At 43.7% G+C, this 144,179-nt stretch overlaps 1 protein-coding gene and 2 long non-coding RNA genes across 10 annotated transcripts in view; 1 reads left to right on the top strand and 2 right to left on the bottom strand.

The window, feature by feature from the left end:
- LOC120753189 (uncharacterized) overlaps positions 1 to 49,210 on the bottom strand; it is a 120,531-nt gene extending 71,321 nt beyond the window's left edge. Inside the window, exon 1 of the long non-coding RNA XR_009207854.1 lies at positions 49,132 to 49,210. This is a non-coding gene — a long non-coding RNA (uncharacterized LOC120753189). The remainder of the gene's footprint in view (positions 1 to 49,131) is intronic.
- A 2,910-nt stretch (positions 49,211 to 52,120) lies between these two features.
- Positions 52,121 to 57,986, bottom strand: LOC120753188 (uncharacterized). Its single transcript, XR_009207853.1, has 4 exons — positions 57,413 to 57,986; positions 56,440 to 56,586; positions 53,107 to 53,495; positions 52,121 to 52,256 (listed from the first exon to the last, which is right to left on the bottom strand). It is a non-coding gene; the product is annotated as an uncharacterized LOC120753188 (long non-coding RNA).
- A 13,239-nt stretch (positions 57,987 to 71,225) lies between these two features.
- Positions 71,226 to 141,674, top strand: LEF1 (lymphoid enhancer binding factor 1). 8 transcript variants are annotated; one of them, XM_040065368.2, is made up of 12 exons: positions 71,239 to 71,456; positions 72,300 to 72,363; positions 73,824 to 73,957; positions 111,829 to 111,961; positions 115,963 to 116,053; positions 118,269 to 118,352; positions 120,215 to 120,337; positions 121,012 to 121,174; positions 123,888 to 123,995; positions 127,505 to 127,553; positions 128,214 to 128,254; positions 140,545 to 140,672. In XM_040065368.2, the coding sequence occupies exons 1-11, from the start codon at positions 71,247 to 71,249 to the stop codon at positions 128,246 to 128,248; spliced, it is 1,194 nt and encodes a 397-aa protein (XP_039921302.1). In that variant the 5' UTR covers positions 71,239 to 71,246; the 3' UTR covers positions 128,249 to 128,254; positions 140,545 to 140,672. The 8 variants fall into 8 exon arrangements, with proteins under 8 accessions (XP_039921301.1, XP_039921306.1, XP_039921302.1 ...); XM_040065371.1 differs by lacking the exon at positions 140,545 to 140,672 and adding an exon at positions 137,277 to 137,888; XM_058420735.1 differs by lacking the exon at positions 140,545 to 140,672 and adding an exon at positions 133,267 to 133,394.
- The last annotated feature ends 2,505 nt before the right edge of the window (positions 141,675 to 144,179 follow it).

The following is a 144,179-nucleotide window of genomic DNA, read 5'->3' as shown; positions in this document are numbered from 1 at the left end:
TTCTCTGTGTGCCTTCTTGTAGCCACCTGGATAGAAGGCCCAGTGAACCCTTGAACAGAGGCAGAATAGACATTCTTAAACTCTTGAATTTTCTGTCTTTCACAAATAACCTATACTGGGTTTCTGTTCGTGTCGTGCCCTAACATCTAGTTGCAAGGCAATCAGTAGATGAGCAGAAATTCGAAGTTCGACCTCTAGAGTCTAGAACAAATATTTTGACCACACCAGAATTTTCCTCTCTGATAGAGAACATACTGCTGTTCCAAATCCTTTTCTGGAGGAAAAAGTATCCTGAGATGTGGCTCACAGATCCAACAGTTCACAGATTTACAGTACATTAACTATGGTCATGGGAAAAAGTTGGGTTTTTTCCTCCTATAAAAAGGGTCTTGTGTAATATGTAAATGCCACAAGGGATTAGCACAAGAAATTATTTTTGCAGCGTGTGAAAGTGTACTGTGCCAATTCTCAGAAGGTCCAGCTCCAGCCAAGCCTCATGACAGACCCAGAGGCAAGTGCACAGCCCTCAATACAACTGCCCATTAGAAATGGGCAGAACCAGCTGGGAAGTCAGAAACACAGACAAAAATAGTAATTTACAATAGTTTCATTGCCCAACCTATCTGAACTAGCCCTGACAGAAAACAGTTCAAGCAGAAAATCCCCCCCTTTTTTTTTTTTGTAACATAATAGTTTACAGATATTCCACCCTTATAGGAAAGTCCTACAAAATTAAAATGAGAAGAAAGCTTATGAAGTAAAAAAAAAAAAAAAAAAGGGGGACTCAATATTTTCCTGATCATGTTACATAAGCTTCTATATGAAGACAGATTATGTGAAACTGTGGAGGCTAAGGCTGAGTGTAATGAGATAATTCACGTTTGTCAGAATGAAAATCAGCATTTTTTTAAGTATAGGCTTACATGAGACACCCATTGTGGAAAAAGTTCTCTAGATATCTTTTGACAAATTAGTTCTGTTTTTTGTGGGAAGAGGCATCTAAAACATGGTCACAATAAGACCATAAGGTCTTTGCAAATACATTTTTGAGCTTGGTATGTGCTCACTTTATATAGGAAAGTAATATAAAGGGACTAGAAGATGCATGCAGGTTGGAAAGGAGATAACAATTACCCATGCACAAATATTTCAGGTTAAACTAAGTATATTTGCAAGGTTTGGATTTTTTCTTGTCAAAACATGGAAAACAGTGGCTTAGAATGAGAAATTATCGGGGGATCACCCTTTTTTTATTTACTAGAATGAAGCATTTTAAAGACTGGCTTATCAGAGTCCCAGACTGCCTATTAATTCTCAAAACAATGATGCAGCAGTTCCCCAAATTTAATCACCTTCTGTGTGTTCATATTATAAATTGTGTATTTGGGCTATGAAATAGTGTCCTATACATCAGACATATATCAAATGGCAAAAGTCCTAACCAGAATAGCAAGCTCTTTTGCACACCTGAAGTTACCAATTCATGCTTAAGGCTCAAAATAATTATGAAAGAGACTGGAAAGTCCAGCAGACCACAAATGGCTTGAAAGAAGCTTGCAGGATTAGACACGGTTTAAGTTATATTGTTGAAAACATACAGTAGAGTTTAAATAAAAAGCAAACTCTAATGTGCATAAAAACCTGAACAGGAAGCTGTTTTCAGACTGAAAAACAACTACAAGCGAGGAGGGAAATGAGCAAGTCTATTTGATCTTTCCAGCTGACTTAAATATGAACACTAAGAAAAAATAAAATAGTGACAACTAATTTGTGATGTAAAATTATTCCAGGCTTAATTAAAATAAATTAATGTAATTAATTATCTAGGTTGAGAGATGTGTCTACCCAAACAGAATTCCTCTCTCAGACCTATTGAGGGAAAGCAGGTGGATCAGATTGACCTAAATTTCATTCAGTGTTGGAAATTAAGGGTTAGATTTTCAAAGCTCTCCGAAAGTTTCAACTACATACAGCATTCCTGGTTTCATGACTGCACCGTCTGCAGCATTGCAATGCTTTTTCTTCTATGCTCACTGTTTTTCCTGCTGCAATACAGCAGGGAAATGCATACAATGTAATTTTATTTCGGTTGTCTCCTTTTCTCATAAACATAAAATGCTTTTCACAGAATAAGAAATCACAGAAATTGCTCTTGTGTTACTGCTGCTACACCATTCTGATTCTATCCTCAGCATCCTTTTGAAAGTTCACGAGATGGGAACAGGACAGCTTTCATTCCTCCTGTGCATATTCCCTACCCTGTATTAAGAATTCTGATACCAAGCTGCTGCTTTGGTTATGCTATTATGGAAGAATAACATTTCTGATATATTAAACAAAGAGAGTAGACTTTCCAAGATTTTTTTTTTTTTTACATAATCTCCTGGCCTGCCAAGTGGTCCAGCACATGGTGTATACAGATGCACTAGAAGACAGACAACTTTCATACCATAAATTCCTTTGCTGCTCTTCTGCTGTGAATGACAACAAAACTTTCTGCCCGTTTCAGTGGCAATGATTCCAGCCATATCACAGATTGCCAGTCTAGTTATCCAGGCATAACAGTAGCTTGTATTTTAGAATAAATTTTTCTGACCCTCTTTTTCATTTTACTTCTTCATTCCCCCACTGCCCTTTTTTCTTTCTTTTTTTTTTTTTTCCAAAAAGCAATTTGCTTTCTACCATTTGCTTTCTCAGCAAGGCTGTTATCAGCACTAGTCACTAACAGAGGACAGCTGGTAAGGGAGAGGCAAAAGACAGATCCTTAAGAACATAACCATGGATTTAAACATATGAGCCTGCACTGTAAATTGTTTTGTTACGCCATTTGTATCAAACTCACTCCATAAGTCAGGAGCATACCCTGCAGCATGTAAAGTTCATAGAAGAAGTAAAGTTAGACCAAAAAGTACACGTTTGAACAGATAAAGCAAACTAGGAGACCATTTGTTGCAGAGCAGCCTTTGTAATTCTGAGAACTGGTCCCCCATTCTGAAGCAGATAAAGTTGTTTGTAGAAAAAAAGATGAGACTCACAGCTGGAGGAAACACAGGTGTCAAAGTCTGTTGTTACTGCTTTTGTTGTGGCTCCAAACAGGCAGCCATACTTGATATGCAAGAAAGAAAAATAAAAAGCAAGCAAGTTCAGCCTAGGACTAAATGGGTGCAGCAGCCAGGTGGGTCATGTTTTCCTCTAGCTTATCTTTCCCATCATTAAGTCTTTCTCAGTGAAGACAACCAGGTCACTCAATTCAAGACGAAGATCTGGACTGCTGGTTTCAACCCATCTTCAGCAGCAGCTTCAGGACAGGCTTTAGAAGGAATTGCAGCAGAGCTGAATTTGGCTCACTGCAAGGAAATGTTTTTAAACTGCTGGTTAAGCTTCCTGGATATTACCCTGTTGGTTTCCTCTGACATACTCAGCAGCAAAGTTTCAAACTAAAGACAGTAGTCCAAGTGGGCACTGGAGCTTTCTGAAATTACTGCCTAAAACTCAACGCGTCCCCCTCACAAACAATTTGATACTATTACTGATTTTTCCCTTTGGTTTAAACCTGAACTGACTAGCAGACCTTGATAGCTGCCTCTGCTCTTCCCTATTAAGAAGCTCAGACATGGCACTAGTTTTAGAGGCGAAAGTGGCGGGGAATCAGCCTCTGCACTGGCATTCCAACGGTTTAATTGAAGATGAACACTTTGTTCAACTCTTGCCCCTTTCCCTGGGGTGGCCAGCATTGCTTCAAACGCCTGCTGACTTAAACGGAGACAGCTGCAGGACACAGACTCATGTATCACAAGCTGCGTGCAACAGGAGATAGCTGAAGGGCAGAACTTCAAAGCCGTTTGTGCAACCACCCGGACTGCACGGGGCTGCTGCCACTGCCAGCTGGTAGCTCCAAGCTCAAGCATGGGGACGTGGCCTCGCAAGCAACTTGGCATTTGCCGTATCTTGGAGGTGCTGTATATCCATCCCGGAGAGGCCGGAAGGCAGCGGCGAGGAGAGTGCTGATTGCATCAACATCTTTTTCAGGCTAGTCAGGCTTCTCCAAGGACTGATAGCAATACATCAACACGTGGGGTTTCCTCCCCTTTCAAGGAAAGGGTTGCATTTAAAGCGAGGAAGAATTAAGATGGTTTTAGCTTTCTTCCTCCAGCACACCAGCTTCAAGCATTGTTTTAAAACCAGTATGGGATTAAAAAAAAAAAAAGGCAATTCAAAAATTATTTCTTGGTGCTTGAAAAGCATCTCACAATTCTTCCACAAGAAATTATCCAAACCCTGATCAGCACTAAAAGACTCAAGCAGTATTGGCTAGGGAAGACTGTGGGCCCTGTCTAACACTAATTTGAATGCACAATTTTTTTCAGCCTCACGCAGAATAAACTAGTATAGCAAACAATTCAGTGAATTCAGCGGAGATGGTCTTTCAATACAGGGAAGGGTGAGCATAACCTGTGCCTTATTCCTGCTGTTGATATCTGACACAGCATTGGCTGAGCCACTCTGTGTGGTTACATTTTGGAATCAATGGGTCAGTTTTAAACATGCCAAAACTTGGACCCACGTGCTAATAACTTCAGAAAGCACTAGAGCCAGTGACACTAACCCGTTGTTTTAACCAAGCTCTCCAAAATGCATGAATGAAGAAAAAGAGGAAAATATTAAGCAAACTTGGGGCCTTTTTCTCACCCCTTTCACATTAGAATAGGCTTTCTAACTTAAACTAGAACTAAGAGGGTCTTCAGCCACCAGAAAGAGTGCAAGGCACTGTAGATTACTGGTTGCATGGTGGCAGTGCCAAAAAAGGACAATAGACTGGCAGATCATGCTCAGAAGATGCCTTCATGGGGCTTGCCCAGATCACCTTACATGTTTCAGTTGTTGTACAAGATTGAGGTCTCCTAATCCACATGCATTTTATGACTCTAGAAGCTGACACCAAGCCTCTCTCTTGCTCCATGTCCTCTCAGGCTAGTTTCACCTAAAAGGGCCTTGAAAAAGGAGACAACGGTGCTCTGTGAGTAGAAATAGCTGGGTGCTACCTCAAAGGAGATGAGTTTCCCTTAATACATCCTCATGTTCAAATCACCACATCCCAAAACCAAGCCTAGGGAGAATAATACTAAGCAGCCTTCATCCTCACAGCTTCACCCTCACAAAAGGACTACAGCAGGATGCAGAATCACAAATGCATTTTAACTGGAGAGCCACAATCTTATGTTATTTCCTTCCATACTTCTTTTTCTGGGCTCACACCATTAACAATCACCCATTGTCCCAAGTTAAGAACAAATTAAAGGTATAACCACTAGAGCTGATGGCTTAGTGTTGTTGGGTATTCTGCTTAATTTATTAACCCTCTTTCACTTCTCCTGCTGAAAGGAAAAGGCAAATTCACTCAACTACATTGGGCCTGTAGTATTATGGTTCAGATGAAAGCAGTTCTCAGGAATCTTCTACAAATCCTCAACATTGCAAATTATTTAGGCACAATTTCTTCAGAAAAATCTTCACACATTTATTTCAGAGGTACTACATAACAATGGAGAGATGCATGCTTTTCCAGGTAAAAAACAGGGGTGCTCTGGATTTGCATCCATATGTTCTAATTTCTGTCAACCACACTTCAACAACTTCTTATCCACAAAACCCACTGAGCAACTTTCCTTTCTTATGATACTTAGCGAGTGTAACTGTCATAACTAATTAATGGATGCTTTACATTATCTGTTGGTAGAAAACAAAATCCTTCCACTATTTCTTTTTGGTTAGGAAGACTTCTTTATTCAGGTAGGAAAAACTGTGGTTGAAGCACAGACATGAGTCTCCATTATAAAACCAGCACAAGTGATTTTATTGACTGACACATTACTAGAGGAACCTGAAGAATCACTGCTCAGTACAAGGCTCAGCAGACTTAATCCATCTGTTGCAGGGTGAAATTTTGCCTACAATTACATCCAAAAAATGCTGTCAATTTAGACAACAGCTGTCCCACTAGCTTTATGTTAATTGTTCAGAATCTGTAGTGTGAAAAATCTCTAGAAGTGTTGAATGCACCTCACACCTCAAGCCATTGAATGTCACTACTCTACAGTAAGAGAAAGCCATGCAAATATTTCTCAGGACAAGGCAAATTATCAGGGAGGAAAACATCCCTGTGCCACTTCTTTTGCCTTTTCTAAGAAGTTTCCTACTGTCAGCTGTCTGCCAAATTCCACAAGGCAGGAAACAATCTGCACCACTACCACAACACTTGAGGGAAGACCCTGCTCAAAACCTTACTATGATGAAGGAAATCCACCTACCATTATTGATCATCAGTACACTAGCAGGTTCTGATTGGATGTGAGAACAGCATAAATTTGAAGGCATACCAGAAATTCTAATAAATGCTTAATTGCTTCCAGTTCACTAACCATGCAATGGGAAATAGTAAAACAATAACTTCTGCAACTGCAAATATTTCTCTCTCTCAAATTTCCCTTTCATTCAACTGATGCGGTGGGTGAAGAATCCTTTTGGCCCCAGAAATGGAGTACTATGACACTGGAAAATTTTTCCTTTTTTTAAAAAGTGAGCATTAGAGACCCAAATTTCAGGGAGCAAACTACAAAGGAAAAAAAAAAAACAAAAAACCCCAAAACAAAAAAAAAAAAAAAAAAAAAAAAAAAGATAACTTTATACCATAATTCTAAGGCAACTTGTGATTTAGAACAATTGGAGGTGGTCATACTGCAACCTGCTTTAAGTACGTACTATTCTGTATTCAGTCCTCAGGCAGCTGTATCAGTAGGGAGGCATGGTACAGCTTCTATTTATTCTAATCTGCTTTGTTGTTCTCTGTAGCACAGAGATCATTAAGAAGTTTTTCAGATACAGAAAAACATAACCCAAATTTTTAATGACCTCTATCTCAGTTTCTCCCTGCATATGAAGCTAATTATTTTTCAGTTGCACATTTGCTGGGCCTTCCTTTATTCTGGTCAGTCAAGGACGTGTAAGAGCTACTAATAAAAGGTGGCCACTTCTCTAAATGTTCTGGCACCTGGGGAGAAGATATACTATGCATCCAACTTTCTTTTGCTCTTAACCTTTGGAATTTTTGAAGATAATGGAACAGAGGTGGCATGTTCTCTAAAATCAGACTTTCCCATTTGAATTTAGATTCCAAATCAAGGCAGGAAAACCAGAAGCAACTGTGCCTGGGATTTCCAAGCTGCACCTGGCTACATATCTCCAGCATTCATTCCATACACATAAATGAAGGGGACAGAACATGAGAAAGAGGGGAATTTTGCAAGCGTTTGGGGGAATAAAATTCACAAGCATTATAACTCTGTCAAAAATGCATTATACTTGAAAGGGTCGGGTATATCTATCACTTAACAAGTTACAGTCTCCCTTCTAGGGGAGTTTCTGAATATAAAACCCTTACCTGATTTGATGGACCAGTGCTTTCAAGCCAGTCAGCACCTGCTCTCCAACTTGATATACTCTCAAACTGTTTTAAGTGAAGCCAAAGGATCAAAACTTAATTAGCAGCGAAATACTTCTTATACTGATCGGTTTTCGCCAGATCTCCTGAGGGACATAGATTTGTCTCTATCTGGAATCCCCAACACCCACCCTACCCTCAGCTGCTCATTAGGAGGTTTGTGTTTTGTCATTTGGCAGACGCTCACCTGCCGCACTGCTGCGACGGAAGAGCGCTTTTGGCAGCCGAGGCTGCGTGGCTCTGGGAGCAGGGGAGGCAAGTCGTAGCAGCTTCACCTCTTATGAGCACTGGCTCTGCCAAGCCAAACAAGACAAGGTGACATACTTTTCTTGCTGTTCCTCTGTGGAAAGACTCATGAGTTATTTGTTGGTCTCAGGAGAGGGGTTTTATTTCTTTTTCCTGCGGGGATAACAGTCATTCAGGTGTAGTACCTCGATTAAAAAGCTTTCCTTCTTTGAAGCCACAGCAGTGAGAATCACACCTCTGCTTAGGAAAAGGGGCTTTGCTTCCAACATAAGTGCAGAGGTAAAGCCATTACAAGTGGGATTTTCACAGGTGGTGCCAGATGCCTGGTTCGGTCTCTCATGAAGCCTAAGCAAATGCTTTAGCAACTCAGGCAATACAAATGTATAATGAGTTTCTGTAAAGGAAGGACACTGGCAAGAATTCAGGTAATAAGGGTCTTAACACCTCTGTTGAACAGAACCTGTCACCATCAGAAAGAAGAAAAACTCCATCACGGCCTGGAATACCAGGACCTTGATGGCTTCCTCACTTGCTGCAGCAATGCCTGATTTTTTTGGTCACTTTTATAACACAAAGCTAACCTTGTCATTCCCTTAATTTTTGCAAATCTCTGAACACATCTGTCTAAATATCCATGACCTAGGGGGGGGAAATAATATATTTAAAATACAAAATTGGTGCCAAATCTAACTCATCAGTCTCATCTAGGATTCCTGAAAATCTTGGGAGGTGGGACCTCAAGCAGTTTATTTTGGCATCCTCCTCAGCTAGGGAATCTTTTAATTGCAGTCACTCTTTAAAGGACCTGTGCTTTGGAAGAAGGCAGATTAAGCACTAACATGAGAGCACAAGACAGTCTTAGAGTGCAAAAGCAGGAGGAAAATTATAAAATTGACCTGACTCAGTGCTTTTCAATCAGGGAGAATAAGAAGGCAAGAAAAGGAATAAAACAGTTTAAAGTTGCGAGGAAGTCCTTTTCATCTAGATAACACCTTTGACCACGCAGGATTGCTCTTCCCACACTTCAGGTGTTTTGTCCCTCCTTCACTGCAGACTTCAAGGGAAAGGGAATGATCTAAAACAATCTATTGGTACTATCTCTGATATACATCTCTGGTTAAAAATGTTTCCATTGCTAATATCATGCTACTTGCACTGACTCCTCTAGCTGTGCCCCAAGATTCAGTCCCAAACGCAGGAAACAAGGAAAATAAATACAAATGTCCTCCTGTAAGTGGAAGACTTGTTTACCTTTTGTCTTACTATTCATTCTATAGTCCCAATGTTTTTTCATCCACTGTCTGATCTGACAAGAAGGCTAGAGTCTCACTGAAGTTCAGTTTTCCTTTCTTAAGCATACAACCAAGCAATCAAGGTAACTATTGGTTACCTTTTTCAAATTGCAGTTGTGACTAGGATGTCAAAAAAAAGAACTGAGCAAAGTCTTTTTTGGCTAGCTGTGGTTTCTTGCCTCCCCACAGCTATTTTGAACATCAGACCAATATTTTTAGCTTTGTCTAGTGAAAATAAAAAAAAAGAAAAAGTTGTTGCTACATTTGTAAGTCTTCCAGGGTAGCTGCAGAGCTGTCACTTAGGTACTATACTGATCTAGGTACCATCTTCCCTTTGCCTGGACAGAGTTTGAGCCAGATTCTGCAGGTATTAACACACCTGCCAGGCTGCCTGTCTGAACTCACACAGTCACAGTCTCTCCTGCTCAATCTGCATGTTTTACATAAAATAAATCCCTCTTCAGGGCTCAGTAGGAAAAACAGCTTCATCACTAAAAAGTTAGATGAGTCATGGTGAAAAAAAGAAAAGGACTACAGTCCTTGCTCCAGGAGATATTTACACTCTTAAATTAAGTAATTGGTGTAACACAGCCACGTGCACAGATCTTATTCCTCCCAGGTGGGTGCAACTAAGCCCCAAAATTATTCTCTCCATGGCTTCCAAAATATTTCAAGTATTTTCCCAATAAAATTACAGCAGTAAGAGGAGTCAAGAATTTTCTCCTCCACTTAAATAATGTTCCTATATCTGAATGATATCAATTCAAATGGCCTCAAGGTGAAGAAAAAATGTAATCCTGGCTTCTCACACACAAAATAAGGGCCCTAATCACCAAGTTCTTGGATGAAAGAGATTGCATTTACTTTGTCATTTCCTCTCCTTAAAAGGGTCATTAAACAAAATATTACATTTGACACTATTTTGTCCTGAATAAGAAAATTCCACTTACATCCTAATTGAAAAAAAAAATTATACTGCAGAAGTAAAATTTTGTTAAAGTTGTCAGGTAACCTGAGCTGAATTTCTTCTCTTATTTTTCCCCATTTAATTGCCAACCCAGTCACAAATAGCATAGGCAAAGACCAGATTTTTGTTAGTCAATAAGATGATTTAACTAGAGCCTTCTGTAAACAACCTGGTTGGAAAACCATCACTTTTCTGTGTAGAATATCCAGCCCTCCTTTCTCAGGATGGAATAAAAAATAAAAAGGCAGTTCTTGGTTGAATCTTGTCTTTTTCATTCTCAGCTCGTAAGTAATTTTGTTTAATTACTTGGCTATAAACATATATAAACCCATATCTTGTTGCTTTAAAAGAGAGAGAGATCAGCTGGGAGCCTACCTTCTTTCCCTGCTTCCCATTGCTGGAATCAGACTTTCATTATCACCCTGTCCTTGTATGGACTACTTACACTTGTTTCACCAGGTAAGTGTGTTAAAAACCCCTCCCACCAGCCAACTGGACTGGTACCATTAACTACTCTATGTCCAGCAGGAAAGTTTATTTTTTCAAGATTTGTGGGTTACACCCCTTCACATTTTTTTCTCTCATTTCTCTCATGGCTTCTCATCTCTTCAGAGACCCTACCTAGGCTCTGTCTCAATTATCCCTCTGCTACTCTGCTACCCATCCAGCAAGACATGAAAGTCATAAAGTCTTCCAGGCTGGAAAAGGCTTTTAAGATTGAGTGCCTCAGCTCCCACTTCTAGAGTTACCCACTGGAATGGCATCTTCAGAAATATCCTTACTAATTCACAATAAGACCACAGGCTCTTATTGTAGATATTGACATTGTCCACCTCATTGGAAATTTTTTACTTGAATACTGGAATTTGCTGAAAACATTTCCAGTTATTAAGTCAGGAGGGAATAAGGTTTGGGACAATCAGTACCAGTAAAAACATCTGGGAAAATTTGCCTTCTTTATGCCTTATATTTCTTCTCCTTTACTAGGGGTAAAGAGAGTCTGGAAAGTTTTGAAAAAATTGTGTTCTTTCCCAAAAACAAAGGAGGGTTTTGGAAAGAAGACTGGTATTTTTCTTGCTGTCCTTGGGTAGCCAAAACTAAACTGAGTTATTCAGCATTTAAAACAATCGGCATAGTTCACAACCACTAAAAAGAAAGAACTCAAGCTTGCTGAAAATGGAACTTCCATTCAAAAACTCTTTTGTATTTTAAATTATGAAAAGAGAAAGAAGAAATTAAAAAGTTTCCTATTCTTTCAGGTCAGTCAGAGTTTCAGGCAGGGACCTGACACCACCAGGGGCAAGGTGTTTGGGATCTGGGATGCCAGACCGGCAAGAACAAGCCTTCCTCCCCATCTATCAGTGAACAAAATGGGTTCTTGGAAAACTCAGTCAGCCTGTCTCACAGCAAAATATTAAGTTTGAACATTTGGGCTGAATTTTTGAACCATCCATGTTTTACAAATGCCGAGTTCCACGTTCCTTCTGTACCTGGCTTCTCATGGCCAAACAAAGCATTACATGGGGCCAGTAGATGCAATTCTGCATGCCACCTGCACCTTACAATACCACAGAACGGTACAGATGTGGCTCAAGAGGATGCAAGGTAGTTCATGCAGAGTATTTTAGTGGCAGAAAAAGAATGAGAAATGTTATTGCATACCTAGTCAATGAACTATATCTTTCCTGTAAGGCATTATCTTGTATTTGTCTGGAGGCCTCAGTCAATATGTGATTCAGGCTGTGCTTAACACAAGTAGCTGTGGTGTGTGCAAGCAGATACAGACTTGTTTGTGTGTAAACAGAGCTGCAGCCTCTGCCCTGAAGAGCCTATATTCTTTTAGTGCTTTTAACATCCTTCAACACACCTATCACATAACTCTCCCTCTTAGCATCCTTCTAACCTCTGCAAACTCACAAGAGTTGGCCTGCTTCTTCATACCTGCTTGTTGTGACAATTTGTCCCTCTAGGACTGTGGTACCGGGCACAGATAAGGGTGGTATGCCATGGAGCTCAGAAGTGCAAAGACACTGGTGAGCTTGTGGGTTTATCGGAGAGACCTTTGAAACCCAAAGACAAATCTGCCAAGCCCCTTTTTCCAACCATATATTCCTGTGGCCCATGGTTATTCCCCGTTTAGGCCCATTCATCAGCAGAACTAAAATACAGGCACAGTAAATCCCACTGCCATCAACCCCACATACAACACACTTTATTATAACAGAATAAGGGGTTCTGCTCTGCTGGACCAAATCAAGTTGGTCAGTGTTAGGTATCACATTTTAGATTCAAATCCCTGCTAAACCCTCTGCTTGTGTGCGTGTTTAACATTATTTTTATATCTGTCTTCAGAAATGAAAGACAGCAGCAGCTCACACATAGCAGCAACAGCATCAGCAGCTTTTAAAGGCCAACTCCATAGATTAAAGGGTGATATACTGGGCACCGAAATCCCACCACCCCAGTGTCTACTGATTAGGTTGGGAGAAAAGCTGAGTGACAAACATGTTTCCAATCTGCCTAGCCCATGCAGCGAAATGGAGCAATCTGGCCTGAAAAGGGATTTAGACTTTTGTTGTGCACAAGGGGAGAAAAAGCTGATTTAAATCCATCAACAATGCCCTCCCTCTTGGTGATCTCAGAGATAAGGAACAGAGTCTGGACACAGTTCATATCCTGCCTCTCGCCAGGCCCCACACTTCCACTCAAAGACAAAAGCTGGCAGATGAGGGCAAACGATGCTGCCTTGCTATTGAGCCGCCTGCTCACATAAAAACATGTTGTACAATGCATGGAGCCTGCCCAGAGCATTTGATCTAGCAAATTTTAAAGAGAGAATAATTCCCCAAGCCTATAGGAAGAGAAATATATGGCCTTTTATTTCATCAAGGTCATTGCTATTAATATGTGTTTAGCACTGATGTGTCAAAAGGATATTTACAGACACAAAGGTCTTGCTCTAACCTGTTTACAGACTAAACCAAGCAGGCATTTACCTCAGAGAATAACATCCTATAGCTGATACAAGTAGGGAAGACAAAGAGAAGAGACAGGGGAAGAAAAAAAAAAAAAAAAAAAAAGAAGAAAGAAATAAGGTTCCTAAAAGAGAGCTATTAGATCCCCTTACAAGAGCAGATCACATGGTTTCCTTTATCCTTGCTATTTAATATATGCCATCCCTGTGCATTTCACTGTGACTGCCATAAGGAGTGAGCCATTACATTCTCTCTTTATCCCTTGTCATAAGGACTGAGAATGAGGTGACAACCCATTTTTCTGAAACCTTTCCAGACCCTTGGGAGGGGGGGAGAAGCCTTTTATCTGAAAGAGATGAAAATATTAAATAAATAATAATAATAATAAACCCACAAAAACAAAACAAAAAAACACACAATTCTGGTTGCCTATAAGTAAATCTGCTCTTTGCACATCTTTTTTAAAAATAAAAGTGAAATTAAACAGCCATGCAGGGATGCAGGTGGGGAAAGCCAAATTTGTGCAAAAAGCAGAGTCTTGTCTTCATGTGACGAAAATGAGCCTGACAACAGTTGTGAAGAACACCAACAAAATGGTTGCTGGAAAACAGCAGCAGCAACAGCAGCAGCTCTCACCTCCATCCCTCTACAGATGCCCCTCGTGATAGGCATTAGTGCAGAGCTTCCTCCTTTACAATGATTAAAACAGACTTCAGCAAGCCCTTATTGCCACCATCTTTGGAGAGCAGTATTCAGATGCAGATTGCCTTAAATCCCATCAACCCATTCAGGCGTTCGTATGCGAGTGTGTCCGCCCCTGAGTGTGTATGTGTGCGAGTGTTTAGATGCATTTATACACACACACACAGTTCTCCCTCTGCACACACCTTTTCTCCACCCTCTCATTCAGAGGAAAAGAGCTAAAATTGTCAAAGATGAGCATGTGTATTTTCCAGGCTACTTTGTCAGACGTTCATGTGTGCATCTTATAAATATTTCATACCAAATATTTAACATTATTCCTTCCCCAATCGGATCAGCTTTGAAATGCTCCTCAAAGTGAATTCTCCCCTAACAATGGCTTGACGCAAAAGCCTTTTTTCTCTCTTAAGAAGAGAAGGCTGCACATGGTCTGCTACCATAGCAGCGTGAATAGTTCTTATTTAATGGAAAATAAAAGATACTTTACATTAATTCAGTGGGGGATGGAAAGCTGGGCACACGCGTACCTTGTGCTTCAAACATGGAGGAGCATCATACCTTGACCTCCCCTCTCCTGGTCCCATGATTATTACCCAGCTTGCATTAGAACCATAATGGGAAGTGACAAGTTTATGTAAATGATCCACACAAGGATTTTGCTCTTGTAAAACAGAGCAGTTACTCTGGGCTTTCTAATTATTTCATGCCTTGTGGTTCTGTGATGGGGCAGAGATGACTATTACTTGAAAAGTATATTGTGATTGACAAGCCGCTGTCCCCCTGGAACTCATTAAGGTCTGTGCTTTGCGAGAGCGGGTGAAAAAACCCTACCAGGCACACCACACACACACACGCATCCTCACCCCAGCGCCGGCTGTTCCTTCAGATCATTTGTTGGGATTTTTGCACTGATAGAGAAAAGCACAATCTGCATGTATCTCAAACAAGTACCACCTCCTGGCTACAAATTGACCAATTATCCTCCTCTTTCACTTTTTAACTTTTAAATCTGTAAGATTAGCAGCAACATATATGGCAAGCATGCAGCAGTGTTTGGGTTTCAACACACTGGTTGAAAAATTCAGTTTTTTCACTAGACACTATCCAACAGAACAGGGAGGAGAGGGTCTGAGACAGGGAATGAAGGCTACCCTAAAAGCTGCTACTAGTGCATTTCTGCTGCTCTCATTCGTGCCAGGTGCTTTCCAGTACATATGAAAGGCCATTCTACTGCCACTGCATGACCTGATTGCTTGTCTTTCTTAATTGATTTTTCTGGCCTTTAAATTTGCAAAGAAAAATGACAATTTCTTTGGCAAAATAGAGCCCCTGTCTTTTGAAATACACACTATGCTGCAACCATGGAGGGAGGAAGAATCCTATTCAGGCAACTGCATTGTTTCCCAGTGTAGCAGTGGGTTTGAATTCTGCTGCTGGTTTGGAATGTAACACAGTTTGGCATAAAATCAATTCATTGTTAACTCCATTGTGGTTGGATCTTATGGGCATGCAGCATTTCTAACTTTTAGTTATGTTTGATTTGTGATTGAAATAAATCCTCTGGAGAGACTTATGAAAGGCTCTTGGCCCACTTCAGTTCTTCCATTAGAAAACATTGGCACCTTGGTTACTTCAATCAACCCCAACCTTCATAAACAATTAACAAAACCAATGACCAATCAACTTTTGAGGGTTTCAGTCTCAATTTTACTGCTTAATTCTCAGTCTTTCCAGTAACCCACCTAACTACATCTGCAAGTATTCAACAGGGGAAAATTATGCTTTTACTCTTACACTCCATAATGGCATTACGTTGAAGTAACAGTACCCACAATCTGTAATTTATCAGCTGATTTCCCCAAAACATCTGAGTCACAGATACTCAATAAACAAGACAAATCCCTGGGATCCAACTTATCAAACTTAGGCCAAAAACTGTATACCATTGATGATCGATCAACACAATGATAGAAACACCTGGCGAGAAGAATAATAGAAACAGCAAAACAAATGAGGAAGGAAGACACAGAAGTATTTCTGTGTTAGCTACATTTTGGAGCAGTGGAAAGTGAATACACTGGGGACTAAGGAGGATGTTGAAGCACACTCCACATTGATTTGATTTGCCTCATTGAGGGGGACCCCGTGTTATGAGCCTCATAAGCAGAGACAGAGGCTAATGTAAGAGTTGTTGGGCTCTACCTTCTGTGTATGTGCAGTTTGCAGGCAGCTCAAACACCCCCTCAGGCTGAGGATGAATCCTATGTCCAGGGACAAAGCCCAGCAATCATAAATCCTGTGCCAGTCCAAAGTGACATTTGTAGTGGGACATGAGTCAGCAAAGAGGGCACAGGCCAGTGTTGCCCAGTTTCTCTTACATGCGGCTCTAAGTCCCCCATTCCTGTTTTTGCAGTGAGAGGTCACAGCCACGATCATCTAGTGAACTGCATCCACTGCATCCACTGCTTCCCCTTTTCTTGGGTCTCCAAGATACAGGTTGGGTGAAAAATTTGGCATGAGGTTTGTCAAGAAAGGAAAGTTACTTCATTTCTTTTTAAGTGCACTCACCGGATGCATATCTCCATTCAGTCAGAGCTCTTGAGAGTGATAGCAGGAGTGTCATTTGGTATCTGACAGCAGGAAAATACAATTTTATGTGTAAGCTGAACAAGCACAGATCGTGGGACTCGTTTTATGTAAAGTAAAACTGTCCACTAATCATTTAGCCCCAGCACAGTACTTTTCCTACCTAGCAAATATTGTCTTATCATTGCTCAACCCATTCAAGTTAATACCCCAGCAATAGCTCAGCTCTCTCCTCGAGTGTCCTTCAGAGGGAGCATTGGAGAACTACTGTTTTTTTATTGAAGCATTTATATAACAGCTGAGAATCAATTGCTTATGCATCTATTGAGAAAATACGTAGGATGCAGATATGCCTTGTGCTATGATTCCCATCCCCAACTGGATTGCAGCACAATTCTTGTAAGCACCTATTCTGCATCCCAAACTCCTTCAAGGAAGACTCCTTGAAACTGAACCTTTGTTTCAGAAACTTGGACCCTTCTGGCTCCAGGGTGTAAGCAGACACTTATTCAGTTTTATCAAAAATCATTTGTCGCTTCTGTGACCATTAGCCTCTGACCACAGAGATGTACAAAGAATGGTAAGTACCTTCAACAGAAGATATCTCTTTAGACAAGAGCACTGTGGTCACTTCTAGACACCATCAAAAATATAAGAGGTAGAAAAAGAGCTGAAAAACAATACAAAGAATCACAGAACCAACAACACGTGCAGAGCTGGAAGGGTCCCACAAGGACCATTGATTCCAACTCCTGGGCCTGCACAGGATCATCCCCAAGAATCACACCATGTGCCTGAGAGTATTATCTAAATTCATCTTGAGCTCTGTCAGGCTTGGTGCTGTGACCACTTCCCTGGGGAGCCTGTTCCAGTGCCCAACCACCCTCTGGGTGCAGAACCTTTGTCTAATATCCAACCTAAACCTCCCCTGGCACAGCTTCAGGCCATTCCCTCAGGGGAAAAAAAATCCCAACCAACCAACCAAGAAAAACCTCCCAAAAAACCCTCCGCTAAATTCACCAAATTACTTTGAAGGACAGGTAATTTACACTAAAAGGCAAAAATCTATTAATTATGTTCATATCCATCCAGCCTTTATTTTAGCACCCTATTTCCCTATAGGGTTTTATTGTCATTTTGAAGAAATGTTGTGAACATGGAGACTGAGCTCAAGGAGCTCTTGATAATGAACACATAGCATTAGCTACAGCCACTAGGTGTGTGGAAAAGGGAACAAAGAAGCTAGCACTTTACTCAGAAAACATCTTGGAGAGTTTGGTTGTAAAGAGAATCAAAGGGGCTGAAGAATTTCCTTTAGTACTGGTGGTGATCAGACCTGTTATGCTACACAGGAGCAATGTTGTTGGTGAAAGGCATGGCATAAGTGCCTACAGCCTAAAGTTTACTGAGTTTATATGATTATCTGTGGAAGAAGTTAAGATGGATCAGTTAATAAAAGTACACTAGTACAAACATTTATGTAAACTGTGCGTGTAATATCTCAGTTCAAATGCAAGCAATTATACTTCTGGCATGTTTAACTCAGTGAAAGTGTCTGACCTTTAAGTCACTTGATATGGATAATGCAAGCTGCTGTTAACGACATATTTTAAGTTAAATTCTGCTTACTTTGGAATGGAGCGAATCATTCATGGTGGACATTACATACTACATCTTTTCACGCCGGTCAAGCCCAAGCCCCCGCTTTCTACTAGAAAACAGCATACTGCTTATTAAGTGCATCTTCATATGCTTTCATACGTTTTTATATTATATAGCTATTTTAATATATTAAACTTCATATTATAACTATATATTTTTATATATATAAAAATATATATATTATATATTTACAGTCTGGAGACATTGCTACTTCAAGTTATGCAAGCTGGATGATCTTCCACAAGTTGTGGTGCTTGGGGGTCCTGTCTTCTGTTTTTCAATATTTAAGCAAATATAAGGACTCACTACACAGGGAAAATCTCATTCTCTCAGTTCCATAAAACTGGGTTGAAAGCCTTTCCACGTCATCCCTACTTGCATTTTTCTCATATACTTTTTATGCTTTCTGAATTTCAAAAGAAAGAATCAGAGTGTATGCAAAGAAAAGCGGAAGGGACCAGAGCAAATTTTGGGTTCAGCTTGAGAGGACTGCCCCCTCCATAAACCACAGAGAACATGGCAGTGCTGTGAAGCTCCTGTGGTCAGAGCCTGCGCTGCTTCTTATGGGAAAAGCTAAGCTAATTCAGAGCGCTCAAACCATCCACACAGCACCAGGGGACACAGCCAGAAGAACAGTTTTAAGCTTGAACCATCCAGTTAGGTTAAATACATTATTAACAGCAGAGGCCCCAGCTAAATGCATCAATAACCTAAACCTTACCTAGACATAGTGAGAAAAATGCTGTCAGCTTCAGCTGCTGAAGGTTAGATGAATTCAGTATGAGTTACGACTGCATCCTGAAGGTCTCACTAAAGAACATCCACATAATACTGGTCGCAAGCACTTGGAAGCGCAACAAAGACTGTCCCATTTCATCAAGAATAAAAATCATGCAATGTTTCAAACCTAGCTGCAACTAAATAATTTGGATCTAAAATCCATAACTGTCCTTTCCTTATACATCTCTGTTCTTTACCTTGCTCCCATCCTGCTGTGAAATGTGCGATAATTGCACAGCAGATGACTTTTGTTTCCTAAGAACATGACATGGCCATTATTAATGTGGTCTGGTATTAGTCTGTTTTCCTTTTCATCTTTATCAGACATCTATATCTCTCTGAGAGGTCTTGTTTACATAAAACAGTGCACTTGGATGCAGGGTGCTTAATGAGTTTCTGTACAACCAGAAAAGAGTGAGTAAAGTACACTACTCTTTCTAATTATGAATCATTTGACCGTGTTAAGAGAAAGAGTACTTCAGCAAATAGTGCAGAAAACCTCTTTCCCTTTTTTTTTTTTTCTTTTTGTTGCTGTAAAGAATAACCATAAATTAAAATTTAGGACAATGTTTCTTTGGCTCGAAGCAGAAGCAGTAGGGAGAGAAAAAACCCCAGCTGCGCTCATATTTCATGCTTCCTAATCAGTGAGTGGCTCCTTCCTACATTTACAAGTCTCTGCTGAGGATGGTATAATGAAGCTAACCAAACACTGGTCTCAGTAGGTCTGGCTACTTTCAGGGAATCCTGGGACCACTTCTCACTTCAGATTCACATTTTCCCTTGGATGCTGGTGGGCCTCAAGTGCACGTCCACCTGACACCTCCTGCTTTCCAGCAAAAGAAAACCCAGGTGGAGGGCAGCGATGGAGCTGTGGTGGGCCATCTCTCTGACCTTCAGCCAAGCACAGAGCTTGCAGGTCTCACAGACAGAGGCACACAGGCAATCCATGACATTAGAGTGGCCCTCGGCAATTTACTGCACACTCCAAAAACTGAAGGTTTGGTATGAGAGCAAGACGTTCTCAGTACCATCCACACACCTAGTAAAGATGCGGCAAAGCTGACTGGCTCTGCATCCTTCACAAAAAGCAATTTTCCACAAAAACTTACATCAGAGAATTTTTGATATTTAGTCACTTTGCCTAAATTTTGCCAATCTAGTTTTAAATGACCGTGTTCTTCCCACAGGTAAGGCAAGTAGTACAATGTGTGACAGTGCTGATTCCCTGGAATGAGCCCTGCAGAGCATAACCATGAGCTGTCCACATGCAAGCTCCTGTGAAGCCCCAACACAAACACATTCCCCAGGCTGGAGGGGCAGAAACATGGTCCACAGGAGCACATGCTCTCTTAGAGACTAAAAGACTGCTCTGGGCCACCTCACTGGGACACAAATCATCATGAGATTCCACAAGACTGGCAAGAGCAGCTGGAAAACAGAAGGCATGAAGCAGCTTTCGAGACTACCTTCATCTCCCTCTACCCACTTTCCCTTCCCTTACCCTGGGCTGCATCCCACAGGAGAGCCAGCCTGGTTCTGCAGGAGCTCTGATGGAGTCCAGCTACTAGGATAGCCAGGGGCATACTTTTTTTAGTATATTCTGCAATACAGTAAAATGAATGTGTCAGATTAGTTAAAATTGGCACCCTCAGCCCAGAAGCCCAAATTGGATTTAACAGTGAATAAGAATAGCGATATCATCCAGTAAATAATGGAAAGCCAACTTGCCTGAACCAGAAAATTATTTCAGAGTATTATGCTGATACTTACTTTGGGGTAACAGAAAGCTGCCATTGCAAATCAGCAATAAACTTTGCTTTTGTCATCAAAATAAGAAGGAAGTTTCTCACATTTTGAATTTTTACATGACTGGTAGGTAATATATTCCTTCTTCCAGCAGAAATTCCTGTTAAAAATCAAAGCCTTGCCTAGATATGAGAACAAGGTATCCTGAGTTCCTACTTAACTTGCAGAGTATTATGCCCTTGTTAGGAGGTCAGACTGTTGGGAATATCATAGGCAGTGCTACATCTAAGCACTCTGGAATAAGAGACATATTAAAAGATGTCAGAACAAATAAGGGTCAATAGCAGAAAAGGAGTTAACTCAGTCATCTGTGAGAGAATTAAAATGCTTAGTGCTTTAGGAAATCTCTTTGGATCTGCTTATAAGTGTAATTTGTCCAGGATATTGTCGACCCCAAGTTAGAGCTGTATCTTTAATACTAATTATTTTGATTTATTTCTATGTGTACCATCTTTTTTGGATTAAAAAGGTAATTGTTTTAAGTTAAAAATACCCAATTTTTTTCCCTGTTTGAAAACTGGTACTTTGTAAGCATTCAGGATTACAAGGCATAATACATTCTTGATAAAATAAGAATATGTATGCTTTTAATGTATGTTTTTATATTACCAAGATATTTTATCAATTCCAGATAGTCACAAAACATTAAAATTGAGCACATTTAAGACTCATCTTGCCTTGCAATCAAGAGTGTCAGCACAGCACAGATAATTCTTGGTATTCTAACTGAGCAAGGAACACAAAACTGACAATTTCCTCTAGAAAAACATTTAGAGGGGTTCGAGCTCTCAAGGATATCAGTCCAAAAGCATGGGAGAAAAAAATGCCTTTAATTGTTTCAAAAGTGAAAGTTGATTTAGGAAAAAAAAGCTGATGTAGGGAAAAAAGAAGCAAAGCAGCAAGGGGTTCAGAAGAAAAAAGTCTGTCAAACATCAGAAGATAATGGATAATAAAAATACACAATAAAATGGTCAATTTTTTTTAACCTACAGAAATACTTATTTTGAGTATGAGCTGATGCTTGTGTAACAGGAGAAGGCAGAGTTTCTATTTAGCTAATGGTTAATTCAAAAACAACTAGGCAAGAAAATCCAAAAGAAACTGGAAGAGAAAACCCAAGTGTATTAGGTGCTTCACATGTTCATTTTAGATTCAAATGCTCCTGAGCAGTACATTGCCCATTTCAGTACAGGAAAAAAAAAAAAAAAAAATCTTCGGCTTTCTAGTCAAATAGGATATTTATTTCTGCAGCACACAGTCTGATTATTATGGATCTGCTCCCACAGGCTTCATGCAACCCCTTCCTTAAGACTGTTTCCTACTGCTCCATAATCCACAACACTGTTCCACATAATAGTGGGCTAATCACTGCCCTACTTCTAAAAAATGTAAAGTTTTTGACATGCTGTGTAATAGTGTATCCCAAACAGTCCATAAACCTGTCCAGTAGATTCCTCCTCCATTTCCTTGCTTGCTGTTATCTCTCTAAGCACCTTGTATTGTAGAGTTTTCATTTAGATTGCAATGTTTTTGGGCCAGAGGCCATACAAATCACCTATGGCTGCACACAAACATTAAGTAACAGTGAAATCTGACTTCGGAGCCATAAAATGCTTTGCAAATTTTAAATCTAAGAAGGCAACTCAAACTTTTAGGCACTCCTAGATGGACAACTGAGAGACAATATTCCACAGGCTATCAAATAAATGAGAATAAAAGGTGAGGGAAAAGTTTTTCACAGCCTTCCTGAGCATTTTTTCCACATTGCACAATTAAGTCTTTGAGCAATAAATGTAAGTTTCTGATCACATGGATATATATCAGCAACTCAATTCCTAACTCCTTTATGAAACTGAAACTCTAAGACCTGGTTCTGCTGAAGTCAACGTTAATTACTGTTGGAGTCGGGACGTTTTGTGTCTAAGTGACATAAGACTCTCACGAAGGGTTGCCACCACAAACTCTGTCATTAAAGCTACTAATGTTCACACACTGGACTTGGCATCTCTTTCACAGTTGCCTTCCTTTACATCATTAGGCTCTAAAGAATGTCTAGTTTATCTGATAAAATTATACATTACATTGCAGAAACTACCAGATGTCCAAATTTTACCAAGGCCTTCAAAGAGTTGTGGCAGGCAAAAATAAACTGAAGCAAGGAATTGTAATCCAACTACACAATAAAAGCATTGAGACCTTAAAGAGGAGGAAGTTGCTTACAGTCCTGCACCACCATGTGCTACCTCAGTGCCCAACCACATGAAATAAGGTTCAGGTGGACAGGAAGAGCAAAATGAGGTCATTCCATCTCAAAAAATGTTTGATTGGAGGAAAAAAAAATACATTTTGCAGTGTCCAGACGTGTGTTTTACCCATAGTACAATAAAATCTTACTCTAGTAACTCAAGAGGCCATAAGAGCAATACAAAAATTACAGAAGCTAGTTTTAAGAGATTAGTGGAACGTGTAAATTAAGTTTTCCCTTTGATCAGCTTTATCCATTTTTTTTCCCTGGCATTAAACAAATGTGACATTCGGGGATTAGCCTCACTGGTCCAGGGCAATATGCAGTGGGGTCTGCAGCTGTGGCAGGAGTTGAAGCCCACTGGTCCCTTGGTATCAGCTAAACGGAGCTTCTGAACAGGATTTTTCTCTTTGGGAATGAAATGCAAAGCTGAGGTTAAGAGCCCTTCCCCTGGCTTTACTTTGCTCTTCAGTCACAGTTAGGGAGTCATCCACTCACACCCCAAGCATGAGCACAGCGCAAATACAACCATTGTTTTAAGCTGTCCTAAGGTCTTGAATTGCAAAGTCCAGATTTGGCTCTGAATATTTTTCCCCAAAAATCAGAGCTATTCAGACGTGGACTAAATTTGTTTGAAGACTCTGTAGAAGACATCAGTCCTCTTCATCCCAAAGGCCTCATGCCTCCCTAGGGAGAATCCCTCCCTTCAGACTGTAATACCCGGGAATCAGGAGAAGAGAATTGAGACAAGCATTGTCTTGTGAGTTTGAACACATGCAAACTGCTCAGTCCTTGCTGTGTCTTAAACTGCCTCAGTATGGGAACCCAGTTCCCCCAAATTTTTTACTGCTGTGCCAAAAACAAGCAGTAGAAGCTGATTTAATGGAAAGAGAACATAGATTGGGTAATTCACATCCTTCTGCTGCTGCACAAGTGACTTTATCAATAATGTGTCTTCTAGATTCCACCCTTTGTCTTGGGCAGTTCTGCTTTATACAGTCTGATCCCACATAGGCCATTTTTCATCAAAATGCAGTTAGGCTTATCAGCATATGCTGTATAGATACAGATTAAATAATCCTTGCATAACAGTGTGTCCAACTCCTGAATTCCTTGCTGTGAGACAGAAGTTACCTATTCACCCCAAACACATTCAAGTATTCCAGTACAAAGAGTTGTCTTATTACTAGTGAAATATGTACTGGTATCTTGGTAACATGCTATATGCTTGGGGTCTCCAGTTTGACACAACTGACAAATCCATGTTCTTTTTCTTCTTAGCTTTCTGAAATTGTCATGGATATTTAGTTCATTTAATGATGCCCCTTAAAGACAAACAGTGGCCACAGAATTCATCTTGGATACCAGGCCCCTAAAAAGGGGTGCATGTAAATGGTGCTCAAAGAGGCGAGTTCTGACATTCAGCTCCATAACTCTGCAAGTAACTGCAATTTTGATGTGCTCTGAAGAGCCGATACGGTGCCTGGCTGTCTCTTTGTTGTAAGAGGCTGGGAATTTCCTGCAAAGCATGTAATATGCTTGAGGCATCAAGTTTTAATATTTATTTGCCAAAAAAAGGGTGTATTATTTGGCATTTTTCCATGGTGACTTAATTCAAGGGCTATGAACAAAATGGAAATGCAAATGGAAAACACCTTTCAGTTACAAAATGCCACTCGCACGCACTCTGCATCTTAACAGTGTAAACCACAATAAGCACCGAAATAACCAAGATAAAACACCAAAGAGATTCCTATCTGCATCAACAGTTAACTATAAGCATCATTTAGCTAAGAACAGCAGATCCTTTAGTCCAGTAGCCAATGCAACAGGGCCAGGGTGAGGAAGAGTGGGGTTTGTCCCCATACTGCGAACCTGAGAGGAACGACATGACTGTGCTTTGTCTCAGCTTCTCTGTCACAGGCAGATGAAGTATACCTGCCTCATTTTGACTGCAGGCTAGAGTATAATACAATAGTAGTGCAAAACTGCTTTGTCTCAAGTCCTGCCCCTAAAGTCTTATGGTCTTTTCTGAAATTATAGGATTCTGTAAAGGACCTCCCAGCTAAGAAAGGTTTCAGTCCTCCCTTCTTATAAAGTGCAATGCCATGAGCCTTGAATTTCAGGAGGGCTTGAGAGGTGGCTACATTATCTATGAGCTAATCTGATTTAAGAGCTTGCTTTGCTTTGAACACAGAGATTACAATACCACATACAGAAGAAGTGGTTTTGAGATCCCTAAATGAAACCAGGTCTTGTAGCGATTTTTTTTTTTTTTTTTAACACATGATTTTTTTGTGATAAACTTGAGATACCTGCAAGTATTAAGAAGCACAGCATCTGAGTGTTTAGCTTTTTTCCCCTTCTCATTATCTTCCTTTAAACAGACTCTATAAAAGGAGAGGCATTGTTATTGCTAGCAATTTGAAGAAACATCTTGGTCACAACCTCAATTCATATTTTAACAGGCTTAAACATTGCAAATCCAAATCTTATCTACTAGGATAACATGAAGAATGCCTCCAGTTTGTCAGAGTGTCACCTGTCCAGAACCAGGCTAAATACAAAAGACCCTGTTCTTGAAGCCCTTCAAAGCCCCATTTCCTTTACCTTTTTCATTTTACAATCAGGGGAAGTTAATTTCTCTCCTTAGAAGGGCTAGATTTCCAAGACCACCCAAACAAATTGTTTTTGATATTTGTAGCATCCTTGAGGCTGAGACTGAGATATTTCACAGAAGGGTCTATGAACGAGAGCAAGGTAAAGCCGAATAGATCGTGTCCGTTTGCAGTGATAAGACTTCCTCATTGTTTGTGAAATACGCTCAAAAAGCAATGTAATGAAAACACGAGGCATCTTCATGCTCCTGGGACCTGCATGTTGGATCTTTAAACTTCAGCCCTGTTCCTATGCTGAAGATCACTTCATGGTCAGAATCACTTGTGGGGTTTCATGAAGTAACATTAATGTAACTACCGGTTCCTATCCAGAAAAAGTTTCAGCTTATTTTTTTTTTTAAATCCTGTGCAGTGTAAGGAATAGGGTGGTCCCACAATAGTCCTTCCCCCTGGTGAACCTGAACTCTCTTGTCTCTTCCAATCTTGTTTCTCAGATTGGGATTTCCTGCAAGGCATGGTGAAACCTTCTCAAGTCAGCTACGTGATCTGGTGACATTTTTGTAGCCAAATTTTTGTTTCTTGAACCACAAACTATGTTCAACAATCCTAAGAAATATTCAGTGTCAGTCAGGCAGTTAGAAGCAAACAATCAAGCTTTTGGAAAGCCAAGATTTAGCACATGTTTAATGCCAGAATTTGTTTAAAAGTTATCCTTTAATGCAAACATTTGAATGCATCATCTCAAATCCTTGAGGTGATATATAGTTGAGAGTTCACTTGTGGTAATAGCTAGACTATTAGACAGCATTAGACTGATCATGAGACAGCAAAAGAGGGGAGAGCATCATCAGACTTCTTACAAACTAGTGTTCTTCCAGCTGCTATTTTGCTTGTATTACCTTACTGTAGGACTTGCTATAGCACCTCACCATACACACAGGTGTTTCAAAACCTGTGTGTATGGTGAGGTGCTATAGCATGTTTTGTACTAAAATGCTACAGATTTTTTAGAACACTATTAAACTGCTGTTGTCATTGTCTTGACTTTTGTTGTCTTGTATTTCATACAGCCAGCTGATGTTCAAATGTGTTTTGTGATTTTAATCTTCTCCCTTAGGCTTACCCACAAAACTCTACCACATACTTATTCAGCAAATTACCTAAATTATTTCCTTCCCAAAGAAAAGCTTAGATCTGCATGGGGAAGGCTGATGGGTTTTAGCAGAAAAGTCTGGAATTATAAAGTCACTGACTAACTGCAAATCAGCTACAACTATTGATCAAGGAAGTGTGGATTCAAAGAAGGCCATAGTGAGATGAATTCTGATTTTGTTTATAATTCGCAGCTTCACTGGTGTAAGCTGAACTACAATCAGACTCCTCTAGTTGCTCATATCCACAGTACACTTAGTTGCACACATGTAACACTGGTTATTTTCACCACAATCAACCCATTAGGTCAACTTCCCTTTCCTATTTATGAGAGGTAGAGATTATAAGCAATATATATATTTTAGAGAAAATACATAACTTCACTACATTTCTTTAGAAGCCACTTACAAAACCTCAGGACAAGCACTTACTCAGTCCTCTAGAACTAACGTTGACCCACACTGACCACAGGCCAAAGGCGCAGAATCTCTCAAGCTAAGCCAACCCTTCCCCTGAGATTCCCCTTGCCCTTTTCCTCAGGGAACCAACAGTTCTGGGTAGACCGTGTGGGACTTGATGGGGCTGAGCTGACAGAGTGGGAATCACCCTCCTTTTAGTGCTTCCTCACTGCACCTCATCCATCACAGAGAAGCAAGGGAAGAAGGAAAGTGAGAGAACTGCATGCCACAGAGCTCACGTGACCCCACACAGTGCTCATCTCAATGCTGTTCCAGGGGCTCTTGGATGCAGGTTTGTGCCTTAACCAAAATTTTCACTGCCTATTGCTCTTCAAACCTACACAACTACTGGGTGGCCTTTTAGACTGTGCTGGAGAACATCCCCCATCACTTATCCTGGTGGAGAGATTGCCTTCCAGGGCAGGCTGTCTGCACCAGTGCCAAGGATGATGATGGAAACAGTCTCTGTTTTCTTCACTTTTAATGGAGGGATTTGAGTGGGAGCTGAATCCTGTCAAGTGTTTCCTGTCCTGCACACACCCTTGTCAAAGAGCCCTTTGGAGAATACAGAAAGAGGATTAATGCTAATAGCTATCTGCCTGTCATTTGAAAGTCTCAAGAAGCACTTGCTGGATTTTCCTTGTGAATCTCTAACACACGATACTGCAAGGACACCTGAAAGGAAGCTTTGCAGGGAGCACTCTCACACCAAACAACAAGGTGGACAAATGGCTCTGCAGGGTATGGGTGTGGATCATGGCTTACACACCAGATGTGCAGAAGTCTTTTGGAGCAGGAAGAAGGCCTGCATTTGAAGTCATTTTGCCATCAAAGTAGGTTTACCCAACCCATTCCATTCAGTCATGTGCTGTAATTCATTCCACTGCGTGTTTTCGACACAGTCCCCCCCGGGACTGCATTCATGCAGCATTGCTGGTAACACTGCTATCCAGACAGTCCTCCTTATCCAACACCAGCACTTAGACTTGCAACAGCATGCCAGATAGTAAATTTTTTTGGATCAGGCTAAACAACTTCATTGGTCAGACCCTAACAAATGATTCAATCTTAAACTCATAGGAACCCCCAATAGGAGTGATTTTTGTGTTTTAATTGAATAAATTTTAAAAATAACCAGATCATAGCCTTTATTGCATAAAATGCTTGTAACAAGGAAGCAGAAGAAAACAAGGCAGAAAGAATTGATATGATGACCAAGAGCTCACAGATCCAAAATATAGCCCCACATGCTTCTACAATGCAAGCTAGCACTAGACCATCTAGGCCCAAAAAATATCCTTTTTTAACCACGAAAGTAACATTTGTATTACACTAACAGCAAAGATTTCCCTTTCATTTCATTTGGGATTAATTTAGTGGTTTTGAGGAGGGTTTTTCATAACGTTTGGAGATTTTTGCTGTTTGCGGCTTGGGTTTTTTTCAACCTGCAAAACCATGACTTTTTCTTCTTTTTCCTTTTTTCATGCTCTTTAAAATCAAGAAAAAGGCATGCAAGATATTCTGTTTAACATTCTTTAGGGTGTATGTTTTAAAATAGAGAACCCACCGTCCACTGAGGTTCAGTGCTATTCCTATGCAATTAAAAATTTCCATGTCTTCTGCAGGCCATGTTTTGTTTACCTGCATGAACTTTAACAAAGAAATGAAAGAGTTCTACAAAATTCGTATCTCCACAAATCTCAGTGCCAGCCAGACTAGATGCCAGAAGGAAGCACCTTTGGATGCTGGATGTATGTCTAAGACACAGCTGAAAGCAAACAGCCTAAAGTAATCAATTGGGCATGAAGTGAAAAGAAGCGTTGGAGCCTTACCTGTGAAAAAAACTCGAATGATCCAGCTGTGTCTCTGTAAAAACAAGTAAAATGGCAGAGTGGAGAGACTGGCTGTGCTTGTAGCTGTGAAGGCCAGTGCTCCCCACCAGCCCCAGGCCAGCCGGCTTTTAGTCTTTAATGGCCTCATGCCCTCTAATTAAGGACTCCAAATAAAATCCCTTTGAACAAATGTTTACATTTGTCTTGCTAATTCCCATCACTTAGTAATCAGAGGGCCCTGCAGTTACCTCAGCACAGAAAAGGTGAACCAAAGACATCATTGTACTGGGGGGGGTTGATATTTAAATGCCTGATTTACACAAATGTGAACACTTGCTGGTGTAAGAAATGAGTGAGCAAAACTGAAAATGCACTTTTAAACTGAAGGTAAAAATCTGAAAACCCAACTGGTAGGATTATAAACTCAGGTACAACATGGTATTCTCACAACATTGAGTGCTTTTTAAAATGTATCTTGCTCAAATATTTCTTTAAAGACAGTGAGTAACAGAAGAGAAGGAAAGTTGTCTTTTCCTTATGACAGTCATTTGCTGTCTGTGCTGCTTTCCTTTGAGCAAGTCATTACACCTCATTTGGGCTATCTTGAATCAAATAAATGGATCCATGTCACCAGAGTGCTGTAAACAAGCAGGCCCTTCAACAGATGTTAGCCAGTCAAACCTGGGTTTAGGGGACTACAGAAGCACCTGGACAGCTGAGATAGAGGCAAGAGTCAAGCAGATGACAACCAGGGAAAGAGGTCCTTGTTCTGAATTACTTCTTTCTCTTGAGTGAGCACATAAAGCCGTGCCTCTAAGAAAGAGAGCTACAAAGAAACACAGAGGTGTTTGGGAATTGGTAACTCTGGTTTGTTGAATATTTAATTTGTGAGTTCTTGTGATGCTGAGAAACATCATAAAACAATTTTTGTTTTGCCTACTTCGGAAAAAGAAAACCAAACTCAAAAACAAAAGATAAAAGCAGAGGGAAAAGACAAAAGAAGATAAAGGGGGTGGAAAATGTGTCATGTCATCTCAAGCAAGAGTCGAGGGTATGGCATTGCAGTGGAGACATGAAATGACTTGGTCAGAAGGCTGTGGTAAGCACAGTTCAGCTGAGGGCTAGCACAACAAAGTATGCAGGGTGCCCTTCTGTCCAGGGCAGCCAATGTGAGCATCACACCCCACGCCCCAGTCATCAGCAAGGTGAAAGACCATCAGCTTCCCTCTCGGTCAGGAGAACAAGGGTCTCAGCTCTTCTCAACAGCAGGCATACATTTATTTCCAGTCCACTAGGTAGGGCCAAGCCACAATACTTTCTTCAAAATCATGATGCCCACTTATAACTCAGCTTGTAATGGGTGTTTGTGTTTTTCCTTCCACCCATCTTATACATCACACACCTGCCTAGAGCAAGATTTTATGGACAAATATAAAATTCAGATAATGAAGGTTTGCTGTAAAAATGCTGGCACACTGTTAGGAGCATGGGACAAGCTGGCGCCACCATAATTGAGCAGACATTAAGTGGGCAGTAGCTCATTCCAAAGGGTGGCCATCTGGGTGCACAACACCTAGGCCATTTCTCAAAACCTCTTTCTCCAGCCACTTTCACAAATTAAGAGCAACAACTGCTCTTTGTAGTAGCAAAAAATAAAATACTAGAACTCTCAACACTCCATTCACATGCTCTGTGCCAGGAGCCACATGCTCACCTTTACTAGGAACAGCCCAACAAAATGTCTATCGGTCCCTGAAGCACAAAATTTGAGGAGTCCTTCCTCTAACTGAAACCTGACTGTGGGAAGCTACACCACCCTCTTCTCTGCTCTTATTCCAAGGGTCTTGTTTATATCTGTTCAGGGCAGTATTTCTCAATTCTGCTGCTTTCAGCAGTGCCTACACCAGCACAGCAGTGCCAGCTATGACATGCTAGCAGTAATACCAAACTACTCCAGATCCAAACACGTAGAGATCAAGGTGGGCTGCTACTGGTCTGCCAAGGAATACAACTTTTATGTGCACAGCAGAGGCCACAGCTCCTGGGATATGAGGTAGCCAAGCAGCTTGCGGCCCAGTGCTGGCAATGGGGGGAACACGCGTTATTCTGATGCACTTACTGTACTGGCAGAAAGCACTCTTTAAAGCCTCTGCTCTCATTTACCAGGCCAGGTCCCAACTCTTCTATCAAAGTCAGACCACACCTAGCCAGTGATCAGTCTGACAGTCTTTTTAAAAGAAAATCTGTGGTAGCTTTTTGAGGAGGCAGCTTCTAAAGTACTAAACCAACTATTAACAGCTGTACAGACTGATTGTTTGCTGGAAGATCCAAGAGACCTTGCTCTGCATAAATCCTCTTATTTTTATTACTGAAGTGAAAAGCAAAGGCAAGGAAAAATAAATTTACTTGCCTGAAACAATGCTTGACTTTACTTGCTTGACTTACATTTTCTGAAGCCTTTTGATCCAAAATGACCATGTTTTAAAATGGTCTTAGAAGAAAACATCCTGTTACAAGTATTTTTTTAAACAGCCAAACAGGATGAAAATAAACTCCTATAGCATTAATCAGCACCACCGAATACCCATTTTAATGCACACTGTGAAGTACACCCAGCCCTGCAGAGCTGAATTGCTCACTATCTGCCCACATGCTCATTTTCTGCAGACACTACCATAGGCAAGCTCAGTTTGCTCAGATTCTGATATTCAGATAGGTGCTCCAGGGGTTCAAAGAGGCAGTCATCCTTCTGTCTGGAGATGCTGGTGTTTTTTTCCTCGAATGCCACTCCTGCATTTTCCTGCTTGTTCTTGAGGACCTCTGCCTCTTTCTTCTTTTGGTATTGTCCCTTCATTGCATCTTTTCTATCACCTATTTCTCTCCACCCCTCTGTACTGAATTAAACAATATCATTATACAGTAAACAGCCCGATAACCTAAGGCAGCATATGGCATTCATAAGCTTTTATTGTGCAGCTCTAAATCTGTGACTGCCTTTATTGAAATGTCCTGGACTTTGCAAAGGTCTGAGCTGTGTGATAAAGACAGGACCTCAGCAGCAGTAGAAAAGCCATCCTGTTGGAGCTGAATACTCAGACAACAGGCAGAGACAAACTGTAGGGGGCAGGCAGGAAAGAGGATGTCCAGCTTTACTGGGTCTACTCTAAGCATGTATAATCAAGTCATACTCTGCAATGCCCCAAGTCTGTTCACATTGCCCAGAAAGCAACGATAAAGCACAAACAGCTTCTGGCTTGCAGGTCTGAGCTCATCAGGGCCCCTGGCCAGGACATCTGGGCACAGCTGCTGCAGAGCACTAGACAAGTGGAACAGCAGCATAACACAGCCTGCACACCAGCATCACTGTGATCATGGGAGAAATCCTTACTTTTCTCTCTTCACTCTCCAGTAATGAAGGAGGAGTACTCTCAACCCACCCAAATGATGCAAAGCATTCTGTTATGGAGCATTAGATGAAAAAAACCTCTCTTTACTGTGGCCATTGAGTCTGACAGCTAATTCAGTTGTAAAACATGCAGAAAGCGGCAAAAAGAACAAGCAAGAGAAGCAAGGCACTCTCAATTCCTGTGTTATGCTTGGTGGTGCTACACAGGTTACACTGGGAGCTGTATTAGCATATGACCTACATTTTAAAATTAATTTTGCTCTCAAGTTAGGTGTTCAGGGTTTTTTACTCCTGCAGGCAATTGGTGTTATTGTATGTGTATTAATATATCAGCTCCACCATGTGTTTCCCCTCCCCTCCAGTGTTTGCAAGGGAGGTTTTAAGTAGCAGGGGGAGGGTCTTCTCATAATCAAGGTCCAAGCATTGCTGACTCTCCTGTTTTGCACACTGCAACACTCATGTCAGCAAAGCAGCAGTAAAAACGGATGAGTGTTCACATGGGACCACTCAAAGCTCCAAGGACAAAGAATAAACTGTAGTGGAAATAGAGGAGGAGGAAGAAACTAAATGAAAAGGCAGAGCCAGTTAAGGTTTGCAAGGTAAATAAAATAAATAAAATAATAACTATAAAGAAATCAAAAGGAGCAAAGATGAGAGTTGGAGGAGAGTTAGAAGGGTTTCAGCAAGACTTTGAAAGAAGTGAAGCACAAATTTTGAGACTAAGTTGATATGAATAGCTAAAATTATTACCAAAATAGATGTCTTTTTGACATCCTCTAATGAGAAACAAACTTTGCATAAGTGGGGATGTAGTATTTGATTTCTGTTCAGTTATTTTACAGACAAGGCTAGATATGGAAGTGTTAAAAGCTAGGATGACATTTATTTTCATAAATAAATGGTTTGGGGGATTATGACATGGAGACAATTAGACAGCTTCTGAGAAGCATTTAAAAGACCCCTTGGGAAGTCTGAAAATATCAGGAGGAAAACACAGATACACTAGCTTTGAAACATAGAAGAACAATTGATTATAGCAATTGTCACCCAGCAGAGCACTTAAAAATTACTTTTTAATTTCAGACACTGAGAACAGAATGACAGGAATTAATACTGGTGACCAGTCCTCAGAGATAACACCATACTCACTGAATCAGAACTTCATAGGGCAGTAGAAGAGCTAATACAAACTGAAATAGAACCCTTCCACAACAAGTCTTTTCTCTGAAGAAGAATTCCCTTCCTTCTCTATCTGAGAAACTTTGCTCCATCTATTTCATGGTGCCTTGTGGTACTTGCATTACCTGTAACCAGCTTTAGAAAGTTCCAGCTCCTCATGTTAGGGAATTACTACCTCAGGTGTAAAATAGACATTAAAATTTCGTCCCTGGCTCACATGACATGCTTGTCACTAAACTGGAGACACATGGATTTAACAGATGGACCACCCAATGGATAAGAAATTGGCTGTATGGCAGCTGTGATCAATGGCTCAAGGTCCAAGTGGAGAGCAGTGACAAGTGGCATTCCACAGGGGCTGTTTTCTTGCAATGATTATTATTTTGCATTTGTAAATTTACAATTTTTCTCTCCATGGAGGAAATAATTAATAATATTAAAACAGTATTAGCCTAAATACTGAATTTAGTGGCAAAGTTATATTCATAGTGGAGAAATTGTTGATACACACTGGCCATCATATTTGTGGGGTCTACAGCAGGATATGATGTGACCAGAGGGGTACTACCCAATCAGAGGTATTCCCTGGGTCCTACCTCAATCATTCCTAGGCAGAGACAGTAAGGACTGTGAGGCAACTCAGATCAGGCAACCTACCATAGAAGAACATGCTCCATTATATGGCACCACAGGTGCTCCTCATCTGATCATTGCTGTCATCTTGTACAAAGAGCAGAAGCAGACCCCCTTGATCGTGTGACAGGTATTTGAGCAATTCTAAACTTGGAGCAACAGGGAATCGATAAGCATGACTAACGGACTGCTCAACAGAGAGCTGCAGCAAGTCATACCCACCACTCCACAGACACCAGGGTAGTTTTTCCACTCCACACAAAATTTTCTAAGATGGGATGCCCTCTTGATCTACATGGTAAAATTATTTATCTGCTTCATTCTTCTCTTGAATTTTTTCCCTCCCAATAAAGCTTGAATAATCTCTAAACCTTTTGTGGGAACTATGGGTCTTCTTTAATTTTCTTTTCTCAGTTTCATAACTCCAAGATAAATTTAGCAAGAAACTCTTTCTGTAATACCCTCAGGATAAAAAGAAGAAAAGTGAGATTTAAAAGTAAATGAAAGATGACAGCTAAATCTTTAAAATCATAGAGACATTCATCCCTGTTAACTACAGCATCTCCAAATCACATGAGTTCATTGATCACAGCATACAATTTGTCCTTCTAGGTAGAGAGATGTATTTTGAAAAGCTCCAGTGTGAGCCAGTTGTATTGTACTTAGAGGAAAAAATTAAAACTACTGTAATCACTACCCAGAAATACTTACAATTTAATTAAAGGCAAGGATTCTTTGTCAGTGTCTAACTACAGCTCTCTATGGATGCAATTTTCAGAAGCACTGAAATTTCAGAGGGAATAAAGTAATTTTGATCGTCTTCTTTGCCAAGTTTCCAATTCATGAGAAACTGACTATATACAAGTATATCTTGTACTCAGATGGTTTTTTAGGTCATTAAATCCAGTCCCTTGTTCCAGAAGCCAAACACATAGTTCAACATTTTTTACACATATGTACTGAAAGCAGTAGTGCCAGCTACAGAGGTGTCCTTCAGCTGCAACAGAGGAGGTGTCTGCAGCCTGGTGGTGATGCTGGGTCACACTCGGTCAGCTCTGTAAGCAGCCGGTGCCGCAGAAGTGAGAAGGTGAAGCTTGACTCTGAAAATGCTCCTTGAAAGGTTTAAAACAAATGCCTTTCCCTGCTTTTAAATGTCATGCTTGACAATGCAAACCAAAGCAAGCAACACCCCTGCACTCACCCATTATCACAGCTGTTCTTGTCAAAGGATGATCATTATCATTGTATATGGGAAGTCAAATGAGCATTAAACAAATTCAAGCTTAGGGCTCTCTTTTTTGCTAGATAACATCAGATATTAGCCACCATTTCTTGCCTCATCACATGCTGATCTACTCAGTAATCAGGATTTTAATTACAGAAATCTGTCTCTGGGTATTTTCTTGCATAACTACTAGAAGGCATGAGCACACTGAACTTGACAAGAGTGGAGATGTGTTATAGACAAAATCCAAATCAGTATAAGGTTTTCATATTCTCCAAAGCTCATGTGTGCTGAGATCCATGGTTTTATATTGAGGTGTTTAAAAATATGGGTTTGTGGCTTTTTTTTACACCGACTCTGGAGGAACTTTTTGATAATTGTAGACATATGCATATATCTGCATACATAGACACTTGCCAGCATTATATGAAAGATGATGTTATGTTGGCAGTTTGCAAAGTGCTAGCTTTCACCTTTGAAAGCTTGTTGCAGGGAAAGCTGATGAAGGATTGGACCTGCAACCTTCAACTCCTCACAGAACGACTTCAAGCAGTTCAGAAGTCTGCTTACTTCATATAAATACCCTCCGATTTGATGGCTTAATAACCTCTGTGTGGTGAGCCTTCAGACTGAACCAGGCAACCCCTTGGGTTAAGGCTTTCTCATAAGCTTCAGCATTCTCCCATTCACACTTCCAGTCCAAAACAGAACCAAAAAGAGCCTGACACTATAAAGGTTAGAAACACAGATAAACTCAGTTCTGTTGCAGCAGGGAGCAGAGGCTGTGGTTTAATGCTTGTTCAAACACAAGGAGCTTGCAAATCCCTCTAGTGTCCACGTTCCTTTCTCTCCAAGGTATTGGTTTTTACAGCAATACATGGGGAGCAACTACTTAGCTTTCAGCAGGGTACCCAAAATCAGAATTTGAGTTTTGAGAGATGAAATTCTTTACCTGATATTTTGACATCTGGTGTGAGGATGGCTGCGTATGTAGAAACACTACAGTTTCCATGCTCCAGCACCAGTTAAAGTTATGCTGCCAAAATGCTTGTTTCTCTTTTCTGTTCCACAGTATGTGCCATACCAAGTAATTTCCTTTCACATTAAGTAACTCATTAATTTACATTAATTTTTGCACAGGTTTAAGTTACAATGGAAAAATAATTTATATAATGTTTGCCAAGACTGGAGCCAAAATAGTTTCAGTCCTTGAGATTCATGAGGCTCACTAGCATACCACATGAGCAGCTGACAGCAACCTAATCTAGGAAAAGCTTGGAACAGAGCTAGACTCTGAATGACCCAGTCCAAGAAAACATGATGAGACACAAACATCAAGCTCCTCCCACTGCAGAAAAATTAGCTCAGTTTAACTTAATTAGTCAGCTTTTACTACCAAATACAATATACAGATTAAATTAAGATCTTTAACAAGATGATTAAAAGATAGATTCAAAGGAAAAAGCAGTGATGATTAACAGACATACATACCCACAGAGGCAACAGAGGAACACTGATCTAGCATAGTGAGTTTGGAAGGCAGAATGTTGTGACACGGGGAAAACAGAAGTTCCCTGGCTAGCTACTCTTTGCAATTTGCAATCTTTTACGCTTTACTAGTTTCCATTATTTCTCTCCTCAGTGCCAGCTCCCATCTCTTTCAGTACTTTCACAAACAGGAGTTTTTTGGGTCCTAATATATTTAGGAGGGTTGTTCCAGATGCTGTAATTCCAAAGCTGAAAAAAGCATGTGCGAGAGATAGGCTTCTAGTGTAGACTCCAAGTCTCTCCTTTGAGGAGTCTGCCTCTGCATTCAATACAAGGGAGATCAAGCTTCTAGTCAACACAATTCCAGTGCCTGAAGCCAGATGATGCAAAGCCTCCCTGCTCCAGCACCACTCCTGTTCTCCTTAGCGCATGCCGTGTGTAGCACTCCGCACGCCAACTTGGAAGGTCACAAGGAAGACTTTCAGTTCACATCCAAAGACATGACTTAGAGCAACGCTGAGCACTTGCCAACTTACATCTCTGAAGGCAATGCACAGGGACTCTCGGAGATAACTCAAAGACAAAATTGTAAACAAAGTCTTTCACAGCAATACCATGCTGATGTAACTGCATCTTTTGGAACTGACAGACTGACTTCCATACTGAGAGAGCCAAGCAGCAAGCAAGGCAGAAAGAACACAACTCCCATCACAGCCAACTCCTCTGCAGTAGAGCAGAACTCAGAAAAAGTTGTCAGCCTTGGCTTGCTTTTAATTTTTATAATATACAGCTTGCCCTAGTTTATACATGCCGCAGCATTAGACAATTAGACATGCTGAAGTATCATTATTCGCCTGACTCGCAACTGAACATCCTCTGTTTTTGCTCCCCTTCTCTCCCCTGAGCATGGACCCTTATCCTCATTTTTGCAACTCTCAAAGAATAGCAGCCCCACAATAATAATTGTTTCACTGTTTGCTTAATTAGCTGCATTTTCTAAATCAATAATGGCATTATTTCACAACAATCTTATTTGCAAATTTTTGCCTAGCGCATTTCTTTCAATCATCATTCTTCTGTTTTCCCTCTTTGCAGGGAAAGGAGTTACTTGAAGATAAGATGGCCAAATTTAACCTCACAAGCTAAATATATCATCAAATTATGATGTTTCTTGAAAATTACTAACCCTTTTGAAGAAAGCATCAAAAAACCGGAGAAAAGGGGGTTGGAGAAAAATCAACAGCTGCAAATGCTTCATAAAGCAATCCTACTATAAGGTTTACAGCCTTTTCCCAAGGCATAGAAACAATGCTTCCCCTGTGACCTTGAGTAAAATTAATATAACGGAAGGATCACAAACCACCAGATACTTGTAAAATGTCTGACTCTTGATGAACTTTGCCAGAAAGACTGGACTTGTAAAACTGCACAATATCTAGCAAAACACTGAAACACAGTACAAGCAGAATACTTGAGAACGGACATTGGAAAACCTTTTTCTTTAAATTATATGCTACTTTAAGGCAACATGAGTATCCCCTACTCATGCCAGTGAATCAGGTCATGTGATCCTGTGTTCCTATTTATTTACAATATCGGATAATGTTGGAGAGACTTTTAAAATTGCTTTGCTGCGACTACTTTTTGTCTAAACCTTCACTGCATTAGTTACCATTAATACTGCTCTGTAGCACCAAATGGCAAGAAAAATAGCCACTTATTTTGAAAAATGTCTAAAAATGACAGTACTTTAGCATCCATCATCTTGCTCCTTGAAGCCCTAAGGAGTTCTTAGCCTGCTTTGGGAGGCTTAGAACAGCTATCACTAATAGCAGATATAACCTATTTTTAGATCTACCTGCTTGTGACATATAGCTTCCTAAAACTAGTTTCAGTTTATCCTTAATTTTTTTTTCTTTTTTGAACATCAGGCATTTGTAGTAGAGGGGCAGATAGGAGAAAGAAATTACTCAGGCTACAATTTCTAGATACTTAGGTTATTTTTCCTAAGACTTACAGGTAAGTTTTGGAGACAATTAATGCAATTGCAAAAGCAAAGCAAGTGAAAGGAAACCTAAACGTAATTTATCATGTGAAGTTTATTATGCCCAAACACTGGAATCCATGGAGCATTAAAACAGAGAAATTACTTAGCCTGCAAATTTAGTATCTTTTTCTATACATTAAATTATATTAATTGGCAACAAGTTAATGGGGAAGCCTTGTGCTAGGATGAGCATAATCATTTCTGAGGATCAGAAACTGGACACACATGTTTCCAAAGTGCCCAGACAGAAAGAGTGAAGAGTAGTTCAGCATATCCAGCCCAGACAAGTTCAGATTCTGTTCAGGGCCCTTGCAATTACTCCAGAACTGGATTAAACTTTGGATTTATCTGGAAAGTTCAGAGCTTTCCTGTCTCAAGGGAGACTAAATAGCTCATTCTCACTGTACAGCTCGAGAAGCAGTATCTTCTCAGCTAGTGAGGTTGCTGCAGCTGAGCTTAGCATTTCAGAGCTTCCTTATTTCTTTATTCCATCCACCCAGACAAGGCACAGTAGTACTTGGAGTTGAAATCTGCAGGGATTTCTTCTCCAGGTTGAAGAACTGCATTGTTTTGAGGATCTACCATGTGTTTACTCACATTTGTTCAGTAGAATAATCACATTTGAGCAGAGATATGGTCACAAGGGACTTATTTTTCTCCAAAAAACCATAAATTTTTTCAGACCATGAGTTAAAATGGCTAACCTCAGAAAAGTGCAGCAATTAGTTTAAAAAGAGTCAGTCAGGTGTGTCACCATTCCAATTACACAGAAAACATCAGAAGTTACATGGCAATCTCTTGTGCCAGTCCCACTTTCTGGAAGCTCAGCACGGTGTTGCCACTTCCAGATTCTGAAGGGTGGGAAGCCCAGCAGGCTGCCCTTGCTCTTACCTCTCCTGTGGGGACTTCCTGCAGCATAAGGGAACAGGATGTCCATCATTAGTCAGACACCATCTGTAGCCGAAACATCAGATGGCAATGAAAAAGGAGAGGGGAGTTACTGTTCCAACCCTATTTTTTGAACAAGATGGAGGCAATGTTCAAGGCATGCATGAGATGACAGAAACTATAAGCATGGTTGAATGAAATTTCTGTCTACAGATTCAGGTGGTCAAATGCTGCTGAAGTTTATAGATGGACCCACTCAGGAATCCTCCACACCCTATTCTTGAATATTCCTTGAAAGTCAAATGTTAGAAAAGCTACAGTTGACTGCAGCAGAGGTCATTGTTTGAGGCAAAATATGTTGTAATATATATAACACATCCCAGAATAAAAATATGCAGATAAGAAAGGGATACTGTGCAGAAGAGAAAAATAGCCTATTAAACTGCAACACCATTTCAAAGTCCCATATCACTGAGGAGCATGATTTAAAAAAAAAGCCTGCTCTGAGTCAACTAATGCAAATTTTTTCCATAAGGATCTCAGTAGCCAGTTCATGAAACTTTTTTGTTGCTATAGGGGGTTAGTAAGATTTTAACTTAGGGACTATTTTACAAGAAATCTTGGTTCAAAAGACCAAGGCAGAACCCAGAGAAAAGAAAATCTAATTTTGTGTATTTCACTCACAGCGTTTTTAGAGGATTCAATACGATATGTGATTGCAATATGATTCAATGTCTCATGTGAACATGCACCATAGAATTCTTCAGCCCCAAAAAATAGCCTGCAGGCAGATAACCAAGTATTCAGCAGCTTGATGCCCAAGTTCTTCCAACACTACACAAGTGCTCAAGGAATTTAACACGATTTGTATGGGTACTTCTCCAACCTCAATATCTACCTGTTGGATGATAGGCCAGCCTTTTTTTCAGGTTCACAGACCTCTGGAGGAGAGTAGCCTTGATGGCCTGTTTACCTGACATCATAACCTTCTTCACAGAAATGGACTGGCCCTAATTAGTAAAAGATAATAAAAAAATAATTTTGGAATAATTACATCAACTCCAGGTTTACACTGGACTGGGCTACAGAGAAGAGTGCACTAACAGAGACAAGAGAACTTTGAGTACCTAATTCATTGATTTATACTTTTCCTATCTCTGAGTGTTATTTTTAGACCAATTTTAGGTCTCCCAGACTGTCTCCTGCACTTCTGGGATTTAATCCATTTTATTTAGAGCTGATATCCAGCATGTCTGTCCCACACAGCCATGTAAGCAAACCTGGAGTCAATGGGACTTTTCCATGTTCTTGGGCAAGTAGAAGCAACTTTGGATGCTTTTAGGATATTATAGGTTTATTAAGCATAAAAGGAATAGTTATGAGGCTTCCAGTATATTGGAATTCCATGTATGTGCAAAAGTACATATTAATGAAACAGAAAAACTTACACTTAGCAGAGACTACACATAGCATCTAAAATTATATCACTTCTGAATTGCAATGGAGATTGAAAAAGATAACTTTATACAGTGTTTAGTCATTGATAAATAATGCAATTAATCATGTGCATATGAATTTTACTAAGAGAGAAAGAATATTTTCCCTTCATGTTCTGTAACACTGGCAGCCTTAGGTTAAATTCAGTGTTTCCTAGCTGAATCTAGTATTCTACTCTTTTGAGGAAAGTGGTTGGATCCCACCTAAAAGACCAATAATCCTGCAAAGAGGAAGACCACGTTGCCACAAGCAACTAAGAGACACTCCAACAATCAATTATTAGAAAACATTTACCAACAGGCCTGGCATGCTTTAAAATAATTTAACATTATTTTATAGCAGTTGCAGGATATGTTGCTGTTTAAATCACACACTAAGCATGAGAAAACAGCTCCCAACAAGAAAGGTCTCCTGGGAAAAGCTCCAAAGCCCTTACCACAATAAGACATTTCAGAACACACCCCTTACACTCGACATTTTCCTGGGACCTGGATTACAGGAAGACCTGATTTTTCCAGTTGACAGCACAACACAACCCCTCTAAAATTTCCATTTTTCTTACAACAGTGAAAGCAAGCCATTGGGCACAAAATGTTCTCAGTACAAAATGTTTCATTTGTGGGTGCTTGGAGGAGAATCAAGCGAAGAAAAGAGCCAGATGCACAGAACTGCAGAAGGCCACTGCACATCCCACCTAAAAGTGGATAGAGCACTCAGCCTGTCTCAAACCCTTCTCTGCCTGAGAATGAATGAATAAATACTCATTGTGTACGCAGGACTATGCTGGCTTAGAGGCCCTGAGTGCTACCCTGGCACTACAGGAGATGGGCACCCAGGAAGGTGGTGTTGGTGGTTACTGCACAGTCTGATATAAATCGGGTACAAGTTCATAGAGGCAGGGACTAGCTCTGTATGAACAGTCTCTCAGTGGCAGGGGTGGCTTCCTCCAAAATTCTTAGCTTGCAGCTTTCCCCAAATGACAAGTTTCACATATAAAATACTCAGCAGAAGTAATCAATGGAATCTGATTTTTATTCCCTCAGACAGGAGTCAGGAGAGTTTCCCCCAGAGACAGAAACTCTCAATTCTACATCAACATCTTCAAGTCACTAAATCCTCTTAGAATCAGGAAGGAGGACTGAGGCGTGCACTTGCTTATCTTCTTGCCTCCTCCTGCCCCCATCTAGCAGGGTGCTTGGAAGGCAGCACCTCTAGGTTGGCATTTCCACAGCACCATCTCCTACACCAAACAAGAGGCAAAAATACCAACCCTTTGCAGCCCTCCCTTAGGCACTTACCCCCTGCCACCATACACACTACTTCCTCCTGCAATACAATCTGTCTACCCAAAAAGCCCATTATAAGCTGGATAACAAGCTTTACCTAGGATATCAAGAACTTCTGACCTGAGGGAAATATGACCTTTCCTCTACACTTCCTCCAGTCTGCTTTTGTTGCTCCCTTCTCTGAAAAGGCAACGAATTTGGAGGCAAACGGAGGGCAGGAGGCCTGCAGACCTCCTCGGAAGAAGGCAATGCCCACGCTTTAATGAGTGAACCAGCTGGAGACGCCTGCTTGTGTCATCATCCCAGCCTCCTGTGGCCTTCTGCTTCTCTTCTCATGGGAAAGGAGAGGGATCAGACTCCCCCTTCTATTCTTGGGAGATTAAACCTTAAGGATAGACTGTTGTGCTGTATTATTGAACATATCAGCCTTCCAACTGTATTGCTCATCACAGTAACTCCTTCCTGCTTTGACATTCCAAAAAGGCTTCTGTGACCCTCCCTCGGCAAGTTCTGCACCCCAGCACTCTGTAACCTCCAAACAGCATTGATGTCCCTTAATGAAAACAAGCCCTACCCTTTTCTGGCTGTGGGGCAGGCACTGTGACTCAGCACAAGCTACTGTGTCAATAAACACGGTGGGCCAGGTCCACCTTCACACAGACGGCCCTTTGGCACCCTTCTGGTGAGCACTGATGGGATCTCAAGTGCTCCTTACACCTGATAAGTGGTATTTTTGTGGTGCCAGGGACACGTAAAGTAGCCTCGGAATGAATGAAATCAGGCTGAGCAAGGACAGAAACGCTACCATGGTATTTCTGTGGGAACTTTCCCAAGAGTCATCTCCCACTGAAACTCTACTCTAGGCTGATGCTCGTTCTGCTGGTCACATGTGGCTCCCAGATCTTTTCAGCTCGTCAGCCTCTGAACATATGTGATGGCGTCTCTGTGTGGTGGAAAAAAAATAAAGGAGAAAAGAAAAAAGGTGCCTCGGCTTCCAACTCCACAAAGGATATGAGCAAGCTGTGTATGCTTCTGCAGCCCATGTCAGTCAGTAAAATTAGATCCTTACATCCCTCTCCCTTAAAGACAAGTAACTAGCTACACATCAGGCTGCACAGGTCTCTGTTAGAGGCAGGAGTGAGTGCAGCAGGGAAGAAGAATGCTGGCTTGGTTCTGCCATTGCCTAAGTCCTTCCGACAGCTGGTCATCTCGGAGAGCAGCAGTGACCATTCTGCTAGGGCGCTTTGGAGGTATAATGGGCACCCCTCAAATTATCATGGTATAAATACATATATAACTGTATGGCACTTTCTGCTAATTATGACTCTCTGATGAGCTTTCTTTTCAGTAAAACTTAGGAATAAAATACCCACACATTTGTAATTATTTGAAATTACAGAATTTTTTTTGTTTGTTTGCTTTTATTTGTTTTAAGATGAAAGCAAACAGTCCAAGGTTATCCTGAAGAGGATCTAGGCATGTGAAGCTTTTGTTAATTCCAGCTACAGGGAAAAAGGTAAGCTGCTTCAAATTTTCAAAGGATGTTTCACGCCATAATAAACACAAGAGTCAATAGACTGATTCCTTGAGGAGGGTCAGATGGGCTAATTTTCCATTGATATGGCCAGCACTGTTTCTGGTGTCTATGCCGAAGGTTACGCTCACAAGCCTTTTACAGAACTGCTACCATTCTTTTGCAAATTCTTATACAAACTGTGTTAGAAATATTCACTATGATCTTTTTACCCTCTGTCCCTGTGTCCCCAGGAAGAGGGAGGTGGATTGAAAATGCAGAGACCAATGAGCACTTCTGTGGAATATAATCTGAGGATGCCCCAAAGACTATGTCAATCTGGGCATTTGCTGACCTCTTTTTCCCCCTTTAAATCAAGTCAAGAGCACTCCAGAAAAAAACACAGTAAAAATCCTCCTGAAAGAGTTAAATTTTCCCCTTCCAGCTTCTCTAAGCAGAATTTATATTCCTAGTCTGACTTAAGGATATGGAATAGAAAGGCTGCCAACATCTGTTGTGGTCAGGGACAGATAAAAGAGACTAATTCAGAGCTGGAAGGACCCATGTACAGTATTCTGCGTTGCATTACCCTTTCCATAAAAGCACACAAAACATCATTGGATCGCATGGGAGGTGGATGCTCACTTAAACTTCTTCACTGCAGAGACCCAGGAGTTCCACATGTTTATAGGTACTCCCATCATCTCAAGAGAGCACATCATGAAACTTTTGACTTCTAACTGGGGAACACCAAGCTGATGATACTCCAGAAACACTGCATATATAATCACACGGCGGTATAGTGGGGGTGAATGAAAGAAAGAAGAGAGACAGGTGATTTATGAGCATGACAAGCATTGGAAAATTAGCATAGAACAGATTAACGTGCTAAGTAACTTTGGATGTGGATTAACCCAGTCTTAATTAAGGTGGCCTGATCAAGAGTACCCACATAGAGACATGAAGAAAAGCTAATGCAGTTTCATTCACACTCTAACTCAGTTATTAAACACACTTAATGTAGACAAGCCTACAACTTACTGAGACCGACAACTCTTTACAAAGAAGCCAACTGCATTATGACAACCTACGATGGGCACGCAGTCACAGCCGGTTCAAAATCTACAGACTGCAAAATTACTGTGTCTGGTTTTACTTTTGCCAGAACTGATTTTACTGTAGTAAGGGAACATCAGTATCTGAAGTGGATTTCAAATAACAGCTACTTTACAAAAGGAAGGGAAATTACAGGCAGGCAACTTGATTACAAGTGAGACTGAAGCCTACTGTTTAGGAGCTAAATGTTGTTCTGGTTCACGCTCCGTCTTTATTCCAACGAAGCAGCCAGTAGAAACACTGCCCAAGGGAGGGCAGCCAGCCTGCCTCTTGTGTCACAAAACAAGATCTGTACCTCACCTTTGGTTTGCTTCAGTAGGGAAGATTCAGGCACAGGACTAAAATTCCTCAGGACAAAGCAACAAAGGGATGCAACCAGCCAAAACCCCAACAGTTGAGATAAAGTCTCTTCTAGATACCACCAGCCATTTTAAATTTCACTTTGCGCTTCTGGATCTTAACATCCTCCACAACTTCACTGAACATTTATTCTTTAATACAGAAAACCCAGTTGGAATGGACTTACCACAATCCTCCAGCCCAGCTGCCTGACCAAAAGTTAACACACATTAAGAGCATTGTGCAAATACCCCTTCTCACTGACAGGCTCGAGACACAAACCACCTCTCTAGAAAGCTGATTATAGTGTCTGGCCACTCTCTCAGCTTCCTAATGTTAAGTCTGAAGCTTCCCAACACAGCTTTATCAGATTATAATGCACTGGTTTGCACCCAGCACTGGATCAATAATTAGGAATTCTTAATAAACACCAGCTTCTTCTCATTTACTTTTAATTGCACATGCCTTTCACTAAACAGGTGTCAGTTTAAAGGCTGGCTTTTCTAGCCCATCCAGCACATTGTCAAACTTTTCTTTAAACCTATTTTTTTTCCTACTCAATAGCACAATTATGTATTAAATACAGAGAATTGTTAAATCATATTTATTGAGGTTTTACCACGGTTGGAGACACATATTCTGCAACATTAAAAGCCTCAAAATATGTTTTAAATTATTTATAAGTATTTGTTTTGTCATATTGTTTGGTTTAGGTTTTTTGCAAATATAAATATGTTTTGAATAACTGATCTTTACTTCAGATGCATGGAAATCAATTATTTAAAACACATTTTGAGGTTTAAACAACTATACCATGTCTACTTCTTCCATAATCTCAGCCTGCATGTATTAAAATCAAGATGAATCTGCCACTTAAAGACAACTTGCAACTAGCTAAATGAAGTATCTGATACAGCTCTTAGATCCCACTCCCTGTATCCCAGTTAAGTAATAAGCTCAGAAGGCTGATAGCAGCCTTTGTGCAAAATGTGATCCAGCAGGATTTTGCCATCCCAAACCTGCCAGACTCCAGATCCATATTTCTGTGACTGCCATGGCAGCTCCTTGCAAAAAAAAGCAGTGTCTAAGCAAGAAACGGGAGACTTTATCACACAATATGAGTTCCACAGTCCAAACCAGATTTATCTGGAGCCAATTTACCATGTGTCATTTATAGCAGACCCTTGCTGGAATGACTTGCACTCTTGTGGCACTTCAGATGTACATCCAATAGCAAGGTGCCACTCTGGCTGGGTGTTAATTCACAGGTCTGAATCCAGCGCCCAGAGAAACCATGCGGCCCTTTAGCTCTCCTTGAGAGAAGCTGAGCCAATAGCTCAGCAGCTGGGCTACACATATCCATGGATGTGCCAGGACATATCCCTCCTACTTCTGACAGGTATACTACAGGTTATTTTCTTCTTTTTATGATTTGACAGTGTTCTTCCATAAATAATGAGGTCAAGTAGTTATAATGAGGTTTGCAGCCTAAGAAATTTGGGGTTTTAACTTTCAATCTGCACCTTAGAGATGCTGAGCACTGGATCCACATAATGGAAGAAATGCATGAGGAATACACAACTTTCTTATGAAGATGCCGGTAGCCTTTCACAGTGTTTATGAGCATGGAATTCATAAGACACTATCTAATAGTCTTTTAATAGTCTTTTATATTTCTCATGCCCGATCTCTAAGTTGCATACTTGAACCTGAACCACAGCCTGTGAAGCAACAGCACCCACCCAGGAGTATTTGCCATATGTGAGGGAGAAGTGCTTTGGAAATCACACACTGAAAGCATGTCCCCAGTGCACCCTGCAATGCAGGGCAGATACCCAGCCTTCAGCAAGTCACCTCCTAGAGAAGCAGCCCAGATTAGGCAGCATCAAGCTCAGCATATGACCTCTATGTCAACACTGGAAGAGACCCAAAATAAGGAAAACTTAGATAATTTTATTCCAATTACAGCATCAGAAGCCCTTAACAAAAAACAAACAAACACCACAAAAAAAGAAAACCACCACCACCTAAAGTAACATTCTTGTTACTTTTTCTTCAGAGTGGTAGGAACAGCTTTTGTTCAACCGAGTGCCAATCTTTCTAGATATTAATATACAGAGGGTAGATTATATTCCTCTGCAGGCATACCTTAGACCCGTAACACCACTGTGATGTGAAAGAACAACCTTTGCCAGTCTCACACCACCCCGTATCCTCACTATTTTCAACGGGGAAGCAAAGCCTAACACTATATAGGCAGGGATCAGAGTGGTGAATATAAAGCTGCTATGTCCTAGATCACCAGCCAAAATTCTAGAACATCCTTTTGGCTTGACCAGATGGAAGGGGTTCCCTCACATTGCATGAGCAGTAATTCTTGAACTGCCAAGCCAGACACCACACTTGCAGGACAACACATGCCTCACCAAAACTGAAACAAGTAGATTTTCATTAGCCAAATACGCAAATGCATTGCGCCAAAAATACGTCAGGTTCTTAGTTATTCATTTTAATGCGCCCACTCCCCTCTGGGAAAGGACTAGAGACCTTTCCTGGGTATTTTTTGCTTAAGTAGCAGAAATTGTTACAACATCAAGTATAGCATCAGTATTTAATGTTCTCATATTGCAAACCCTCAGCCACACACAGCAGTCTCACCAGCTTTGATATTTATCAGTGATAAGAAAGTTCTTTTAAATCCTCACAGCAGTCAAAACACCCCACCAGAGAAAGCCTGGAGGATACCAAGGAGAAAGGACAAGGCTGGATTCATTATAATTTAAACAGCAGCCCACTCTCTCAGATCAGTTGATACTTCTGAAGGCTGTTTGAGTGGTGGAACTGTTTCTAGCCTATTAATTTGGTGTAAGTATTTACTCTGAATAATATTTTGTGATTCAGCTGCCAGATCTCTTTTATCTGTAGCAATTTCCAGTTAGTAGGTGTCATTTGCACATTGCTCTACATATATTTAAGGTTTTATGGATTAGCCGTGTGTTTCCCAGCTTTGTAACAGATTTCCAAGCCTCTTGCAAGAGCTGATTCAGCAATAGGACACCATAGGCTACAATGTCATCAAACATATCTTGGGCAACAGATACATATTTTGACTTTATCCCTCACACTGCATCAGAGGTGTAAAGCATTAGGAATACCAGTTTTAGGGAAACAGCAGATGTTTTTGCTCCCATAGGGCCACATATTAAAATGTGAGCTAGTAATGGAGAACATGCCTACAGCTTTCCATGGACAGTCACCATTTTAAGCAGCTAAAATAAAGGAATGTCTTTTCCTTCTTTAGCCCTTGCATCCATAGATTTTATGGCACTTTTTACAGTCTGCCTCTAACGTCACCACTGCTTGAACCCAAGCAGTCACACAAGAAAAGAACCAAGCCTCAAAATGTTCACAGTTAAAAACAAAAGAAAAAATTAACTCAGGGAAAAAAATACCCAAAAACAAACTTGTAAGATCAATAACTAATGCTCTCCCCTTTCATAGATAGCTAGAGAGACCTCTCTGTACTATATTTGATTTTCATAGCCTGCAAAGCAATACAGCACAGGCTTTATCCAGGCTGGCAACCAACACAAGTAAGAAAACATAGAACTGACTCAGTTCTTCAAGTAAGCATTTTTTAAAAAGCCCCAAACTTCCAGTTACAACAGACTTACACCAGTTTAGATATCACTTACCCCCTCCTCCTTTTTCGAAGCCTCAGCTTTCTCCATCGTGCCTCGAGGAAGGCAGCAATCACCCACAGCACTCCCTGCCCACAGCACAGCAGGAAAGAAGGGACTCCACTTCCCCAGCCCTTCAGCCCTTTATAGTTTGTTTTGCCACCTGGTGTGAGATCCAGCTGGGATGAATCCTCCGGAACTGCCCCACCCAGAACACCAGGCTGTGTAATTCATGCAGCCTCATGGCTGTCAGAGCAGAAAAGGAGCCAATCCATCTCCCATTGCAGTAGCAGTTCTGTCTGCTAACCAAGGCAGCAGCAACTTCTGCAGCAGGCCCAGAAGAAAAGTGTTAGGAGCTTCTTGCAAAGTTCCTGCAGAAATCTTTCCAATATTCTTCAGTTAAAAAAAAAAAAGCTACTCCCTCTCCTCCATGAATAACACCTTCCCAAAGAAGTCCTGCTTGCAGTCAAAATGACACTGGTACTTTGTTGGGACAGACCTTTCACAAAGACCACAAAAAGAGGCAATAGCTGTCAAATGATAGGGAAGCACCAACATTTCCCCATGGAAAAGAAAAAGCTACCAGCAGCAGCCTAAAAACAAAAGGGTTGGATTTTGTTTACAGTTCTTGACTGTGGGAGCAAACTGGGCCACTCATTTGGAGCTGGATCCTGCTCCCTGACTGCGCAGCTATTTTTAACTTCTGTGTTTTTATAATGAGGCTGGCTATGAATTTTTCTACAACTCCTCACACAAAGAGAATTCATTGACTTTCAGCAAGACTGCCATTGTTTAGATTAGATGGCAATTTTATCTGAAAAAATGGCAAGGAAAAAACTGGTTTCTCTTACTTGGCAGATCGGTGCCTGTGTGTATTAGGTTATAATGTTTTCATGCTGGTGATGAAATACAGTCCCCTTGTTCTCAGTCGTTCACCCTGCAGAGCTGAGAGAGAGAGCATCCATATCTCACAGCTTTCCAGAGCACATCTGTGTGAAACTCAAAGGGTTTGTTGTCTGGTTTGGGTTTTTTTCTGGGGAAGATGTTTTTTGTTTTTTGGGGGTGGTGTTGGTGTTCCTGGGTTTTTTTTTGTTTTTTGGGGTTTTTTTTAATATATATTTCCGTATGTAACCAGCACAGGTGGTTCTGCCCTACACCTGCCCAACCATGCTACTCTGTGTCCTGAAGCTTGTCCCATCCAGGACCGGCAAGAGTTATTGAACTACTGGTAGGCAAAACATCAAGGGACTCACATCAAAGTTAAATTTATGACATTCTCACATAAATCCTCTGCCTCCAACAGCTAGGGCTTCCAACAAAATTTGTGAGATTTATGATAAAAATCACCAGGCATACGAAAATGCCACTGAGGTTAAGCAAAAACTTCTTGAGAGGGGGTGTGCAAATCAAGTGTGTCCTTTGGCCACAGCTTGACCTCTGTCCTCTGGCCACAACAGCCACCTTTGCCTCCCCATGACAGTGAAGCCCAGTGCAAGCAAAGGTGTCCCAAAAGCCACGGCGTTGACTGCTGCGTCTGTTGCACAGCGCGTTGCTTCTAAGAAAACCTGTAAGAGGCCATACCTCCAGGTCCCTGAAAAAGGCAGGAGAGGACAGAGGAGGAGCAGCCCTCCCTGTCCAGGGATGTGTGGGACAACCTGGGCTTGAAGACAAGCAACACTGCTTTGTTCCCACATGTTTGGTGGCATGGACAAGTGGGATTCCGCAAAGCTGGCCACAACAGAGATGACACAGATGCAGCTGAAAACTCTGTTCCTTCCCAGTGGCTCCCTCCAGAGTCTAGCTTTTAGCTTCCTGAACTTCAGGGGAAAGCCTTATTTGGGGAACAGTGAAGGTGTCGATGGATTGGGGTTTTTTTAATATCTACATGGTTTCATTAGATTCCTTAAGATAGAAAACTTTAGAAATAAAGCAGCCAAATACATAAATAAAAGTAGAGGGAAAAAAAAGAAAAAAAATTATGTCACCCTCAAGCAGTTCCATCAAGGGATGACATTTTAAATCACATCATGCCTCACACCCATTTCTTCGTGCAAAATAAATCACTTGAACAGAGTGCAAGCCAATTTTTACTTTAAAAAATGTTGTGTCCTAAGGCTCTCTTCTTGAACTTCAAAAGCATACTTCATAATTACTCTACCTTTCAAAGGAAACTCAATATTTCACCTCCAACCTCCCTCTACTTGTGTTATAATTTTATTTGTTAATAAATTATATTAATTTTTAACTGATTATTCTCTTGAAATTACATCTTTCAAATGGGTATGCAAACTTATTTTAAATTAACATATTTACCTTAAAATTATATATCAGTAATTTGTTTATGACTTTTCTTGCCTCTTAATTCTTATATTAGGATTTCAGTCTTCGGTTACCTCATTTAATTTTATTTGAAAATTGTTGTCTCAGTTTCAGAGTCCAAACCTATTTCATGGAGCTTGAGATCTCTGGCAAGCAAAAACTTTTATTTGTCTGGCATATTTATATGGTTTTGTTTGGACTCATCATTATGCACTGCAAGGTCTTCTGTCACTGCAAGCTTAAGAGAGCTGGAAAATGTAGAGGCCTTGTTTGCAATCTAAAATCTGCTCTTACAGGTGCATGCAGTCACTTAAAGAATACAACACATTGGTGTTTTTAATGGGGCTACATTCTTTTCTTTAGATAGCAGGTGTTTTACTTAGTGCACAGCCCTTTCAAATACATTTAAGGAAGTCAGGCATGGCAGGTAGGGTGTTTTCTGTGGAGGAGAGGGTGCCTCTGGACAGGCAAGCAAGGTTCAGTGCATATTCAAGTGCGATAATGAAGGCATCACTCTTCATGAATTCCCACAGTCAGCATTTAAGAGTCCTCACTGATTTATCACATGCTTAAAAGGATTATTAATAATTGCAAAACGGTAGAAAAATTTCAGCACATTGTTGCCAAAATGATATAAATCAACACTCTTAAAAACCCCAGCATGTAGAAAATACCTTCATGGCAGGACCAACCAAAATAGGTTGCAGAGTCTTGTGCCTGAGAGCAACCTGTGCTGGGAAACAGGCAGGGAAGTTCACACCCAAGCAATGCTCAACTGGATTCCGAGGCTCTCAGTGTGGCTCAAGGCATCCTGGAGAACACTGCAAAGGGAAAAACACATCCAGTTGGTGGAATCAGCTATGTGTCTGAACAAAACATTACCCCATTGAAAGGAAAATCTTCCCAGAGATGCCTTTGGAATTTCTGGGGAGGACATGGGAAAGAAAAGCAGAGCAGAAATTGTCCCTGGACAATATGTTGCCAGTGTTATGTTCAGATCAGTGCCTACAGGACACTATTCAGTGCCAGGTGGGTACTCTATAGTCTGAAAGGCAGTTTTTTAATTTAAAAAAAGATAAGATGAGGACTGTCTCACCATTCCAGTAAATTACATATCTGCATTCAATTTTTTTTTTCCCAAGTATCGGTAGATGACTACCTAATTTTTTTTTTTTTTTTCCAGTCCTAGATGAACTCTGGCTACCAAATCTATGATACAAATAGTCTGTATCTCAGACTGCTATTCCCCAAACCTGCCACATTTTATCGTCTTGCCCTCATTATTCTTTATGCACAACACTCTTCCTGCACAACAGCCTTTCCTGGAAAGAAACCTGGGTCCTGCCCTTCCTTCAGCCAAGATCTCTGCTCACAATCAAACCCACAGAGCCAATCACCTTCTGTGGGTCCTGGTGACACCCATCACTGGTAGATGGACTAAATCACAGGAAGGTGGAAGAAGTACCGTCGCACCAAAGAAGAACAGTTTCAAACCAGATTCACGGTCTCGAATAAATCACAAGGCCGGCTCCCAAGTCCCAGCTCATAAAGATGAAAATGTAGCTCCTAATTCTCCCCATATGTTTCAAACAAAATTTTATGAATGAAAGATGGATCTTTTTCCCATTTGTTCCCTTCTAGCACAACCCATCCAGTTCCAGATTAACCCACCTCCTTCTAGTTCCATCTCCTCTGTGTGGTCAAAAATAGAGCAGGGAGCTGCACCAACAGAGACACACACAACGATTTCTCCTTGCCAAAGGAGCAGGCACATGAGGTAGAAAGCAACATTTGCTGGAAATTCAGATGTTGAAACACATGTTTTTCTCCAGAAAAATGAAAGAAGAAAGAATCATGTGGAATGAGGCAGCGCAGTTCCTCTCTTTTATGTTCAAGAACTTCCAAAAGAGAAGTTTCTTTCAAACAAAAGTGAGACATGGGTAGTTTTCCAAATGTTCTCGCTTATTTATGATAGTTGTCTTCATTTAATGAGCGACGTGTTTTCTCTCAAGTCTGGCATAGCCACTGGCTGAAGCAACAGATGTACCACACTGATGATCCTAAAGAACAAAAACACATCTGTCTGCAGTAGCTCTTTTGGACTCTGAGGACCAAGTGTACAAGCCTGTGGGAATTTCATAGAGACTTGAAGTCCTAATTTATTCATTGTTGATTTATTTATATACCTTGATACAAGAGCTTTAGTACTACACGATAAAGTATATAGAAAATTTTAGGATACAAGTTACATTTTTTTCTGTATTTTAATATATCAACCAAAAAAAAAAAAATAGAAGAAGCTTTAGTTATCTATGAAATGGCATGTTGTTACATCTTTGTGTATTGAGGCAGGCATTGGACATTTTGTAGTGTACACAATTGGCACACCTGGGAAAAAATACATACACTGCTAGCTAAAATGCCTTATCTCTTCTTTAGCACATTTGCGGTTTAATTACAAAACCCACCGAACAATTAAAATTCAGGTCAGCACACTGCAGCAGTATCAGGCTTTGATGTGGGGTCAGTATTGGTCACAGTCCTGTACTCATTACATAGGTTAATCAATTTGCTGGAGTAAATATGACAGGACTGACCAAAAATCTATGTAATTACCATCGCTCTGAGAGCACAGGCAAGCGCGGCTGGTTCACGTGTTTGCAAGCAGTATTTTTCCTAAACAAGCAGAGATCCAGAGCTGTCAGTGTAAAGCAGATTTGTTTCTTCTGTGAGCAGTCCCCCTCATTGCTGCTGTCCTTGTGCACGTGTGACACACACAGGGTGTGTGCCCCCATGCCGGCACCCTCGCACACCCAAAGAGTCAAACTGTACAAACGGATTGGAACAGCTGAAATGGGCTGGGAACCTGTGTTTATGACTGCCCCCGCCACCTTCACACCCTGGCCCAGCTCGTGAGAGCTACTGGTTTTGGACACCTTTCAAACAGTAACTGCTGAACAGAAACGGATCGATACAGCCAGATCAAGGATTGCTTTCTCTTGCCCAGACATGGATTCTTCTCAGTCCCCAAAAAACAGAAGCCCATCACAACCTTCAGACAGGTCATTATTTGTCCAGCATGAGGGATGTAAAAGGCAAAAGTGCCAACCCCCTCTGAACTGGAGAAGAGAGACTGCTGCTGCTTTTGGGTAGGATGCACAGAGTTTGCTTCCTGCCCTGAAAGCCAGGAGTTATCAGGTTGTTCAGCCTGGGATTTTTGCAATAGTCACTGAATTTCCCCTGAAAAGAGAGTGACAGTGAGGAGGTTTGAGCTGGGATTTTTGCAACAGTTACCAACCTCCCAGTGAAATTCAGTGAGAGCTGAAGTGTTTTGATCCCTCGCATGGAAGTTGATAGCAAATTAATATGCATTTCCATGGGGGCAGGAGTAAGTCTGGGTGCCACAATCCCATAAGCTCTTTTCAAAATCACAGCCTTAAATGATAATATTCTGATATTCCAAATATGTGGGGTTAGGCAATTTTTTTTCTAATTCTTAAAAATATATTAGTCATAATTTTCTTCTGCCTTCCAGTTCCTGTGAGATAAAAAGGAGTCCGGCTTTACAGGCAGGAAGATTTACCAAAATAGTTCCAGAGAAGTTTTAAACCATTTTCTAGAGTATTCCTGAAAATTTTCCCGATTTTTCTTTCTGTAAAATGTGTGCCATACAGGGTGTAGGACCGAGGGCAGTGTCCCGGCTGAGCACTTGCCTGGGCTGTCTCCCGAGGGTTTGCAATGGGTGCCACCTGAGCCTGTTGATCACCCTGGTGGCATCGTCCCCAGGAACAGGCCACCAAGGGAGGGGGCAGCAGCAAGGACAACAGGGCACAGCATGGCAGTGCAGGGAAAGCTGCGGGGTTTGCACTAGGGTGTGTCGAAATATTAAAATAGGGCAGTAAAGAAGAAAACATTTTTTTAGTAAACCGTGGCTCGTCACTCTGTAAACCAGAAGTTTAACTGCTGTAGAGACAAGGTCTGTGTCTGCTTCTGCTTGTTCACTGGTGCCTATTTCAACAGCCTCTTTATAGACTATAGGAATAACAACAACAGAAGCCTTTAAATGTTGCTACAGTGCTAATGCTTACTATTAGGAACAGGCGTTGATGAACAGATCTTTACTGCTCATTTTATGTTTGAGTCCTGCTCCCTACAACACTCTGCTCTCTCATGCTCCCCACCCACTGCATTTAAACGAACAAACCACGTTTTCTTTATGTCATCTCAAGCCATCCCAAGAGCTTTGATCACCAAAGGAAACATGTCAGAGCTGGCAGTGTTCTCATTCTGGGGAAAATGTTGATATTTTGGACTTATTTTTCTTGTGCATCAGAATGACAGCACATATTTTGAACTGGTTTAGTTTTCCAAGGAAGAAAAGCATTCTGGTCAGGATAGCTTATTTCACTTAGCTTTAATGTATCGTTTGTAGGCTGACTTTATCTATTTTTTAAAACTACTTTATAACTGCCTCCTGAAAAAAAAAAAAAAAATATATATATATATATATATAAAAACACACCTTCAAGGAAGAAACTGCTTGGGACAAAAACCACTGAAGCTTCTTATTGCAGCAGTAATCAAAAAGGACATATTGATATCTTGCTTTGATATTTTCAAATAAAATTCACTAAAATTACCACAAAGCCACTATATATTCTTCTTCTTCTTCTCAAAAAAAAAAAAAAAAAAAAAAAAAAAAAAAAAAAAAAAAAAAAAAAAAAGCATTTTGTGTGGAAAAGCATCCTGAGCTATTTCTCATGGACAAACTGAAGCTGCCAGGGACAAATACAATGTCTTTTTGCTCTCTCTCACCTCCCTTTTACCAAGTTTTACTCCCAGCTGTTCTGTGGACTTCAGCTGGGTCACTGCAGACATGTGGGAGCACGCAGTGTGTTACCCCTGAAGTGAGTTAGTGGAGTACCAACATCCCCAACATCCCATACAGAAATATGTATCCGTAGCAGACTGGGAAGTGTCAGTCACTGGAGCCTTTCCTATTACCCTTCACAGCAGCAGGACTTGTCCCACGGTGACCATTCTCCTCTGTCTTGAGAAACCTCACTTCTTTATTCCGAAGTCTGGAAAAATCGGGAGTCCAAGGGCAGCGCAGTGCAGAGCCAGCAGGAGGTGCTCCTATAGCAAGGAAATCTGTCCAACAGAATAAATCCTATACCAGTGGCACCAAATTTCCCTTCTGCAACAATATGAAACACATTTGGCATACTCAAAAAAGGGCTTTCGACATAGCAGGGGCACCAGTTTGGCCCCTCGTACTGCAGAAACCTAGACAGATGCAATATTTCTCTTGTTTTTAAGCTACTGTAATCAAGCATATTGCAAAGGAGAAAAAAATAAATGAAAATATGTTGTTAGGTCCTAGTAGACTTGCAGTTTATGAATTTCTTTTACAAATGCCCATGGAGTATTCCATCTTTATCCTCCCAAGTCACTGAGACTAACACATCAAAGAGCATGTTTGCATTTCTATAATAGATAACAGCATTGACATAAGCTTCAGGGTTCATACAAACTATAAACTGAATTACCAATCGCCTGTCTCACATATTTATAAACTGTAAGTCGAGCCTGGAGAAAAAAATTCCAACTACAGGTGAAATAATTATTCTGAAGTTTTTAAAGAGTCACTTCTGAGCTGGGATCTGAATTCTGGTGGATGTGAATTATTAGTTTGGTTTGTACCCGCCTCTGCTTGCATAGCAGGAGTCAAATGGTAACCTGGGCGCTGCTGCTCACTGCCACGGCAAGGTTGACATCACTGCTTGAACAAGAGATTTTGTAAAAGCTGCAGGTCTCTGTCTCCCCTGGATGAGAAAGAAAGGAAGGAACGGATTTTCCCCTGCCATGCTCTTGCCTTGCCTCCAAAGCCTACATGAGCAGATGCTCCTGCAATCCTCCAAGACACCAGGGCAAGAACAGAGCAAGCCCTGATAGCCCAGAGCTTCTGCTTACAAACCTGAAAGCACTACAGGCTCTGACACTTCTCCTCGTTCCTTAAGGCGGAAGAAGAAAATTCTCCTTATTCTGTAAAGCTCACACAGGAAGTGCCCATTTTGGGAGAAACCGTAGCTCCCAGGTGAGGACTCGTGTCAGTGGAACACAGTGTCTGGAGACAGCTTGAGTCATTCATGCAGCAGCTCTCCGTACAACCACGTCGAGGGTTTTGTGCTCTGTTGTCAGAAAGGAAGACAAAGTGAAGAGGAAAACATTGCTAGAAAGGTTATCATGCTGCCTCATGCAAATGTGCTAGAAGAGAAATTGAATCCCGCAGGCCAATACCACTTCTGGACCTCCAATACACGTCTGAGCTATCAGCTCCTCATCAGAAGTACCCAAAGCAACTCTTCTACTGCAGCTGCTCAGCATGTCCAAAAGGAGAAGTAACAACAGAAGTCAGAGGAAATAATGGCATAGGATTTGAGGTGGGATGTTCTTTTCCTGGGTAGTTTCACAAAGGACTAAGTTGGACATGCTTGTCTCTCGACCTCACACAAAAAAGAGTGGACCTGATATTTTATACGAACTTTCCAGTAATATGTGGTTCTGGAATATACAACAGTAGGCATTTAAGACATACAAATTTATTTATTACAGTTCTGTTTTGAAAATTCAAACCTCTCCTGTTCAGGACTGAAGAAACTATCTTGTCTGAAATTAATTTTTCACTTTATAGACTTTATATTGCATCAGCCCTAAGTTCTTCTCCACAATACAGATAAGAACAATCCATTTCTCTGTGGATCTCTTATTGCATTATGCAAATACTGGAAATCCATTAAATCCAATACTATTTGTAACTGAAATGATTACCTGGTTTAGCTATATGACAAGAGCTTTTCTTGAATGTGTTGAGCATTTACCTTTTTTAAAAAAAACTTTTCTGACAGACAGGAGTGATTCCAAACTAGACCAGATGTAACATACCCAAAGTTTTGCCACGCAGTGACAAAACCAGCCTATAAAATTACCTTTTGGAGAGTCTCTTAGTCTCGTCAGCATGATTGATTCTTATTCACTTATGACTACACCACAGTTGGCATTAGGATTTGGGGTCAGACCAGCAAAAGGGATTCTGGTGACAATAGCAGCATTCACGAGCTCTGTCAATGCAGCATGGCTTATTTAATTCAGCAAACACTTAGCTTTGGCAGCTAAGAGAGAGGCACAGCGATGTAGACAGAAATATTAAGGTAGAAGTGCAGAGAAGAAAAAAAAATCTCATGGTTGTACCACATCTAGATTCAAATGAAAATTGAGGGGGGAGCAAGGGAGTAGGGTTGTTGGGGTTTTTTTAAATTTTGTTCCTGGGTTGTTATTTTTCTGAAATAGAGTCCTGTTCTTGTGCTGCAAGAAACATGAGGTGACGATCATTCAGTGATGAAGGCTCTGCAGCTGACAGATTACAGGACATACTCAGCTCAGTCTCTTTAGCTGCGCTTCTCAGCAAACTGAAACACTCTCCCCTTTTTCTCTTTGGATACATTATCTAAGAGGATCGATACATAGGAGTGAAGACAGCTCAGCTTTCTCGGAAACAGACGAAGCACTGAAAAGACACTCCAAAGGGCCCTAAAAAGTGCTCGACTCTTGAATAGGTTAGTATTTAAAACACTGGTCTGTGTAAGTGAAAAATGAAAAACTGTTCCAGTAGAATATGCACCAACACTTCAAAATGGAAGTTTACAAACAAGAGAACCTTTGTTCAGTGGCACCATTTCCTTTGGTGTTTGGAGGCTTTTTTGTTCCTTTCTGGCTCCAAACTGCCTTAAAGAAACTGAAAATAAATCTTGCTCCAAAATCTTGCTGAAAAAAAATACTTCTAGGTTAAAACACAGAAAAGCCCACACAAACCTGATGGGATGGTGTACTTAACCGGTGTTCCTGCCAAACAACTTCAGAATTAGGTAGCAATGGAGAATTGGGCAGATCCCCTTGCACACAAAGGAAAGGGCCAACACAACCCCAAGACGTGGCTGATAAATACATGCATATGCAATTATTATGGAGTGCCCCTGATATTTATTTCCATGTGACATCATACTCTCAGGTGTCTTACCTTTTTTTGGCTCCAAATGGCTCCCAGCTTTTCTGTGTGCTCTACCCCATAACCATCACATCTGACAGAGCTGCTTGTGCCAGATGCTGTGAAATTTGAAGGAGTGAGGGCTCCAGGGCACTGTAGTCGTTGTGAGGCTCCTTCAGCTGTATGGAGAGCTCTTCTCACCTTTCCCAGGGCAGCATCAACAAAGGCTCATCATGCACTGTAAATCGCGTGTTTCTAGGCTGCATTCAGCAGAGGTGGGTTTCTGAGGGAGGAGATGGGCTGACAGAGTTGAGGGAGAGGTTTGTGTTCTTCTAATCATTTCACTTGGTTTAAGCTTTTAAAGCCTTACAAAATTAGAGAGCTGTCCTTACAGTTTTTATGTAAATTAAATAAATCAGTATTCCTGAAAAAAGCCTACTGATAACACCTTCTGGTTATACTGAATGGCCAGATCTACTCACCTTTAGTAAAGAGATGGTGGACTGTTTACAGAAACCCTCCTGGACGAAGCACTTTGGTTACTGGTACAGCCCAGCACAATAACTTGCACAGTAGAAAGCCTTTCGTTGCTGAGGGAAAGCGCAGTCAACACACCAGCCCAGCCAGGTGCACTCACATTGTCCCACTGCTACGTGATCTAAACTCAGTCAGGACAAGCAGGCAACAACAAATAGAATGTCCTGGTTTGGCAGCCTCCTGCCTTTCCAGGGAGAGATTGTTGAAACCACTTCCAACAATCCTGTTGGGACACAGACTGTTTCCTCCTCAGCCTGATGGTAGCCCATGTCTCTCTCTCTGGGATCCTCCTGCCACACAGCAGTCTTGAAGGAAGTTCAGCCCTTGGGTCAATCTCAAGCCATGCATTTTCCACATCACCTGGGTGATGGCTGGCATTTAGGCTCCTGACACAAGAAAAGGGGCAAAGAAGGAAAATGTTAACTATTACACGCTTACCAAGTTATATTACACTAATGTCTATAATCAGGGAAATTGATACTGGAATAGGCTACACATGGAGGTGGTGGAGTCACCGTCCCTGTGAGGTGTTTAAGAAAAGATTGGACGTGGCACTTGGTGCCACGGTTTAGCTGACGTGGTGGTGTCCAGTCATAGGTTGGACTCGATCATTTCAGAGGTCTTTTCCAACTTCACTGAATCTGTGGTTCTGTGGTAGGGATGGATCTCAGAATCAGTGTGAAGAGTGTTACTGCTGCTGCCATTTCCTCCTCTACCGTGTAGTAAATGGGTATCTGCGCTTTTGATGGGAGTAAGGCACAAAGGATCCTCTCCTTGCACGACAGATGACAGCCACCACGGGCAGAGACCCTTAGCCTGGTGGGAGCTCTTGCATTTGTGCAGAGCCCCACTGAAATGACATGCCAGCACTGACCCAAGCACGATGGTTACAGGCATCGCTCCACACTGAGTTATATTTAACACAGGAGCCCAAATTATAGAGCAGATCAGGACAACTCCCTTTGAAAAGGCTAACAAGGTGCCACCTGTCTCCCAGGTCAGAGCCAGGGCTTCTGAAGGCACATATGTTTGACAAGACCCAGATCAACTGAACAAAGTAACATTAATAGGGCCCCCTCCCCTGCTTGGGCATGAGGCAGCTGCCCTGGTGCCTGGCTGGAAATCAGGAGCAGCCCCAGGGGATCTTGCAGGCTTCCCCAGCTGTGGAAAGAGTCCACAGGGAGGATGTGCTGCAGTAACAAGGGAGACAAAAGTGTGACTGAGGGGACAAGGAGCTTCTGAGAAGATGAGAATGAGCTGAAGGATAATTCATTTCCTCAGATGAGGATAATTCACATAATTTCAAAGATACGAACTTCCTCCAGAGCATAAGCTTCTCTGGGGCAGAAACCCATTAATTTGGAGAGCAGACCATGTGTAACAGGGGCTGTGTGGGCAGCTCCATAAACCATGGAGTGGAGCAGGAGGGGAGACCTTCTTGCCCAAATCGGACATTCTTTCACACCACATCAAATCCACAGCCCAGGTCAGGGGGTAGATGAAGTAAATCCATCTTATAGCAGCCCTGTGCAAGAGCGTGCATAAATCAATGTACCTGGGCATCTCCAAGTGCTGCCCTGCACCCTCTCTCTGGATCCACCTCTGGAGTCTGCTTCAGCTGTGTTTTTTTGAAATATCTGTAGTAATTTCACCATTTTAATATTTACCTGGAAAAACTCCTGATGCTTTGGGTTTTAGTCAACCACAAACTACCTTAAAAAATGCAATATAAAATTAAAGAATTCACTGTTCATAGCTCCAAGTAGGGAACCAAGTAATTAATATACAGCTTAATCTACAGCTTCTGCTATCCTTATACAGCTCCAGTGCTTTGGCCTGCAGCCCCTTTGCCTTAATTGCTCTCACTAAAGATAGCACTCTTCTAATGCAGAATAATCTGGTGAATCCTATGCCCATATCAGGGCTAAATGCACAGCATTTAAGAGGAAGAGAGCTCAAAATAATAATGTATTTGTTTGCATTCAAGGAAAAATAGAAAACTTTACTGAAATTTGAAATAATATATCTCAAATGAAATTAAATCCCATTAAAAGCTAATTTTTCTAGTTATCTAATATTATTCTGGTTGTGGCTAATGTCTCATGGATGATCCTTTGCTAACTTATAACGGTGAGACACAGCCTGTCTGCATGCCAAAGATACCCTCTTTAAAGAAAAATAAATACCACAGAATGCTTCTGATCTTTCCCATATAAAGATTTTTTTTTAATGAAACACTATGTAGATGCTTCACGGCCAGCAAACATAAATAAATGTAATAAAAAGTAGTCTTGGCTGCGAGGGACTTCTGAAAAACTGAATTCCTCAAGGGACAGACAAATAAAGCAGGGCTAGTTTTATTTCATTATCAACTTAAGTAGCGGCATGCATACATCAGCTGGTATCAATCTTGGTTATAGCTTGAGGCCAGCGACTGATGGCCTGCTGCAAATTCAGATTCTGACTTTTCCATCACAGCATGCATTTGAGCAATTTTCTGCAGTTTTCGGTCTTCCAATCTGCACTCCTCTGCTGCATCACCTTCCGTGTGTCCGGAATGACTGCCTGCAACTGGAGGTTCAGGGACTTTTTATGCTGGAAGTAGTATCTGATTGGTTGTTTCATAGACAAAATGAATTTGCCTAATCCTTTTCTGGATCCATTCGTCCTGTCAGCCTCCATAACATCTTGCAGTAAGAATCTTCATCATTTCATTACACATTGTTTTAAAAGGTGCTGAAGTTAGTAAAAGTCATTAAAGTCTTTTAGCCAGGAAGAGTATTGTGATCTGGAGTCCCTTGTTTTGTTGGAAAGCCTTGCTGCGTGGGCAAGGACTGTCGGCTCAGCTGCTGACTGGAGGCTCACCCAGACACACAGGTTTTGCAGCTGCTCCTTCCTTCTGACCAGCACAAAGCAGCAGAGGAGGCAAGGTGGAAACAGGAGAGAAAACACAGTGGAGATGTACATCTGTGGAGATGTACAGGCCAGAAGCTGACTGATCAATCACGGTGAGACCTGGCAGATGAGCAACAAGAGCCACAATCTGAACCCTTGCTTCCACTCTCTGCAACAGCCCAGCCAGCCTAAAGGGTCCCATTCTCTCCTTCCCCTTCTTCAGAAGGGCAGAAACCATTCTTCTCCTTAGGCAGGGCTTATTTGAAGAGAGCCTGGACACCCATGCTCTGGATGAGCTCAGCAGGAGCCACAAGCAGTCTGGGAGACTCAGAGCAGCTTCACACAGGGAAATTTTGAATTTTAAGTGCAACCATTCACTTACAGTTTTCTCCTCTACCCCACACTGTCCTTAGTGTTATCCCACATCAGCTCTTTTTCAGCACGGGGTCTTGTCTGTAGGTCTCTGCTCCAGCACAATTGTGAGTCAGGGTCTGCAGAATTTGACTGAAACCTCCTTGCATATGATGTTCTCCTTTGACAACTCAGCCACACCTGCAGGACTTTTGCTCACGTCTCTTTACTTCCCCCAGTCTTAGAGAGTCTTTCTGAAACCCTAAATCGCAAGCTAAAACTGCCTGTTTCCCCCGGACACGGACACAAGTAGTCTATGAGACCCACTCAAAGGAAAATGGAGCTAGAAGTGAAAAGGTCAGCTGCAACTCAGACTGACTTGCTCTTCATCAAAAGATGAGCCACAACTGCTGCCCCTGTGGGTTGTGCCTCTCTGCCTTCCAGTCACCATGAGGACTTGTACTTTCAGATCATTGCCAGACCTGAAACTGTGAAGCTGTGATGCTGAGATCACAAGGCTCTGAGCAATACCCCAGACTCCTGCAAACTCCTCTTTCTCTGGCACTTCCCTATCAAACACTGCTGCCTTTGACCGGTATTCAGCTGTTACAGTTTAATACCTTTGTCGGGCAAATTAATGGCACTTACTTCCATGGGAAGTGAGAGTAAAGTAAGACCCAAGTCCAAATAACTTTCTCAGCAAGAAAGAAAACTCACCACCTCATTACTTGCCTTAAACACTTTCCCTGGGGGCGTGCCACATGTTTCACCGAGAGCAGCAAGATCCTTGGCACAGCCTGGCAGCCGCTCCCCCTCCCCATCCAGCTGCGTTTCGGCGATGGACTTGGTCAGACAAAGGTCAGGGAATTAAAAAAAAGTAAACAGGAGTCATGTACTGCGAGCACACATTCACTGCATTGCTGAACTGTCTTACTAACCCGGGAGTAGCCTCCCACACTCCCATGCCGTTAGTGCACAGCTGCTGCTGGAAAGCTGCCTGCAGAGCCCCTCTCCCCTCCCACCTCTTTCAAAGGACCTTGTCTGGAGCTACCAGGCTTCTGCTGGCAATATTTGTCAGGGAACAGAGGACTACTGTCACTTAAAAACAAGCAAAGGATTACAAGATGCTTTGATTTCGTTGGGAGCACAGAAAGGGAACGATCGCCATTTCAAAAGCCAGAAGGAAACAGTGGTGCACAGTCGGCTCTGCATGTTCATTATATCTTTGGCAGAATATATCAATTGGTGTACGCTGAATTCCAAACCAGGTCTAGCTAGAGCCATGCCAAGGGCTATTGTAAAAGGGTGACTGCTTTACAAAGCACCTCACGTGCTTATGGGGCTCCAGATGCTAATTTTGCACTGTACAATCAAGTACGAACGGAAATAAACATTTTCAGCACAACGCTCCCAAATACACGTGCACAAAACCCCAGCAAAAGGCCCTCAGGGGCTTTCCCTGGTGCATCCAAGAAGTTGCAGCATGAGACACTCACCAGCATTTCTGAGTCCAAGCTCGGGGTGCAGGAGCAGGACTGTTGGAGGGGCCTTTGAAAGCCTGCCCACAGACACTGCCCCTGGGTGTGGCATCCTGGCTCTGGGGGATCGAGAAAATCTCATCCGTTCTGGGGCGCGCATAACATTTATTTATTCAGGGCCAGAACTTCCCCCTCCAAGAAAGTAGGAAATGTTGACGTAAATGGGCAAAACTGCCACTCCGAAATTAAAATACGTTTCTTCAGCCAGAATCTCACATTAATGTGGCGTCCCACAAAACTGCTAAAGTTTGGATTTTCAAAGGCCCCTTTGGGGATATTTTACTGCACTCCCTTTGAACATCTCTTTGGTCTTTTCAAAAATGCCAGGCTAAAAATCTCTGCTGAGGGGCAGCAAGTTGCTGTGCTCTTTTCAGGTCTTACCTTTAATACAACATTAACCTCACATTTTGCATTTTTCCCAGCGTGGCTTTCTGGGTTTAGTTCTGAGTCCTGTGTCCCCTTTTATCCACACGCTGTGGATTATCTGATCTGATGAGTCATCAGAAATAATCCTGCAATGGCACTGCTTGATGTAAGGGTTAGTTTGCAAGCTACTTTGTGTCATCATTTATTTGAATAAACTATGCCACTTGCCCTGTATTTTATCTTGCAGTTAAAAAAAAAAAAAAAAAAAAAAAAAAAAAAAAAAAAAAGCAGCGACTAACTACTAACAATTTTAATCTCAAAATAAGATAACAACACATTCATGAGATCTGAGCCACCAGTGCATTCCTCTAAACAAAAGCTCTTACAGTAAAAATGCACTGGTTAGATTTGCCCACTCAAATCTCATAAAGCCCGTGTTGTTGCAAGAGCTGAGAAAACCTAGCTCTTTAAACAGAGTAATTCTGGACTAAGAACATTAATGGCATCCCAGAACTGGAAAGCTGGATGTGTAAATTAAAAAGCAAAAAGCACATATACACGCTTAATATCCTAATACCTATTACATGTGATCTCTTTCAAAGTAGCTTTAAATGAGAAGTGCAGTTACTCTTTGATATAGCTGCTAGAAACATAGCCAGGATGCCCTTTGTTATAAATTTAAAAAATGAGTCCGTATTTCATAAAGGCTCATAATAAATGAGTCTTCAAAACCAGAATGTATTATTCCCTTTACGGTTTTGGTTTGGTTTTTTTGGGTTGTTTTTTTTTTTTTTTTCCCTCAATTTAAAACATAAATCTGCACCAAACACAGAGCAGTTCCCTTCACTCAGCAGAATCCTCTTGACTTGACTTGGAAAGAATCCCTTTCAACCACCATGACAGAAATGATCATATGTGCAATAAGAACCCCCCCACACCACACCTAAGTTCCCCCAAGGCCACCAGGAACTGGCACCAGCATCATCTGGAGGCCACAGCAGGTGACCCAGCCCATCAGCAGCCGGGCATAGGCCATGGAGCGTGAGTCACAGTGTCTGCAATCCAAACCCGGACCCAAATCCAAAGCTGCGCCAGATATCTGGACACTGTGCTTGTGAAAACACTGGAAAGGGGCTGCACCACCAAAGACACTGTCTGCCTACTACAACACGAGTGAGGGAGGACACTGGGCTTTCACCTCAAAAAATCCTGATCTGTTATTTACAGCTTTCCTTATGGTGTTCCTCAGAAGAGGAGAACACAAGAGTGCATTTATTGTAACAGGGTGAAAAATAGCCTTAGACGTATTATCCTCATTTTAGAGGCACAGGACAGGTCCGTATTTCCGAACACATCCATACAACCTGAGGCAGCCCGGGGGCTGGCTCCCCAGTGACGCTGTGCAGCAGCGGCACCACAGCGATAACTCCGCAGAGCCACGGCTAATCATCACATCCCGGCTCTGGCCCTGCTCACCCCATGTCCTGAAGGAGGAGGATTTATTTGCTTCGGAAGGAATTTGGGAATTCAGCCTATATATTCAACTTGCACATAAATCACGGATGTTATCTAAATGGGGTGGCAAACGCAGACGCGGGGAACACGGGTAATTCAGTCACGTTGCCTTGAAAAGACGCCGAAAAGGCTCGATTTGAGGAGATTTAGAACCGAACATTCTTTGTTGCGCCTTGCCGTCCTGAGGGAGCAGCGAAGGCCGGGTGACCATCCCCGCAGGATGCGCGGGGCGGCAGCGGGGCCCCGGGGATTGCCGTGGCGCAGCCCAGCTGTGCCAGCCCTGCACAGAGAGGGGTCCCGCCGCCCCTCAGCAGCGCCGGGCCGGCCGGGGAGCCGGGGGCACAGCAGCTCACCCGCCCCTCGGGGGACCACCCTCGACACCGCTTCCCAGGGGAAGAAAAAACGCGGGGGGTTTGCCTGGAAAGACTCCCTCCGAACCGGCCTCTCAGGCGAGAGAAGGGGACTGTAGACGCTGTGTGCCCGTCTGTCAGGCAGTGTGGGGGAGTTCTGCCCCGCGGCCGCGCAGACCCGGCCCGGCCGCGCTCCTGGACGCGCTGTCGGGCGGCTCTTCCCGACGGAGCCCGCTTGGCTCCACAGCCCGGCGGCTTTAAACAAAAGGATTGGTCTGGTGGTTCGTTGGTTGATTTTGATACTTTTTTTTTTTTTTTTTTTTTTTTTTTTTTTTTTCCGGAAAACAACTGCAACCCCCTTTTTCGAGAATATCTTTTTCCCCCCTCCCTCCCGCCGGTGCCCCCGACCACTGTGAGCTCCTCCTGTTCCCCCTTGCCTCTGACTGGCACGCGTCCAGGACGGAGGAAATTTTTTTTTCCCTCCCTCCTTTTCTATCATTTATTTATTTATTTTATTTTACTTTCTTTCCACTGCACATTTCGGCTCCAGCTCCCCAAACTCTTTGATCTCCCCCGCTGTCTCCTTACCCGGAAGAAAACCCCGGCTCTCTCAGCTGGGAGCTCGGCGCACACGTGGGCGCCCTGGCGCGCCTCCATGCTCCTGCCAAATTTAGTCACACAAAGAGCTCGGGAGGGGGGACAGGGGGGGATGAAAGGGGCCGCCGGCGGGACATCAAAGGCGCCGCCGCCCCGCCCCACTCCCGCCCTTCCCTATATAGGGGGGCGCCGGCGGCGGACGCCGCTTCGCACGCGAGAGTGTCCTGTGTCCCCCCGCCTCGCTCGCTGAGCCCGGAGGGGTTGTCACTGGCAGCCCGGTTCCCCCCTCTCAGCTCCCCTGAGGCTCTGCGGGGGTCGTGCCGCTGCCCCGAGCGCTGGTGCTCAGCCTGCCCCGGGGCCGCTCAGCCCTCCCCGTTCGCCCCCCGCCCCCGCTCTGAGCGCGGGCAAGCCGGGCGGGACATCGGGGAATGCTCGAAGTGCGGGTCCCTTCAACGCTGAAAAGGTAAAAAAAAACCAACAAAAACTCCTCAACTCTCTCTGAAACGCTAAACCCCACTCAAACGACAAAAAAAAAAAAAAAAAAAAAAAAAAAAAAAAAAAAAAAGCGCGAAACCTGTCCAAAATTAAACAACAAAGAAAACGAACAAACAAAACAAACCCCAAAAACGGATAACCACGGGAAAATACAATCTCAAGCTAAAAGCAAAGAGAAAAAAACCAAGAAACTCCTAAGGCGCAAAAATCACCCCTACGAAGGCACCAAGAAGCGCGGTGGCCGCTGTGGAGCCGGGCGCCGGGCACGGCGGCGGGCGCTCTCCCGGTGGCCCGGGGAGGGCTGCGGGTCCCGCCGGGGGCGAGAGCGGGGCCACCCTGGGTCGTGCCCATACCCCCCTCCTCCGGCCGTGCCCCAAGAACTGCGAGTAAAGCGACAGCTTTGTGCCGTCTCCAGTCAAATCTGACGTTGGAGTTGACGTTTCCTGAGTTTATCTTTTCGTCGTAAATCATTACGGTTTCCATACACGCGTTCCCCCGCCCCGGTCCCGCCGCCCCCACCCCGGCCCGTTTTTTTTTGCCTTCAAAATCCTTCCACCAAAAAACCGATCCGGGAAAGACTCCAGCCCACGTGAAGGGACGGCAGAGGGGCGGGGGGAGGCTGCTTTTCCAGAGGGACCCGGTAATGAAACAGAGGAGCGGCCGCGATGCCGGCTCCTCCGGCGGGATCCCTGCCTGCTCCCGGGCCGTGGCGCCCCGTCCCGTCGGGGGAGCGGGTTGCAAGGCTCAGCCTCTAGCCGAAGGTCTTTTTTTCCGAACGGGACCGTACCGGGGCAGCTTTGCCCGGCCCGGGTGTCCGGTGCCCGCCGAGCGCCAGGAAAGGGAAGAGGGGCGGGAGGGATGCGGAGACGTGCATCTCCGCTCAGGAACCATCCCCGAGTTGCCTGTCGTTTTCCAAACAACCGCTTCCCCATCGCCTCTCCACAGCCGTCTCCGGGAGAGAGGGGGTCTCCCTGCATCTGGGGAGCATTGCACAATTAAGTCCCTTCCCAGGAGTTACGTTTCTAATTTCTTTCTTTCTCGATCATTTATTTCACGCACTTGTGCGACTTGGCAAGTCCATCATCTCCCGTTTCCCGCTATACCTTGATCCCTTTCTCGGGGTTTGAAGCGTCTAATTTCTCAGCTGGATTTTAATTCCCCGTTCGAGGACGATGACGCGGAGCCGCGAGCGGCGGCATGGGCAGCCGGGCTCAGCCCGCCCGTGTCCCGGCCAGCAGTGCCGCCGTGCCGAACACGGCATCTGCCGAAAACGGATTGAGCATCCACATGTTCCCGTTCCTCTGGCTCCCAGCGCTGGAAGGTTTAGCAACCTGACGGGGCATGTGCAAAGCGCCAAGCGCACTTTTCCGATGCCAAAATACTGGGAAGTTGTTTCCTGCAAAATGTGCGCCCATCGTGTTCGCAAAATAAAAGTTGCGGATCCTGACGTTTCCCAAGCGCAGCGCCTGCTTTTGTCTGGATGATTTTTTTTTTTTTTTTTTAACTGTACCCGTGCCCTGTTGCAGGGCGATGCCGAATCAGCCGAGAGCTAACGGGGCAGCGCGGCGCCAGAGAAACGGGACAGGGTGGAGGGGTGAAGCTCCGTTACTGCTCTGGCTCCATTCACCGGTCCAAAACCGGGACGAGCACACCCCGGCGGGTTTCTCCCCGTCTCTCGGGGGCTATAACCCGTTTCTGCCGGGCACTTGATGGATTCAACGGGGATGTCTTAATTCTGCCTTTCGTCCGGAGCGGGCACGGACAGAGCCTAGTCAATCCCTCTCACACTTCCCACACCGCAGCAGCGCCATGTGGCGATGGGGAAGGCTCAACAAAGCAGCCCTAAAAAAGCCGGTCTGTCCGCCCTTCCCGGGGATGCAGCTAGTGCCTGTGCCCTTCTCGGCGGGCTCTAGGCTGGGGAGGGAGAGGAGCGGCAGTGCCCCGGCGCACCCCCCGCGACGCGGACACGCACACAACAAACGTACACGTGTGCGTGTGGATACACACGCGGACGCACGGAGAGGCTACTCCGCGCGGCCAAAGTTTGCCCGGGGGCAGCCCCGCACCCGCTCCCCCCCGCCCACTCCTCCCTCCCCGCTGGCGCTGGCCCCGGCCCCCTCCTCTCCCCGCCCCCGCCGCTCGGCCCTCCCGGCCGGGACACGGTGTCAGTCACGGCGGCGGTTCCTTTCATCTCCGCCGCCCCCGCCCCTCCCCGCCCCGACGGCAGAGGGAGGGAGGGCGGGCGGCAGCGATGCTGAAGTTGCGCCGCCGCCGCCGCCCTGCGCCCCACCGCCGCCCCCCGTGGGGCGCCGAGCCCGCCGGCTGCCGCAGGAGGCCCCGCGCCGGGCGCTCAGCGCGGAGGCGGCCGGGGGCGCCGTGCCGGCAACTTTTTCCCCTGCCCGCGGGCGCGGAGGGAAGCGTGGAGGACGGGGGGGGTCACATCCCCGCCCGCTCCATCCCTCCCCTCCTGCCCTCCCTCCCTCCCGGGGCTGTTTCTTCCTCGGCCCCCCGCCCCTCGCGGTGCGCCCGAGCCGAGCCCAGCCGTGCCCGGAGCCGCGGCCGAAGCGGCTGACAAAGGCCCGGTGGGTGCGCGGCACGGCCGGCTCAGGCCCCTTCCCCCGGGACGCCCCCTTCCCCTGCCCGCGTCCCCCCAGCCGTTTTAACTCGGTCCCGCCGGGGCGGTGGCAACTTCGCTCGGAGGCGAAACGCGGGCGGGCTCCGTTCCCCTCCGCGTCTCCTCGCCCCCGGGGTGAGCCCGGGTCCCGGGGGGGATGGAGCAGGGTCGGGTCTCCTAGGGGGCGGTCCCTGGCGCGGTCGGGACACGGGCGGGCGTATTTCGACCTATTCCGGCCGTGCGGCGCGTCGGGGCGAGGGTCCCCGGGACGTCGGTGTCGGGCGGAAGACGGGGTACCTCGGCCCCGAGGGGGCGGGCGGACGGGCAGGGGTCTCCGGCTGCCGAGAGCAACCCCGAGGAGTTCACGGGATTTTTCCTTCTTCTCTCCTCCTTCTCCTCCTCTCTCCTCCTCCTCCGCCCTCCTCCTCCTCCTCCTCCCCCCGCTGCTCCTCCCGCTCCCCTTCCCGCGGCGGGCCGGCGGCCGCAGCAGACGCCGCGCTGCCGTGAGGATGCCGCAGCTGCCGGGGGCCGGGGGCGGCGGGGGGGACCCGGAGCTCTGCGCCACCGACGAGATGATCCCCTTCAAGGACGAGGGGGACCCGCAGAAAGAGAAGATCTTCGCCGAGATCAGCCACCCCGAGGAGGAGGGTGACCTGGCCGACATCAAATCCTCCCTCGTCAACGAGTCCGAGATCGCCCCCGGCGCCAACGGGCACGAGGTGCGCGGCCGCGGGGGCTCCGCGGGGCAGCGCGGACGGAGGGGGCGCGGGATGCCGGCGGGCTCCGGCCGCCGCCGCGGGGAGGGAGCTTCGGCGGGGCGCCGGGGAAGTATTTCCCGTAGGAAAAGAAATCGCTCCGTCCCAAATCCTGTCTCCAGAGGTGCGCCGGGCAGAGCCCCTTCCGCGCTTCGGCCAGGGACGAGAAAGTTGCAGCGAGTTCCCCGACGGTGCGGTGGTATTAGACCTCAAGCAGCCATGAAATTTCCTCAGTAAAATCAGCGGGGTCGGAGCATTAGCTGTAAACTCTTTAAGGGATTTGCATAAAACTGTTTGGGAAGAAATTCCCGACTCTAGAATAACTTCAGCGCGAGCGGGGAACATGCCTTTTTTTTAAAAAAAAAAAAAAAATATATATATATATATATATTTAATTTTTTTTTTAAATTTCCTTTACTTTTTTTTCCCCTAAAGATCTGCTAAGGAGGGCAGCCTGATTTTCATTATTATTTTTGGTATCTTTCTACCAAGAGCGTTTTGACCGCCAGAGCGCCAAATATTTTCCAGAAATTATCCACTTCCATTAAATACAGGGTACTTCTGCTAGAAACGCTTTGCAAAGCCCTTTAGTTATTCACGTTGTCATAAAACAATAGTTTACACAAACGTTTCTGGTACAGTTGCCTTCCAAGCGACTTAAGAGGAAGAAGAAAGATGTTTATCTTTCGCTCTTAGCTGGTCTCTTCCTTCAAGAAACTGTAGCAGTGTGATTGATAAACGAGCATCCATACAATGACTTTTCTTCTTTTTCTTCTTCTTCTCTGATGGTGGATTCCTTGCGGTCAGGTTTCCAGGCAGACTCAAGCACAGGATTCCTACCATGATAAAGGCAGAGAACACCCTGAGGAAGGTGAGACGCGCACAGTCCTGTCTTGCAATGTTGTCCCTCTGTGACTCTCCACACAGTCCTCAAAATGAAACTTAGTTTCTTCTGGAAAACATAAATTTAATATCTTTTTGGGGGGAGGGATGCCAGAGCGCTTTCAAAGCGCATTCAAAAAGGAGATGAACGTGCAGCGCGTTTATCTTGAGTGACCAAATGGTATTCCAGTTGTTTAGAAACTGATAAGTAGGCCAAATGGATTTTCACTGAAGAATTAACTATTTTTAGGATATCAGCTTAAATACATCTATCTCTTCCCTCAGACAGTGTACAGTTGTGTTCAGAAACCCTCTGCTTTTCCCCATAGCCAAAGTCTGCCACTTAAATCTCCTCTTTCAAAGCTAAATATGAACAGACCTCCTGCATTTTTTAATGTACCAGTTGGTTAATTTTGATTGAGAAGGACAGAGGAAATAGCAGAGTTCATTGAATTTAGGAAGCTGGACACACGTGCAAAGAATATGTGCTGTGAAGGGTGGGAGATTATGTTTAAAATCAAATGCTTATCATCACAAGCTAAATCAGATTATAAATTCTATATAAAGACAGACACAGTTCGGTCCTGGTGCTTTCCAGGACTCTGTGGCCACCTTCCTCTACGTTTGTAACTAAACAGCCTAAAAGCAATGATGTCCATGCTCATTGCATTTGGGCAGTGAGGGGGAGGTGTTCATCTCTGGATGGTTTTCAGCTTAAACCTCGCTTTCAAGTACTATCCTTGTCAACGGGCATGTAGGTGAGAGAACTGTTCACCCTTTTTGCGGGACCTGGACCCAAACACTTTATTTTCCTACCAAATAGCCTCCCTCACGTGGCTTCCCTCTTGACTGTAGTACCATGTGTGCTCAACAGCCCCCCTCCCAAATTGTTAGGATCTCCTTCCAAGCCACCCCCTGCCCTTTAATTGTTCCCAACGAGCAGAGTCAGGATGAATTGCTTGCTGCACACAGTGGCTCAGCAAGAGAAGGAAATTACTATATCTAGTTATCACAGCCTTGTCCCCCCTTTCCTAGCAATGATGTTGGAAGCCCACACTGGCAATAATTCTGAATTGACAAATCCTTGAGGTGCGTATAAAATTGGGGAAGACTGCTACATGTGAATTGTGATGTCATTGCTGATGTGTCGACTTTGATTTGAATGGGTACTAGCAAAATAATTCATTTTTAGGCCATTCTGTATTTTAAACATAATCTCCTCACCTAGAGTACGCTCTCCTTTAAGAATTAACTCTTCCTAAAAAAAAAAAAAAAAAAAAGTTACTACAAATTGCTTCGTATCATTTTCTGTCAAGCAGAAATTTCCATGAGTAAGGAAATATTTGCATGCAAAACATTTTTATATATGCACAGTACCTCTTTCAGTGCTCTAACTCAGGAGAAATGCATATATGGGGAATAATGTAATCATTGTTTCGTCTTCCATAGGAAAGCATCCAGACAGTGGCTTATACAGCAAGGGACCATCATACTCTGGCTATTCTGGGTATATCATGATGCCAAATATGAATAACGACCCATACCTGCCTAATGGATCTCTGTCGCCACCCATCCCCAGAACAGTGAGTTATCTCTTCCAAAAGCTGGTTTTGGCAATCTGGGTTTCCTCCTGTTAGGTCTGCAGAGTCTGCTTACAGCGGGGTCTTTTGGGGAGCTTCAGTGACGATGAAGGTTGAACTTCTGCTGTCCAGAGGCTCTGTCCAGTGGAGTTTGAGAGCTCTTAAAAGTGTTGGTCGTGATCACGGTGGAAAAGCTGAGATTAATGTCTGTGAACAGGGCTGGGGGCTTTGTGGGGGGAGCCCTGGTTTACGACTCTAGGATAATCTATGGCAGAATGATGTAAATGCTGTCTTTGTAGTGACTGGGACAGATGTGAATTTTCTGGCTTTAACTCTTCATTTGTTGAGGAAAATCAAGGGCTGGAAGCAGAACTGCTAAAGTTGCATGACAGTAAGATGAGAAGATTGGATTTTTTTTTTTTTTTTTTTTTTTTTTTTTTTTTTTTTTTTGCCTTCAGATGTGGCATTGCTCTTTGTTGATTGATATTTATTTCCATCATCAGTTGGTCTGTGTGAAGGCGTTATCTCTCTGGCAGCATTGTTTTGAAACATACTCTGTATCTTCAGCCAGAAATTATGAAATGGTCGTTTAGGAATTAATATCGACCATGATGCAGTAGTTACAGCTTTCCCTTACATAGTGGCGAGCACTGATTCTTCCAGGTTGGTTCCTCTGATTCCATTGGTGTAGATGCATGTTTAATGGATTTTAATGTACTTTTAATTCTGGATAGTCAGTTCCCATTTATTTTTGTAAGCCTCTCGGTATACATATAGAGCAATGGAGAGGCAGTGTTAAAATGAGCTGTGGAAATTATATTAGTAGAACCGGAGTGGAGCGGGAAACAATTAGCTTGTAGGCATCCTGCTGGAAAAATGCCGCTGCTGTTGTGCGTGCCGTGCGATAGGAGAAGTTGGATGCTGTTACTTCCCTGTGATAAAGCAGTTTTCCCTCTTGCTGGCTCTTAAATTTTTTTACTTGGCTCTCTGTCATGGCCTTGTTTTGCTCCGTGAGGTTCTTGATTTTTATTCAGGACTGTGGCATTTCACTCCAAAAACAAAAAGAAGGGGTCCTGATCTGTACTGGTAATTTGACAGCAGCAAAACATGTTAAATTAGTGTATATTTGCAGTTGAAATGACAGGGTGCTTTGGTACTGGAAAACACATGGATCTGCATTTGAAAGATGCAAAAACACATGCAATATATTGCTTTCTATAGCTGTGGGATTTTTTGTGCATAAATTCCAGTTCAGAGGCCTACAGCCATTTAGGGTGAAGCATGATGATCACAGTCTGTTGATATTTGTTGTTGTAAACGTTTTTCTACAGAAAACTTCCTTTTGGATGTATCATAGGGAAAAGCATGCAGATTTTCAAGATGGCATCAAGACTCAAACCTGATCTTTGGAGGACTAGGAAACTTCAGACCTTTTTTTTTTTTCTTTTACCCCCTCTTTGCCACGTTACCTTCCTAAGAAGGTCCTGAGTGCCGGTGCATGGCTTGGAATAACAAAACCCAATTTAATTATTCACTGAGGATTTTTTCCATGTATGCATGCTGTGGTGCTGCCACTCTTTACAGACCTGGCATCAATGCCCTCAGCATATCATCTTGCAGAGGCTCTTGACTGAGGTACTTGAGGAACTGCCCTTTGTGGGTGTGGTGGAGGGGAGGAAGGGGGGGAAAACGCATCTTGTTTTTAATTGTAAAGCTGCCTGCTGAACATCTGAGGGGCTAATTTAGTTCAGTGCCGCTCTTGCATGTTACAGCAGCACCACTATTTCAATAAAACAGTGCTGTTGCATGGCTGCGATGTTGACATAAGCCTGGAGTTCTTTCAGTTTAACCACAAGGCTACACGCTGGAGTTATTAAATAATTTTTTTGTTTAATTGAACTGTAATCTCTGCTAGGCCCGTAGCTGACAGTTGGGATTTAATGCGCGAGATCAAAACGCGGCAGCCGGGAGGTGACACGCTCGCTCTCCCCGTGCCTTTCCACGGCTCCGCCGCGCCGCGCTCGCCTCCGTGGGGTCCCGGCCGCTGCCCCCCAGGTCTGCTCTGCCTCGCCTTTCCAGGGCGGCGTGCCGGGGCTGGGGGCAAGGAGCAGCTGAGATCAGCAAGGCTGGAGGCAGAGGTCTCCCCTGGGGTGTCGGTAGTCCCCGGCCATTTGTGCCTGGTGCGTACCTGCGCCCTGCTATTTGCATGACAAAGACGCTTCTTGTTGATGCATCTGTTGCCTGGAGGTGTTAGCCGGGATTAAAAAGGCGCCCTGGGGCACTGAATGTTTTTTTCCACCTTGGAAGGACCTGCTGACTGCAAACTGCCCCGGGGCTGCGCCCCTGGGGAATGGCGTCCAGACGCAGAGCAAGGACCATGGATGAGGAGGGAGAGTAAAGCTTTCCTGGAAAGGCAAAAAAGTTACTTTTGTCACCATATGTTGGGGGGGGGTGTGTGGAAAAAAGGCCTTTAATTTTTTTAAAAAAGGCAAATGCTTTAGAAGCTTGTTTCGTAAAATTAAAAGTACAAATCTTGTGTCAGACACAACTTGCCTAATAATCCATAATAAAAAAAATGGAAGTGTAATTTCAGTGCAGCATTTGGAAGGAAGAGGGTGTTTGAGAAGGATTTAGAATCTTCTGAAACCTACTGTTGTTAGAGAGGTCTTGTCTTCCCCATTCTCCTCCCCCATTTTTTTTTTTTTCTTCTAATTTTCTTATTTTACTGGCAATTCACCTGCTATTTCCAAGTTGTATTAGTAGGAGCAGGAGAGTGTTAATTGCAAGTTCAGGTAGGAGCCTCGAGCCGCAGTACGTGTTCTTATCAGATAGGTGGGTGAGTGGAGAAGCACAGCAGAGCAGTCACTTGGGGTGGCTGCAGGAGAAGTGGTGTGTGATGGCACCAGACCGCAGTAGCACCTGGTGAATGTGCATCCTGTGTGCTCGAGATAGCTCTTGGTGGTTTCTGAAGACGGGAGATGGAGACAGCTGTTTGTTTTCTAACCTGTGGGTTTTCTTCCTTGGTTAACTATACTAGTTTTGGGGTGGCAAAACTTTCTTGACTGTTTGGTGGGAACGTGGGAACAGAGGAGGTGACTGAAGAAGGATCGTTTCTCCATGTTGTAAACTCATCCAGAAGATAATTTTGGATTTATTTCTCATTCTCCATAAAATAAACTTCTTATGGAAAGATAGGGGATTTCTGCAACCTGCCTTTTGTCTGTTCTTATGCATTCTTGGGGTTTGGTTTCTTTCTTTCCGGCTCAACTGCCCGTCTGTAGCAACTGGATGTGTTAAATAGGTCAGAGGATACAATGTATCAACATTTTATGGCAACTGGCACAATGCAGCATATCTGAAAATGACAAGCAGTTCTTCCAGGAGAGTTGGATTGCTAGGAACAGCTCGGGACAAGCCCAGATTTTGGATATTCTTTGTGTGTTTCTGCACGGCGGGGGGTATGGAGTTAGTTCCCATCTTGAAGAGCAAATGTCCCAGGAGATTCAGAGGATAATAGGGGCAGAAGGGGGGATGTGGGTGGGAATAGCAAAAATGAGTGGCTACAGAGCCTCAGTGAGGGGGTTTTGTTTCCCTAGCTACATCTTCTGTTCCTCTGAAAACGGGCTGATTCACTTGCTTGTGGGGAAATTCCGGAGCCCCAAGGGTAATGTATGGGAGCTGCAGAAGGACACAAACCTGATTTTTCATTGCGTTGTCTTTTCCTGAGAATTTGCTTCTTCTCACAATGCAGTTGTTGTAGGGAATTGCTGGGAGCTGTGGTCAGCTGAAACCTCCCTGGCGCAATATGAAACAGGCTTTCACCGAGCAGGAGTTGTGGCTGGGCTCCTGCTCCCGTATCCCCCACCAGCAAGCTTTGCTCAGGTTCCCAAGCTGGCATGGGAGCAGGATGCTCTGGGGGCCTTGGGCAGCTGCGGTCCTGTCGCAGATGTCTCTCTTCCCTCCACAAGCCCAGACCCGTGCCTGAGGAGACGGGCAGCTGAGGGGCTCCACGAGCCAGAGCTGCTCATCCAGCACGGAAGCTCTGCAGCTTCTCCCCGCGCAGCGCACGGCTTCGCAGTGCACTCGAACGATGCCGGTTAGCTCCTTAAATAACTTTGAAATCGAGCACAGAGGAGCACAAAGCTTCCTGGCTGTACGGAAGCAGAACTTGACGGAGTGTGTTAGCATTTGCCCAGGGAGGAATTTTAGCACTGTTTTCTGAGGAGCTCGGTGAGTCGTGCCAAATGGCAGCACCGGGAAAGGACAGGAATCTGCTCGGCCCTAGTAGTGGCACCTCATTGCTGCGAACGTGTCTCTCAGCTGCTCTGACTCAAGCAATCACGGCTCATCAGTCTAAGGTACAAGTCAGGCCACTGTGAAACATAAACCCAAGATGTGAATGGTCATGGGATAAGTTTTGGTGGTGTTTTCTTTCTCCCATTTAATAAGGTGAATCCTCTATTTGGAAAAGGGGGCAGAAGAAGTTACCACAGTGGCTCTAGGTTGTCCTTGTCTGAAGCTTGGTCAGAGCTCCAGGCAGTCTTAGGTGTAGAGTTCATTGTTACCGTGATCTTTGGCACATACTGGTGAAGAGAACACACGTTTTCAGCTTTTGCTGCCTCCTCCTTATCACATTGATGTAATTAGCAAATCTATGTATTTGTGAATGGGCAAGGGGAAAACAAAATGTTCTGATGTCTAGGTGCAGAGGCAGCAATTGTGCGTGTGGCTTGAGCCAGAGGCGTTATCAAAAACCCCACCCACTGCAAATCATCAAAGTTGCAGCTTTTGTGTAGCAATACCTGTGTGTGTTTATGTCCTAAACATCCCTTTTTTCTATGTATCTAGGAGCTCATTCAATATAAACTTTAAGAGGTAGAGCTGCTGCTTACTTTTTTAAAGTGGTTCAAGCAAAATGTCATTCCTGTCTATTTTCCAACTTAATCCCAGCCCAGAAAAAATGTTAATAAGAATAGCTTGTTATGGGCTGCAAGTGCCAAGGAGGATATGGCTCAAGAAGAAAGCCTGAAGCTCCACAGGTTCAGGCATCAAAAGAGGAAAAGGCTTTTTCCAGATAGTTGCAGCACTGCATGCCTGCAGGCATTGAAAAGCCTGGGTACCGCAGGCCTGGCTTCTCTTGAGTACTTAACTTCTGTTTATAGTTAGCAAAAATGCCTCCTGATATGGGAAGGAAATAACCCACACAAAAGCATTTTACTGCTGGTTAATATTTCTGAAGTCCTATCAGAGGCATGTGCTTTTTTTTCCGTTTTGCTAGTAGTAAAACACCATGTCTCCCAAGAAGACAAAGAGACAAACGTGCAAGAGTTTGTTTTAAGATGGACACCAAACGTTTTGCGGCGTGAGGTCTGTGTGTGTGTGTCCTGCTGTGAACTCCTGTGCTGCTCTCACGTGGATGGACAGTGATCCAGCATCTGTCTGGTTCAAGGGAGACACTGCTGGAGGCCAGGCAGTCGGTCCTTGACCTGGTCGAGTCAGGTTGTCCTCATCTTGTGTCCTCCCTGCTGCTGCAGGGAAGCTGTGTGCTGTGACACTCCAGCTGTGCGTGTATGGCTCCCATTTACCCCAAAGTGCCCCGTATGGGATAGCAGGCATTTCTCTCCAAGCTGGTTTTGGATGCAGAACACGTTTGGCATGAGGACAGTTCTCATCTGGCTGCTGGGTTTGGTCTCTTTCTGCAGGACACTGGTGGCACGAGGCACGGCTGCCTGCCGTGCTGCTGCCGCCTGGGCACTTGGGGATTAGTGTCCCTGTTGCTCCGGCCCTTCGTAAGCATTAGATTTGCTTAAGAAAGTTGCGTCCAGAATAGCTTAATCTATATTTGAGACTTTGATCTTGTGGATATGTTTATTTAGTTTGGGATTCCCACTTCAAAAGAATCTGTCCTCTCAGAGAGACAGTGATCGAGCACTTAAATAAAAATGTATTCATTAAATCTTTGGGATTGAGCTAAAAGTGTAGTGGGGAGTTAACATGTACACCAACTGTGCTAATCCATCAGGGATTGCCTGCTCTCCTAAAGGGGAGGAAAGGGGGCCTGAACTGCGTGAGGAAAAGTGGCTGGCCTTCCGTGGTTTCTGATGGTGGTGTTGCTTGCTGGGGCTTCAGAACGAGATGAAGGACTTAAACCAAATCCCTTGTGTAGAAGAGAATTTTCATGGTGCTGAAAGGTCGACTCAACGATTGTTTATTTTCTTTAAATGGCTGTGGATATAGGTAAGGTTGAGGCATGAAAATCAATGGGATGATCTTAGTCAGCAAAAATTACAGTGTAAAGTTACGGGGCTTTGATTGAATATTTATAAAATGGGCAGCTCAACTTAAAAAGTAAGTGCAGTGCTGTCACCAGCTGTAACACATAAACCAGAGAATTGCTTTAGCTAGGAGTTATTAAGCAAGCCAGAGAGCAGTTAATTCCCAAAGGCATCTGTCTATCCAAGCACTTCCAGTACTCCAGCCTGTACTTCAAACGGTGCCGCACGAGTCAGCGGGCAGGTCTGCTTCACCTGGACCAGGGCAGGGGAAGGAGTCCCTTGGGAGCATGGGACTTCATGCAAGTGTTTGCTGTGAGGTTCCTTCTGACAATGCTGCTGCTGCAAAGGAGCAGGGTACCATGGGCATGTGCTGGTGGTCCGAGGCAGCCCTAGTAATGCTGCTTTGGGAAAGAGCAGCAGAAAGCTGATTGTGTGACCTCTTTTTTTTTTCCTTTCCCCTCCTTGCTTTCTGAGTGGGGAAGCTTTAAAATAGTTTGAAACAGGCTGGTGCTGCATGTCCAGCACAGTGCCAGGCACTGCATATATCCAGTGGCCCTGCTCTGAGAAACCTGGAACTTGTGGGAGCTGCACTGAACCTCACAGCGTCAGCACAAGGAGTGAGATTGCAGAGTTGGAAGGCACGGTGCTGGAATCCTGTGGATACTGACGACAGCTCAGCTTCACCTTAGCTGACTTGGATGGAGGTGTGGATGGGGTTGCAGTCATTATCCAAAGGAAACCACTCTGGAAATTGTTTGATTCATCATGTACACAAAACCAGGGAAAGGGATCATGGAACCTTTGTTGTGCAGTTTTGTTGGCTCAAGGGTGGAGAGTGATGAGCTCTAAAATGCTATCCCTGTAGGCTCTATATTTCTGAGTAGGCATCCTAGAGACACTGGCTGCTCAGACCTCTCTCTCTCTGTAACTGGTCACTTAGCTATGTTATAAGGCTCTGTTTCTTCAGTTTTCTGCCTTTTTCGGTGTTTCAAAACTGCCTCAGAGGCTTATCTTTGTGACCGTCTGTTGTCTCTCCACAATTCTGGCATATCTTTTTGCCTTGATCTTTCTTCATTCCTATCAAGTCTTCCATTGGCAAGCTTTGTCTAGCATGAAAAAGGTACAATGTGGAGGTGACGATTAAAGGTGTCAACGCGTGTCAAACGCAGAGCATGATCTGGGAGAAGGCCTTTAGCCTGCCGATGTGCTAAAACGCAGATAAACTCCGTCCAGCAACACAAATATGTTTACTTGGTTTAAATGCCACAATCCAGTGATTTGTTGAGGGTCTCTCCTTTCTGAAGTTTGAGTGGCGCTGTATTGGGTTCAGGAAGCTGCAGTTATGAGTGGTAATTGTGTTTTTCCTCGCTTTTTATTTTGCTCACTGCCAGTCCTGTGTTTCCTTCACTGCAGTTTCGTATCTTTCCCCTTTGCACTCACAGTGAGCAAAGTCCTTGCCACCAACCCATGTTCTGTCCCATGCCGCAAAATTCCATTGTACATCTTCTTCAATTAGTTTTTACAGAGTAGCTTCGTTCTCACAGCTCTGCCTTCTCCTCAATTCAGGCTTTGTGGCAGCTTGTTCCATCCTTGTGGTCTGGTCAGCAGCACTTCTGTATCTTAAACTGAAGGAACACTTGTGTGCAGAAAGGTTGAGGTGAAGCAGGAGAATAGCTGGGCGTGACCAGTGCAGGGACCCCTCCAAACCAGGGGAGGCTGATTCCTCCCCAGAACCTCTGCATGTGAATTAAGCCCTGCCAAGTGTAAAAACTCCTTTACACTTGGGTCCTCCTTTTCCAAATACAAACGTACGTGCAGGTTCAGCCTCAGGGAGCTTTGGGAGTGGGGCGGGAGCTCAGAGGTGAGCAAGGGTCCGGTGTGGGAGCCCAGAGTGATGGGGCAGGCAGAGGCAGGCCCAGGTCCCCTCGCTGGAGATCAACACGGGAAGGAGCAGCCAGCTCACCCAGCTGGCACTGGGAGAGCCGGTGAGGATACTGAGGAAATACGCCATACATCACACAAACTGGAATACATTTTTGAAAACTCAAGTGATTAAAATAGCTCACCCCCTTAGAATGCCTCTTGTTTGGCTGCCCTCTGACAGTAGCATGCTGAGCTGTATTTTGGTCTGGTTTTTACTGCCCGATTGCCTCCTGCGCACAACTGAAATTCAGCTTGAAAAAATAAGTTTCAAATGAACAAGTTGGATTTGAAAAAGCTGTTACTCAAAACCTCTCTTGCACTTTATTTCGTGTCTTATATACTCTTGCTATAGGAAGAAAAGAAAGCTGTGCTGGATTTAAAGGCGAAAGAAAAGAAATAAAACTTTTAAAAGCTTAGCTCTTAAGTGTGTGGATTTTTCAGGTTTTGTTGAGACTTTTTTTCCTATCTCAGTTATTTTGAGGATATTTCTAAGATAATAATGCAGCGATCCTGTTTTAGATGTAAATCTTCAGAAGGAAGGATTGGAATAGGAGAACCACATTTAAGAAAATGCTTATTTATTAGGTGACTCCCCAGACAGTTTGACAGCAATATTGCAAACACTTTTTTTTTTTTTTATAACTGGCAAATATAATCTTCTTATCAGAATGACCTGTAAGAGGATGACTTCATACTTTTGTAATGAGGAAATATTAAGAGACCGTAGGAGAGCTGGTCAAAACGCTGTCTTGAAACATGTTTTAGTTCAAGGGTGCTTCCAAAACAACTTGTGTAGGGAGCTTTCCCTCTTTCTTTGACGCTTTAAATCCTTCCTTTTACTGCTTTTTCTTTCCAAGGATAAGTGTGTAAGTGAGAATAATGCAGGCTAATAGGGCAGAACAATAAATATTCAGTCAGGAAACGTGGTTGAATCAAAGCCAGTTCAGAAACCCCTGTGTCTGGAGCACAGGCAGATTTCCTAGGAGGAGATCTCAGCGGTGAGTTTGTGAAGCTTGTCTTCCACGACTCCAAGTAAATACTGCGGATAGTTACGCAGTAATGCTTACTGCACAAAAAGTGCCCTCCTCCATTAAATGAAACTCTCTGGCCAACATCTAGTGGACAGATTATTTTTCCAGGTTCAGTCTGCAGAAGAGCCTACAGGTGGGTGTTGCATTTTTCTTCTGGAGGTGGCGTGTCACAGCCCAGGATCCCACAGTTCACGAGTCAGCCGTGGGCTGACGCTGGCCTTTCTTGTGTTGCCTGCGCTTCCTCTCTCTCCTCTGCTGCGTTCTCCCAGGAGGGGATGGCTGGTTTAGCCAGTGGCTGAGATTTGATCCTAGGAGGCTAAGCCAGGACTGGCAGACGTGCCTGTGGTAACTTAAGTGCTGCTGGTAAGTTGTAGCTGTTTCGAGGCTGGAGCAAAAGTTTGTGCCTGTGCAATTAAGCATGAAATAGGTAAATTCTGTGTATAATTGCCCAACCTAGAGTGTAGCGTGAGGATGTGACCCGTGGAAATTGCGGTGTGTCAGTGACTGCCGGCAGATTCCTGGGAGGTATCCCTGGCGCCCACGCTGGCGCTGGGCTGTGTGTGTGTGTGTGTGCGTGGATGTCCTCTGCTTCCCCCCACTCCACTCCCAAAACCAAAGGCACAGTCTGGGAGGAGACTTCTGCAAATGAGGACCCGAAGAAGCAACATTTGTTCGGAGTCTTAGAGGAAGGCGATGGCAGAGGTGGGAACAAAATCATATTTCCTGAGTTCACTTCAGAATTCACCTGAAAGACAGCTCACTTCTAAACATATGTTTCTTAGGTTGGTTTTGGTTTTAGTTTTTTTTATGAAAGCAAACGAGGGTTCTGAGAAAGTAAAAACTGAGATGTGTGTGGTGGAGAGAGGGAAACTAAGAGGATTAAAGCCAGTGCAGATAGGAAGAAAGTTTGTGTCAGTGCTGGCTGTGGCTGTGTTTCATACCTAGCCTTTGAATGAAGGAGCAAACAATCTCCTGAAATTTCTAAATAAAAGCAAAACTGGGCCTAAGTAAACTATCCCACCAAAAAAGGTTTTTGTCAAAAAACAGACTTTGTGTTTTCTCATTTTCCCTCCCTGCCACACAACAGCACTCATATCTTCCCACTTGGTTTTCTGTTTGCTCTCTCCCCTGCAGGGGAGCAGGCTGTTTGCCCTCAGCATCATTATTTTCATCCCCCACTTTTGTCTCCCTCCCTCTCAGAAGTTCAGTGCAAACACAATTAGATAACGAGCACGGTGCGCTCCCTCTCCTGGGAACCTGCCATTGATTCACAGCTCCTGCACAAAATGTGCTGGGAATGACCAGCCAGGGTTTCTCTGTCAGCTGCCCTGGCACCGGCCTGCTGGGACATTTGTTGTTTACTGTGGGGATGGGAAGACCTCAGAGCAGCTTTTTGGGATGGCGTCTCGGCAGCAGTGGTATCTGTGTTCCTCTTCCAGCCGTGGTGGGCACCTGCCAAGGTCTCAGTGATGTCCATACCCTGTGCCTTTGCAGCCTCTGGTGGGAAGAATGGTTTGAAAGGAGGCGCCGGCTCATTTGCAGCTGGAAGCTTTAAACTTTTTCCAGGGAATCCTGAAATATCTTCTGTTTTAATGCACTATAGTGCAGCCAGGCCGTGTTCGCTGGAGCACAGCTCTCAGCTTCCTGTCTGTGCTTCTTAAGCGGTGTGCCCCGCTGCCATTGCACTGCCAGGTTACTCGGGTCATCTGTGGCATTTTCTTTTGTTTCTTCACACCTCCGTAGCTACAGCTGATACACACTGTGGCCACAGCTGCTGGCTGCAAGGTCCCCAGCACCACAGCCAAACTGAAAACTCCGCTTGTTGTGGTCCTGCCGGTAGTTGCTTTGAAGGGATTTCAGTTTCTGATTTCAGGAGCCGGTGAGGTTGGTTGTCAGGGCCGCTGACTCTCACTAATGTGGTTACCAAAGAATCCTGCATGAGGAGAAGCTGTGCCTCTGCTTGGGTACAGAATGCTGCCTGTGCAGGTTACGGAGTGGGCTGCACGGGGTGAAAACCTGGAGACAGCCTTCAGGTGCCTCTTATGGGCTAAATAGTGTCTCCTGAGTTTCACTGAATAGCTGCAAAACAGGAGCAAGCTTTCGAGAAAAAGTATCAAGTAGCAAGTGAATCCTCTGTAAATGAACACAAAAGTCCCCGGAAGGGAAAAATTAGCAGTAATTACAGTAAAACATACTTTTTCATCATAGTAATGGCTTGATGTTGAAAGGTAGGGTTGCAGCATCATGTAAAAGTTATTTTTCTGCTGTGTCTTCATAGTGGTGAGTGTTTTGGAGACCTTTGCAATGTTATGCGTGTTACTTGCTCAGTTGTTGGAGGCCGGCATTCGTTTCCAGATACTTGAGACTCCTTGTGGGATAGGCAGAAGTTGAATTAGCTGTCCTGCAGATAATGGCAGCAGATCCCTCTGTTTACAGTGGTGGCTTCAGCTCCCCGTATCTTGCCACTCTTCCTTCTGTGTTGCTTTATGAGCATCCCTCCGCTTATCAGAGTGAATGCCAGAGCCACAAAGAATTAGTCCTGATTTTAAAAAGCAGGCTGTGCAGAGGAAGCAGTAAATTTGTTGGGGATGGCAGGAGAGTAGAGGGAGGAAAAATTCCAAAACCTTGGATTACAACAGAAAATACTTCTGTCTTGATACTAAAAAAACAATACACTTTTACATCTTGGAAAAGAGCTTTGCTACGTTTCACTCTAATTTCAGCCTCACTATGGTTAGCGTGTAAAGGGACAGTCAAAGTGAAAATGAGACACTTTCCCAGCCTTGAAATGACAGGAACATAAGCTCTGTGTCCATAGGGAGGGAGGCCAGATTCCTTTGCTGTTGTCTTTGAGTCGGGGTTTTAATGACTACGGGGAGGAAAGGAGTGTTAGTACAGCAGAACAAAAACGATACAGCTAAGAGGAAATTATTTTTATTGCTAATACATGGGTGCTCGTAATGTTTAATTCTTTACAGCTTATGCTTTATTTGCACATTCTTCCTTCCTCACCACTCCGCACACTGTAGCGGCAGGACCACGTTTCAGAATTACTGCTCTTAAAGGCTCCTATTCAGTGGTTTTACCATGAATAAAAATATTTGTCAGAGTTGCCCTGGTGCTCAGACTGGGCAGCACACCCACACAGAGTGGTTCAGCTGCTGTGCCCTCTTGGGCTCTTGCTTTTTACATCCTCCTTATCCTCCCTCCTTTCTGCTGATAGGTTTTTAAAGTTCCCTGGAAATATTTTTTCAGGGTAATGTAGATGTACATTTAATTAAAATTCAGGACAGTCTTTTCTTGATAGAGATTTACTTTCATTTTCACCAGCAAAACCAGATGAGGAGAGAGAAGTAGTGTGGGAGCATTCGATGCCCCTGAAAACAATATTGTGGCAAAAATAGTTTAAAGGCAGCCCAAGAATTGTCTATGTGACTGGAGGAGAGGGAGGCTTAAATGAAGCTTCGCAGTATTTAAAACTTTTAGGTCATTATTTATCTTTTTAGATAATTAATAGAGATTTAGTGTTTGCCATGTGCTGTGTGTCTGGTTTAAGATAAGTGAACTACTGTCAGTTTGCTACAAGGAGCTGCAGAGGGAAGACAAACAACAGCCGGGGCGTCTGCATTATTTTCCCTTGCATCAGGTGCTAAAAGTCACTAAACGTACTGTGAGTCACAATATTTTTTCCCAATTTGACTCGCTTGCCCAATCGTATTTTTACTTCAGCCTTTAGGCTTGAAAAAGCATGTGCATAATCAGTTCATTTTGTGTGGTCTAGGCTATAAAAATGCCCCCTCTGTTCTTTCCATATGAAAAACGTGTTTTTAATTTTGGGGAACTTATATAATTTTCTGTGCTTTCTTTTGTATCTCAGATTAAAAACAAATGCTCCCTTCCCCTAACTTTGCATGTTCCAATTACGGAGTTGTGAAAATAAGTCATCCTTCAGCTTTTGTTACTTTAAAACAGCTATCGGTGATGTCAGAGTCAATACTAAAAGCATTAAGAATGCTGGCAGAATGTAATGCAGCTGCAATCCAACATGATGTTGGAAATGGGGTTGAGAGCATAAAGGCTTTCCATATTCCCAGGGCGCACAACTGCTCGCGGCCTTGGCTTTGATCTCTTCAAAGGCTGCTGCCTCCTCCTAGATGGAGAGACTTGGCTGCCACTCGCTCGCATTGAAAAAAGGCAGAGGTCTCTATTCAGGCAGAAATCAATCACTGTGCAGAAACAATTATGTGTAATTCAACCATCATGAAAACAGGGTGAGATTATGGGTTTGTTACCTGAGTGACTGCGTGGAGATGGGGAGCAGCGGACGCGGGAGTCCTGCTGACATGCCACATCTTGATGACAATTATAGACACATGAATGATGTGGCGGGCGGGGGCGGCAAGATGACAAATGCTGGTCACGCTGTCCAGCAGAGCAGAAAATGAGGTTACAATTGGGAGATAATGTTTGCATATGTAACCATATTTCAGCAAGCTGGGCAACTTCAGGGAATAGCAGAGACCGGCGATCATAAACAAAGTCCGTGTGCGCCGTGACTATCGGCTTTCCACGATACAGAAGTGTGCATGTGCAGTGAGAAACCCGAGCGCCACGTCCTGAGGAGATGCTTGTTTAAAACAGCCCAGAGGCGTTTTTGCCCGGGCGTTGGGGGAGGGAAGAACTGCCTGGGAAAAGGAGAAGGCTCCAGAGTCTGGCCCTCAGAAGGCAGAGGAAGCAAGCAGAAATCCGTCTCCATGCCTCCGTGTCTCGGGACGGCGTGGTTTAAACGTGGCAATGAGCGACGGCTGTTTACGAGGAGCAGCGCTGAGGAGCGCATCTCCGGCTCCTGCCTTCCCCTCCCAGCGGGGATTTTTGCTGGCCTCACGGCAGCGCATCTCTGAGCGAGAGCATTTTTACATTTGCATGGTAACATTTTGGCTGCAATAGGCTGTTGGTAGTGTGACGTGATGCTCAAAATATCTTCTGATGTATAATGGCTTCCTTTAATTAGGAACTTTTTTTTTTTTCTTCCCCTGAGTGGTAAGCAATAGCTGTCTGTCTTTAAAAAGGGAACTGGCATGTGCAGTATCTGCCATGAGAATATTTATTTAAAGTATTATTGCCTATAAAGTCTCAAAATAGTTTTCCTCCCCAAAAGGCAAAATAAAACACAGATGACTGATTATAAAATGGTATCCCTGCTCACTTTGGTACACAGGATGAGCTTTACCTTTTATACTGCTCGGGCTTAGACATCAGAGGCGCAAGAAGCTGCTTTGAGTTACAGATCTTCAAACAATAAGTCAAAACAAAAAATCAATCCCTCCAGTCCCTGGGTGCAGTTAGCTAAAGATAAAAGAGAAAAATAAAGTTATGCTAAAGCAGATAGAGGAAAGGAACAGATATGCCAAGGAAACACAGAGGACAAGTGCAGAGTTGAAATGGGCCTAGTGTGAGCCAACATCAATGAATTTTTATCTTATCAAAAAGTTTTAGGGTTGCCAATTCTTTTCAAACTGGATCCACTCTGCTCCAGGGCTGCCTGAAGCGTTGTCTTCAATAAAAATTGCTTCTCCCTACTCCCTGCATACCTCCCTCTCACTCCTAAATGTAATCATGTGCAGGGATTAGGCTGCACCTCACTCAAGGTATGAAACTTCACTGCAGACTTCAACAGTAAATCAAGGACTCTGAAAAATCCCTTGTTATTACATGAACTGAGATTTCTTTTTAAGTATTTGGTGAAAGACGCATGATCTCAAAAGAAGTAAAACTGTTTTCTTCTGGGTTTATTTCTTCCCCCACCCCTCCTCCCAATAAATTTAAATTACAAAGGAATTTCTAAAATATATTTTTTTTTAATTGATTTGAGTTCTTTAACATATTTTCATAGCTGATTCATGAGAATTTTAATTTCAGTTAGCTGTCTTTATTGAATCAATATGTGGCTTAAGCCTTAACATATAAAGAGGAAAGCATTGCACCTCAGTGTTGTGATATGTGACCAAAATCCCTCTGTGTGTCTCTTCAGGACTGACATCTCAGGGGTCTAATCAAACCAAAAAATGCCTTATTTGAAAAGAGATCTGTTGGCTTTGACCTTTTCCTGTTTCTGTTGCATCTTTTGGAGTGTTTATAGTAGGGGTGAGCACGTGTTTGTGTACTGTCCGGAGGAGCTCGAAGTGTCTCTTAGCATCCCCGGATCAGGACAGCTGCTGCTGATACCTGGCCACGGGCACATATAAGAGGCAGACAGGAGATGGTAATACTTCAAGTAATAGCTACAGAAAACATATCTATCCCAAAAAAAGTGAATAATAGACCTAGGTTCTAAAATTCCTGGAATTCAAAAATACCCAGAATGAACGGATTGGTAAAGGATTTCAGGAAGTCTTGTTGATGCATGACTTCAGCTCAGTAGTTGGTGTCTCAGGGCCTGTTTCCCCATCTACAGTGTGGCATAATATCCATTTTAGAGGTGGGGCAACAGAGCAGAAGAGGAAGAATAAGGGGTTCAAGATATGCAGATTAAAGAATGCTGAGGCAAGGTTATTGATGTTAGGTCTTGCTCTTCACTGAGAATTTGAGGGGGCGATTTCAGACAGCTGCCTGGTAAACTGGAGCTGGATCTTCTCACTTCAGGCTGTTGAACTGTTGCCTTCATTGCTTTGAGAAAAACAGTAAGCACTCTTTTCTACGTGAACAGTTGCACGAGCTGCTACAGAGGTGTTTATAGGATTGTGAACTGAATGGGAAAAGGGTTAGTGAGTATAGATGTTACTGTGAAATATGGTATGGAATACATGGCCCACGTTGTGAAAAAAAACCTGTATCTCTAGTCTCTCATTTCAATAAGGTGGAAGTTACTGTAGGTAACTACTTAGAATGAATGTTCAGACAGTTATTGCCTTAAAAAAACCACATAAAAATCTGCAGCTAGATAATTATTCCCATTCATCTCTGGGTAGATTACATCCTTCAGATAATATTTTTTTAATTGCTTTAATAGTTCTCCTTGGTTGTCTTCTTTGAAGTGAGGAGCAGCATGGCATGATACCTCTCAACAGCGGCGGCTGCACAAGGAGCCAAACTGAAGCTGAAGGCTGCAGGGCTACTGCTTGGTGCTGCAGACCTGCTTTTGTCCTTTACCAGTTCTGATTTCCTTCAGTCCGGCTGTAGGTGAAGCCTTACCCTCAGTAATTGTCAGCTTCTCAAAAGACGCATTTTATGTTTTTTGGAGGCAAAAATGGGCTTGGCACTCACAATGCTTGGTGTCGGATATAATGCTTGCTGACTGGTGTAGTTTTGCAAAACCCAGTAGGAAGAGACCAGCGCTCCTTGGGATGGCTGATACAGAGCAGAGATCTGCAAAATAATAAATCTGCCCAGAGGAGGAAGATATGCGAGGCCTGTGGTGCATTGTGATCTTTTGTGTCCTTCCTGAAGAATGCTATGCACAAGCTGCAAAGAGTGTTGGTTTGAGTCAGGATGAACTAGGAGACTTACAGAGCTTAAGCAGCCCGCTCTGAAATGGAAAGTGCCTTAGCTTGAACTTATGGAATATATTTTGCTTTTTTGTGTGTTTATATCAAGAATTTGTTGAATGGAAGTAAAGGTTGGAGCAGAGGTGAGTGGGAACTGCAATGGTCTGCCGGGCCCCTCTTCCCCTCCAGCCCTAGGAAAGCAAGCTTGTACCTAGTTGCTTTGGGAAGCATCAGCCATCTCCCTTTCCCATTTCAAATGTTTTGATTGAAGTATTGAAGACAAATGTGTTGATTGGACCTGGTTCCTCTCAGTGTGAGGCTTTTCTTTCTTTGTCTTTTGATCTGGCCTAGCTGAGCATGGCAGCAATAGCAGCTAATTGACTTAGCCTGTGTCAACTCACTGCAGTACAGAGGCTCGGTTGTTTCAGCTCTCCCAGTACAGCACACAGGGAATAAAACCAGTGGCTAAATGCTGTGTCAGGCTCGGATGGAGCCCGGGCTAAATGCAGAGCAGGGGCATGGCGTGGAGGTGTGTGCTGAGGAGCCCCCAGGGAGCCCCTGGGAAACCTGTGGGATGGCCAGGCAGGCACAGTTTCTCAAAGCTGGCCTACTTGGCCTCTAAAGTAAACACTAATTTGCGGTCTCTTCATAGGGAGGGAGCAGTCTAATAACGCTGGGATAACTTTCTTGCCAGCTACGCTCGTTGTTCAGGGCAGCATTTAACTTCATCTAACTGGGACACTCAGGTTTCAACAGCCAACCTGCAAACACGGCAGAGGACCTGAAGGTGCCAGATGATTTGCTAGATGCCCATGATGAGGGACACTTCTCTGGGTCTTCTGACGGATGACACTGGCTCTTTGGCATGAGCAGATGCTTCTGGCAGAGAGCGGGACAGAGCCCTCCTTCAATGGGAGCGGGGGCATCCGTGGGTGCACGGGGAAGGGCTCAGAAACGTGAAGTTGGATGTGGCTGCGGGAGCGAGGAGTGACCGGCCTGACCTGTTGGGCACAATTCTGCCCTGGGATGTCTCCGGCAGCAAGGAGTCCTCCACGGACACCGGCTCAAAGATCTGCCCTGTTAAGTTCTGTCCCAGTGGAGCAGAGCCTTAAATAACAGGCAGATGTTTGCAGAGCGTGTATTATGGAAATCAGACCAGTCATAACTTGACTGCTCTAAAATAATGCGCGTCTCTTCTAAAGAGTGTCGACTTAGTTTTTTTTGGCTGGAGGCAGAGACAAATTTGTGTGCGCAAGGCAGTGGCCTGTGTGGGGCGGCCGGGGGCCAAGCTGGGCCGTTCCCATCCCTCGGGGCACTCGGGCTGTCCCAGGGCGGCACCGACCTGGCAGCGCATCCCCTGCTCCCGTGGGAGGGTTTCGCTCCTTGCAGCTCCTCCTGGCTATTCCCAGTCCCTGCCCCGAGAGAGCTGGGGGCGCCGTGGCAATTAGGAGGTTGCCGAGGCAATTAGGAGGTTGTCGGTGTGGCCCCGCAGCTGCTGATTTGCATGTCTGCCTACATCGGGTAACTTCCATGTTTCTCCACATTCCTCCTCAGGGCTGCCAGCACGTGGCTGTCTCTCAGGAGCTCCTTCCCACGCCCCGGCAGGTGCTATCCAGCATGTGACACAAGTTCTGTCCCCGGTGCCCCGAGCTGGTGGGTTCAGCTTGGTGGGATGGCTCAGCAGCACACCCAGGTTGGAAACCTGTAGCTGCCTTTCAGGGTTCCTCCTCCTGGGAAGTAGTTGTGGGCAGTGCTGCTTTGTCATCAGCACTTGCACAGGGTGACCTTGTGTTCAGTGTTAAATTGATCACCTACTTCAGCGTTAAAACTAAGCCTTAGCCTTGTTGGAAACTTAGTTTATTTTTTGCATTTCCTGTCTTTCCAACCCTTGGGCTGTTCAGAGCTCGAGCAGGTGTTGGTGCTGAGGGAGGAAGGCTGTCTCCTGCTCTCCCTTGGCAGCCTCATCAGCCGGACCTGGAAAAGTATGGAATTAGCTTTATTATGCCACTGATTTGAAGTCATTACTGGTGTAAGCCGATGCAGTTCCATTATTGTTGATGGGATTGGGACTCTTCATGTCACAGGTGAATTGGACTCAATTAACCAAAGCTGTGGTCTTAATTAGAAGCTTGGCTTTCAGTGCCTCCTCCTGGGCCCCGGAGGTGGGACACCCCCTGCCACGTCTTGCCACCCCACAGGGCTCAGCAAGTCAAGAGGAGAAGGTGGCACTTTTTCTCATGCAGCATCTGCATGGACCACGTGGCATCCTCTCTTGCGCTGCACGTCCCCTCAGCTTTGTTCTGGGGGAGAGGAAACCCAGCACGAAATGTGGAAAGTGCCGACCTGCCCCTTTGGGCTTGCCAATGCAGACACCGGTGCCTGTGTCACGTCAGCTCTGGATCTGCCCCATAGCCTAAGTAGTCCAGCCAGGGAATGAGCGTTTTGCCCTTTACTTGAGAGACACTTACTCAAGGGTTTTGACAGACACTTGGCTAGACAGCCAAAGTAGGAGGTTTTGCGTTTTCGCTAACTGACAAGTTTTCAGTGGCCGTGCCTGGCTCTCCCAGTGCCTGGGTGAAGCAACATATCCGTAAAGTGCTTCATGAAAAACCTGATGCTCATTATTGCACTTAGAAACACTCTGGCACAGGGACGGAATCATCCATTTGTGGGACTGGCCAGCAGCACAGCTCGCAGGGAGGTCTAGGGTCCTGCATCCTTCTTGGCCTCTATGGGATGTAGCCTCTACCCAGTGACCTTGCAAATGGTTTCCTGCACCCTGTCTTCACATTTCCATAGGTGGCTCTCCTGAGGCACGCTTTTGCTGGGGTGCCAGCACGTGCCGCTGCAGCAGGGCTGGAATGCAGGACCATCCCAGGGGCATGCCTGGCTGCTTTCGCTCTGCTGCTGGGGAGGACGACAGCCTTTTTTTGAAAGTGTGCACCCTCCTGCTAAATATAGCATCAGTGCAGGCTCTATTTTTAGCGTGCATTTTAAGTGCCTTTTTCAGCAGAAGCCCTGCGGGATTTCAGCAACAGACCCCACAGCTGGGTGTCCCGGGGGTTTCTGTCCTTTCCCAGTGAGGAAGGATGTGCTGGGGATGGGGAGCTCATGTGGTGCACATCAGTGGCGCCGTGTGCCACATGCTCACCCGGCTGACTGCTGCAGAACAGGCGGTATAGCAGCTGATTGCTGCCTCCTGCTCAGGAAGAGCTTCTTCCTCTACCTGGCTGCGGGGTTGTTTTGTTCTTTCTCTTCTCTCCCAAAGATGGTAGGAGAACAGTAGCCACTTGGAAACCTCTCTTCTAAGCTCAGGTGTGGCTGTGGTTGGCCAGCCTGCTCTGCAGTTAAAGGGACTGAGCCGTAAGTGCGGATGAATATTGGTTTAACCTGCAGCCTCATATAAATCCGTTTCAGGCCAGTCTCCCCATTCGAAGTCAGGATCTGGCACCTTTGCTGTTGCACCCTGTCCTGTGTCTAGCTGTGGACTGGCACTTGCTCTAGACGGCAAGGAGGAGGTGAGAAGAGGAAGGCCTGGGCAGTGGGAGAAGGCTCAGCTTGCTGTGGTTGGGAACTGTGTTGCTCTAAGTGCTCACTCATCTGCTAGTACTGCAGGTGGCTGCTTTCCTTGGGCCAGGCTGGAGTTTGAACCCACAAGCAGCCTTGGGGGACTACTCCTCTCTGCTCCACAGCTGTTAGGGAAAGGCTGCCTTTTCTTGGAGCCATCCAGAAGCACTTGGTGGTTCCCTAACAAGTGGCTTGGAAGATACATGTGAGGAGACCCATGCTTAGCCCCTCTGAGTTTGTGATCTGCAAAGTGTGCTTGTAGCTGCACATGCTGTCAGCACTGTCTTGCATGTGGCCTGTGCCCAGGGAAGAGAAAGGTGCTGCTATTTTTGTTCCAGTGGTGGTTTATGATGGTTGTTTCACTGCCTAGATAGCTTACAGTGGGTGGCTTTCACATCAGACACTACCCCACACCTGAAAAACAGAAAACAAACAAAAGCTGAGATAAGCGGTGCTTTAAGGAAGATCAAAAACTTTCCTGCATGTTTCTTCTTGGGAAAACCTACAGTACTACTGACAGATCAAATGCAGGTTTAGGTCTGTATTCATGGGGTCTTGGTGGGCTGCCTTCTTCCCCTCTAAAAATGGCACATGAGTGGTATTACTGAGAGGATATGACAAGTTTGGTATGAATCATCCCATCAACACAGGAAAAAAGTATTCTCTGTAAGGACTATTTTTGACTCGGGGTACATGGTCAAACATTGCCTCAGAAGTTGCTGGGACAGTGCAGTGTGTGGTGGGGGACAGTAAAATGGCTGTGTTCCAGGTGATAATCACATAAAGCATACTTCTTGTTGCTTTATCTCCCTAACAAACTTGCAGTGGTGCATGTAATACTTTGTGAGCCTGTTTTATTCTCGTTTCAGCTTGGCTGTGCTGGAGCAGCCCTTGCTGGTGCTCAGCATACTGTGCACCCCTGTGTATTTCCAGCCCTGTTACCTCAGATGGGTTGAACCCCGATGAGTGTAGCATTGCTGAGCTGGGCTCTCCTGCTAAAGGTTTATGTGCATCTTCATTTCACTTGCATAACTTGCATATGTAGGGGCTACTCTCTGCTGCTATTGCTGTGCAAGAAGTCAGCCTCTAAACTTAGCTCCGAGCCAAGACATCTTCCCCCGAAGTTGCACAGCGCTTCTTTTCACCGTCACTGCTGACAGGAGGGGGTTATATAATTCAAAGTTCCTCTTTCAGTGCTCTACAGTGCTAGGGTTTTACCCTTCTCATTCCATACGTGGTGACCCTTCTGCTGCGGCAGGCTGAGCGGTGCCAGGCCGTGCCGGCGTAGGCAGCGGGGCCGGCGGGTGCCTAGCGTGCACGGCTGCGGGAGCTGCCGCTGGTGCTTCAGAGGGCACGGAGCTGACTTCTCTGATCTAAGCAAAATCCTGTGCCAGCTGAGCAATGGGGAGAGATTAATGACTGCCTTGGAAGCCAGTTTTCCAGCCTACTGGCCGGAGGGCAAGCATCATGATAGTTGCAGCAGCTGGTTTGGAGAGGAGGGAAATGAGGGGAAGATAAAATTGCACACCCAGAATGCCAGGGTAGCCTGTGTCCATGCTTTGATGTTTTCTCCCTCCACACCCTCCTGTGGGTTAAAAATGAAACTAGACTGCATTTATAATGGGTGTGTGAATATCTGTATTTAGCTGCTGCAAGCAGGCTCCTGGACTGAATTGTTGTATGTGGAGAGATAGTTTGGCCAAATGCAGGAATGGGTGTTTTCTGTGCTCTCATTGTGGGGACACACAGACATGTCATCAGTTCAAACATCACAGCCTAACAAATTCTGGCACACATGTACGTGCTGGGTTATGAAAAGGGATAAAGGGAGATTAAATACGCTTTAATTCCTCCTTAATGGTCCTGAAGTGTCTAAGTCATGGTTAGGACTGTGGGAAGAAGGCCCATTCGGGTCTGCAGTGAGGACACAGGCACACTAGTTTATTTCCACTGAAATAAACAAATGTAGCTGCCTCTAAACTTCTGAAGTCGATTTGCACATCCGGAGAAGCAGGGCTGTACATTCTCCCTGCAGTGGCCATTGCAGAGGGCAGGAGCCATCCTTGCACCCTCAGGAAGACCAGCAAAAGATGGGGTTCCTCCCGAGTGGCAGATGGGGTTTGCACGTGGAGACAGGTAGCTCAGAGGAATTGTTTCCCTCCTGTTACTGTGCAACACTTCTGCATCCACTTCTGCATGGCGTGCTTTAATCAGCAGCCCTCCCCTCTTGGCCCCCGGGCCTTGAAATTCCACAAAACCCAATTAAGAGAGATGAGAGAGCTCTAGCATGTATACATATGAAATTTCAGAAGGCTGAAAAAGAGACTCTTAATACCATAAAGCCTGCCCTAAAGTAAAATTTGCATCTGAAATCTACATAGTTAACCCCGTGAGGAAGACAGCATAGCTGAGTACAACTTTTTCCCCCCCAGAGGGGTAACTTATCCAGGTCTGCTCGGTTTGGCATCAGCCTGCTTGCAGATGAGGAGTGCTGCAGAGCCCTGTGCCTCATATACAGCCTGCAGAGAGCATCAAGGAATTGTGGCTCCGACTTCAGAGACTGTGCTGCAGGTCCCAAACAGAACAAAACAAAAAACACCCCTGGCCTGAGATCATGCAAACTTCTCTAGGTTGGTAACCAAAAGCAGACTGGGTGGACGAGGTGCTTGTGTAGACTCATTAAAGGAAGTATTCAAGACTGATTTAATTATCACTTACAGATTCAGCACCTTCAGCCCCGGGTTCCAAGTATTTCATAGCCTGGTACTACGTTGGCTTGTTTAAATTGCCCATCCTGGACTATCCTGAGAAAGACACCCACCTTTAAAGGAATCACAAGCAAACAAACAACCCTCAGGAAATCCACTCCTTTCTGTGTGGCTTGAGTGTTGAGAGGGGAGCTGGGGATAAAGCTGATTCCCCTTCTATGCTTTTATCTATCTCTTTTGCTATCTTGTTTGTATAAGATACAAAATTTCTCCTGCTATTATCCTGCTTACAGCTTAATCACATGCTAATTGGGGACCTTACTTCTGTTGCTCTGCTCTTTTTTGAGTCTCTGTATTCTCCCCAACAACAGTACACGAGTACCCTCTTCAATTAAGAGAAATTAAACAAAAGCTAAAAACTCTCATCTGAGGGCTTTATGTGATTCCCTTAGTTGACAGCAATGGGCTTGGCTGTAAAGTGGCTGAAATCTGGGGAGGACGGTGGTGGGGACTGGGCAGCGTGCTGGGGACACAGGTAAGTATTTCCCTGCAAAAACACGAGGCCTCAAAGCTGCTTTTTTTATTACCTCCGGATTCTGCAAAGGGCTGGTTATCTCACGCTGTGAGGCAGCATGATCAAAGCCCCGGGAAAGGTCAGGCATTCCTCCAGGAGTGACACTCAGCTGCCGGCAGCTCCTCCAGCCCACAGCTTCCACAGCCCGGCTGCGGCACCGAACTGAAATCCTTTATCTCGTTAACGAGTGAACCTACAGATTAGCCAGCCTGGCCTTAGCTTGATGTCGAGAGCGTGTAACACCTGGCCAGGGCCTTCTGAAGAGGAAAGGTGGCTGTTTTTTTAAAAAATATTGTTGTGGGGGAGGCAGCATTTCCTTCCTCTGACTTAGCGCGAGAGAGTTAAACGCTGATAAAAGCTGTGCTCTGTCTCTGTGCTGCACAGAGGGGCTGCTCTCCTCATGTTCCCAGCTCCTAGTTCTGTGCAATTGATAAAAACAGTGAGTGCCAAAATCCTGGGCAGATGAGAAATCATCTACTGTATCTTCCAGTGAGAGGATATAGTTTTCTCACTGATTTGATAGACTGGCATTCGTTTACTCACTTGGATCTGGTTGTCCCCCACGAGCAGCTTGTGTGTGGACAGGGAGGTTTGGGAGGGTGAGCAGAAGGAAGAGGTGTTTGAGATGAGCAAATCCTGTCTCTGCTTCCGCACACGAGATGCCGTGTTTTTGCATCTGTGCTACTTCAGTGGCGTGGGGGGAGTGCATCCCTCGAGTAGGGGTGACAAGGATTCACCCCATGGTTCACAGTCTTGTCTCTGGCTATCTGGGGGCTGACTGTCCTTAGCCTGGTCAGTTGGCATAGGATATTTGCCATCTTTGTCTTCAGGCACAGGGTGCTGAAACTGAGAAAGGCAAGGGGAACTCTGCCTGTTTTGTGGTGTGAATAGTGCCTTGGCTGCGAGATGGTGGAATTATGTTAACTGCCTGAAATTTGGTGTAATTTTCAGTTTGGATGAAGTTAAGGTATCCTTATTCCAGGTGCAGGATAGAAGCAAGAGGGACCATGATTTCCCTCCATCAGAAAGGGTAGTCTCTGCCATAGAGAGGAAATTTTTTTTTTTTTTTTTTTTTTTCAGAGCAGAGCACTTGATTCCTTGATCAAAAGGCTGAAATGAATGTCCTTTAATTTATCTCCCAGCCTGTTTCTTGAAAAAGGGGGCAGTAAAAATTTGCCTCATCTGCAAATAAATGTGGCAAAGTGTGTGGCTGGCTGTGGACATGCGGCCTCTTGAGCAAACTCAGAATGTCTGGGTGCAGCATCTATGGGGCCTGCAGCAGGAGTGCCTGTGTCTCCCACCCAACTGCCAGATGATCCTCAGATCATCCAGCTAAAAAGTCTGCTCCCTCGGTGGGGGAGAGGTGAGGGTCTGGTCCTTGCCTCTGAAATGATGGCGATGGGGAAGGAGTCTGCCAGTTCTGGTAGGAGCAGGGGGAAGCCAGAAAGAGCAGGAAGGAGCAGGGGGGGAAAAAAAAACCCAAATGAAAATTGTCTCCAGTATGTGGTTGCCAGCCTTGCCCACATTGCTGGTTGGGGGGCAGCTGGAGGGGTTTCTGTGTGGGAGCATTGCTGGCAGAGTTTGCCCTGCCCCAGAGCCAGACCAGACACTGCAGTGGTGCCTGGGTTTACTGCCACACAGCAGCCACTGAGGATGGACAGGTCTCATGTAGATCCCTTGTGTGTCCACGCCAAAAAAGAGAAGGACTAAAGTTGCATTGGGGCACCCCTGCCACTCTTGACCATTTGCCCTGTCAGCAGTGGAGGGGATGAGGGGCTGAGTGCTTCCCCAGGCTCTCCTGGCATGAACTATTTTTTTCCCTGGTAAATTGTTCAGTGGTGTTTTGCAGACTGTAATGCACTGTGTTTCTCCCAAGCACAGCCTTTATAGCAATGAAAAGTACCGAGGTGGGATGCAGTTATGATAAGAAATTGTCCATCCCGGCCTCTGCCATGTTTTGAGGGAGAAGTTAATTGCACAGGGGAAGACTAATTGAATGAAAAATCAAACTGTTGGTAATGACAGGGTGATGGTAAACTTTGGAAGTGCCTCTTTAATGCAGTTGAGCATAATTCTCATAAAATGTTGTTTGAGTTTGAGGAGTGAAATATAATTGCAGGGTGACCCGTTGCTACTAGTGGGGCTCTACGTGCAGCTCTAAGCCCATCTGGAAGGGTGATTTACTAGAGGCTTGGGCAATCTGGCAATTTAGGCTGTTTTTTACGATGTTTAGACTTCTACCCATGTTATAAAGCACAGCTCAGGGCTTTTATGAGGACGTAGGTGCCTGCTGCACAAAACTTAGGTTGTGGGCCGGGTGTGGTTTTTTGTTTTTAGGAGTGATTTTTAAATTTTAAAGGGCAGCTCTTGAATTAAGAAAAAAAAAATTTCAAGTCTAGCAGCAGGCAGAAATATCCTGTGCAGGATTTAAAAGGCATCACGTGTCTTATGCATACCAACAACTTTTTTAAGTCCTGTGGCCAAGTGGGTGAAGAAGCTTAGTGGTAACAGCCCCAGTTGAGTGGGGTAGGAAGAGGGAGTAGGTGAGCCCCATGTTTCTTCCTGTCTCCCCCATCTCTTGGGCTGCCATCCCAGTCACCAGAGTGTCTTCAGGTCAGTGCCCAGAGCAGCGATGCACCTGCATGGGTAAGGCCTGAAAGCTGAAGGAAATGCCTGGTTTTGGAGAGCCTGAGGGTGATGTGCAGTAAGATGAGCCAAGCAGGGCCAGGAGGCCCAAGAAGTTTCCCAGTGGTGAGCACAGGGTGATGGAGCAGAGGCAAGGATGAATGGTGAACAGGGCTACTGAAGAGTTGGAGGAGAGACAATGCCATCAACATAGGGAAAGATGCACTTCCTAAGAATCATAGAATATCCGCAATTGGAAGGGATCCACCAGGATCGTTGAAGCCCAAGTCCGGGCCCTGCATAGGACACCCCAAGAGTCACACCATGTGCCCGAGTTTGTGTCCAAATGCTTCTTCAACTCCTGTCAGGCTGGTGCTGTGACCACTTCCCTGGGGAGCATGTTCCAATGCCCAGCCATTCTCTGTGTGAAAACCTTCTCCTGATATCCAAACTAAACCTCCCCTGACATAGCATCACTTGGGGTCCTGAGGACCCCCTAGGTCACAAGTGTGTGTTTCAGTGGGGATAGGCAACTCTTAGAGGATGATCTAGTTCCAAAGCTGATGTAGTAACATCCCTCCAGGGCTCCTTCGTTGGTTTTCCTTTGTGTCTGGAGGCAGGGCTTGCCATGAGGTTGCTTTCCGGGGAGTGGGAAAAAACCATTTCCTTAGCTGCCCTGGGAGAGACAGCATGCAGGCATAAAAGTGGGGTGATCTATCTTATTTGGATATCCTTTTTCCACTCCTCCTGCAAACAGGCAGCTTGCACAAGTCCATTATAATTACAGTCCTCCCCTTACCTGAACCATCTCCCTCTGTCAGCCATGGCTGGGAGGCGTAAGTCTGGGTTTTTTGTGTCTTCTAAGATGCCATTAGACAAACAAGACTAAAAATAATGGGCATTTAGATTTTGTGTCAGTAGCTCAGCATCCAGCTGTGGTAGGTTTATTGCTCCTCCTTATTTCAAGAGTCCAAGTGAAACATTTGGCATCAATGGTTTGGGGGCCAAAAAACGTGTTCCCAGCCCAGCTTCTTTGAGCCCATGCTTTGTTCAGGTCATTCATTGCTTGTCTTTAGCTGTGTGCTGTGATTTTTGTATTTCTAGCTCCATAAAAATGTAATTTAGGGCATGTTTTTGTATCTCATTGAGGTGACAAACCCTCATGGGAATGATCTATAAAATTAAGTTAGTAGCTTTTCAACACTTTTGTTTGTACTGAAATCATTTTGCACAATGTGGTAGAGAAGTAATTCCTGTTGTGACCTTCTACTGATGGTTCAAATAACCTGTCTAAGAGACATCCTGTTTCTGGAGGGCCCTACTGCTTTAATTCCTGTTAAAGTTGGTTTTGTCTTTTGTGGAACAGTGCTGCTGAAATTAAGTACTTGCAAATGCGTTTTACCTCCAGATAAACGTTGCAGTTTGCATTTTCAATCCCAGTGAAGCTTTAGCAGACTGCTACTTTTGGCCTAATCATTTGTACATTTTTAGGGATTTTTTTTTTTTTTTTTTAGTTTAAAAATGAATATTTTATTTTAAGCCTGTGGACCATCTTGCCCACATCCAATGATGGATGTCTAATGAGATGACTTTTTGCCTCCACTAAATGGTTATATTGTTTGCACTGATGTATGCAAAGACTTGATGCGTTAAATCTTTGGTCATTAGCCGATGCCATTAGCAGAAAAGTCCAAATCACTTAGAGCTGGGACTTAAGACTTTTCATTAAAACCCGAATTTGCATGTTATTGGATAAATCTGTTAATACGGTTTAGCTGGACTCAAGGAAGTTATTTGAAAACTTTTTACAGTGCGTACACAGGGTCAATGATGCCTGAGAACCTTGAATTTTGAGAAAATGCCCCCTCTGAGGGCATGTGCTGAGCAATCCCTGCATCCATCCCACTGGTCCTGCCTGCCCCCACCACCGTAATGCTGCGCATGCAGCCCCAGCTGTCAGCATTGTGCTTCATGCTGAGCTCAGGTCTGCTCCACTGCTGCCCAGGAAATCCCCCTGAAGGATCTAAAATCCCAGCAGCAGGGTCTCCTCACTTCATGGCAAATCAGGGCAGCCCCTCCTGCCACTTTGGAGCGGCATGGGGGTTGGCTTCGGCACTGGTTTCCCTTCCGGAGTCTTCAAGCAGGATCATTGTGGTGGGGAACAGGGCTTGCCAGGAGCAAAGGCCGACTGAGAAGAGTCATTGATGATATCAAAATCATCACTCCTCCGTCATCACATCCATTCCTATATTTTCTTTTTTTTTTTTAAGAGGGAGGATGAGGCAAGAGCACTTCCAAAAACATCAGTCATGTTGGGTAGCTTGACCAGCCCAGCATGATCTCTGCTTTGCTGGAAGTAAGAAGACACTGCCTCGCCAATCTCTTAAGTTGCAGACTTAGCCATGGCAAACAGAGGTATTGAACACGTAAAGGTGTGCCAGGTGCTTGGACAGGTGTCAAGCCCTTGTCCTTACCTTCTACACGACAGAGCTAAGATGTTTTCCCAATACATTTCATACTTTTGCATTTTCTTAATCAAGAACATCTCTATTCAGTGCACCTTGAAAAGTGCAGTTCAGAGAGAAGATGGTCCATTTCTCAGTTTTCTGGGCTTCCGATAGTCTTTGTTATGACATATGGTGTTGGATAGGCTGTAAGATAGACTTTATATAAAGGCATTTAAGAGAGGTCCTATTTCAAGCACTTTTGATGCACTGTGTGTGCAGTGCCGAAAGGCATCTTCCTGTCACCAGGGTGCAGGATGGATTTTTTTCTTGGTTCCCCCAGGAGCCTGGGTCTGTATCCTGTGGGACTTGAGGAGGCCGATAAGGAAAAGTCTTCCCATCCTGTGACGCAGGTTGTCTGCCAGAACAGAAATGCTGGGCGTCAGAGGTTGTTGTCGGACAACCTGCTTTCACACAACACTTGTCCTTATGTGGTAGATGGAGTTTTACTTGCCTGAGCCATTTCCAGGTTTCAATATTGGACTGAAGCACATCCCTCTGCCTGTGGGAGAAGCACATGAGCTTGTAGGTCTGAGTACGCCAGAGAAAATGACAAAGTTGTGGTGAGCAGGGATCCTGATAACCTCAAAGCAAGTAAAACAATCTCATGTCTTTGTCTTAACTCAGCAGACAGCTCTGGTGACAGAAACCAGAGCAGCTTTGTCACCATGGAAGAGCTGAAGATGGCACAAGAGGTGACACAAGAATGGACTCCAATCCCCTTTCCCCCACTCAGAGCCCCTGAGGCTCCCTGGTCACATTCCACTGTTCCCCCCGGCAAGCTGCTGGGCACTGACTCCTCTGATGTCCAGCGGGCTTCCTCTGGTGGCTTAGGACAATTGTCCTTATTGTCCAAGCAAGCAATACACCAGAACTCTGTGACCCAGGAGCCCAAGCTTGGGCTTGTTAAAATATTGCTAGGGCCTCTGTTCTCTTTAGCCGAAAACAAACTGAAAGTGTTCTGGACACGTCAGGAAACAAACAGGGAAACACCTTTCCAGTTGATGGGATTGCTTGTGTGTGACAAGGATGCACTAGGCAAAAGAAGGGGTACTGTGGGGTAAAGGCCGATGGGGTGTGTCACCATTCAGAGCATTTGGAGTGGCAGCAGTCCCATTTTCCAGGGTTTTGGGGGTGCTAAGAGACTCCTGGGGTTGAGTGTGTGATTTGATGATGCAAGTTCCAGCTTGTTGGGTGTGAGGCTCGTCTCTACATCAGGAAAAAGATGGGCTGTTCAGGATGGCCAAAGTTAAAGGAACTTCTTGCAGAAATCAGAGCTTAAAACAAGCATTGACTGTCAAATTGTGGAGTGTTTGCTGGCAGCTGATCTCCATCTGAGAGAACCTATTGCTGAGTTTAGAGAGTGAAATAAGACATTGCAACAGGGGAAGTTTTTTCTGTGAGCTTGTGGCTTTTCTGCTGATTAAATGCTCTATCAGTGATATTACCAAAACCAATGGGCTGTGTAAAACTAGGTGTAATCTCTGTATATGTGAACTCACAGTGCAGAAATTGAAGTGGGCTTATTCTCCCCCTATCAGAGCCCTACAAGACCTGCCTGGCTCCCCTCATGGTTCACCAGCACTCCAGGTCTCCCGACAGCCTTCCTGAGCAGGCAAGAACAAACAAATTAAGAAGTCATGGGAGAGAAGAAAATGGAGATAGCAGGGGATTTCTAATCAAGCTATTTTAATACTGGGTGTGCTTTAATCATTTACTTAATGGCAGTGCTTAATGAACACTTGAAGTAAAGCATGTTTCTGTCAGATATTCAACACCCATGTTTTTAAAGCTGTCTTGAGGGAACTCAAATGCTTATTACAATTTTTCAGGAAAAAAAAAAAAAATCGCAGTTGTGTTGTATTAATTTCCAGGATTGAAGGGGAGGGAGGGGTGAAAAAGTGAGAAAAAGACAAGAATGTAGACAAGCCAATAGCAGTGGTTTCTCGCTAATGTTGCAATTAACCTGAATTTAGTGACTGATTGTAATCCATCTACATAGATACTTATTCTAGGCTTTGTCAGATCCCATTTATGCTTTCCTTTGCAGTGCTCCCCTGGCTGTTGCACTGAATTTTTTATTGCAAACCAACCTTTCAGGCTTCAGGCAGAGCAGTTTTTTCCAATTCCTCTTGCCTGTCCTTGTATGGTGCCTGTCGTGCCGTTTCAGCCGTGGCACCCACTTTGCTTCAGGTGCTGATCTTCGTGCCTGTGGACTATGACATGGTTATCCATGAAGCTGCCTTTCCCATGCATTGCAGACACAGCCTCTTGCTGCTGGGCTTCCCAAAAAGGAAAGTGGTGTGAGCAACTGGAAAAATGTCACAAACCTTTCCTGCTCCCAGATAACCATGAGAAGCTCTAGCAAGCATCCTGGGTGCTTCTTTTACCTGCTGATGATGTACTGGCAGCTTCTTCCCTCCAACTTCTGAGGGCTCCTGGCATGCTCTGGCTCTGGTTTCATGATGTCGTGTGTCCTGGGGAGATGGGGAAAACTTTCAATAACTGACTTAAGAGTAACTTTCTTGTTCTGCCCTCTCCTGAGTCCCAGCACTACGTGCTACTTAGTTCTGTGGTGAAGAGTTGAATGCAATGCAAGAGGAAAAGGGGGACCAGGAGGATTTTTTTCTGACCTCATCACGTCATCAGTTTGCCCCCTGAAATGTGCAGTTTTGATTTTAGTTTTGTTCTGAGTAAGCATGAGCAGTTGTGAAGCTGTAAAGTTTCACATCAGCATCAGCACAGCTTTTCACTTCACCTCCTTAAAATGGTGTATCCCTGGGGTGTCCCTCCTGCTGTTGGTAAGCATGACAGGTCAGTGAGATAAATGGCCTCCTGCTGCCCAGTTGTGAAGCAGGGTTAAAAGACTGCACCTTTTTTATTTGTCTTTCATAAATCACAGTATTCCTAAGCCCGTTTCCTGTGAGCAACGTGTTCCTGTGGGCATGCTTTCCCATCCCTGTTCCTTTTAGCTTCAGGTGAGGCTAAAAGTAATGCTGCAGGCTATGCCCCCACCATACCAACACTGGCATCTTCCCACTACACTGTCCAAGGATTGGAGAAGGTTTTGAATATTAAGCATAAAATTATCTCCGCTGTCAAGAGCCTAAAAAGAAGCTGGCTTTGGACTCTTTCCTCTAAAAAATGGTTTGGGGACGGAGGAATAACCCGAGCTCTCTATATATTGACCTTGCTGCATCTTTGCGAAGTTGTCTATGAAAAATGATAGTACAATCGCTCACAGGGAAGTGGAAAATTGTGATTGCTATTACTGCTGGTGCTGATGAGCTTGTTTCTTCTACTGGTAACTATTTTAGCCACAACATGTTACTATTACCTCCTCCTTTTCCACCACTGGTACTTCTTTTCTGAAGCATGTCCATGATGAACCCAGACGTGGGCCTGGTTTTGACATTGCTCCAAAATAACATTCTTCTTGATCTTGCATTTTTATTGCAACAGCTGGTCAGCAAAGGCATAAATACAGAGTTGGTTTTGCCATTAAAATGCTGTTGATATTTTAAGAGGACAGCTGAAACGGCTGTCTTCTGGGTTTGCTAAATCAGATTAAGGATGATTTCAGGGCTCCAGAAATGAGAATAGGCCAAAAAAGGGATGAATTTTTCTTGTCTCTTCAGATCAATGTAGCCTCAAATTTTCCCACAATAACAGGACCATTTAGTCCTTTTATTTTGAGGAACTGCTATGGTAGTAATGGAAAGGTTTGGAGATGTTTTGGTGGTGGGATTTTTTTAAGGAGCTATCTGTTGTGCTTTCCCCCTAAACTTAATGCTTGCTGTCAAAAAGTTGAAGCTGTTTCTTCAAATGACCCTCTCTTTGAGGAATGAAAGGCAATGCATGTATTTATTCATCCTTAAGTTGGTGTGTTTTTTTTGTTTTTTTTTTTTTTTAGTTGGCTTATTATAGTCTTAATTGAAAAGACCATCTGCTAGTATCTGTAACCAAAGCATAACTTGCTGACAGGAGAGGAAGAGTGGACAGGCTGAGACCTTTTTTTTTTTGGCTTTTTAGAAGTGAGTATGGAAAAACAAAAACCAACCCAGCACCTCTTCCGATGTTGACGTGGGGCACTCAGGTCTTGTGTGCAGAGGCTTGCATGCCTCATGGTTCTCTGCAAAGCTCCCCGCCTGCCTGCAACCCCCTTTGTAGATGTGTGTCCTTTGAAGGGTCATTAATTTAATATCTTTCTCTGTGCAGCAGCTGGAACAAATGGTGGCCCCAGCTCCAGCAGGAGCTCCCAGCTGCCTGCCTCGCCCAGCGCTGACCTACAGGCATTTTTGCCGTGGCTATCTCAGGCTTTTTATAGTTTTTGCACACTTGTTACATATAAGATACCTTACAGGTGTGGGCCTTCAGTGAAGCATTAGCTGGATCTTTGGGGAGGGCTTAAGGTTTGGTTTTTTCTGGACTCTTGCTTTTCTTCAGAAGCATTTCAAAAACAAGGGAAAACTTACTGGATTCAGACTGAATTTGTGCTGCAGCATTTCACCACAAACTCACCAGAGATTAATCTGAACTGCCTCAGAATGTGCTCCTCGGATGAGAGGGCAGGCACATGTCTGAAAATGGTGAGTGGCTCTGCAAGTGCAGGTGCAGGGCACTTGCAGGGGTCACCCAACCACGTGGCAGGAGCCGTGCCTGTGCCGCAGCCAGGGGATTTCTCACTCTGCTCCTTGCCCTGGCAAAAATGCCTGAGTAAGTTCAAGCTTTACCACTTGCAGACTGATTTCTGTTTGCAAGGGAAGTGTTTGCTGTTGTACTGACCTGTTCCTGAGTTACTTTAACATAGCAATATCTTTAAACAGGTGTCCAATGCATAGCAAAGCTCCTGCCGGGATAATGCCGACTGCTGGGTCAGGGCCCTCTTCCCTGCAAGCTCTTGCCCTTTGCCCACCAACACTGTACTGGGGATTTGGGGGGTTTTTTTCAGGTCAGTCATAAAACTGAATAGCAGTTTCATCTTAGCCCTAACTGGCCAAATAATTTGGCTCCTGCTGTTTCCAGTACACGTATGCTCTCCCAATCCTGTTGGTGTCCTTCAGGGGACTGTCCCCTGCCTGCACTGCCTCAGTTCAGCCTGAGAGTACATGCTTGGGAGAAATAAAAGATACCAGCTGGGAAGGCCAAGCAGATGAGAAAAAGTGCCCCAGGGAGGGCCGCAGAGAGGCCAGTTCCCAAAGGAAGCTGGCGTGGTCTGTGCTGTAAGACCGTGCTCTGGGACTGGAGCCCTGGTGGCCGTGTGGTCTCTGAGAAGGAGACCACCAAGGCTGAGTCACTCAGGAGTGTCCCTTTGAGCTGAGTGCTGTGGGGCACAGCTGTATGTCCCCATGCCAACAGGATTTGGCAGGCTACCCCTTTGCCATTAGCCTTGAGTGTTTGTAACACATGCACGATATGTCCTAAAACATAACAGGAGGTCTTCAGGTTGTAAACAACAGGTCCTCATTTTCAGTAATTTACTTTTCCTAATTGCCTATCTTGAGCTATGATGTATGTTCCATTTCCTTTACTTTCAAGGTTGTGTGAAGAACCTTAGGCACAGAGAGTGGAACTTCACTGGTGTGGTGTGGTTGTGGTGTTGTGTTGCATTTATGCTGCATCAGAGCTGTGCTAGGGACAGCTTCAAGAAATGTTCGGCTTCTCCAGATTGTCTTGCAAATGAGAATGGAAATTTCATCCTCATTCACTTTACTGCGGTTTTAGAAGCTGCTTTGGTACCTGCGTGCACCAAGATGCTACATTTTGGTGGGTGGATGAAGTATAATTTCTGTACTGAAATACCGAAGAACTTCGCATAGGACAATGTAATTGTCTTGTTGAAGGCATGTGGGCTGTTAGGGATTTGCAGATTTTCAGGCTGTGCTAAGGAGAGAAGGCACTCTGTGGAGCATGCCTGTATTAGATAAAAATGTCACCGGTGTGCCAGGGAGAGCTGGTGGTGGGCTTGGTCAGCAGGTGTTCAGCATGCCATGGGGAATGGAGTTCCCTCTGCATGGAGGTCATGTTGACCAAGATCGGGTCTCTCAAGTGTTTCTGCAGCTGTATGCATTGTCTTTGGAGGATTTGAGGAGACAAATGTAGTAGGGATGCCATGTTTGTGGGAGGAGGAAGCCAGTGGGTGAAGAATGGGAAGCAGTAGAAGCAGTCTCATCAGCACAGTTTTGTACCTCAGTATGAAGTAGAATTTGGCCATGGTTCACAGCCCTGGAAAGCAGTAGTGCCTACTGTGAGTAGTAGGTGGTGGAAGGGGCTTTGGCAACATCCCCAGTCCAGGTGTCCCAGGGAAAGGGTGCAGAGCAGTGTCCGTGGGACTGGATGGGACACCTGGGGCCAATCCCTCACCGCAGCTGGGGGTGAGAGGGTTGAGAGTGTGGCAAGAGGTGCATCCAGGTGTCTGCGTACGAGGTCTTGGTCTCCTGCCCTGAACCCTCTCCGTGAGGAAGGCCCAGATATCCCATCTGGGTTGCCTTGTAGGGCAGGTGCCATGGCAGAACCACTTCAAGTCCATAGGGCTTTTGGAAAATATATCATCAGTCCTTTCTCCTCCTGGTTTCATCTGCATGTGTCACCGTGGGTGTCCTCCAGCTGTCGATCACTGTGGCCGTCTCGGTGGGACCAGAGGGAGTAGGGAGGCTCAGCCTGTGCCCAGTGAGCCCCGTTCTGTTGTCACATTGGGGTGACCAGCCGGATTTAGCTGCCGGAGATCCCTGGGTCTTCCAAAGCAGTGTGGGGCAGGCAGGCTGGGAAGCTTTGCATTATTGTTACTTTTTATTGTTACTTTTTTTCTCCCGATTTCTGGCTCCGCAGACCCCCAAATGCTCTTAATGGAGATATGGCCTGTTTATATGTTAATTTTAAGCTCGCTGACAAGCGGTTTGCTTTTCTCCTGACTTCTCACAGTTCCTTCGCCCGTTGAAAGCCGCTGCCACGGGCTTAGGGGATAAGGTGCCGAGAATTAGAAAATAAAATAAAATCTGCAGGATGCTGGAGAGCGAGGGGGTACAGGGATTGGCATGCTCTAAGTATAAATGGGTGATTTCTGAAAGCAAGGAACCCTGATACCAGGGGCGTGCATGACAATTACATCCAATACAATACAAAATGTTAATTACTAAATTTTGAGAAATTAATGCTGATTAGCAGCCGTGTATGTGTGACCTAAATACATCTATTGCTTATCTTTATTCATAATATACAATTTATTGTTGATATAGTAATGGCTGAATGGTGGGTTGGCCCATGAGTCTCATAGCTAGAGACTGAGGCCCGATTGTAAATCATCTGAAATTTGTTGGCATCTATTTTTTGTGGAATTTTTATGGATGGGGAAGATGAATAGCAGTCTGAGCTATCCCCTTTACAACTCAACTCATAGATATTATTGAGAATTCATATTGCTTTTATTATTTAGTCATAAAAATGGACCTAATGCTTGTTGGCTTTAAAACACCTACTAGCGCTGCTTTCTCTCTCCATCTTGCAAAATATAAGACAAGGCCGAAGCTTAAATTAAAATCCTCAGGTTCTTATCTCTTTCCCACAGGAAAGCAAATCTGTGTTGAAAACCGTAAAATTAAGAGGAGAGCAAGGATAGCATAATTTAGCAAAAATTCATGGCACCAGATTCTGAGCTATATAACTGGAGGGATAGGTCAGACATTAAGAAGATACTGCCTGCTAATGCAAGTTCCTTAAGGTGGTGCTCTGGAAACAAGGAAAGCAGAAAATGCTGCACTGGTTCCCGTTTGCTCCCTTTCCTCTACTCCTACCAGCCTTAACAATGAATTGAGCTGTCCATTTAATAACCCATCTGCTTCCAGAAGTCCAGAAAATCAGGGACTTGTGCATGGAGCTATGTCCTAACATCTGCTTTGTGCCAGGATTTCAGTAGTGAGCTCAATGAAAACGAATTTCATTGGCCTCTTAATTTTTTTTTCTTAATTCCATATGTTTGAAAGGCTGTCCTTGCTGTCAGTGTGTCTGTCTGAAGGATAGCTTTATTATTTTTTTTTTTGGGGGGGGGGGGTATTAAAAACATATTTGTTCCATAATTATTTGTGCTGAGGTGTGGGGTAGAGTGGCAGGGCACAAATGAGGAGTGCCTCTTACATGCTAGCATCATCACTATGGCTCGTCCCACTGTGGAAAGTGCAACTTGAGTTTCAAGCAGTGTTAATAATGCAGGATTTCATTGGGGTTGAGATGTTCTGTTGTCTGGCAACCTTGATCTTAGGGGGTAATTTTGGACAGCATCCTGTCCCTAACCCTGTGCCCTCTGCACTCTGGGAAGTGTTGGTGGGAAGTGTGCATCTTGCCCTGCAAGGACATCACCTTATGGCACCCATTTCAGGACCCTTGTAGGCGTTTGTAGCACTTTGAGTTCTCCTTGATAGAGTCAGAGTCCTCCCAGCTGTCCCCATGTGCTCAGCAGGTCTCCCCTCTTACTGACCCTCTTGAGAGGCCACTGCCAACTGCTTATATATGAAATCAGGTTTCTAAGGGTGATCCTTTAGTTACCCGGTAGACAGACCAAGAGTTTTCAACCAGAGTTTGTAAAACTGCAAGGGACAAACTTGCTGTTCTTCTGGTGATGGCAGGGGTTTGTCCCAGCTGTGCTGTGCCACAGCCATACAGGAAGAACAGTGGGGAGGAAGAGGGAAGTTGAAGCTTCTGTTGCTTTTAAGGCTGGCGATATGGCAAACCTCTACTTTAAGCTTTCTTTTTTTAAATGCTGTTCTGTAACCAAAGGGTTTCTCCGGCACTGCTGCTGACTCTGCTGTTCTTAGGTCACAACCCTTGGTGCACAGTGCCTGCCTGCCTGGCACATTTCTCCTCCTGCCCTGCAGCTCTCCATTTGCCATTTCCGCAGCCCTGTCTCAATGTCTCCCAAATGCCTTTCTTCCTGCTGCTGGCCCCCACCCATTTCCCTGCATTTCCTCAATATTTGCATCCCTCTTTAGGTGCCAGCGGTTTGAGGATGCCGATTCTGGCAGCAAACCTGGTTTCCATCCACTAGCCCCAATGTCATGTCTGCCCATCTGTTTCCCCCGCTTCAGTAACGCAAATATTTAAAAATAGCATTTTGGAAATGTCGGTTTGGTTTTTTCCAAAGCAGAAGCCTCACGTCGCTAACACAACTCAATTTTTGTTCTTCTCTTGCAGTCCAACAAGGTGCCCGTGGTACAGCCTTCTCATGCGGTTCACCCCCTCACCCCTCTTATCACCTACAGCGATGAGCACTTTTCCCCGGGGTCACACCCATCTCACGTCCCCTCTGATGTCAGCTCCAAACAAGGTGAGCCCATACTTTCCCAGCACAGCAGGGATGCAGGGTGGTTCTGGTGCCCTCTGTGCTGCTGACAGAGTCAGTGTTGCCAATTTGTAATATTTTTACAGGGAGGCTTCCAGGTGCATATGCACACTTTCAGAGATGGCAGTTCTGCCGTGATGCTGATATTTAACTTGGCTGCTCGAATTTTTATGCTCTTTCTAATGTGATAATTTGTGCTTGCTTTTCTCATCAAAGACATTGAAAATCTCAGTAGAAAGCAGCCAGTCTTCACCATCTCCTGTGGTACCCAAGGCTTGCAGCATGCAAATACAGAAAGGCAACCATCCCTCACCTTCCCAAAAACAGAGGACAAGTGCTTCAGCAGTGGTCTTATTGAAACATTTTCTTTTGCTTTAATTTATGTCCTTGTATTCTGGCTGTTCATATTCTTCTGTACATCAGTTGGCATAATTAAAGCATTGCCCTTAAAAGTAGTTTTGAGCCTGTGCAAGTTTTACAAATCTGACGGTTTTTAACCTTCCTATACTGACTGCCTTCTGCAAGAAAGCATCTTTTTAGATGTCCAAGTCACGGATGCCAGTTTTCTCAGCACCTCTAGGACCTCTTCAGGCAGACACAAAAGCCTCCAAGTTCTGCATGTGGGAATGTCATACCAGCCCTGATCAGGATCAGTCTGCAGGCCCTCAGGGAAGAGCAGACAGTTTCCAGGGTGTCAAGCCCAGCCTGTGCCAAGAGCTTCTGCCCAATACCCAGGAGAACATGGGTTCCTGGGAAGGGTGTGCTTGCTTGCGATGGGTTGCAGGAGCTGGGGAGGGATGTGATGGATGTTGGGGAGGTGCAAGGGCATATGTCATGGCCGTCATATGTCTGAGCCAGGGTTTGGGTGAGAACCTGAGCAGAAGCCTGCATGGGAGAGCTGGTGGTGAGGAGGGAAGGAGAGAGAGCAGAGGCTTTACAGAGGCATTCACTGTAGCCTGGATATCTGCATGGGCAGGAAGTCTGCTAGTGCCACTGGTCCTGGAGGCTGCCTCTCCCAGCCTCTCTCTGCACTCCCACGTCCCACCATTTGCTGTGACACTCAGTTGACAAAATTCTGAAGCTCCGCTTTACCTGGGCACACATCCATATGCACACTTGTCCCATTTATCTGAAGAGGCTTTTAGTCATTGTTGTTCAGGGAGACTTTTTTGGTTCTGCCTTTTTCTGAATGCCTGGGTTTCATTTTGGCTGTGCTATGGAGATAATAACATGGGCTACATCCAGAAAATGCTATGGCCTGATGGCTCTGTGTGGTTTTTGCTGTTTGTTGGTTAGGTTTTATTTTTTTCTAGGGAGAAGGAATACAAAAAGCATTCTGCCTGGAAAGCCTGGCCTGTAAATATGTAGAGAATATATTTTTCAGACTTGGAAGAAGCAAATGGAGACCTCCTGTCCTCTTTAGTTTTCCTTTGCATCAGTGCCCAGGAGAAGAATATTCACACTCATTCTTGAAATCCCAAGGGTGCCACGAGTTAAGAGAACGGGATTTCCACCTCTTGCTGAAGCTGGCTGTGACAGCTGGGGCACAACCCGCTGCTGCAGTTTGTGAGCTCAAGAGGCTTTTGCTTATTGCATGCTGAGTTTGCCCTTCTGTGCCCCATTTTTTTGCCTTTACCGCAGTTTGTTTTTGTATTCCTGTACAGCAGACCCCAACTGAACATCTGGTTTGCTCTTTTTTTTTTGTTTCTGCTGCACATCTTCTCTTCTGCTTCTTCTCTACCCTCTCCCTTGTCCAGCATCCCACCAGTCACGAGTGCAAGCCTGCTGAGGGGTTCTGCCAGGAGGCACAAAGCTCATTGCCCTCTGGTGTTCCTGAATGGGCTCTTGATCCCTTGCCTCAGTGTCTGTCAAAGATGGGGATGGATGATGTGGATAATGCAGGCTGGAGACTACTGGTTTTGTCTGGGATGGTCTCCTTGATGTGTGTGGTCTTTTCGTCCATGTTCCCTGTTTCGGCGCCACCGGCGTGTGGGAGCAGCTGCAGTGAAGTAGCCCGAGCAGTTGCTGCAAAGAGAGGATTTTTTTTTTCCTCAGGTCCTCTGCCAAACGCCTCCAACCATTGTTTCTGTCCTCGCCTCCCACTGTGGGTCTGGAACAAGGCACTGCCCTGGCGCCCTAGTCCTGATGCCAGGGTGCCCTCCTCCCACCAAAGGGAGTCCAACAAGGGGGTCTGCAGCAGCTTGCCCTCAGCACTGCCTCTTGCACTCAAGGCACTTTGGGATGGACACACAGCACCACCTTCCTACAGGCAGTCACTTCTTTATTCTATTCTATTTTATTTTATTTTATATATATATATATATATATATATATATAAATTTTTTTTTTTTTTTTTTTTTTTAACCCTCTCAAGAGAACTTGCTTTGGAGGGCACTGGCCATATGGTAGCTCTGTGTGCTCCTGCAGGCACTAGGTGCTGGTAGCCCTCCATAAGGGGCCAGAAGTTTTGGATGAGCAATAACAACTGTGCATTAGTTAAGAGGGAGCAGTGTTGTCTCCGTGGGTCAGAACTGCAGATCGTGGGGAAGGAGTGGCCCAGCTCCTTGTGCAGAACTTTGCCTGGCAGGGGCATGGTCATGTCATCACTTCCAGGAGCATCGGTCATCATCAGAGATGTGAGAGATGAGACACTGGGCTTCTTTTACACCTTGTTTGTTTTCTTTTTTTTTAACCACTCAGAAAGAGCGTTCCCTCTCATGTAAAAGCCCTGGCATACGTAAAGTGTTTCCCTTTCTTTCAGCTACCAGCTGTTTTACACCTTTGAAAAGACAATTGGCCAGAAATTTCATCCTCACTTAGGTAGTGGTTCCAAGTCTGAAAATTCAGGTTTTTTTGAGACAATGACACCACTGGTATTATTTTCCATGCTTTCCCGCACATGGTCCTGACAGATATTCTTCATATCTTGTAATTAAATTCAGAAGATTTAAATACAAACTGGGCAGGGGAATAAATCAGTAACATCAGTCTATAAAACTAAGTCTCAAGGTAGCACATGCTCAGTCTTGGACCTTTGGAGTGTCACCACATAAATATTTAATACTCTTTTAAAACAGCTGATTTAACATGTGAAGTAGACTTAACAATTCCTTCTGCTTCATCCCCTCTTCCCCAAACACATTTAAATAAACCAATGTCTTTGTGGCCTCTGCAACTGTAATTCCATGTCTCCTGGGGGCACAAGGTTTAGGTGAAGAATGGAGACCACAGACCCTTTTGGGATGAGGATTAGCTTTAATCTTGAGGTGATTCTTGCAGTTGTAGGACTCTGTGTTCTGGGGAATGTGAGCTGATGGATCATTCCTGATGGGACTCTTATTTTTCCATGAAATACTACCATTGCGAAACAGATTGACCTTGGAGCCCACAGGAGTCAACTTGATGAAGAGCTTAGTAGGAACTGGAGTGACAATTGGAAGCCAAATGAATCATATCAAGTGTGACCATTACAGGCCTGAAAATGATTCTTAATTAACCACTGATCCTCTGTGGTAGCAAGTTTCCAAAATCTGTGAATCCATAAGGGAACCCGTGAAAATATAAAAGTAGCAATTTACCTAATCTAATAGCTGTGCTGTGCTGCCTCTTTGACAACGCTTTATTTTCCCCTTGTTTCACGATGTGTTAGAAGAGGTCCTCAGGATCCTGTCAGGTTTGGTGAGACCATTGAGAGGACACTAGTACCTAATGCACTTCATAGGAGATCTAAACTTGCACAGGTCCTTACCCGTACATTTATTTCCTCCTTTCACTTTGTTTTTCCCGGTATCTCCCTTCGAATTGCAGTATCGCGTGCAAATTGTTTTAAAGGTGGCCCGTGGAGCCTTTTGCTTTTAACACCAACCAAGAAGGTGGTTATTCCTTATCCAGAGCCCTAGTTCCATTGTAGTATCAGCTGGGAACTGTAGGTCATACGTGGAGTATTTTGAGGGGAAGCTCACTCATTCTTCTGTGCTTTTTAACAGGCATGTCCAGGCATCCTCCAGCTCCTGATCTCCCTACCTTCTATCCCTTGTCTCCAGGGGGGGTTGGACAGATAACACCACCTCTTGGCTGGTAAGATTTTTTAGCTTCTTTTCAGACACATGCATGTTCACACCATTTGCTATTGTTGAATCAATCACAGCATTTACAAAATCATAATAATGTCATTCCAGTAAGAAATTACTATTTTATTTTAGTTGAAAAGTTGAAAAAATACTGATCTTTGAAATTAAATGAATCTGGTTTTTTGAACGTGCACAGAAATTGAAGTGTTAGATTTCATTTTGAAGTCTGTATGTTTCTTATGGCTCAGATTTGTGGCTCTTAGCTTTTGGAAAGATACCAGAAAACAGTTCTTAAGTAATTAAATGTAAATTTTAATAAACAAAATTGCAGTTACTGTAGAGAGGGGAAGTAAGAAAGAACTTTAAAGAGTGGGGGGGGGGGGTGCCATCTTGAAACTGCCCCAAATGGAGAACAATCTTTTATAGTCTGCTGCTTTTTACAGTTTGTGCAGGGAGAGAAGCCTCTGCCACTGGGAGGTCTCGCTGCTCTTGCTAATACTAGCACTCTCATGATCTCTTGCTGCCACTCACGGTGTCATTTTCCTTTTGGAGCAAATTTTTGGAGGAATAGATTTGGCAGGGTGCTTCATGCCTGCTTGGGGTAGATACGTACTTCCCTGCAGTTCTCTTGGAGCAGGGAATAAGGCAACTCGGCCACAATTTCAGTGCTTTAGAATCTGTATTGTGACTAGTCTGTGCCCACGCAATGAGGGATGCAGATTTTTTGTTTTTTAATGTCTCCATGGGAGGGAAACATGATCCAGATGACAACAGGCAGAGAAAGTAGAGAGCAGAAGATGGTGAAAATTGTATTGCTGGCATATCTTTCAGGAAAGGCTACATGCCTTTTTGGAACAAATAATTAGTAGATATCAAACTAAAATATGGAAGTATCTGACTATTTATTTTTTAATCTTTTTTCCCTTCCCCATTTGGCCGCTTAGCTGACTCCTCACTTGCACTGCCACCAGACAGTTGCTAGCATGCTTTTTCCAGAGGTGGTCAATCATTTCTTCTGAATGGTCTCTCAGTGCAGAAGCTGGGGGGAGGAAAGAGGGAAAAGAGAGAGAAGAGGAGAGACAAGACCCAACCTTACAAGACTTGGGGATATGGTCAGCAGCACTCACTAACAGTGGGACATACTCAGCTGTCCCTTATGCTGTGAGGTAGTGCTGTTGAGACTTCCTTCAACTTTTTTTTTTTTTTTTTTTTTTTTTTTTTCATTTCCTCTTCCCTTTGAGCACTGCTTATTTCCAGTAATATGCTCCAAGAGTGAAATCTGTGTCCTGAGCCTTACAAAGGCCAGTTTCCATTTTTTCTCATCTGAGAGCTGATGGAGCAGTCAATAAACAACAGTTTGAATAGGATTGATGTGTGTGGTGTCCCTCTGGCTGGTAGAGGTGTTTGGTCTGAACTGATATTTGCTTACATTACCATTGCCTACTACTTCAGGGTGTTCATTGTAGTCATGACTGGACCATCGTGGACTGAAAGTAATTAAAATGTAGTGATGATGCTAAAAATAAAAGACCTCAAATGATGGACTGGTGGCAAAACAGTCTGTATATGTGGGAGTGGAAAGGAGGCAAAGACTTCTACACAAGCTTCTCTTACTGGACTGCAAAGTTTGATCTTTAAGTAGTACGACAGACTTGTGTTGCTGTGGGCTTTTACATGGTTGGGTTGGGGTTTTTTTTATGGAACCAGTTTCTCCTTAGAAAAGCTGTCCACTTGTACCTCACTATGCTAATGGAGAGAGCCCTAAGTTTTCAAAGACTTAATAAAACTGTTCAAAAGGCTTTTTAGCTTAATAATTCACCATCTGGTGTTCTCGCTCTGATCTACAGGAGAACTATTTGGAATAAGATGCTTTTTTCTTAAGAGCTTTTTTAACAAATCTGATTCCAGTGCTTCTAAAACTAGGTGAGAGAGGGATAGAGACTGAGGAGTGTGCATGTGTGTGTGTGTGCCCTGGGGGAGGAAGGCTGGTTGTTTTGCCTTCCCTCTCGGTGGAAACTTAGATTGGGAATCTTCTGATAGCAAGGGAGAAAGTTCAAAGCATTTAAGTATTCATTAGTTTCATTAGGAGAACTCTTGAAAGTGTTAGCTCTTACTATTTATTTGTGACTAGTACTGAGTTCCCATCAAGAGCTTGTAACTCTAGAGTAACCACTGAATACCATATCACATGATTGATGGGTTCCTTTCTTCTGTGACCTCAGGCAAGGTCAGCCTGTATATCCCATCTCGAGTGGATTCAGGCAGCCCTATCCATCCTCACTCTCAGTCGACCCTTCCATGTCCAGGTAGGTGTAGGAGGTGAATGACTGACTGGGGAGTAACTGCTGGCATTAGAGGGCAGGTTGCTCTTCGCTTGCATCTTGGTCTGCCTTTGCTTGCTTTTCAGTCAGCTAAACCCTTACGCATACATTTTTTATTTAACTTTTGTGTGTATATGCAGTTTGCCTGGATCCCACACTGGTCTCATTCAGCATTTCCTTGTCAGTCTCTGAAGTGTTGCAATGAGGAGCACCAGTGAATTGTCAACAATTAATTGAGCTGTTTCATCTGAAATGAGTCATTAGTTCATTTCTAGATGCAACACATAGTGTTGTGCATAGCATCCTTGGGTTTTGCTCATGTCAGTATGCAACCAGGTGGATTGTCACTTTAGTCCGCGTTCTCTAGTTCCAATTTCAAAATCGTTGGTAATTAGTCTTGAATCACGTAGGTAATGCTCTGTGTGGAAACTTGCTCACAAGAAGGTATTTCATAGCCCAAAGCCACTAATGGCAGGGGATGCCAGCACAGTATTTGTACTGGTGTGTGACTCAGGCACTGTGTCTTTATGTCTAAGTTCGAGCAAGCAATGCTAATTGAGACTTGGCCACGACACACTCCAGACCTCCTATGCTCTGCTTTCGCATTCTAAAGACAGCTTCTGCATCCTGTGCTTGGTGTACAAGAGGTTGCAATATACAATCCTTGGGGTTTTTTTTCTGTGATCTGTAGAAGTGACATCCTCTTGCACAGGGATTTAAGGCAGGCCACTGGATAAGTGGTAGGTCCTCTTACCTCTTTGTGTGTGGGCTCTTTTGGATTATCACTGTCCCTTCACTTCTTTACAGTGGAATGATAAGCATGTGCCTGTCAGGGTGATTGGGAAGAAAACCCATTCTTTCTCCATGATAAAATCACTTGATTTGGTTACAGGGCTTTGTGTTTATTTTGATCACATGAAGGAAAAGGGCAACAAGGGGACTAGGGAATGGTGAAAGGAGAGGCTGGATGCCATTTCTCATTCAGCAAAACTTTGCAGCATGAGCTTGCTTTTGATGTTAACAGTACTTTCTACCAGTTTAAAATACAGCATGCAGGTTTTCTGCTGTTTTCAAAGCTCAGCACCTTCAAGAGTGCCAGAGTTTTCAAAGCTCAGCACCTTCAAGATCTGTCTCAGCTGTCCTTGAGAATTACCTGGGTTAGTAGGGTGGGATTATTCAGTTAGTGGTATTTTGGTTTTATTTTCCATTTTCCTTCTTGTACAAATGAAAGGAAGCTTTAATTAGGGAAAAATTTTCTCCCTGCTCCCATCCTTCATCCAGGATGCAGGATTTTCAAAGTTTATTTTAAGCATCTGAGGTAAGAATAGTGGGTTCAGATGAAATGATGTCAAGATCTTTTACCTTAAGTACCTTGAAAAGTAAAGAAAACCATCAGGGACGTATTGAAAAGACTCTTCTTTCATTTTATTTGTTTCTGCATGGCAGTTTCCTCCTTTGCATTGGCTGGTGGTGGATATTTCAAGGATGTTTATATCTTGGTGTGGAAATACATTTTTTTGGTTAAGAAATGTGTATTTTTGTTGCTAGACAGTGCAACGGTACAAATATTAAAGATTTCTCATGTGCATTGCTGAAAGTGTTTGCGTGAAAGGTAATAAAACAATTTTTCTACAACCAAAACGTTGACTGGTTGGTTTGTTTGTTTTTCTTGAATAATTGGGTTACAATGCACAAATCTTAGCCAAATATTTTTCGTGTGCTCTTTAAGAGTTGTCTTCATTGCAAGCTCCATAGCATTTGCATTTTTGGAGTGTCCTGCTGCTGTCATACGTGTTTGATGCCTGTCTTCAGTGAGGCTACAGACCTTGCTATGTTTTCTCTTTTAGGTTTTCACATCACATGATTCCTGGTCCTCCAGGCCCTCACACAACTGGAATCCCTCACCCAGCTATTGTAACACCTCAAGTAAAACAAGAACATCTGCACAATGACAGTGAGCTAATGCATGTGTGAGTCTGCCTTTTTGCTCTAGCTCTTAATGAATAAACATTTGAGAACTAACTCCATTTGAAGAAGAGTCAAGGATGCTTTAAATCATGACCTCTTTGAATTTTAACTCTTCTCCTATAACTAAAACTACTGTTTGGTAAGGGTAACGAGAAGCCATTTTTCATTCCAGCCAGCACTTTTCAGCTGTTGGCAACAGCCATCTTGATTCAGTCATAATCATGGACGTGTCCAGTTGCGACTGGTGTGTGTGAACTCATGAACTGCTGCTGGAAAAGTTCTTACCTGCAAAATTTGCTAGAAAAAAGCAGCGTCGTTGCTTAGTACTTAAAGGCAAAAGACCTAGGAAAGAAGGGGGTGAGAAGCTATTCTCCGGCCTGTGGCAGTGGTCTTTTAGGGAACCATGCATACATAGCCTTTCAAGAAGAGAATTGAGACAAGTTTGGAGCAGATTCACAGATTAAATGTTACTTGCTAGAGAATGTCAACCTGATGTCCTTCCTGAGTATTAAAGTATCAAAAGATATGAAAGTGGGTGTGACATGACCACTGAAATTCTCATTCTTACTACTTAAGTGCTACTGTAATCACATTAGATTCCATTGGATCTTTTTAGGTTGAAGGCAAATTAATGCTTTTTTTCCCCTTTCTTTTCCCTTTCCTAACCACGTTTTAGGAAGCCTCAGCATGAACAGAGAAAAGAACAAGAGCCAAAAAGACCTCATATTAAGAAACCTCTGAATGCTTTCATGTTGTACATGAAAGAAATGAGAGCAAACGTTGTAGCAGAGTGTACTCTGAAAGAAAGTGCAGCTATCAACCAGATCCTTGGCAGAAGGGTATGTACAGGAGGGTTTGTGAGCGCTCGCCTGTGCTGCTAATTTGTGTTTCCCTTGAGCTGGGTGTGAAGGCTGACTTTCTGCTTGAGGTGATAACTGATGTGCAGCTATCAAATTAGCTATAGAAGATAAAACATGCAACAAAAATAAGAGCAGTATTGTGATTTTCTTTTTTCAGCATTAGCAACGTCATCAAATGTATGTCTGTTCCACTCATGTTATGGTGTCAGCATCTCCGATGTGAATTACCCTCAGTCACACATAGAAGAAGCATTCTAATCACATTGTGGGTTCTCCCTTAGGCTGGTGCCCATCGGGGCAGGAATAGATCATTCAAAGATGAACGCTGGATGCCACTGTAGATGAAACTCAAAGTGAATATAACGTGGTCCAGCTGTAGTCATGTAGGTGAAGAGGAACCCACAGAGGTCATGTAGTCCAACATCTGCACAAAGCAGGCCCAGTTACATCAGGTTGCTCAGGAACCTTCCCAGCCAAGTTTTGAATGTCTCTGAAGTAATCAGCTGAATATTGATGATTCCAATGCAAGTACCAGAGCCTTGCTGAGAGGTGTATGCTTCTGTGGCATTGTAGTCATTTTGTACTTTCCACACTCAGAAAAAAACCTACGCAGGCCAACTCACAGTACAGCCTTTGTCTTCTCTGCCAGTGTTACTCTTCCAAGGAAAGGCAGCAGAGGTAAATGCCCATTTTGCAACTGACTCCCAGAAATAAAAAAAAGGGGTGACTTTTGTATCAATGTGAGTTTGAGTAGGAATTATTCAAATTCTCAGTGAACACCTCCTTTGGATGACTGACCAAGGCAGCATTGAGAGGCACTGTGACTCTCTGAAAACCCTGTACTTTTAAGTGGGAAATCAGTACATGACCTTAAAGTGCTCCTTTTATATGACAGTCAGAAGACTTCCCCGTATCTATTGCTCTGTTCAGTTCATGCAGTCTTCTGCTTTCTGTTGTACTTGTTACCTCCCCTTAAAGGATGTCTTGGTAGTACTTGCCTTTTCCATGCTTTCATGGGAAGTCTCTAGGATTAGGTATGGGCCATTTGCTTAAGAGTTGGACTTGATGATCCTTGAGAGTCCTTTCAATTCACAGTATTGTGTGATCTGTGAACTACCCTTCCAGGTGATGGCAGTCCCAGATGATTTATCTTAGTTGCTTAGTGTGTCAGCTTTGTTTTCTTGGCCTGAACAAGGGCAGTGGCTTATTTATCTCTGTTTTGGTAAGGAATCAGCCTCAGGGCTCCTTTGCATGCTTTTTCTGCAGCTTGGACTCCTCTTTTTAAGTTACTGTTCTCCATGAAAGTACCTCAAATTCCACTTTTCCCGTGGTGCAAACGAGGCATGAGTTATCCAATGCAATTGCTTGGACATTAATTATTGTCAAGTGTTTTGTGTTCTGTCATCCTGGTCACTATTTACCCTGTGCTATCCCAGAGGAGGAACCACCTCTGTTCTCACAAGCTGATGGTATGGTGCTGTGCTCTCTGATGCCACAGTGTTCACTACCTTCCAGTTTTTGAATGTGCATTTTTGAATGTGCATTGTTGAGAGTTGCAGACAGACTGAACTGCTGTGCCCTCAATAACACGTCCAACTTGCCAAGTCAAGGCAGACAAGAGCTTTCGTTTGCATCTTCTGATGAGTAACCAAACAACATATTAAATCATACAAATGTGATCTGATCAGTTCTGTAGTTAGTCTTGTACGAGTGTCTTAATGATTTCTTAATGATTGTTTGTCTGGTTTTTGGATTTTTTTAATAACTTCTCCCCTTCCTCCCTATGGATGTTGTCAAACAAGAAGAAGCATCTAATGCTGCAGCAGTGGAAATTAATTCTAAATAAAAGGCCTTTACTCTTTCTGGTTCAGGTCTATGATAGGTGTTTCAACAAGAGCAAAAGTACTAGATACTAATGTAGCAAGGTACCTTTCCAAATGTGCAGGTTGTGAGGGTTTTTGGTTTTTTTTGTTTTTGTTTTTTTTTGGGGGGTGGGGTGGGGGGGGGATGTTTTTATTTTTAAGTACACAAAACCAGGAAATTTATTTCTGCTTGGCTACAAAGGTCAACTCATGTAATTTGTAAGACTGTAGTTCTGTGATTTCTTTATCTTTGAAACTTCTGCAGTTGCCATTTCCTTTTCCAATCAGAAAGCAAGTACCTTAAAGTTCAATATGTAGAATTTGGAACAGGGTGCTAGTGCCCAGAAAGCCTTCTGTGACAGCATTGAAAACTTGTGCCTAGTTGCTGCTTGAAACCAAGACAGCAGACTTTTCTGTCAAGGGGAGGTTGCTGCCCTCCAAAAGCAGCACAAGCCCCCTCAGTTCTGTCAGGAGCTAAAGGCTGTTTTCATTGCTGTTTTTTTGGGGTTTTTTTTTGGTTGGGGTTTGCTTTTGTTTGTTTGTTGTTGGTTTTTTTAAGTAGTGTTGGGAGAGCATGGTTCCATGAGCAGATTATTTGGTGAGCCCTGTTTCCATAAATAATTTCTGTCTTGCTTAAGGCACTTGGCAGTTGCAGAGCTGACAAATGCCTGAAAGTCAGTTAATAAACACAGGTGCTTGTAATTGCTAATGAATCCCATTTTTGCAGTGGGGAAGGACTGAACCGAAGTTGCTCAAATACTTGCTCAAGTCATCTGTTGCCTAGGTATAGGTTAGTTCCTAGTCTAAAGGTGTGTTTATTTTGTTTGCAGTGGCATGCTCTCTCCCGTGAAGAACAAGCAAAATATTATGAACTAGCTCGTAAAGAAAGGCAGCTACACATGCAGCTTTATCCAGGCTGGTCTGCAAGAGACAACTATGTAAGTCACTCACTTGAAGATTCTTTTTTAAAATTCACATTCTTTTTGTAACTTTGAAAATTATTATTGTTTCTTCTTTTTCTCTATGACTTGTGGAAAGTTCTGGATGAAGGGATGGTGAACATACGTATAACATAAACCTTATATTTGTTTTCACTTCAAGCACCCAGAAAACTTGGGATTTTGCTGATGTTGTTGAGATGCTTCTTACAAAATTCATAGTTTTTGAGGGGAAAAAATAACATGGAAAGTTTGTGGGGGTTTTTTTTGTTTTTTTTTGTTTTGTAAGACAATAGCCAGTACTGTCTGGAAGATCATGTTGTACTGTACAGCTGTGAATTTTCCATCATTTTTTACTGGATCACTTATTTTCCAGAAATCTTTCTTAGACCTGAAAAAAGGGAATGTCTAGCTTTCAAGAGAACTGCAAGCCCAGGGGTCTTAATGCAGACTGAACTTTAGCTGAAATTAATTCAGAATGGTCCATTTGTGCAAATCTAGTATAAGTAACCTTCATGGTACAGCCTGCTGTTCTACACAGATATATGTACAGGTATATGCTATGAAGTTCTCTTACAGTTACTCTTGTTTTATAATTAAATATCAAAGAGCCTGCACTGCATAGTTACACTCTGGTGCCTACAATGAGCTGTCAATGTAGCCAAATGTGATGCTTTCAAAGTCAGAAACTGCAGTCCTGAGAGACTGATCCTAACCCAAGATCTGAGCTTCTTTCTGTCCCTCTATTAGATGTGACACCCTCTGCTGGGATAGGAAATGTGCATGCTATATCTGGCTCAATTTTCCTTCTGCATTAGGTGGACAGGAGTTTTTCCCTACTTCAGTGTTGTCTTTGGACATTAAGGATGGAGGTGCCTAAATACAGTGTTAACAGAAACTGTAGAAACTCGCACAGAACGGATTGATACGGAAACTATGTGATTATCTCCAGAGGAAATGCTGGTCTTGCTGACATGCATGCCCAGTTTTGGAAGCACAGACACAACTGAAAGCCCTAGCACCTCCTTTCTGTCTGTTTTACACAGCCAATAAACTGTCTTGAAGTATAGCTGGGAACAAACAGGGTCTTAGGGAAACACTCCCTGGAAACAAGGGGTTTTTGCTCATCTCAAATTTACTTGCTGGAAAATCCCACCACTTTGGAGTCTTGACAGCTCATGCTTACTGGACATCAGGCTTCAAGATGGTCCTGTGATGTTTGGTCATGTTGGCTGTGTGAACCCCGTGTTCTGCCCCAGCCTATGCCACACAGCACAAGCAGCAGACCTGCGGTTTCTTAAATGCCTTGACAGACATTTGGAGTGTGTGAGGTGGCACGTATGAGTTATCTCTTTGATGTGCTTCCAGCCTACATCCTGTGTGGAAGTATAGCTCTGACATACTCCAGTCCTGTATGTTACAATGAAGAACTCTGCTAGCTTCCTCTGGCAGCCCTCCCCTCTGCCTCTCCAGGAATGCACACGTTCTGCAGTGGTGGTCAGATGGTGATCCTAGGAGAGCACAGTTTATCACTGAAACCCTTTCAGATATACGTCATCTTAGTTTTTTCTAAAAAGTGAAATTGTATTAATTTAGCACAGGTATTAAGCCAGTATTTTGAGGGTTGGAAGTGACTTAGGGGTGGTTTTTCTGTTTCACATAACAGTACAAGCAAAAAATACATACTGTTTGGTTTTATTTGTTTTCTTTTGGTTTGCCTGGTTATTCAGGATTTTAGGAGTTCAAAGAAATTTTAAACATTGCTATTCAACTGTTAAAACTATCTTTTTCATATGTTTTTATTACTGATGTCCAAAGCAGTCATGCAAAATTGTGTGATAGACATGAGAAGCACATTGTTTTCACAATGTGAGGGTGTCTGTGTGTGCTGCAGTTGTCAGAAACTATCTTACTTGGGAATGCTGACAACTAGTTTTCAGCCCAGTCTTCTAATGCTTCACTTGTGTTCTCTCATAGGTAGATCTCAGATCAGCTTTCAGTTTATGTTTTAGCACTTGAAGTCAGCCTGACATAGAGAAAAAAATAAATTTTCCTCCCATGACTTTTCCATGCTAACATCTGCACTAATGCTCGATCCTCTCTAAGAAAGTATTGCCTTGGTGCCTAAGTGATAAAGTATATTGCTGTGAGTTCCCCAGAGCCCTTGAAATGTGTTTTCCAACTTCTAGTCTTGGTCTTGACTTTGGAGTCTTGCTCACAAGGTATTGCCCAGCCCTGTTGACATCCTTGGGATAAATAAGGACAGGAGTTTGAGAGTCAGGCAGGCCCAGACTGTCAGAGCAGAGTGGAGGCTAGTTAAGTTCATGTGCTGGATCTGTATTTGGTGTCCTCCCATGCTGTCTATCAATCAGTGAGCGCTGCAGGGGTTTGAGGTGGTTTCTCAGGTCACCTGCTGTCCATCCCAGCACCTTGCAGAGCTAACTCATGGAAAGATGTGTCCCAGCACCTCAGCCCTTCCACTCTGAGGCCACTGTGTCTGTGGCATGCTCTGTGCTGGGACATGCAGCTACCAACCATGAGAGTGAGGGGCAGAGGATGGGCAGCGGGCTGCAGCTCTACTCACAGCAACTGCACCAACCTTTGCCAGAGCTCATTTGTTGCAGCCCATCTGGAGGCTTCTTTAATATATAAGTGGATATGATTTTTTCTTAAACCACACACAAAAAGCTTTCACTGACTGTAAAGGGCAATAAAGACAAGACATACGGAGGAATATCAGCGGTGGTTAGGGTGATGCAAGATGATTGAGGTTTAAAATTGTGGGTCTAAGCTGACCCTTTGTTTCCTGACAGACTATGTGAAGCAGGAGCCGTGGCCATTGCCATAGATGAGGGTGCAGAAGGCTGAGTGTGTAGGTTGGCATGCTGTGGCCAGTGTGTTCTCTCAGAAAGACAGCTGCCAGGCATTCATTTGTTCTGCACTTCAGCCGTGTTAAGGGTGCTCTGCTGTACAGTCTCTGCTGTTTGGTTATTGCAGAGTGCCGGGCACAGCCACACCAGACTTGGCTTTTGTTCAGGTACGAGCATTATCAGAACAGTTTTACTTGGCCGATTTGCACCCTGGGGACAAGTCATGGTTGTCATAGGAACCTTTCAGCACCCTGTCTGCTCCTACCATGTATGACAGTGTAAGTATCCGGATGTGTGAAGCGTTCTTGTGAGAGCCATAAATTATGATATCAACATACGTGTCATCAGATTATTGAGCGTGAGAAGTCTTTTAGGTGCTTGCGGCTGCCAGTGTTAGTTGAAAAACTGCCAGAAATTGTAATTCCATGTGGATATAAATATATGTACTGATGATGTGCGTATTTCTCCATAGATGCTCAGAGCAAACCGCTGAACTAGTTGAAAGTGGGATAGAAAAGCTACCCTGAAAATAATAGGGTTTTTTCCTAACATTTTTAGTGCCCAGATGACTTTTGCTGTGAGGTGACAACAAAAAAGTTCTGTGCATGTAATGGTATGGTAAAATTTCATATTTTTCAGGGGAAGAAAAAGAAGAGGAAGAGAGAAAAGTTGCAGGAATCATCATCAGGTAGGCCATGACCACCTCTTACTTGCCATTTACCTCAGGTATATTTTAGAAACCAGGGCTTGCGCTATTTAATTTTTACAAGCTTTTATCTAACACTTGCTTCTGATGGACATTTTAAGATATTTCACTTGGAATGTAAGCTTGTGAACATGCACACAACCCGTGCCTCCTTTCCCTTACACCTTTCTGAGCAGCAGTCCTGACGGCATCATCTTTGGCTGAACTTACGCATTACTGCAATCACTGTCTTGTTTTACCTTTGCTTTTCTCCTCAGTCAGTGTTGTATCATCTTTAGACTTAACTATGTCTCAAATACTGTGTGGTATTTTTGGACACTGGAAACTTTACACAGACCTTTTGTAGTAACTGTATTTTTTCTCGCTGTATTTTACGTTTCTTTGTACACTAACAGCTGCCTAGTAGGTTGGATAAAAGCATCAGTGAGGTCTTCTCTTTGCCTTTAAAAAGATGTAAAGGAACAACCTGTTTTCCCCAACAAAAAATGGCTGGTATAAGAACCATAAAAAAACCCAAACAACAAAACCAAAAAAACCCCACACACACAAAAAATTCCATGTAACACTGAAGCAAACAAACTTACTTGGAATGTTCAAAAACTCTGTAACAGAAATTTGTTAAAGGAAAACAATCTTCTACAGGTACAGGCCCCAGAATGACAGCTGCCTACATCTGAAGCATGGTAAGAACATCTCTAAAGCTTTCCTGATGATAAAACTGAATTGTAAAATAAGCCTTCTTTTAAATTTTATGCAGTAATATGAATTTAGCAAAAATTGCAGAACTATCATATCCCAAAGCTAATGTTACTTTGATTACTGATGGTTTTTATACCGGCTATCTATTAGGTGTTCACCATTTCACTGCTTAACCATAATATTTTCAAACTGACCACACCTCACTGACTGAACTGCAAGTCTGCCTGTGATCCAGGGATGGGTTTATTAAGCAGTGCAAGCCCTCCCAGACTGTCACAACTCATAAGAGCAGGATAGATGCTGACTTTGGAGCACATTTTATGTGCTGACATCGACAAGATTCTGGCTGGCTGGGTACACCTTTTAAAAACCATTTATTCACCTGTATACTAACAAAACACCTGCTAAGAAAATAGGACTGTATTTCAGTTGTTTCAAGAATTTCTCCCACAGCTGTACAGTGACATTTCATGTGTGGTGCAGGTTGGGGTTTTTTGTGGTTGTTGTATTTCCAGCATGTGTTTTCTTTCTTTATATCGTATTACCTGCGCTGAGGATGGAATGACTAGTGATTACACATGTGCAATAACACACCTAGTCAGCTTGTGACTGCACACAGTACCACAGTGAAATTCTAATGTCTCAGCATCCGTGTTGGAAGGCTGGTCCTTCTCTTTCTCTCAGTGTGATGTGTTTTCTAGTAGGAATGGCATTAATTTGAAATAATAGTTGCCTCTAAACTGTCTAATTAACCCAGATTGCACTTGGGAGATCCCCAAGAATTCCAGGAATCATGCTGGAAAAAATCATGCCAAAAAAAAAAATAGGGCCTTTCAAAATCACCTATACACCGTATCAGAAATGGGCTCTGTCCTTTCTTCCTCTGCCTTGTTTGGCCACAGGTTCCCTGTGGCATTTCAGAGTAATCAGCAAAGCAGGCTCCTGTTGGTCCTCTGCTCTGCTTGGACTTTCAGCGTGAGAAAGCCAACTTCAGTTTCCTGTGTGCAGTGTGTCAGTCAGCAGTCAGCATGATTCAAGCCTCTTCTGAAGTTATGCCATTATGCTGGTTAGTCTAAACTTGGTTAAGACAAGAGTTTGGTGGTTTGTTTATTGGGTTTTTTTTTTAAAGCTGAAGTAAAGTGAAAAGGCAAAATGTGTGCTCTTTATTTCTTTCCTAATAAGCAGAAGTTTTTCAGGCAAGCAGGCAACGTTGCCCTTTGCAATGTGCCTGAGTCATGCTGATTTGAGATGCGGATTGCAGTGCTGGGGTTCTGTAGCCTATACAACAAATGTAGCTGTAAAATATCATTACTCAGAGCATTATACCTACTGAAAAATAAAGTGCTTTAACCTTGAGTTTTATAATTGATATTTCCGCTTAGTTGCCCGGCTCCATGACTGTTCTGGATATTTTTCACTTTGATCTCAACACAGTACCAGTAGGCAAAATACTCATAATTTTATCTGAATTGATGCAGAGCACTTGATTGGGATTGGAATACAACTAAGGTTCAAGTGACAGCTAAAAACCAGAATATTTGGTCTCTTGGATGCCTTACAGTCTTGCCTATGCTGAACTACTTTAGTTGGATCTTTTTTGTTGCATTTTCAGTATTAGAGGTTGAATGTTCTGAGTGTGGGAGTTTTCTCTCCCTTTGACCTTTACACTCCTGCCTTCCTGTGTCCTCTTAGGCTTTGTAACTGTGGAGCCTGTAGGCAATACCTGTCTCTCTGTCTTCGGGCAATTTGTAACACGGAGTCTGAGAAGAGTAGTGTGTCCTTCAGGGAAAGGAAAGTGTGCTGTTGACTCCATATATGCACGTGAAGGCAGCCTCACTATGTGGCTCATGCCGAGTGAATGATCTGCACTGGAGACATACAGATGTGCTCTTGCTGGAAGTAGATGCACAGAATGATTTAGGGAACCTGAATCAGTCAGACTTCAAAGTAAACTTCTGAAGGTTAAGACTCTTGCTCTCTGTAAGCCAAAGAATGTTTTGCCCACAAGCATAACATCTTAGCAGGCCCACAGCAGAGCTGTTGTAGTCTTTACTGGATGCAGATAATAAGTTTGGGAACAGCTTTCTTACTCGCACGGATGGTGTAAGGAAGAGGGAGAAGGAGGGTGGGAGGTCTGGGAAGGAGACAAGCGTTCTGTTATCTGAGAAGAATCAGAAATGAGTAGGTGGCAAGACCAAAGAAAGAATCTCAAGATCAGCACAAAGGAGATCAGCCAGGGCTGTAATTACGGTGATGTAAGTGAGAAGGATGAAATGGTGGGAGGGTTGTGTGGTGGGATGTTCAGAGGAAAGTAACGGAAGAGACATGCAAACAGACATGATTTAAGATACTGTGAAAGTTTTGGGTGTGGGGCTTTTGTTGGGTTTTTTTTTGTCCGTGAACATTCAGCCAGTAACTGATTTTTAAGGTGGACCTCTAGTCCTGCTTTTTGACTTGAGCGTGATTAGAGTGGTAAAGTCAAGGCGTTGGCATTAAGTTGCCCCTTTTCCAAAGGTTGTACACAGCAGCAGTCATCTTATGTGGCATCACTTCTTAGGATTTAACTGAGTTCTGTGATCTCCAACCTACTGAATGGCTAATTTGTAAAGCACTTCAGACTCTCTGCACCAGTCTTAGTTATATTATCCTGGGTTACTCAAAAGCCTGTCCTTCAAGAGTTCTGGAACTGTCCCAAGGAGGATTTTGTTTGCAGTTGACATGGCCCTACACACTTTTTATTTTAGTTAGTTTGAAATAACTTTGATTTATTGAAGAAATAACTCTTTTTTATTCTCTTATTTTGAAACCAACCAAGAGTGGAATTAGACCTGGTAATGCTAAAAATAAATTGAGGCAAGGCCAGGGAGGGACGGGGAGATGACAAAAACTGAGATTAAAGACAACGTAGAGATTACCTGTTGAGCACCTTTCTGAAAGGTGAGTGGTGGTTTTTTACTTGAAACACAAACTTCTAGGGGATTTGTAAATAGGAGCAATTCTGTCTTAGAAGTGGAGATTTCTAATTTCCTATCCAGTCTGACTTTTGGAAGGAAAGAAAAAAAAAGGTGTTTTTTAGCATCTCATGAGTATTTTGAAATCAGCAAGGAAACAGAAGGGTACTAGCAAAGATTCCTCATTGTTTTGCAGCATGGAAATACTTAACTTCTTATGACTTGCTCTGTACAGAACTCTAAAAGGCACATCATTCAACATACGGCAGAATGGAATTGGGAAACTACATAATTTAACACGGTGTTTTGGCATATCTTCAAGGGCTAAAAAGAGTGATAGAGAAGCCTAATAGACACCTGAAAACTTGTGAGAAGTATATTTGTGGCTTGCAAAATTCCATGACAATTAGCATCTACATTAGCAAAGCTTTCAAAACCAAGAAAACTTGACTCTGCAATCAGAAGTACTTAAAAGGATCAGATTAAGACCATTTAACTTTGAACAATGAATTATCTTAACATTTCAAACTTCCTACATGGAAATTGGAGCCAATTTTCAGCACAGAAGTTCTTTTTGGGCAGTAATTTATGACTGGATTATGTTTTCCCTATTACTTGAAAATAAAATTAGGCTGTGGAAGCAGACTATAAAGTGGACCAGTCCACAGCCAGAATACTGTGGAGAAGCATCATCCGATGACTGTGGTAATGGTTCACCATGGGTTTCTGGCCAGCATCTGAGAAAGGAGATGCAAAGAGGATGTGGAACCTTCCTTTCTGTGGCATGTTTTCAAACCCGGCTTGTCTAGTGCTCTTGAAATTGCTGCTGGAGTAGTTCAAATTGAAACATGCTCCACCCCTTCCCATAGCTCTTGACTGCTCAGGAGCTTTAAACAGAGCCTGAAGAACTTGCATAGAAGTCAGTCTCTGTGAGAAAGTGTGTGGTGATGGTGGTGCAGAGATTTGTCCTGATTTGCTTTAAAATTTGTCTCCTGTGTTGCCTGTATTTCCCTATTCCTCATTTTGCCCATGAATAGTAGCCTTCAGCACAGGCAAGAGGGACAGAATGAGCAGAAGAAAATTTTCTGGATTGAAATACTTATACTATAGCAGATAGGCATAAAATTTCCAAAAAAAGATGAGTATAGGCCTGCATAGAAAATGAGTATAGCCCTCAGAGAGATCATGGCTTGGATTGAAATGGACCTTAAAGATCATCTAATTCCAATGGCCCCCCACCCCAGCCAAGGACACCTTCCACTAGACCACGTTACTCAAAGCCTCATCAAATCTGGCCTTGAATACTTCCAGAGATGGGGCAACTTCTCTGGGCCTCACCACCCTCACATTAAAGATTTTTTTTCCTAATATCCAGTCTAAAGCTATCTTCTGTCAGTTTAAAGCTATTCCCCCTTGTCCTATCACTACATAAGAAGTCCCTCTCTAGCTCTCCTGTAGGCCCTCTTTAGGGACTGGAAGACTGTTACAAGGTCTCACTGGAACTTTGTCCAGGCTGAACATATCCAACTCTCTCAGCCTGTCTGCAGAGGAGAGCTGCTCCAGCCCTCTGAACATCTTTGTGGCCTCCTTTAGGATCAGTCACACAGGTCCATGTGCTCTTACTGCTGGGGACCCCAGAGCTGAAACACTCCAGGTGGAGTCTCACCAGAGCAGAGCAGAGGGGCAGAATCCCCTCCATGGCCCTGATGGCCACGGTGCTTTGGATACAGCTCAGGATACAACTGACTTTCTAGGCTGGGAGTGCAACATGGCTGGGTCTCTTCCGTCAACACCCCCAAGTCTTTCTCCACAGGGCTGCTCTCATTCCATTCTCCACCCAGCCTCTATTTGTGCTTGGGATTGCCCTGATGCAGTTGCTGGACCTGGCGCTTGTCAAACTTCATGAGGTTTGCACAGGCCATCCCTCAAGCCTGCCCACATCCCTCTGGATGGCATCCTGTCCCTCCTGTGTGTCCCCTCCCGCAACTTAATTCTGACCCGACATTGATCTTGCTGGGGTGAAAGCCAGAAGTCCTCTCTTTCAGGCTCTCTGACATCAAGGAAAAGGTCAGAAGAGCAAACCGAAGAGAAACCACAGCCCCGTTGCAGGTGCAGGTGCAGGTGCAGAGAGGCACTGACACCTGCTGGGAGAGGTGCAGCAGAGCAGACCCACATCTCTGCTTCCCTTCGCCATCCTGGTGGAGAGAAGGAAGGAGAGGAGGAAGGAAGGAAGGAAGGGAGGGCTATTTTCAGTGCAATCACAGCCTGTGGGGAGGGTGAGGGTGGTAGCAAAGCAAAGGTTTTCCAAATTAAAGAATAGCAGAACACTTTCAACTAGACAATCTGCATAGATACGGGATTAGAGAAATAAGAAAAATGTTAAGGATTTTTGCAAAATAAGTGCAGCGTGATCAGCTATAAAGTTGATCTTCATAGTTTCGTATTTTAAATTCACACTGACAAATAGAAAAAAATGGGTAATTCAGGAGCTTGAATGTATGTGTTTGTTTTGTTGGAGACACTCAAGTTGCAGAACCTGCTGTGAAATTAGAGATACTTAATGTTTGAACTTAACCACATTTACAAGTGATTAAAAAACCCCTTATTGTTTCACTTCTGAGGTGTTAGCAGTAGGCGGCTTGGGCTAAAATGAAGGAGAGCAGTGGGACAACTATTGTTCTAACTCTTCCTGTGGGATAGGGTGGGGACAGGGAGTTGACTGCTGGTGCACCATTCTTCTCTGGATAAAAACGATGTATTTTGGTGGATTTAGTAAACTCACCACCAGACTGAGAAGTGTAAGGTCATGAGAAAAACTCTGTAGAGACAAACTGTTTCATAAATGAGATGTAATGTTTTGAAATGTCGTTTCATTTCCAGTTGAAAGAAAACTTGAGAATTTTAGTGTTTTTCTCAGGTCTGCATTGCAGTTTCACTTTTTTTTAGTGTATTTACACAAAAAAAAAAAATTAAAAATGAGGTTTTGAAACTGTGTTCCAGACCAGCTAGAAAGCAAGTTTTTATGACACTGTCAAAGTCTTTCCCATTTGTTTCTGGAGACTAAGCTTAGGTGAAATCTGTCTTCTAATTTCAACAGAATTGTAGTCAAATGCAATTTTGTGAAAGCTTAGCACTGAGTTTTCCCTCCATTTGCCTCTGATTTTAGAGATTATGAATAAAGAGGTCTTCTGATACACCTGAATGCAAACCTAGCCATCCTGAAGATAAAACTAATCAAAAGAACAGAACAAAACCAAAGAGCCCTAACCATGATATTGCAAAAGTCACTGCTAATAGTGCAAACCTTCTCATACCAGTCAGTTCCCTAATCCTCTACTTTAGGAATTTTTTATGCATGTCATCTTTTAAATCTCTGACCCTTTCCCTGCTTGTTAAGACTGTACCACATAGATGGTTTTGAAAGCTTGCAGATTGAAAAGCCATACAAAGCTCATAACACACCAGCTGAAGCACCACTGTCTGGCTAATTAAAACATGAGCCTGGTAAGTCAGTGAGACATTATGGGCTTTATCGAGAGCTTTCAGGACACGAGCTGTCAGCTCCTCCTTCCATTGGTAGGAGCAAATGGTAGAAGCATTTGTGCAGTGAAAGCGTCATTGGCACAGGGGGGTAGTGTGTGAGCAGGGTTAGAGGCGACTGAGGAAAATGGTACCAGCAACCATCTTGGAATTGGTGTTCCTGCCACAGGCATCAGTGCAGTAGGATCAGGGGTTGAAGAGAATTAAGTAGGCTTAAATGAGCAGGGAGACATCATTTCTGAAGTTACTTCCTCCTTGTAAAAGCTACAGGATATGTGTTTCCTCATTAATATTAAGTTGTATCAGAGTAACTAAGGAGTTATGACAGCCTTCTATCCTTCATCTCAGGGATACCTGAAATTGCACATGGTAAAATATTATTGCCAAAATAACTACACAGAGTTGGTTTCTCTGTAAAGGCAAATGCATAAGCTACGTGGGACTACATTTTGATGAATAGTTGGTTTTCTTCACATATGTGTCTTTTGAGGTACACGGGCTTCCTGTTGTGTATTTTGGACCAGTAGAAATTTTATGATGAGTTAATTGCATCAAAGTGAAGTTGGTATGTTTAAATTCTGTAGTGGTTTCTGTAAACTGTTGTCTTATGCTTGTAGTGTTGCTCTGTGGATGCCTCTGTGTAGAACAGTTGATGGAAGCTCAGGAAGATATTCAGATTATATCTGACTTGCCATTGGTTTCATGAAAGCAATTATTTATATTATTATTTATTCTATTATTATTATTTATATTATATATTATTTATATCAGAAGATATAATTGTTGAGATTGTCTTTCAAAGTAGTGTAAATTCTAACCTATGTTTAATTGTGAACAGAAAAAAAATGCTTTACCAAGCAATGCTTATTGCTTTACCAATACCTCATATTCTTCTCTGCTACAGCCGGTGAAAACTGCAGTAGCAATTTCAGTACCCCTAGCTCTCAGTCTAGAAAACAAATAGTTTTAAAAATAGTCTTCTGAATATTTATTATATGCCATAAGGATACAGAAAGGAGACAAGCCTGTTTCTTCCTCCCTCTTCCTTGCCTTTAGTATACTGTTCCTCTTTAAGAAGCTGCTAGAGACAGCTGTCTAGAGGCAATCTGTTTTTTATTAGAAACATGGAGCCTCTCTCCCCTCCCAGCCCCAACAGGAAAAACATGTCTTGAGTCTTCCAGTAAGATAATTTTAAAGATTCTAGCTCAGTGATAGAGCTTGTAGTTTTGTGCTGCCTACACTGGGGGCCTTTGATAAGAGCCACACCTGCTTGGCATCATTGCCGTCAGCTGTGCAAAACGGGAACCCTAAAATACCTGGGTGTTTTCCACTCTGAAACTAATCTGCTCTGGAAGAGGTCTCTGGCTTGGGAAGACTGTGGGAGGAATATTCCTGCTGCTCTCTTAATGCATCTAGCTGAGGTCAAACTATGAGGACAGAAGTTAGGACTTCAGGCTCCACCTGTAGTTAATGGAGAGGTATTTTCAGGGGCAGTTAATTCAGGGCATTTAAAACAGCAGTGAATAATTTGCAGTTGGAGTCTCCATTCACAGTTACCAGCAATGGACCAAAGTTAAAAGTGGCAAGGGGGATGGAGAGGTTGGACGGACCAAGAAAAACTTCATACTAACAGTTTCAACATGGCAGCATCTGTTACAGTTTTAGGGTACAATTTGATGTCATTACTTTGGATACAAAGGCAGATTAAAAAGTTTCCTCTGCTGCCTGCTGGTATCCAGCTCTTGCAGAGAGGGCTTTTTCCTGTCTCCCGTAGGTCTCTCCATCCATGTTTTGTAACAGCTTGTGGGACCCTGCAGCAAATTGGATTACTAAAATGACTGGGGTTTTGTTGGGAGGTGGTTTTTTTGTTGTTGTTTAGAAACGACAAGGGTTGTGGAGTGTTTGTTTGTGTTTGCCCTGAACATCTCAAGGATCTGGTTTGGGCTAAACCCACAAACCATGGCACAGCTGTGCAGGAAGAGGAGCAGACTGCAGTGCCGGCATCTATCTGCTTGTGCCTGAAAGCCTCTCCAGCTCTGGTGTTAAAGAAAATACGGAGGGACTTCACAAACAGCATAAACTGCCCTGATAAATAACGACCTGGTTTTGCATAGCCAGCTTTCTGGAGTATTGAAAGAACCACAGCTGGCAGTAAGTGGAATATGTTCATTTTGGATTTACAAAGAAAATTACAGTTTCAGCTTTTGGGTCCCTGAATTTGCCATGCTGTTTGACGTAGCAGATTAACAGACAGTTTTGGAGATGAACTTTTTTCTTAAAAAAAAAAAAACAAAACATGTAACAGCCTGTTCTATGTAGTCTTGTCTCTTCTTAGAACTGTATCCAAACAATGAGATAGGGAAAGGTGTAGAAAAAAAAGTACCTAATTTAAAATGTTTGATATCCCTTGCACTCTGTGAAGATTTAGGTATTTCTTTTACTCTATACTTATTCCTGTGCTGATCCAGACACTCTTGACTTTTTTCAATAACCTTTCCTGATTGGCATGACCTAGATGAAGTGGTCTCCCTTGTTCTAGAAAAGTTAAAAGAGCAGAGGAGAACAAGACCTTTGCGGACCCACCCTTCAATCCATCTCATTCCGAAGCACAGAGTTCTTCAAATCCCCTTGTGATCCCCTCAGCCACTGAGCCCAGGCTTGCTAGGAGACTTTACTGTAGCAATTCCTGAAACACAGTTTTTTCACTTCAGTAGTAAGGCTTTTCATTATGCACTTCATTATTCTTGAAATCTTGCGTCTGTTTCTTTCTCGAGGTGTTGTTTTCTTTCTCCCCTTTTCTCCTGCAGTCAGATGTACACTGCAAATGGCACAGACAGTGCCTCCCATTGTGGCTCAGGCTCAAGACTTCACATATGTAAAATGTGACTTGCAGCACTTTCTTTGAAGCCTAACCACAGCCAGGGAGCTGTAATTGCAGTCTTTGATTTGTGCCGACTTCACTTGTGGATTGGGCTTTGCTAGGGCATGCCTTGCCTGGCGAGACTTCAGCTGCAGCCCCCCAGTGAAGCCTTAGATGTGGGAAGTCTTCAGTCTCCTTAGCACATGCCTGTGGTTTCTTGAAAAGAATCCTGATTTGACCTGTTTTATATCTGTAATGCAAGACCATCATCACTCGTATTTTTTAGGTATTATTTGGTTTATCAGCAGTAGAAGCAATTTCCAGCGTTTAGCCTTAATGTGCAGCAGGGGAAAGGCTGAGTTCTAGATGCTGTTTTCAGGACAGCTACTGTGTAATTTGCTGTACTGCTTGGAAATAAAAATACGTGGGGCTTCCCTGTGCCTGTCCCCATCCAGAACCACTGTGGTGTCTGCAGTGTCTCTAGAGGAGCTGGGCATAGTTAGGAGCTATGGAAAGGAGGCAGGCGCTGCAGAAGCTGCCTCTGGATTGAGAAAGAAGCAATGGCCACTGTTGGAAAAAGCTGAGGGCCAGAGCAAGGCCACTGTCGTTATTTTAACCTCCTGACTTCAAAGACAGCTTGCTGGTAAAGGAAGGGGGGAGGAGGCAGGGAACCATCTCAACAGAAGAGCATTTCATTTCCTTCAGTGAAGTAGACATTCCTGGCTGCTAATGGGGAGTAGCTCTGAATCACAGTGCTTGTATCAGACTGCTGTGAACTACTGGCCTGGCGCCTCAAGGCCATTCCTCAACAGGAAGCTGAATGTTTTCATGTAAGACTGAGAGGAAAACCTTCCCAGGAAGAGCAACCTGGACCAAACCTTTGAAAATCTGGGATGAAAAGGCACAAAATAAATATAAAGCTGCAGGGTGCTCTCCCCAGTGTTTCTGTGCTGTTTGCTTGGCCTCTCTTTTGCGCTCCTTGGAAAGGTAGAGCCCTTCGTAGCTCTTTGATCCGCACGTGTTACGGAGCACTGCGCTACTTTATAAAAAATAAAAATAAAAAAAAAGGCAGGAAGCTCAGGAGGCTTTTTTTAGTTGGGACATGGGCTGGTTTTATGAGGAAATGGGAACTGAATTAGTCAATACAGACCACCTCTTTTGAAACTGCTGGTTTGCCCATGGACTTCTAGCTGTGCTGTTTAAGAGGCCTCAGTGGCTTTAAATGTCCTTTTGTGGCTACCAGCAGCAGGTGTAAGTTATTTCTTATAACTTATGATGTGAAGTGATGGCAATATTTGGGCAACAGGGGAGTCTGCATCAAATCTAAGCTATACAGAGAAGTTTGCTATAAATTCATGCTGGTCTTTTCTGCCTTAGTCTGCGCTAAACTTAAGTGTCCTCAACTTTCCTTTCCACTATAATAGCCACGTGGGTGACCTCTGATAAGGAGTCAGCTTGTTTAGTAAGATTTTGGGGCCTTAGCATATGCTGATTAAAATCAAAGGGTACAAAATCAGTTCTAGTGGCTTTCTACCTTGCACTACATGAGGCAGTGTAACTCATTACTCAGGAGCTGCCACGTTACTCAGCCAGTATGAGTGAAACAATTTGTGTTGTAATGGTTTACATGGAAGCTGCAGCAGATGGGAGGTGGGTGCTCAGCTATAAATGGCCCTGGTTTAAATACTGCTGTAATGTAATGTAATGTAAAATTTGCTGACTAATTCAGCTTGTGGCTCTTGCAGGCTTTAGCAGTCTATCTATCCTGATTAGTCTAAAAGAAATTTGACTTGTGGCTTAAACCATTTCTTCATAAACTTGTTCTGTCTTGCCTTGCGTGACTCAAGGTGCTGGCAGTGTATCTTCTTTATGTGACTAAGCATTTTGTGTTTCTTCTGGTGAAAACTTGTTTACCTTCTCCACCAAACTGCATTCTTGTGCTAATTATGATCACTCTCAAAATCTTTGCTCATTGAACCTTCTACTTGTTTGGCAGTTGAGTAATACATGGAGACCTAGAGGTTAATGTTGATTTTTCTGAGATACCGATAATCCCCAAACAGTTACTGGTGAGCATGTGTCCACGTGTGGAAAAACATCTGACTTGTTAGAGATTTTGGGTGGAGAAGCTGTTACAACCCACTTGTCTGGATCAGAGGGGCAAGGGTTGAGTCGGCAATTTCATAAACCAGCTGACGTAACCCAGAGACTTAGTGAGGAAAAACTGTTCCTCTCTGGATGAGCAATTCCTATTAGGCCTGTACTGTGGGCCACATGCTCTAAGAATATAAATCCTTCCAAGAGCTAGTGAATTTTACTGGTAGGGAGAAGGCTCATGGTTCTTACACAGCTGGAATATGTTCCCTACCCTGCTGAAGAGCAGAACAAATCCTCTCCAGTCATGAGGATGGATGGTAGAATCAGTGTTCACACAAGCCTCATCCACCACATTCCTCTACCAAACTGCTTGCAGAAGACGGCATTTTTTCATGTCTGCAGGGAGTAGAGCTTGAGGCTCTGACATAGAGGTTTAATTGACCTCAACCACCGCACTGCAGTACTAAAGCCTAAGGATGTCTAATTTTGTAATGGTATCTGGGTCAAATGTTGCAGATAAATTGAAATCCACTACAAAAAGGAAGTACTTCTGTAATATGCTGGATGTTCAAAACCCCACCTTTCTAGTCGGTATCTCATCCAAAGTACTTTTGATAAATGCAGTTGCAAACTTGAAGCAAAATCAAGTAGTAATAAATTCTGCATTTAACTTTGACATTGTAATGCACATTCCACTAATACAGTTGTAAGAATTACAGTGACCCATCACCAGCTTGTTTGAAGAATTTTTTTTTTTTTTTTAATAGGCTTCAGATAGTCTTTATCACTCTCTCTCTCTCTCTCTCTTTCCCCCCTCTCCCTGTAGGTGGGAAAAGAAATGCTTTCTCAACTTGCAAAGCAAAGGCAGCGACACCAGGACCCCTTCTGGAGATGGAAGCTTGTTAAACCCTAGGTGTGTCCTTCATCCACACAGACCACCCCCAAGGAGTCTGTCTAGGATGTCATTCACCCTGATGTCACTGCTAGAGACACTGAATCATAAAGACAATCACTGCCCAAATCCTTCACTATCACGAGGTCCAGCCCCGATATAAATAGAGCAAATGAGCTCCTGGGTCAGCAGAGCAGCTTCTGTCTTCACCTCTGCCTTGCACTCTTAAGCCCCCATCTCATCTGTGTCCATATTGAGTCAGCAAACACAGTAGCATGGCTCTCTCTGCCTGCTTCAGCCAGCAGAATAACCTAGACCACAGCTGCCCCATACAGCACATCGATCGAGGAATGGAATTTGCCTGGACCAGGATGACACACTCAACCTTCTTTTTATTTAATGGTGCGACAGGATCAATTTCGGTTTTAGCTTTTTTTTAAAGAAACTTGAATGCTTTTATATTTTAACTTTTAGTTTGTAATTTCTTTGGTGTATATTTTACTAGGTATGAGCTTTTAAACAAGTGTCGGAAATCTGAAATACTTTTTAAATAAAAGGAGTTTTTCTTTCTTTTTTTTTTTTTCTTTTTTTTTTTTTATGCCAGAGGAAAAATCTGTATGGAAAAAAGGTGGCTGTTTTGTTAAACTATTTGTAACAAATAGTGGCCTCTCAGTCTATATAATACAGTGTCCTATAGAACTAAATAAATGTAACAACAGTCAGCTGGTCAGTAGACATGTTAGTCTTGTATCATCTACTCTGTAAACATAAGCAATACATCCAGCAAATCTGACTGCAGTGAGTTCTCCTTCTCACCCATTCCCCTTCTCCTTGTAAAAAGCCCAGCACTTGAATTATTACTTCAATTGTTCTGTATTTGTATCTGTTTTTGTTAGCCTGTTAGTGGGATTTTATGCCAGTTGTTGAAATGAGCATTGATGTACCCATTTTTTAAAACAGTAAGGCACAGCCTTTGCCAAAAATACTGTCAACCAATTTTTTTTTTTTTGTCATTCCAGTTTGAGTTAATGTGCTGAGCATTTGTTTTTTAATAAAAGCTTTGTAATAAAACTAAAGTTAACCGTCTTTAAAATTTGCTTTAAAAAAAAAAAAAAAAGAATGTTTTTTGGTAGAATCCCTCAAAGGTAGAAGCAAGATCAGGAAGGCACAATCTCTTGTAAGGCTGAAGACTTTTAGCTCAGTCAGTCTTCTGTTACAGGAAATGGAATGTGTCTGTTTGGCTGTTTGCTCACCTGAAGTGATTTTGGAAGTGACTTTTTCTTTGAACAGCGAGCAGAAGTCTTAGTTCCACGCCAGGAATAAGGAATGGGGAGGCTCACTGCTGCTTAGTTAGCTTTTGCCTAAGTGGAAGTACTAAGGATCTCTCCATCATCATTTTCCTAGCAAAATCTAAGGGAAGGGAGCAGTGGTTTTAAGCTGATGACTAGGAATATGGATTTGCTTCTTTCTGGATGCCGTCCATGCCCACACAAGAGGCAGAGGCCTACAGTTAAATTTCTTGTAGCTGTGTAAATTATCCCACAGCCATGGACTGAAGCTGGCTGCAGAATCAGCTGTGCAAGGCCTGGTTTCATGGTCAGAGATCCAGAGCTGGCATAGCCTGCCTACTGCCAGGGGTGCCTGGGAGATGGTCCTTCCATAGCAAGCAGCACAGCTGCCTCACTTCTACTAAGGGACTTAAAACCACCCCAGAACTGGAGCTATAGATAAACTACTCCACTGATTTGTGGGTGGAAAAGAAATATTATGAACTGTACATTGAATCAGCATTCTTTGTATTCCAGCTCCCAAATCTTGTTTGGTGTGAGACTGCACTGAGTCAAGCTTAAGCTACAAGAAGTGACATAGGTCAGTTACTACCTACGGAAGGTTTGGAATTGGATTGTTCATAAATGACCCTTTAACTCAGTTGCATAAGAAATTTCATAATTAAAAATGTTATAAAACAGCTTTCTCTTAAACCAGTGTGCACTGCACACATGCCAAGTTTTAAGGCTGTAACCAGCATATTAGTTCTTGGAATATTTATTTCTAGCAACTAGTGATTATGTTAAAAAAGAAAAAAAAAAAGGAAAACAAGTGACCAGGCTCTCAGATGGCAGGAGAAAATATCTCTTGAGAGAATAGCAACTGTATACTGAAGTTTTGCAAGACTTGGCTATGTTTCCATTCAATTATCCCAGCTTTTGCTGGAAACCTGTCTAGCTTTTGGTTTGGGGTTTGGTTTTGTTTTTTGAAGGGGAAAAAAAGCAAGTACTTAGTGCTGTAATTGTTCTAAATCAAGGATTACAGCAGTGAGATCTGCAAATTACATGTTCCAAAGACAACAGTTCTTTTTAGAACTTTATAAAACATGACTACTTTGTTTAGATTTTTTAAATGGCTATTTAAAAAGCCATTTACCCAACCTGAAAAAAATTGTCCCCAATGGAAGTGTCGGCTTCATGTAGCACATTGTCCCCAATACACTGTTGTGAACAGTTGCCTGCCTTAAGGACGAAAGGTCTTTCAGCTCTAATAGTGAAGAAAAAGAATTTGGGAGCTAAAAATAATATCTCTGCTGTTAACATACAGTGAACAAGCACCATGTGTTGGGCTCATTCATAGATCAAAGCCCTTTCACATACAGCAGCTATGGGAACAGTTAACTAATATGCAAGGCTTAGGATGCTGCCATGAGAACACCTGAAACAGAGTAACCCTGCTACCCTGGCATGCCCCCTGTGACGTGGGTCTGTGTCCGCTCCTGCTCTCCCCTGCTAATTGGCATTTGTTCCTATGGGACCAAAAGAGCCCTCACTGTACTGTGCCAGCTTGTCAGTGGAGATGGATGAGTTAGTAAAGACAGCCAAGCAATGACGGTGCTACCCTGGCAGTAAGACCAGGTTTAAATCCTTGTGACATGGAACAAATTATTTCAGGTGAGACTCAAAACCAGCACCCAGATTCCTGATGTGCAATTTAGGCAGACATCAGAATCTAACCTTGTCTCTTTTGGGTGCCTGAGGAGATGATTATCCTGTATTTCCCAAAGAAAACATCTTCAAAAATTTAAATGCTCCTACCTAATGGCTGAGTTAATTATTCAGACACTTCTGGACAGGCATTCACAAACCACTCTCTGCCCCCACACTTGGTTCTGTGCATGTACTAAAAGCAGTTCTTGCACAGATCACAGCATGGGTAGTCTAGTTCATAAATACAGAGCTATCCCAATACCTAGGAAACACACAGCCTTCCCTCTCCCCTCAGCAAAATCAGCAGACACAGAACAGGGGAGCTGACCCAGGATTATTTACAGCTAATCAGGCCAACATCACAGGATGGGCTGGCTCCTCAGGCTTCTGGATCACCTGGACCAGAGCCATTTTTATGTGTTACATAAAAAAAACAATGCTTCAGCTAACTTTAGCTTCTTATGCAGCAAGTGATGACAGATTCACTAGTTGTGCTTATAGGGACTCACCAGCTCTACTGAATTATCTTCTCTTGTAGTTTCCGTTTTGGATTAGGCAACAGAAAAGGCAGTAACCAGGTTGTACAAGGGA

This window comes from Hirundo rustica, chromosome 5, assembly GCF_015227805.2.
Source record: "Hirundo rustica isolate bHirRus1 chromosome 5, bHirRus1.pri.v3, whole genome shotgun sequence".
Lineage (NCBI taxonomy): Eukaryota > Metazoa > Chordata > Aves > Passeriformes > Hirundinidae > Hirundo > Hirundo rustica.
This window is presented reverse-complemented; position numbering and strand designations above follow the sequence as displayed.

Bases quoted from the DNA above. Each gene is read 5' to 3' on its own strand.
- LEF1 (XM_040065367.2), top strand. From the start codon at position 71,247: ATGCCGCAGCTGCCGGGGGCCGGGGGCGGCGGGGGGGACCCGGAGCTC. The intron at 116,054-118,268 runs GTAAGATTTTTT...CTGTGACCTCAG, and splicing joins ATAACACCACCTCTTGGCTG to GCAAGGTCAGCCTGTATATC. The intron at 118,353-120,214 runs GTAGGTGTAGGA...TTTCTCTTTTAG, and splicing joins GTCGACCCTTCCATGTCCAG to GTTTTCACATCACATGATTC.